We start from the raw sequence: 137,374 nt of genomic DNA, 5'->3' as shown, positions 1-137,374 counted from the left end.
GAAAAAGAACATGTCGAAACATGTAAGGCTGTTAATAACTGCACCCTGATTCGCACAGCTATTTTTAACATATGCTGACTGTGTGGAAGCATGACAACATAATACGCAAGTAGAGTCGAGTAAGTCGACTCCGAATCTGTCATTTTCTGCCTTTGTGTCTCCTGGTTACCTTCACGTCACCGGGGGTTTAATTACTGCCGAGCAAACCACAGAGATGCCCCCAAGGGGGACCCGGCGGATAGAGAGGAGGACGAGTAACATCAAGTTAAGAAGGAGCAAAAAGAAACAGGAGGGGGTTGCCAGCAAGTCGAGCCTCAGCCTCGTATAGCCATACGGGATAATTAAGGTAGACATTTGAGTGGTTAATGTGCACGCAGAAGAGGGAGGAAGACACCCCGCCAGGATGAGATCTGTACCAACATGAGGAGCAGCGAGCACAGTGAGAGGGGTCGGAGGCGAGCATCAAAGTGGGCACTGATCAAAGGGGCGTGTGCGGTAAGTGGCTCTCTTATCATCTTAGGTGTCGAGATGGATCGCTGCCAGTTTCTCTCAATATAATCTTACTGAACCCTGATGGCCTGAATGCTACAGAGCTCATTTGGTTATACGGAGCAGCCGTTCAGGGCTGGTTTCAAACTTACCCTTTCACAACAGGCATGTTACATATATTGTGATTTTTTTGGAGGAAAGCAAAAATGCTTATTGTTGGTGTAAATGATATTTGAAGTTCTATTTTTGCTCTGATTCTAGAGTAGACTTGTGAAAGAAAAAGGTTTCAGGCGATGTGCTGCCGTGGACCAATTCAAAGGAGACTCCATCTGCTTAGCAACAATCCCCCCATGAGTGATCTTGGGTTGTTGTCCCATGTGAGCAGCAACAACAACAACACAAAAGTGTCAGAAAAGTAAAGCAAATCTAATGCCAGCAGCAAGTTAGCTTAGCATAAAACTAGGAAAAACAAGTAGCCTAATGATGTACAAAAACTGAAGATTAAAAACAAGTTTTGAGGTTAGATGGATCTTTTTAACCAGGCTAGATTTCCCCCCCGTTTCCAGTCTTTGTGCTAAGCTAAGCTAACTGGCTGCAGCCCTCTATTGAACGAAGTAGCATCAATCTATTTTTACCTAACTCTTGGTGGCAAACTCTTTGTCTACCAGGCTCTGCAGCTTACAATTATTCAATATCCTCTTTTCAAATGTTCCGTCGTGTTAAAGGGCCACTCCAACAACTTTTATTTTGTTGAAAGTTGAAACTAATTTACAAATGAATGCTCAAAATTGACACACCATGAAGCCGAGATTCTCACTTTTAGTCTCAGGTAAAGGTCAAGCTATACCAAAACGTTGGGGTCATATACATTTCACGTGATGCAACTCAAACGTGTGTTTAGTTAGACCCTCTAAACAGACACATCTTTCAAACACCGTGCTTTCAGTTTGTCCAAAGTCTAAACCGAGATAAATGACATCATCGGGGTTATTTTCTCGAAGATAAAACCGTTTTTTCAGACTGAATAATACTCACTAAAATCAATGGAGTGGCCCTTTTTTAAAATAATAGCTTATGTGAGTGGAGAAAAGTGGACGTGCACACATGCATATAGCATCATTACAGCGACTCATTACGTCCTTTTACAGCTTTTCTTGATATTTTTTATTCCCATACTTCCTGGACAGGATCTGAGTGAGCAGGCCAGCACACATGGACTCAGGGTGATTGTGAGAGGTAATGGTTAGACAGCGGATGGCTGTGTGGTTAAATGGATGAACCCCATGACTCATGGGCTGTGGAATCTGTCCATAAAACAAAGCGGCATCCCAGGGAGAGCAGATCCTGCCCTTTAAAAAAGCCACATAAGCCTCTGGGGCTCTATTCGTCTTAGTAAAGGTTATTTTCTCTTTACAGATTTTACCGTCTTCTGTTAAAGATCCATCCACAAGTTGCATCTTGCCATCCCTGAGCACCCAACTCCATCCCTCCCTCCCACCATGACGGGGGGTGTTGTCCCAGCTTCCCAGCAGGGGGACCCAGCTGCTGCAGCGCTCAGCCTCAGCACCATCCCGGGGGAGCCCATGGATGTGGAGTGTCCCATCTGCTACCAGGAGTACAACCAGTACAACAAATGCCCCCGGATGCTGGAGTGTCTCCATGTTTTCTGCACCGAGTGCCTCAAAAGGATCCAGCTGTGTCCCCTCGAGCCCCTCGACGCCGCCAGCAGCACGCCAGCCCTCCCCTGCCCCCTCTGCCGCCACCTCACCCCTCTGGAGACCGGAGACGCCCTCTCCTTGCCCTGCAACTCGCGCATCCTGGCCGGGCTGCCCCCCGTGGCCTTCCGCCTGCCCGTGGCCGTGGCGACGCGCCTGGCCACCGTCACCCAGAGAGTGGTGCTCTCCCTGGAGGGCGACAGCAGAGACGCCCGCTTCATCATCCTGCCCACCGTCAGCCTGCGGGTGCAGCAGATGCACCCGGAGAGGCCGTACGGCGTGGCGCCGGGCCTGGTGGGCGAAGACGAGGTCATAGAGCAGAGCAAGAACACGCTGTTCCGGGTGCAGGTGCTGGCCGTCACCTTCTGGGTGCTGTTCGTGATCACCTGCGTGGTCGTGGTGGTGTTCGGGCCGCAGTTTTTTAACAGGAAACATTAAAGGAAAACAGGGTTTGTATCCTCTTTTATAGCAGATATAGTTGTTAGAGTCATGATGTAGTCACACTGTAAAAGTAAAGTATAGTTATGGGATCAACTCAAATTATACTTTTATTTATATAATACATACACCACTCACTGTACTGCATATCTGTTGCTCTTTCATTGATGATGGATTGATGAAGAGTTCCCTCTAGTGGTTTACTTGGTGACTGTAAATAAAGGATTAAACACTAAATATGTCGTCTTCTCTCAGGTTTCATGAAGTTTCACTCTCTGTGTTTGTTATTATGCAGCTGAAGACTGTCCTGCCAGTGCACACATGAATAAAGCTACCTTATATGTAACACATGTACAGTGTGTCGGGTGCTTATACCAAAGATTGGCAGTGTGTATTTGTTTCATCATATATGGATTGATTGATTTCTTTTGTGGTATAAATTACAGCAAACATATTCTGTTTATACCAAAGTTTCAATTGTATGTGGTAGCTACAGGTAGTCTGATGTTGCTTTAGGGGCCCCTTTGCAAAATTGTTGTGGGCCCCTTAAGCGCTTCATTGCTTGTTTGTTGTAATTTGGTGGAATTTAATGTTGATACAGGGCCCCTGACAAAGATGGGTAATAAAGAACGATTTGCCTTGAGACCTCTGTCATTTCAGTTTATATTTATTAGCATTATCCGAAATAAATTTGCAGTCATTAAAGTAACTGATTGAAATGTTAGGACCTTTGGGACCTCTTAGAGGTCTGGGACTCGAGGCTGCCCGGTTGATAATCTGTCCTTAGCTAATACTTTCACCTACTCTTGTACTTTTTACTCATATTGTATTTATCTGAGAGCGGTAGTTACAAATGTTTTAACGTATAACTATATTTCTTAATACAAACCATAACAAAAAGGGGTAACAGAGGCTTTTAATGAACAGTATAAAAACAAGGTGGGTTATGTTATGTAATAGTTGCTTATCCTATAAATACATTATTTCTAATACGAATTTCTTGTGGTGAAAAGTAACTAATACATTCGCTCAAATACCGTACTTAAATACAATTTAGAAACTATACTACATTTTGAAGGCAAATATTGTACCTATTGTATTGTATTTTTACTCCATTACATTTATTTTTAAGTATAGTTAATATTATATAATATTTGTAATGCAGAACTTATAACAGAGTATTTGTACACTCTAGTATTGCTGATACAAATGTTGGGGTGGGGGGGTGGAGGTGTTTGGAGGAGTACGTAAAAGAAAAAGGAGGGGGGGGGGGTTACGTGATTACGTCACACGCCGCGTTGGCTCGCAAAAAGTGGTGAAAAGTTTTCGGACCCCCTCCCCTGTATGTTTTTGTTGGGGGAAAAAGTTGTTGGTAGTGAACGATAGGTCGTGTGAATGTAGCGGCTCCGTCGTTTCTTTCGCCCCTCGGTAACAATGCGGGGCAGCGCGAGAGTTTTACTTTGTTAACAGTCGGTAGAGAGAGAGAGAGAGCAGGCTGTACGCGTTCACGTCCTCTGGCTCGGACCGAAAAAAAAATCTCAGTGGCCATCATCGTTTCACCTCTGAGCCGAGTCTCGTTAGCCACCTAGCCGCGAGCTAACTACCCGACCAAGTTGACGCCACCTCGCCTCGTATAGTGCGCTTCTTGTGGGGTGTGTGGGGGGGGAGAGACTTCCAGCTTTGGGAGAAAAGCAGACCGCAGAGATGGCGGAAACCAAAATAATCTACCACATCGACGAAGAGGAGACGCCGTATTTGGTGAAGATACCCATCGCTGCGGAAAATATCACTTTGCTGGATTTTAAACAGGTCTTGAACAAGCCGAACTACAAATTCTTCTTCAAGTCTATGGACCAGGACTTCGGGTGAGCTTGCTGGGACTTTTTTTTTTCTTAAGAAGGGAATATTTGTGGTTTGCATGCAAATAAAAGTTATTAAAGCTCGAGATACTTAATTGTTGTTGTTGGAAAACAATACTTTAAATGTGCCTTTTTTATTGTCTGCGTGGAGGAGCAGTGACCTCGCACTAAAAAGCTTGGCTAATTCAAAATAAACTTTATTAAAACGCCTGTTTTACAAAAGTCGTGCAATCCTATCTCGTGACCGGCTGTCGTGTATTTGTCCCAGAAGGAATAAACTTCTAAACTTAAGTAAAGCTGCTCGTGCAGGTCGCCATTCAACCAACACATCCCTACTCAGAAGTGATCATGACTAGTGATGAATGTATATATAAGTGGGTCTATAAATAATAAGGCTATGGAGGCTGGGACATTTCTCAGGAAACATCATCATTACAATGGGAGGCATTCCCTGTCCCTGCTGCTTTCCTTTCCTTTGCCCTAATCCTTCTCCCTCCCTCCCTCCCTTGCTTCCTTCAGTCCATCATCTTGTGAAATCCTCGCCTTTTCTTTCTCTCGGGACTGAAGCCAGGGTTTTGTCCCCCCCCCCCTCTTTAACACTTTGGCCTGCCAGCCATCCTTTTCATTCCCCCTAGCTTCCTCCCTTCCTTTTCTCCCCAATCCACTCCTCCAGAAAGAGCTGTCTCCTCTCTATCAATTCATCTTCTTCTGCCTATAGCTGCTGTGCATTTTACTGCAGAAGAATGCATGTTTGTGGTTCACCCCCCCCCCCCCCCCCCCAGTGAAACCCTCTGGGCTTCTGTTAACTGCATCATAGTCTTTGGATGAGTATTAAAACTTGTTCCTCTTTGGATGGCACCAATCGGAGTCAAGGAAGCTGCAACATCAGCTCAAAACCCCCCCCCAGATGAAATGGAGGAGATGTCCTCACATTAGGCCTGGACAGAGTTGCACGCACAGCGTTTGAATCAATAATAGCGACGACACCAGTTACTGACTTCAGAGAGCGAGTGTAAAGATGCTCCACGTCTGGCGTTGGCTTGTTGAAATGATTAGTTGAGTAATCAGTCGGTGCAAACCGCAAAAATGTGTTGATCGCTATTTCGGTTATTTATCAAGTGAGAATGCAGTTTCCCAAATGAGGTGAGCTGCTGGTGAGGGGTTCGGACGTGGCTGTTGGGCTCTGGGAGCTTTGTGTTTTGGCGTCTTGACAGTTTTATACTCATAAAGTAGGTGTTACACGGTGGAAATAGTCATTTGTAGCCCTAAAGAGGACAGCCTTTCGTCAGTGTTGTCACGTAAACTCTTCTTGTATGCACAAATTAAATTGTGTCCACTGTGATTGCACAGAAATATTCTCAACCATGTTCTTTGATTTTAATTGTTTGGCCAAACAAATGTAGTAAAATTGTGAAGAATGCACATTTCCAGTCGTTTGGCTAGTAATGTTTCCACGGATAGACGCTCCTCTTGTGTCCCTGTAATGCAATAGAGTTCAGCAACAACCTCCCGAAATGACCATACAGTGTCGCGTTAGACTCGTTGGGTTTAGATACGCGTACCTAATAAACCGGCAACCGTGTGTTTACGCCTAAAACACTCTTCACCGCCTCCATTATTTATTTTATCTTGACTAGCCGTACCACAGTCACCAGTGTAGTTTCTGAGTTAGCGGTCTAATTGGGAGCGTGTCCCTGTGTAACTGGACAGGACATGTTTAGAGCACTGTGTGCACTTTGTTGGTGTTTTTCCAAAAGGAGAAATGTCCTCCGAACTCACTCGGCAGAGCAAGGAAAAGTCTTTCAAAGAGACTATAAGGGCAGAAAAATCCCCACTTCTAAACTGAAGTCCTGCAGCCTGGCATCACGCTCTCTCATTTAAATAAATATATTCAAACATAGCTCTGAGTCAGCTGTCCAATCAAAGCAGGGACGTTTTTCTCTCCCCCTCTCTCTCTCTCTCCGGCCCAGGAGAGGAGTGTGTAATAGTGTGTGTTTTCATTTCCCCTGGTATGAGGCCAGCTGTCGAGCTGTGTGTGTGGCAGTGGGGGGAGATCCGTGGACCGGTGCTGGGAACCTGGGGCTGGACTGAGGCCATTTGCTGGGTGTCAGGGGTTTCCACAGGGGAGAGGAAACGGGTTGAAAGAGCGGGGTCGTGTTCACTCCCAGTTATTAGATATTCGCCTGTGTACGTCCGCCATCGGGGAGCTGCATGAGGGAGATTATTGGTAGACATGCGATGCCGTGTCGGGTGTGAAAGAATTTGATAGTAGCAAGAGACGGGGGGACGGGGGGACGGGGGTCCAACATGTCTCTGCATATCTCAGGGTTGTTTGTGCATTATTTGAAGTGTGTGTGAAATGACTTCCGACTGGTCACTTGTTTGTTTGGAGGGGCCGAGGAATGAAGACAATTATGCTCTCGGGAGAAGAATGTTGCATCTGTTCATCTGCTGTCTGGATGCAGAGAGAGACGAAACGAGTTTGTTAACTAGCATTCGGTAGCCACACACACACACACGCAGCTCTCACATGCTAAATCATCATGTAACAGAACCCCCCCCCCACCCCCACCCGTGCCCACAACAATGTGGCCGTACGCTAACACTCGCCCACAAAACCAGCTCTCAAACAGCTGCTTACGAAAGCCCGGTGGAGCCTGACCGAGAGGAGGCACACGGGCAGATGAAGCTGGAAACTTTTGAAGGAGTTGGAGCAGACAAGTGCCCAGCCCCTCCTGTCCCAGTACTGTAATAACATAGTGTGTGTGGGGGGGGGGGGGAGTTACACAGCTGAGGCCAAGTGTTTGTCTTTCTGACAAACATGGAGGAGGGAAGGATGGACAGACGGATGTGTTGCCTTTAAGGAGCGTTGGCCGTGTGGACGCTGGGCTCTCGCAGTGGCTGCTACTGAGAGCTTATTGTTGTTATGTGTATTTTCATGTATATTTAGTGATATAATTGTACATTTTTTATGCTGCACATTGATTGTGAATGCGTGACCGGTTGCTTTAAATGCTCAGCTAAGCCTGACCTAAAGCTAAAGTTAACCTAAGCTCAAGTATTACTCGACTAGAGCCTCTTCAGTCCGCTGCATTAGCCACAGGCTGATGCATAAAACATCTGGAAACGCATGTACAAAGGAATATGGCAAGCGGACAAGAACAGCTTGTCAAAACACATTTTAGAACCGAGCCCAGCATCAGACTTAGTTCAGCCATGTTGTTGTCAAAGCCTCATATATATATATTTAATGTAAACTATTTAATGTCCCTGAGTTGTGTTCAGCCCTCATTCCTTCATCCCACCGTAGCATTCAGACATCCCATAATGTTATGAAGCTGGAGCAACGTCTACCTGCCGAGCCTCACCGTCTCTCTCTTTCCCTTTTCAGGGTGGTGAAGGAAGAGATTTCCGACGACAGCGCCAAGCTGCCATGTTTCAACGGCCGAGTGGTTTCATGGGTAAGAAGCGATAAACCTGCCGCGTGTATAAATAGATTTCACCGGTGACCACTGCTCTGAATCTGTAAATGACCTCATTTCAATAATGTCCCGCTGAGGCTTCTGGGAAAATTTCAGAAAGCTGGCCTTTTTATCCTAAAAGTCAGGCAGCCTCAGCGGCCAGAGGCTGTTTTCCAGAAACCACGTTCGTTCCCCCCTCAGACTCATCATCTGGCCTAACGAGCAGCAATAAAATGAAGCAATTCATTTCAAATCGGAGCCACTAACGTTGCAGAATCGTGCATCAGATGATCCACAGCCACAGTCTTGAGTCACCGTAGCCAACAGCAGTACTGGTAGCATGGTTGGTGTTTCTGTTTTAAGTCTTTAGAAATGTGACATATTCTAACTTCTCTCGTTGTTAATCGACGCTCCAGCAGCGCACAGCGTGTTGCTGTTTACAGTACGGCGGGGTTGCCAGGTACAGTTTTCCATACTTCTCCATTTCTCCAGTAGAAGGGCCTCAGTGGTTGTACCCTCACCCCGAGAGTTAGCATTTGAATAAAGACAAAAAAAACGTCGGATAAGCAGGTTGGAGTCCGACGCATCTGTTAAGTGCATAAGAAGGAGAGAAGGCTTTAAAGGAGGGAGGGAGGGGGGGGGAACAAAGCTCGGTAGACCAGAGGGACTGATATGTGATCCGTGGGCCGAGATGGATGGAGGGATCCCAGAAGACGGGCGTTTCATAGTCTCACCGCCATTAGTGTGTGTGTGGGGGTGGGGGGTGGGAGACTCGGCCTGAAAGACTCCATTAGCTTAAGTTATTTTGACGGGGAATGCAAAGCTTCTTTAAGGGCACCAAATGTCCCAAAAGTTACAGCATTAGAAGACTACTTCATTGTCATATTTCAGCCCAATACGCCCTTCTTTTTCTTTAGGTCTTCGCTACGTCGTGTCCCCTCCCTGCGTGTGTTTTCATGGTCCGTGTAACTGGATGCTGTTTGGTGTTCGTCCTAATTGTTGATGTGCGTTCCCTCCGTGTGTGTCCGGGCACCGTTGTCGTATAAACGAGGAGAGACGGGTTAAGTGTAGGATAGCGTTTCAGTATGCCCTCGAGACGCCCGTCTGAAAAGAGTACATTGTTTGTGTGTCAAAGTAATTGACATCTTACCCCGCTCCTCCTTTCAGTCCTCTCCCTTTTTCTCACCCTCTCTCCTCCCTCTCACCATCTTTTTTCTTTTTAGTTTTGTGCCAATTTCTCTCCACTCCGCATCTCGTTATCTCTTTCTTTCCGTTTTGTCTCTTCCAGTTGGTATCTTCGGACACTCCGACAGCGGAGCCTCCGGTGGCGGTGGTTCCTCCCGTGGAAACGACGACCCAGCCTTCGCCCCCTCCTCCGCCCCTCCCTCCCCCGCCCGCGGAGAGGACCGGGGGCATCGGGGATTCCAGGCCGCCCTCCTTCCAGTAAGCAAAGAACGCACTCATTATACATTTACCCTAAAGAGGGGCACCGCGAGGCCCAAAAACCAACTCAAAAACTTGAGCGTCTCCCACAGCTGTAATATCGATACTGTTTGTTTTCCTGAATGTATCTCATACACTCCCGGTATCGCGTTGCTACAAGAATAGCTGGAATACTACAGCTCATTTGAACCTGATCTCAGGCGGTGCCTCCCTTGTTATTGACGTGTTCTGGGAGCAGCTTTCAGTACATTAAACATACATAATCTTGATTTTTAATATGTTTTTACACATAGTTTATGGGGCTCTTTTGAGATTGGTTTCGGGGTCAGAAGGAGTTCCCATCCCGGCTGCAGCGCTCTCCTCCACTTCTCGTGTTTGGACGTCGTCCCTTTTCGTCTCCCGTGGCTGCAGGATCGGTCGCCTGATGGATTTTGAATCCAATTTCAAATTAAAACAATTTACTATTTAACTCCACTAAACGTGTGGTTTTGGAGAATGAACCGCGCCGGTTTCTTTTCCATGCTGCGTTTCTTTTGGAGCCGGAACAACACCGACGCTCATACTGGAAAATGAAACGTCATTTAAATTGTAGGGTCTTTTTTTTTTTTTTTTTTCTTCTTCTCTTGCTTTCATCATGAACCACAAGGCGTTCTCTGTCTTCCTATGTAATCAGCATATTTGTGTGCTAATGGTACTGAAGTCTGCGGCCCTCTACGGAGGCTCACTGGAGCATTAGCTTGTTGCTACATGCATGTTGGCCTGTGACCAGCTGTGGATGTGACAAGTGTTCACACGTGACCGCGGCAGAAGTGGCTTTGCCATAAATTAGAGCTAGACACACACATCTGCTGATACTAGCTTATTATGAGTACTAAACTAGGTTTAAGGTAATAAAAGTTGAGCGTGAGTACGATATACAGACATTGTGAGTGCAGTCCAGTGAGCACAGCATGATGGACTCAAACCTTTGATCCTTTTTTTCCTTCTCTAAATCGTCCATCATAAGTCCTAAAAGAAGTTTATTGGTTATTATACGAATACCACATCTGGAAAAAGAGACATAACTTTGGTAAAGTTCTTACATCAGTTCCGTCCTGCTCTGTTTCTTACTGTTGCTGCTGCTTCGTCTGTTTCAGCCCCAACGCGACGGGCAGTGTGGAGACCTTGGACGACCAGACTGAAACGGAGTCTGTAGTTTCCTTCAGGAGGGAGCGACCCCGGCACAGAGAGAGCTTGGAGCCACACGGTGAGAAACCGCAGACCACAAAGAATGAAAAATGCTCTTTTACGAGCGCGATTTGGCCCGCTCCCAACAGCCAAACAATGAATAAGTGATATAATCAGGAATGTCGAGAAGTGGAGGAATGTTTGTCAACGCTGACGTGAGCAAACATGAATATCTCCCCTCTGGTCTCGGCTGTGTTCTCAGGGCCTCGCATGAACGGCCAGACTCGACTGGAGCGCCACCTGGCGGGCTACGAGAGCTCCAGCACGGTGATGAGCAGCGAGCTGGAAACCACCAGCTTCTGCGACTCCGAGGACGACGACACCATGAGCAGGTGAGGGAGCGATGGAGGACGGGGACAGTTAACTGGAAAGTTTTTTTTTTTTGTGGCTCTTAAATGTTTGTGACGCCATGTTTCTCTTCTTTGTTGACACTCGTAGGTTCAGCAGTGCAACAGAGCAGAGCACCGCCTCCAGGCTCCTTAAACGCCACCGCAGACGCAGGAAACAGCGCCCACCACGTCTGGAGAGGGTTTGTACCATCTTCTGACCTTTCTGTATTTAAACATGGTTTGCTCAGAGGTGGTATTTTGGGTGTGTAAGCGGATCTCATGGTCATTTTGTGTTTTTCCCACTCCAGGCCTCCTCCTTCAGCAGCGTGACAGACTCCACGATGTCCTTGAACATCATCACCGTCACTCTCAACATGGGTCTGTAAACTCCTGATGTTAAATACTGCACTACACTTTCTTTTTTTTTTTTTACATGTGTAGTGTTAACACTGTTCTCAACATCACAGAGAAGTACAATTTCTTGGGCATCAGCATCGTGGGCCAGAGCAACGAAAGGGGGGACGGAGGCATCTACATCGGCTCTATCATGAAGGGAGGAGCTGTGGCTGCAGACGGACGCATCGAACCTGGAGACATGCTGCTGCAGGTGAGGAAGATCAAAGGGTTCATCCGACATCAAAGGGAGGGGTTTTATTTTTAAGGACTGTTCCAATGAATGTGTTTTTCTGAATTCCGGTGGAGCTTTCAGTTATTAGACATCGTGACGCCCAATTTGGGATCTTTTCCAGCTTAGAAACAATGTTAATTCAGTTGTAATTTATTCCTTTTGGTGTTCTTGGCGGAGTTAATGAGACGGTAAAAAGTTTAAATAGAAAGCTGGAACAAGGAAATGACTTCAATGGTTATTCAATTATCAAAATATCTGCCCATTATCATATTATCTGTACTTATCTGTCGGACTAACTCAAATCTTTTGTCTCTTTTTAAAAGGTGAATGACATCAACTTTGAGAACATGAGTAACGACGATGCAGTGCGGGTGCTGAGGGAGATCGTACACAAGCCAGGGTGAGTCGCTGTCTTTCCTCATTGTTAATATTATCAGACAGTATCTTTCACGTTGTGTCCGTACACAAGTTGGTACCGGTGGTTCTAATGCCTTGTGGTGTTCTCCAGGCCCATCATCCTGACGGTGGCTAAGTGCTGGGACCCGTCTCCTCAGGGCTACTTCACTCTGCCTCGCAGTGAGTACAGAGCCGCCCCCTTTTCCTGTTTATTCCCCTGTTTGGTAGCACTCTGCCGTCGGTAACGCTTTCCTCTTCTCTTCTGCAGACGAGCCGATCCGACCCATTGACCCGGCAGCGTGGGTGAGCCACTCCGTGGCTATGACCGGGGTCTACCCCCCCTTCCCGGGCAGCTCCTCCCTCAGCACCATCACCTCCTCCTCCTCCGTCACCGAGACCGAACGTGAGAGCTTCTTGTTTTGACCCGGATTTCACCTCTTTAGTAATCATTTCCTCTTTAGCTTCCCTAAAATGCCCTTCTGTCTCTTTTCAGGTTTCGATGACTTCAACTTATCCCTGCACTCTGACATGGCATCTGTTGCCAAGGCCATGGCCTCGCCGGAGTCCGGTCTGGAGGTCAGGGACCGCATGTGGCTTAAGATCACCATCCCCAACGCTTTCCTCGGTAAGACGAGCGTACATTAGTTACATGAGCTTTCCGTGCCTCACAGGACTTCTACAAGGGGAAAACCCCCGACGTGCATCTGCTTAATTGGAATCACCTGCAACTGAATCACAAGGAGAGATTACATAACCCGTTTGTCCATGTTGTGCTTTTTGAAATGAAAGCTTCTAAGTATACTGTGCATCTTTGTCACAATGATTTCCTTACCAGGCTCGGACGTAGTGGAGTGGCTCTTCCACCACATCGAGGGGTTCCAGGACCGCCGGGAAGCCAGGAAGTACGCCAGCAACCTGCTGAAGGCCGGCTTCATCCGGCACACCGTCAACAAGATCACCTTCTCCGAACAGTGTTACTACGTCTTCGGAGATTTGAGCGACTGTGAGAACTGTGAGTAACTGGGGAAACCGTCGACGTCAAAGGATTGATGTTGCATGTAATCACATTTGCACACATGCCTTTTGTGGACACACTGGTGACTGTAATCACGTGAACATTTCGGTTATGGAAGAATTTCTTTATTGCTCTGCCATCCCTGAACTTGGAACCTCCAGAAATCATGTCATAATGAATATAAAAAAACAAAAGTGTCCACAAACTGCAGCAGTTAATACACGTTTAGTCTGTTCTTGGGTCTGATTTCTAACGCACATAACGTATAAACATGTTCCACCCGTTGTTCATCTCCTCTTATCTCCCACCCAGACATGGCCAACCTTTCCCTGAACGACAACGACGGCTCCAGTGGGGCCTCGGACCAGGACACGTTGGCCCCCCTGCCTCTCCCGGGGGCCTCCCCGTGGCCCATGATGCACACCTTCCCCTATCAGCCTTACCCGACGCATGCCTTCTCCAGCCAGCCGCCTCCGTACCACGAGCTCACCAGCTACAGCTACGCCCCCGGCAGCACCGGCAGCCAGCACAGCGAAGGCGAGCGCAGACCACGATCATCCTGCTGACTACGACTCGTGTGTATTTTGTACATCTCATCTAACCGCATTTTCTTTCCGCCCCCCCCCCCCCCCTCAGGGAGCCGGAGCAGCGGCTCGACGAGAAGCGAGGGCGAGCGACGTCGTAGCACTAAAGGCCCGGGCAGCACCGTGGGCGGAGGGGAGAAATCTCCCTCGGGCGCGGGCGTAGAAGGCGGCGGCGGGGCCGACTCGCGCTCCGGCAGCGGCAGCGAATCCGAGTACTCCACCCGCAGCAGCCTGAGGCGCGGCCACGGCTCGGCCGCGCCCAGCGAGCACAGCCACGCCTCCTCCCAGCGCTCTCATCATCACCGCATCCCCCAGCAGCCCCACATGTCTCCCTACCCGCCGGGCATCCTCCCTTACAACCCCATGATGGTGATGATGGTGCCCCAGCACGCGCACCCGGCCATGGCGGCCGCGCACGCTCTTCCTCACACGCAGCAGATGGCCACGGGCCCCATGCACCCGACTCTACTCCCGCTCCCCTCCTCCACCCCAGGGGGGCCACCCGGCGCCCCGCCCACTCGCGACCTGGGCGCCGTGCCCCCCGAGCTGACTGCCTCTCGCCAGTCCTTCCACCTGGCCATGGGGAACCCCAGCGAGTTCTTCGTGGATGTCATGTAGATGTTGTTGTTGTTTCTGTCTCGGTGGTGTTGAGTGACCATTCATGTGAAGGTAGTGTACGGTTCACACTTGTTTTGACGCGGATCTGGTGGTTAGCCTTTTGAGCTCACAAGTGCCTATTGGATTGAGGGCACTTGTTACAAATTTGGTGAGAACAGGGTTAAACACTGACGAAGAATTGGGGTGTTGTCTGACTATCTCAATGCATTTTCTCTTATTAAAATCCACTACATAATGGTTATCTTTCCAAAACCTAAATCCAGAAAGACCAGTTCTACTTTCTTACCTCAGTGGTGAGCTGCTCAGCACCCTGGCTTTTTCAAAATCCCCAAAACCGAAATCCAATATTTTAGGAAGGGAAGCACCTTCAACAAACCAGCTATGAATGTCAGAGCTGTCCACCCAGGAAGCGCACGGACCACAGTTTTAACACTAGAGGGCGCCAGGTACACCGCGTACTTGAAAAGGATGCAATCCTGTACACAACATCTGGTTCATCGTGCCAGATCGGTTGGCAGCACGGGACTATATTGAGTGCCTTACTCATTTTTTTTTTTTAGCGACATTTTCACACTCCAGGTACATAAAATAACTCCTTTTTGTTCCAGCATTGTTTGACAATGATCTTCTCTGTGTATATATATCTCCTATGTAAATGCAAACAATACAGAACAGCGAGCTCTAATGTGAAAAGAAAATAGGTCCAAAAAATGTCAGGTGAACTTGTGTTTAGTAATCACTGTCGAGGCCGAGTCGTCGTCAGGAGTTTACGGTTTGGGACTGTAACGGCTCAACGGTACTAATAACGTGCAGACAAAACGCTGAGTGGTACTTCTTGATTACATTCAGTGTATATCTTAAGTAACTGTGATCCAAATGCCCCCCCCCCATGCTTATTTTTATGTAACTGACTTGCCTTATTCACCCATTTCATTTTTTTTTTGTATGAGTGACTATATAAATCATGTATAACCGAACTATTAAGGTGCTAAATGAAGATTCAACATTTCAAAAAAAGAAAAGAAAAAGAACGACTGACGGTGTCACATTGTTTGATTTCATATCGCCACCTTTTGTTTGTGTACTTGAGAATAAATTTGATACTTACAAGCTGTCCAGGCTTCATTGTTTTAAGAGGGACATGAGACTTGGGGAACAACTTTTGGGTTTCTCAGTTTTTGTAAATAAGCGGTCACTGACAGAAAACCGAAGTTCTGAATTCAACTAAATCCAACTAAATGCGTCAGACTAGTAGACACGGTGCACATACTTTATGCGGATCTTAATACCTTTTTCAGCATAATATTGTTTAATTTTTATGATTCAAAAGGCTGCAGTTAAGTCTTATGATTCTATAAACTTTTTCTGACTTTTCTAGCTGAGTTAATTGAATGCACACATCTACCTGCATCAAATGCATAATAGATATTTAATGAAAGCACCAATAGTCATTCATAAATAATCAATTATATTGTCGTTAAGGAGGCGCCAGTGGTACATTATTTTTACTCGACAACTATATATATATAGTATATATGACTACTACATTGCAGATGTTAATTTTGCACTTTTTACTCGGCTTTTATTAACGGCTATATTCACATTTTATTTTAACATGATCGTTTATGACATGTTACATATTTCAATCACTTGCTTCTTTGAGCTGCTGTAACAATTAAATTTCCCTGGTGTGGGATCGATTACGTTCTTAACTTATTATAGTAAAGTAGACAACAGTATATGAATTAGTTCATTTAGGTCCATTTAAGTACTGCTGACATGTTATTGTATCAATGACTGACTGACCTTGCTCCTTATTTTTGCTGAATATACTATTTTATTACTTTATTTTATTTATTACAGAGTCTGTAAAGTTAATGTTTAGGTTTTCTCTCAGTCAGACCCGTTTCACAAACACCGAGAAAGTCCGACAAACACTCTTTTTCTCTGCATTCAAACTGACTACGTAAACAGACGTTATGTATCATACAACTACATATCCCAAGAAGCACCGCGGCTAGACAAGATCCGGCGAACCGACTATACGTTGGGTCATTTGGAGGAACAGTTGGGTACTGGACGGACTCAAGGAACTTATCTACACCTACAACGTTTATCGGTGTGTAATATCGATTTTATTGTTATTTTGTGGAAAGAATACAATTATTTTATGTTGTTTTTTAATGCTTTTAGTCAAAACTGGACAAGTTACATATCAAACCAACGTCGTGACGTAACGGCTAGCTTAGCGTCGCTGTCACTTGTTTCTGTCTACGTTTGCTAATCTGTTTGTTCATTTAAACTTTGTTAACTTTGTGTGTGTGTGTTAAACAAAAGAACACTATGCTGCTTCGTAAAGTGAGCCAGTCCTCCGCGCTGTGCGGCTCCATTCTCAGGATTCCTCCCGTGCTGTCTGGGTAGGTAAAGCTAACGTTTTGAAGCTATTATTGAACACGTCGTCTCTGGACGAGAGATTGCAAGTTAAATACACTTATTCTTGTTTTATTGTTTGTTCTTCAGAGGACAGCGACATGCCGGAGCCGTCATTGCGGTACAAAACAAACGTCTCTACGCGAGCCAGGCTGCAGAGGTACGGAAACACTACAGGGACATATAGGCCTAACCTAACATTATAAAACGTATTCATACCAACTATTTGTCAGATGTGTGTGTTACATGCTGTGTGTATTGTCCTTCTTGTGGGTGGCTGACATAACGTCAGCGTCCCCGTTTCCCCTCCCGCTGGAAGTGGGGGAAAGTTCACTGGTCACGTGACTTGTAAAGGTGACACCGTGGATGTGGGTGACACTCTGCTGTCCAGACAGGGTTCAGACCATGTTGAGCTTTTCACTGCTGCATACCCACAGTGGGCAAATATGTCACAAAATGCTCTCTTCTTACTTTGTGTAGCAGTTGAAGATTCTTCCTGTTTGATCATCAGGAGTTACATTTACAGTATTAGTTTACATTTTAAATATCCGTATAAGTGGTAGAATAGATACCCGCACACTCAAAATCTATGCAGAGAACACTTTCTTGCTTTCGGTCCAAAGGACCTTCATCATGGTGCATGGTTCAGCTGGAACGGGAGGTGTGTAAACAAATAAATCCCAATCACTCTAGGAGGCACACCTGTGCACACCCTGGCCGTAGAGGCTCCGCCTGCTGTTAACGACAGCTTTAAGGTGCTGAAGGTAGTACTGAGAGGTTTACAAGTGGATGCCACACTTACACAACACAAAAATATGCAATGTTATGTCCGTATAACCAAACTCCCAGCACAGCTGCTTCCCTTAACTCACATTTTTGTTTATTATTTCCGTCAATGTCGGAAAATAATGATTTTCATAAGCTTCTCAGCTATGACTCCTGGTCGACATGAGCCTTAATAGAACTATACAGTTATTCAGTCAGCCTACAAGGAAAGGTATTTAAATGAGAACAGAGTACATCACTATATAATAATTTTAAATAAATACAGGGCTTTACGTACATTTTGTGTCTCATTCAAAACCTCAATGACGTTCAACCGCCATTGTTTTCCATTTAAAGACTAAATGCAGAGTACAGCAGCTGCTCGGTGACTAAGCTGTCTGGTGGTGTCCTTGGGATCACCTCTCACCCACTTAGTGCTTGAGATCAGCTGGTGCTCTGGCTGGAAATGGAAAAAATAACTTTCGTTCATTTACTTTGTCTCACAACACTGGATTCTAGCCACTGAATGTATTAACAAAGCTTATTTTTTTACTGCATTGATTAACTGTTTTGCTCTTTCTCTTCAGGCGGTGCTGGAGAAGGAGGCGGCAGTCGGCAGTGACACTGCCACTAAAGTGAAAAAGACGATGGTTGCTGCTGTATGTTAATTCTCAGTTACTATTATTATAGAATTGTTTTATTCGAGATAGTGTTATTGTTTTTAAACAAAACAACCTGATTAGCCATGGTTGGTTCACATCAACTTGTGTTACTTGCCTTGACCTTTTTTAGGAATTGCACCTTGTTTAGTTTTAATGCACGCCGCCATGGATGTCTCAACACATCCAATGAATTACCAAAATGTTTATTTCAGTAATAATGACGTAACTTTCCGCAGGAATCCAAGTCATACGCCGTCAACATTTTCAAGGGACAGCTCGCGACTGCCCAGGTGTTCCCCTACCCCTCAGGTACATTTGACGAGGTTATATCTTTTCGAACAAATGTCAGCGTTTCATTAAAAAAAAAGCTCTGTAAAAATGAACTACAATAAGTTTTGTGTGTCTGCCGCAGTCATGAATGAAGAGCAGGAGCAGTTTCTCCGAGAGCTCGTGGGACCCGTCGACAAATTCTTTCTGGTAATTTCAAATAATGTCGTTGGATGAATTTGTATGACGACGTTTTCACGACTTCTTTTACATACCTTTTTATGCTCGGCCCCTCACCCTCTGTCTTTCTGCTTCCTGTGAGCAGGAGGTGAACGACGCTGCCAAGAACGATGCCCTGGAGAAGGTGGAGGATCAGACCATGGAGGGCCTGAAGGAGATGGGGGCCTTCGGCCTGCAGGTGCCGGCCGACCTGGGCGGCCTCGGCCTCTCCAACACACAGGTGCGTCTGCTCGACTACGTTTAAGGTTGTTTCACGACATTACTGTGTGTAGCTAAACGGGCAATTGCAGCGCGTCTAATGGGATGATCTCGACGTTGCAGTACGCCCGGCTGGTTGAGATCGTCGGCACCTATGACCTCGGCGTCGGCATCACTCTGGGCGCCCACCAGTCCATCGGCTTCAAGGGAATTCTGCTCTTTGGGAATCCAGCCCAGAAGGAGAAGTACCTGCCGAAGCTCGCCACTGGTACGCCACTCGTTATGTTCTCCTTCTGTATTATTCATATCTACAAACCCCATGAAAAGACCGAAACCGTGTACGACTACGTCGGATTTCAAAACGCGGCCACACCAGGAGGCGTAGTGCACACACTCCTGCATCTTTTGTTTCATATTACATTGAGAAGGAACATATTCTGATGAAGAATGTAGAGCTGCTTAATCATTGTGTGTGTGTGTGTGTGTGTGTCCCTCCAGGTGAGACTATGGCGGCCTTCTGCCTCACCGAACCAGCCAGCGGCTCCGACGCCGCCTCCATCAAGACCACGGCTGTGCAGTCCCCCTGCGGACAGTACTTCACCCTCAGTGGAAGCAAGATCTGGATCAGGTGAGGACACGGCGTACATGATCACAGTTCTTTTCACCACAAGGAGGCGACGTTGTGCAATTTGTCAAGTAATGGCTCAAAGTTGATTGTGTCTTTCCCTAATCTGATGCCACTTGTCAGCAATGGAGGTCTGGCTGAGATCTTCACCGTGTTCGCCAAGACGCCCATGAAGGATCCCAAGACCGGCGAGATGAAGGACAAGATCTCGGCCTTCGTGGTGGAGAGGAGCTTTGGAGGAGTCACGAGGTGAGCACATCTTTTCTTTAGGTTGTTTGTTTGATGTCACTTTGTGGGCTCATGATATATATATTTATTCTTTATCACAGCGGCCCTCCAGAGAAGAAAATGGGCATCAAGGCGTCCAACACAGCCGAGGTCTACTTTGATAATGTCCGCGTGCCAGCTGACTGCCTGCTGGGCGAGTTGGGCGAGGGCTTCAAGGTGGCCATGAACATCCTGAATAACGGGCGCTTCGGCATGGCGGCCGCCCTCTCCGGCACCATGAAGGGAGTCATCAACCAAGCTGTGAGTGAACGTAGACGGCAAAGACGACGAGCGTTTCTCTCCCATCGGCTGCGTTGCTCTGTAACTGCGTTGTCTCCGCTCCGCCCCCTCTTTCGGTCGTGCATTTACTTCGTTGTGGGTTCTGTAGGAAATTTCCCTTCTTTTAGTTCAGCGCGGCCTGTTTCTGCTGAGCAATTTCCTGCTGAGGTTACAGGCGCTGAAGATTCAAAACGTGCTCTGGTCACATCTGTTGTTTTTCTCAAAACATTCACATCAACTCGGTGTCACCAGTTGGGGTTAACTCGCCACAAGATTGCTCGCCAAACTTTCTCTTTATGCACAAAAACCAGACGGCAAAAATAGTTTGTTCGATGCTGTCACACAGCCGGTAGCGATGTATTAAAGGCGTGTCGCCATTGTCCTCTCTCCATCAGGTGGATCACGCAGCCAACAGAACCCAGTTTGGGAGCAAGATCCACAACTATGGAGTCATCCAGGAGAAGGTGGCTCGCATGACCATGCTGCAGTATGTCACTCAGGTCGGTCGAGTGGGATCAACATTTATCACAGCTGGTTTTTCACTAACACCAGCGTAAATACGAAATGTTTTGAGCACAAATGAAACCACTTTTGCACTTTCGCACTATCGTGTATTGGTGCTGAACACTTCAACGTGAACCAGCGTCATAAATTCACTTACTTCTGTGTGTTCTTTGCAGTCGATGGCCTACATGATCAGCGGCAACATGGACAGTGGAGCCAAGGAGTTCCAGATAGAAGCGGCCATCAGCAAGATCTTTGCCTCCGTAAGATTTCATATCATGGGTCGAACATGAATAGTTACCTGTAATTGAATAATTGCATTATTTTGCGTCTACTTTTTGATTATTGTAACACTCGTAAGTGCTCTGGGGGAACACAGCACCTCTTTTTAAAAATACTTCTGATGTTCCTCTTTCTGTGGAAGACTGTGTGGTAGAAAGAGGAATTAGTGTCTTTGCTTGTTTCCTGATTTAAGATGATCTGTGATTGTGCTTTTTTGTTTTACTCGTTGCAGGAGGCAGCGTGGAGCGTGACTGACGAGTGCGTTCAGATCATGGGTGGCATGGGTTACATGAAGGTGAGCGCTCGGTCCACGTCCTGTTCCATTTCAAACGCCGCAGAGAAGCTGCACGGGACAAACGCACATTCTAATGGTTTCATCACTTTGTTTTCCAAGTTATTGAAAAAAAAAACAGATGCGACCATATGCTTACAATTCCTAAAAAGCAGCTTCTTGACCTAAGAAACTTGACTTGGGTCTTTAATAGACTTCCTCTCTGGCACCAAACTGTCCCTCTTCTGGGTTAAGAAGCCCGTTATCACTCCAGGAACTTCTCCAAGAACCCAGGAGCCATTTTAGAAACTTAACAACTGAACCGGGGTCTGAATAGTTACTGAACCGTAGTTGCTGTATATAAGCACAGCCAGCCTCTAGTTGCAGTCATCACTGACTTCATTGTATTTACTACAGTAGCCCTGCATGGATCAGAGCAATCTACGCACCAGCGATAACAAACAAACAAACCACATACACATTCATTGGTGTTGTTTCCTATATACGTTGCCTGTGTGGTTGCTGCACGTGTTGGCTCACACTCTGAAAACACAGACACCACGTTTTTGGTTTCCTCAGGTAAAAAAAACAACAACCAAGAAGTTCACAAGAATCTCAAAAAGTCCTCCAGCGTCGACTAAAGATTTCAATAGAATCGGAAAATTTCAAGCTTCCGAATTACACTTATATGTACAGATGTTTCAGTGAACATTTTGACTCAGGGTTTAAATTGAATGAGAAGTTTCCATTTCTGCTCTTCTGTACAAAACACATCGTCCGCTACAGAAATGAATATAGATGCTCTCTGTTCCTGTTTGTTGTGTTTTCCCTGCCTAATTTTAACTTGTGAGAGAAGCTGAGATCAAACTGTCAACTATACGCGAGTTATGATAAATAACACAGTTTATGCCTCATGTTAGTTGCTCAATATGCGAATATAATCCTCATCTTTGTGATTCTGTTTCCTCAGGACGCTGGAGTGGAGAGAGTGGTGAGGGATTTGAGAATCTTCCGGATCTTCGAGGGCACCAACGACATCCTGAGGCTCTTTGTGGCCCTCAATGGCTTCCAGGTGAAATCAAACATCTTTGTCGTTTCTTTCTCAGACTTAGTGATCCGACGATGTCTTTGTGGGAAAAGCACAGAGGTTCTGTAGAGAGGAAGTGATTTCTGCCTGCTACTGGTCGTGGAGTCTTGTGGGTTTACCAACCGGTGATGATGAAGCCACTTCCTTTTACTTGTTTTACACAAAGGATCTGTGTTTGTTAGCACTCAGGGACTTATCAATCCCTTTTAAGCTGATTAAGAAAAAAGGTTTTCGAGCACTTTAAGCAATAGACACTGATGAATCATGTCTGCCCCTCCAGAACGCTGGCATCCAGTTGAAGAGCTTACAGAAGGCCCTGAAGAACCCCATCGGAAACGCCGGGCTGCTCGCTGGAGAACTCACCAAGAGAGCCAAAAGGTTTGACCTTTCTCTCACTCTCACGTCTCACTGTCTCTTCCTGTCTGGGGGGGGCAGGAAGGGCTAAAGCGCCTCAGCGGTGGGAGACGGGGACTCCCCCTGCGACGCACAATACATGATGCAATTTATTGATTCAAGTCTGCCTTCAAGGACCTGTGCAGTGAAATTTGGATTCCTTGCGTTACAGCGTTACTACACACGCTATAATAAAATATGACATATGACAGAATTCTAACAGTGATGCGGGTGGATTTTTCCACATGGTGCTTCTAGTTTGAAGAGGGAACAGATCTAATGTAAGTGTGACCCGCTGTCCACAGTACACGGGACGTATTTAAGCCTAATTTTCAGGCTGTACAGATGTTGTAGCCAGAACAAACAGATGAGAAGCTGTGCTGTTTGTTCTGGCTTCATAATAACTGAGATGTTGTGACATTCTACTGTGTAACACGGTCTTCTTCTGTTGTTTGTAGAAAGGCCGGTCTGAGCACAGGCCTGACGCTGCAGGGAACGGTACATCCTGAGCTGGCCCACAGCGGAGAACTGGTGCGTTAAACTTGTGTTGTGTGTGTGTGATATAATTTTTATTGTAAGCATTTATTTGCTCATGATATGACGGGGAACTTTTTTTAGCTTTGTTGCCTTTTGATTCTTGATTTACGTTTTATTTCTAGACCACTAAGGCCATCGAACAGTTTGGAGCGGTCACCGAGGAGCTGCTGATCAAACACGGAAAGAAGATCATTGGTGCGTGTGTGCGTGTGTGTGTGTGTGTGTGTGTGTGTGTGTGAAAGTGAGGGGAAACCCTGTGGGGTGCTCAGTAGAAAGAAGAAAAAAAAAATCCCCAACTGGTGCAGGTTTGGCGTCATCTCAGACGTTGGGAATGCTTCTCCTCGAAACAAACCATCTCGATCTCTAACTCAACTCGTTCTGTTGCAGATGAACAATTTGTCCTGAGCAGAGTGGCGGACTGTGCCATCGACCTGTACGCCATGGTGGTGGTCCTGTCCAGGTATGCAAACATTAAAACCAGGACATAATCATCAAACTCCCGTCTTTCTCTGACCCAGTTTCGCTCTCTCGTTTCACACTCCCACTCACTTTCTCTGTGGTCTAAACTAACATTTCTTTGTGTGTTTTTATTTCCCTCTCTCTTGCAGAGCTTCACGCTCTCTGAGTCAGGGCAGTGCCTCAGCTCAGCATGAGAAGATGCTGTGTGAGACCTGGTGTGTGGAGGTAAGATCCTACACTCAACGCCAGAGACACGGACAGAAATGTCTAATATGAGGAGGCTGTACCTTTTTTTTTTTTTTACAATAGCAAATGTAAAACAATTTGTATTTACCGCTCCTCCGTCCCTCAGGCTCACGAGAGGATCATGAGGGACATCAAGAGCCTGAGCTCCGTTGAGTCCAGACAACTCTACAGGAACCTGAGGGCCATCTCTGCTGCCGTGGTGGAGAACGGGGGAGTGGTGGCTCCTCACCCTCTGGGCTTCTAAACCCCCCCCCCCCCCTCGTACCCTTCTGTTTGCTTCTTCTTCACTCTTCTGTATCTCTAGCCACGTTCAGGCTCCTGTATGCCAAGTTCTCTCAGACGTTGTTATCGCCATAACTGCTCCATCACACACCGGCGTCCTCGCATCGCATCAATTTCAGGCGTCTTTGTGAACCAGTTTTTCTGTCACTTATTTATTTAATGTCGACTCGAGACTTCCAGAGTTTGGGCTGGATTTTGAATCTATAAGAGGCCAGTTAACAGAGGAACTAATCTGTTTTTAGCTATTTTTCATTGATGCACACAGATATCTCAAATGACTGATACACGTATCTGAATTGTGTTCACGTGTATATAATAGTGTGGGTTTCTATGTACTTGAATGCCTTTTCTGCATGTGAATTTCGCTCATCACAGAAACGTTAATGTCAGAAGCAAAAACCGTTCGCCTTAGAAACCGGTCTGCAGATGCTGTTCCTGTTGTGACTTAAGATGATGATAAAATGCTCAGCTCATCACACTGACTTCTAAAGTGTTTTTCTCTGCTGAAGGTATCGGGCATCATTAACTGTAATTATAGGAGATTAGCTGTTAGTCTACATATCTGGTACTACTGTTTTAATCTGTTGTCAAATCAACCGTAAAACTTGGAACTAGATCTGCACATTCTTTCCTTTTTATAACTCGTACAGTGACAAACTGCTGCTTTTAAGTTGGTTATCTTCTGACTGAAGACGTGCTTGAATAACCGATGTGATCAAATGCCTCTTGTGTTATCTGACAGTGACTCCACTGTTTTGGAGTCATTGTTTGTGCAGATCTACTTTGAGCTTTTTAGTTCTACCTGTTGGGACTAATAAATAAAGTATCTATTGATCCGTCTGTTTTCCTGTCTCTTGAATATATAGTTCCAATACAACTGTTGTCTCTGTAAAATCCAGATAGTCCTTAAATATTTATTTCTGTATAATATTTGTCTCCTTGTTCAAGCTTTTCTAATTTGAAAAAAAACTGAATTAATGAAACTCAGCAAAAAAAGATAACAACAAAAATCCCCGTTTGATGCATTTCTGCTCCCCTTCCCGCCAAACTGACTTCCTGTTTCTGTTTTAAACAAAACAACTTGCAACATAGCTTTCACTTCTCTCTACCAGGGAATTAACCCTTAAGAGGGCGGCCAGTAAGAGCTTTGCCAGCAGAGAGCTGCTGGTCGCTTTCAGTGCCAGGAACCCTCCATCCTGTTCACACGTAGGCACTTTGACTTGATAAGTGTTGCTGCTGTGTGCGAGACTGAGATATGGTGAGGGCGGTGCTGGCGCCTCTCACGCGCTGCAGTTCAAAGCGTTGAGAATTTCCCCAGAATGTGTTGCTCCGTCTGACTAAAACCAAACTGTCGTGCTCAGCAGCAACCGTTCAACAGCGCACTTCAATCCACTACATTTACCACCGACACTGATTGGACACCCACGAAAAAAAAAGATGGTGACTTTTCCCTTTAGGCTATAAGCTTAGTTTGGTTTTTGATCCAATAAATACCGGAGCCGGGCCATGATATTGATGTTCATATTTTTCATTTATTATTTAGAGCAGCTGATGTATCAGGTGGAGGAGAGAAATGTGTCATTTGTTTACCTCTGAAAATATTGAATTACCACCAAATAATTTGCCAAACATTGGGCATTTTTTGGGCATCTCTCATCTCTCCATTGGGCATCACTGTTCTTTTTATGACTTAATCACATGCATGTTAAAACGTGAAAAATGCCTTTAATGGTAAATAAATGTTTTTGTTTCTGTTGAAATGAACTAACTAGATGACTGCTGTGCGTTCATGTGCTCACAATGTCATCATCCGTGAGATAGATCCATTTCTTTTTGGGTGTCAATCATCTTGATTTCGCTCTTATTGATACTCGAAACCAACTACGTCGTTGTCCGTCCGTCCCCATAAAGATCTTAGAGAGTGCCGTCGACCTTCTCATCTAATTCTCAGCGAAGTAGAGAAAGCGAAGTGTGACCTCCTCTCTCTGGGTTTTAAGGGTGCTGCTGGAAATATTCAAGTGGCCCTTATTAAACTCCCTTCTTTTTTTTTTATATCCACAAGGTTAAGAACACGTGGAAACATTTCCCCAGAGAAGATATGTGGAAGTATATCCTCTATCCCGGTGGAGGGTTCGTTTGTGGCCTTGAGGTCAGAGACCTGAGGACCTGATGCTTAAATCCGTGGACCAGCCAGGAAAATGTACCAAAAGAAAACTGCCCACTTCTTGTGAAAACCCATACTGACTTCTGCTGTTGACCACCGACACACTGATTTTCCACTCCGATGTGAATCAGCATGAGTGCTCCACTGATAACAAGCCACAAATAGAGCAACGTGCTGAGGTCTTGTGGTGGCGTGACAACGATGCAAGATCAGATCTTAGCCTTCTCTGGTGCGGAAGAAACCTCACACAGGATTATCGTGTCCAACGATAACCTTGTAGTTTCCTTTCCCGAGCTGAGCCACTTATCCAAATGTTCCTGATGTGGCAGCCCAAGGATCCTGGAACTACTTTTTTCCCATCAGGCAAAGTCTGTACCTCCTTGACGTGAGTCTCAGTCATGTGAGGAACTCCTGACCCGACATAGGCCTCGTTTCCTCGTCCTCTGGGTCTTGTGACACCTGTAGGGAGATGATCGTCTGTGCTGTCAGTGTTCGCTCCCTGAGGGGAAAAAAAGAGTAAAAAAAGAACCTGAATTAGCCCTATAATGAGCTCATGTGCCCCCTTTCTGTGGTGTTGTGGGGAAATGTACAACACTTACAAGGGAAATATTTTTACTATGAATTCATCCTTGAATCATGCAACAAATGCCATTAATTGGTCATAGTAGCAGTAGTCATAGTGATATTGAACATGTGCAAATCACTTACTTTCATAATTTCTTTCAATCGAGTGACCTTATCTTGTCATTTATCACCTTCTTCAAAGAGATTTTACTTCTTTTTTTGCTGTTGAATTCACACTTTCTTAAGTGTCTGGACTTGGATTTTGATAATGTATTTCAATGTTTAGTGTTTTAGTTAAGATAAACAATAATCGGCCTACAGCAGAGATGAATCACACATCTAAAGCAGCAGGTATTTTAGGAGATAATCTGTGTGTATTGACTTTGTTTGGTAACACTCTTGCGTCTGTACATTAAATAGGAGGCTACAGTTACAGGTGGCCCTGAGCACATTTCCCCCAAAAACGGTCTATAAATGACTGTGTGTGGGTGTGTGTTCTGGATAACCGACATTCAGGTTTATCAAACATTCAAATTGAATAAAGTGGGCACAAGAGGAGAGTGATGCTTTGCTCTGATAGCTACACCACTGCTATCATCTATTTTTTTGTGGGTTATTGCTTATTGTGCATGAGGGAAAAAAAACTATTCGTTTTGGAATTTAGGTATTTCCCCTTCTGTGTTCAGTCATTTCATATCACTTCATGTGACAGTGTCAACTTCAAGAGTGGAAATTTAAGTTGATGGATTTTTCTTCCACTGGTATGTTTTTCCCTATATACAAACTTCCCCATGAATCTGTAAAGGAGCACGTGCTCAGACATTCATCCCACTTTGATACCGTTTTCTGACACGTTGTTATTAATGGTTGATACATTAACTAGTGTTTTATTCATCATTCTAAAACTGAATGCTCAATTTGGATTGCCAAGTTGTTAAAAATGCCACCAATTGATATATTAGTGACTCACCAGCAAGTGCGGTTTTACACAGCCTGGCAACCCAAAAGTTGCTCCCATTAAAGGGTGCCAAAAGAGAAAAAGGTACCCTGGTTTTAAGTAAAGACTCATTCTAATGGAGGCTGGGACGTACCGTGTTATGTGTTGGGTGTGTGGCCAACTGGCGCGCACAGTCCAGCCGAGGAAACTCTTCAAGTAACGGGAACAGCAGGGGAACCTGTGACTCAACTGCTCCAGAAGTTCCTCTTTACGCAAACCGTAAACAACCGGCGCAACGCACTGCGCCAAGCTGAAGAAAGCAAAGTTAACCACGGCCGACAGCTCTTTGGTCTCCCGCTGGATGAGCTTCTGGTTGATCAACACCGTCAGCACGTAGCTCACAAAGTTGGGGAGGATGCAAACCGCCAGCTGGCTCCCGTGCAGCGCGATCGTCCTGCACCCGGCCCGGTTGCGCCGGTTCACCACCCCCAACCGCCGCCCCTCCACCAGTATCCGCACGTAGCTGTACAGGATGAGCAGCGTGCACAGACCGATGAACAGCATCTTCTGCAGCTGGCCTTTCCTCAGCTGATCCCGGCCGCACGCCCCGTTATAGGCCCGGGAGTCCGGCTGCAGGAGCAGACTCAGGGGGATCACCAAAGCCACGAGCCAGGTGAGCGCGCCCAGCAGCCAGGGCCAGGGCCAGCGGCCCGAGGCGCAGGCGGAGGTGTAGCGCATCGGGTGGCACACCGCGCAGTAGCGGTCCAAAGCCATCGCCGTGAGCGTCAGCATGATGTTGGAGGCGCTGCTGATCAAAACGGTGATCATGGCGAGGCACGCGGAGCGGACCGGCCGCGCGTCCAGGTGGATCTGGTAGTAGAAGACGCTGCTCATCCCCAGGTGAACCAGGGCGGACACCAGCAGGTGGAACACCAGCACGAAGCGGGCGTGACTCCGGAGCCGCTCCACGCGCACTATGGTCCAGTTGATGACGAGGTTGAAGAAGAGCAGCACCGAGAAGGACACGGTGGACACGTAAAAGCGCACGCAGGTGTAGTCGGCCACCTGTGTTGACCCAGTGGTGTTGTTTGCTGACATTATTCCTGAACTGGGCTCGGTTGGCTCTATAGGATGATGATGATGATGAAGATGATAGTTGACAATGGAGTTGATGGGATAAAGAGATTGTCCGCCGCATGATCCTCTCTCACTGCTGTCTTACTGAAGACTGACTCAATAGGATCAACGTCTCTCTCTCTCTCTCTCTCTCTCTCTCTCTCTCCCTCTCCCTCTTAATTTGTACACTTCACTTCACCTTCTACCTACAGAGCAGTGACAGGATAACAGACAGCTGTTATGTGTTGTACTATGCTGCCACCTTCTGGTGTGAGCAGGAACAGCTGGCCAATCAGAGGCCTGGATTGCATGCAGAATTGATCACAATCAGAATCAAAATCAGCTTTATTGGCCATGTATGCGTGCGCGTACATGGAATTCGACTCCGGTTACACATTACTCTCATCGTACACACACACACATGAAATGTATACAATAAACAAGAGAAATATAAAAACAAGGCCAGAACCCTTGCATATGTCCCTTGGCAGTCGAGGTGTTGCAGCATGTGATGCAGTCCCATGTTGACTGCGTCATCCACCGACCTGTTTGCACGGTATACTGCAGGGGGTCCAGCAGGGGTCCTGTGATGTCCTTCAGATGGGTCAACACCAGTCTCTCAAAGGATTTCATGACCACAGACGTCAGGGCGATCTCCGTGAAGATGGGGGGCCCAGCTGGTCAGCACAGACTTTCAGGCAGGAGGTGAGGACACACCGTCTGGGCCCGGAGCCTTCCTGATCTTCCATCTGCGAAAGAGCCGACCCCACATCCTCTTCACAGATCCTCAGTGCCGGTGGGGGGTCGGTTGGGAGAGGTGAGGAGGAGGCAGGGGGTGTAGATGGTTGTTTGATGATGATCGGGCAGGTGGGGGGTGTGAGGGTAGGCTTATCAAACCTGCAGTAAAACAAATTCAGGTCGTCAGCCAGTTGCTGATTGTCCTCAGTGGGGGGGGGGGGTGGTCTCCTGTAGTGAGTACTTGCAGGCCTCTCCACACTGACGAGGGGTCATTGACTGAAAACCTTTTTTTCCAGCTTGTCAGTGTAGCTTCTCTTTGCTACCCCGATCTCCCTCGTCAATGTGTTTCTGGCCTGGTTGTACAGAATCCTGTCCCCACTTCTGTAGGCCTCCTCCTTAGCCCGACGAAGCTGCCTGAGTTTTTTTTATTGAGAATCAAGAGAACATGCTCAGGTTATATCAAATTTCTCAGATTAATTATGGTGTCAGGACTCCTTCTCACAATACGAATTGTAATGCTGTCACTTGTCCTGCTCCAACAGCTGCATCAAAGCCGGCAGCAGAGGGAGACATCCGTTAAGTGTGTGTGTGCACACTGACACTTTAATCAGGGATTTTCTCTGGGTGTCCATGGGCCTGTGACAGGAGCCGGGCCCTGGGGCCATCCCTGCCAGACCCCTTTGGACACCTGAGCCTGAACTGGCGCCACTGTCAGGCCAAGCTATATTTTTCACCTGTCCTGTGTAATAATCTCTGCAGCCTCACAGGGTCGCTAGCATGGCGTGGTGAGTCCTCCAGCTTCAGTCCCATATTGGGTTTGTCTCTCTACAATCCACAGACCTGCAAGTGGCGTCAACAGGCTGCGCTCACGTGCCCTCAACTTCATATTTGTTTATGTCATTTATCATTTAAAAAGGGTATGCAAAAATAACGAAAATGGAAATATTATAGCCAGACGAGGGACTTTCAGATGCAGGATGTGTTTCCTCTTGTAATATTTATATAACACACACACACACACACACACACACACACACACACACACACACACACACACACACACACACACACACACACACACACACACACACCACTGCCTCTCCCATATTTTATTCTTTGATCCAGTATGACAATATTAATCCTGCTCATAGTATAGCAGCCAAAGAGGAGGATTTAGGATGAAATCCTCCTCTTTGCTATTTAATGCCCATATAATTTTACACAGGGAGTAGTTTGTAACAACCTAAATTGCATCTACTAAATTAAATTGTTTTATTATCTTTCATCATTTGTAAGCACAGGTACATCTTATATGTCTCAATCTTGCACTAAATGGACTTTTGTGCACTTTAACTTTTAACAATACGCTTTATACAGTTATGAGAGGTCTGCTTCGTTTTTGTTCCTCATGCAAATGGTTAGTTTGCATCTTCATGCCCTTGCATCGTGTCAGATGCAAACTCCTGCGTGTTGGTTCAACAGAGATTTGTTATCACTTGTCTCTTTTTTTTTCTTTTTTTTGTACTTTGCGCCATCATTTACGCTCCACGTGTGGGTGGGATTAGAGGAGGACGGGTTTACCGAGAAATAGAAACAGAAACCCACTCACTCACTTACAGCTCGGTGCTGAATGGACCAAACCTTCTCTTTCTTCTTTACACAGCTCACGGAAACCAGATAAAAAGGTAAGAAAAAGTCTTTTATTTCAGCGTAAATGGAAGAAGAATTAGTCTTTGACTGATGCTGAGGCTGTAGGGAGCTTATAACAATGTAATACGAGGTGTAATACACTTGCTAGTTGCAGGGACAAAAACCGATAAAGCACTTTTAATTAACGTTAGAAGGGAGATGCTGTGAGTCTGTCATAACTCTTGTTCTAGCTCACAGCTTGACCACATTAACCATAACTTTCCATTCCTTCAAAAATAAAAAAATAAAAAATAATAAAAATAAAAATCGTATTTGAATAAAAACATTTATATCAAACACTGTATTTTACTTGACTGCTATATTTGCTACATTGCAGTTTCAATAGAGCAATGGGTAACTATCATTTCCTGCATCTGTACTTTTGAATGATGCACCCTGATTTATTACAACTTCAAGGAATGCAACGGTAAAGCTAGATAGCTAAGTGGCAAGTGAATATATTAGCTTGATCCTAATTAATTTAACCAAATATGCATTAACAGTTATACAGAGCTCCACAGTTTTTGTTTGTAAGATATTAAAAACCGAGCAGCATAATAGGGTAGTAACGTCAGAAATGAAAACTTAAAATTGACCCTAAAGAGTCAGCACATGTCAGCAGCTAGCTTGAATTTCTGAATTTAGCTCCACTGTTAGCTAGCTAGCTTGAATCTTTCTGAAACTCATGATGAATGTGTGATTTATATGTGACAGAATGAAAGAAAGTGGATTGACGTTATGATTCAGAAAATTAATTAGATTAAAAATGTAGCTGAATTTAACTTGAAGCTAGTGCTGCACCTGACAGAGCTAACATTAACCACAAATGACAGCTAAGCTAATTAGGTTAATGCTACACACCTGGTTTTTAGCTAGTTGTGACATACATTCACGTTTACTATAAAGTATTTCAATTGTGCAAACATAAAGCACATGCACAAACAGGTGACCATCTTAACTGCATTGAGTGTGTGGTATTACATATCATTTATAGTTTTTGTTGACTTAATGTACAACATTTTAAGGTACAAGGACACCTGAACTACGTAATATTCAGAAATAATATTGCTAATAATAAAGTAACCATACAAGAAGGCGTGTCCTGCAAGCTAAATATCCCACAACTGTAAACCACAGGATTCTCATTAAAATAAACTCAGTAGCGAACACAGACAGGACACAAGAGAGACTGGATGTGGACCTAGTAGTCGCTCTTCTGCTATAAAACTCAACATGGAGACGTTTTAACGGCCTACATCTTTTCATTGACAATTCTTGGTGCATGTGCGTTGATTGGATTAAGCTTTGCTCAGTCCCAGGCTGTGTACCATTCAACCATCTGTATTCTAATGACTCCGCTAAACCCCTGACCTCAACTACACATTCGTATGTGTTCCATAGTTCCTCCGGCAGCGCGTGCACAAAGGACGTCTTGTTCCTTTGGGACGCAGCGTTGGGCGACACTGCTGCAGGCCTCTGCGTGAACTTGCATGATATGACCATTCATAGCTTTGTGCATGTGCGACTGTGAAGATACATGAACTAATTGTAACCCAAAGGAATATGATTGCAAGATTATAAAAAAACATGGTCATAGGGGAATGAGTGCAGAGGTGCGGTCACCTTTCCCAGCATGCACCTGTCTTAACGAAGCATAAGAATACCAGCGATTCCAGTGTGTACGGACAAGTCCCCTGTGCCCCCTCCCAGTTTCTCCATCTCTGTTTTGTATCCTCCAGGCATGGCCGTCGTCCACCAGCAGCCGACCCAGGTGGTGACAGTGATGACCACTGCTCAAAGCCCCGGCACATGGAGCACTGGCCTGTGCGATTGCTGCAGCGACATGGGCACCTGTAAGTCAGCCCCACAACACTGTTGCTCACCAATCTTGAACATTTAGCTCAACAGGATGCGGTCGTAAGCCTGTGGTTTAAATGTTCCATCAAGAACATTAGTGGCAGGGCGGCATCTGTTAAGAAAACAATCTCACCACGAGCTCCATTTAGTAGCTGTTCGGGAGCTTTTGATTATTTCACACAATGTTCATCAGAAGATGGAGTTGCAGTGAGTTTTCACGGAGTGTTAGATGTTCAATATTAGCCACAATATTCAGCACATAAAGTCAGAATTCATATATTCAGTTTTTCCCTCTCCTCTTCTGCCCTAAAGGTTGCTGCGGTCTGTGGTGCTTCCCCTGCATGCAGTGTCAGACGGCCGGTGATTTCGGCTGGTGCTGCTGCATGCCGCTCCTGGACTGCTGCTGTGTGGTGTCCTGCATACTCCGCTCCTCCATCAGAGAGCGCCACAACATCCCTGTAAGGCCGGCTGACGGAGGGGGGGGGGGGGTTTACATTTCGGGGAGTGGGTGCACGCTTAAAGTGTCGGCTATGGCTGGAGGAAAAAGAGGCGGGGCTTAGCGAAGGGTCAGTTGAACTCTAGCCACCACTGATACCCCTAGATGTGAGCGAGAACATTTAAATAATTCAGGTTTCGTCTTTCCTCTATAAATCACTCCATGTAGTAATTAATGAGTTTTATTCTCAGAAACATAAAGGTAAAGAGTGGGGTAGTTTAATGTCTCGAGTCACAGTGAAACTGAAAGTGAGTAAGTTCCTGACATCCTGTAAGAAAAGCAGTAGTTGAGGTGGTTCTGCCTTTTATGTGCGGTGAGATGCCACACTTCCTCAATTTCTTCTCTCTAAATACTAGTCAATGGGCATATTTGCTTACAACCACACAGCAGTTGTTTCCAACTTTTAGGCCCATTCGTGTCATTTTGAACATGACATTGTAGAGACATGATTCCAGGGACAGTATGGAGGATTTGGTGGCATCTAGATTGCAACCAACCGGATACCCCGCCGTTCATTGTCCCCCTGTCCAAGACGGCGGTAACGTGAGATGCCTCGTGCAAAAAACGGTTTAAAAAAGACCTAAAATCCACCAGTTTGACTGCTGGAACAATTAGTTTCCACCGCCTCCAGTGGTATAAGATATGAATTAATAATACTACTCAACTCAGCTGCAGCCAAGTTCATTTAGGTGTCAGAAAATAGATGCAATATTATCAGTGTGCTTTTTAAATACTTTGTAAATAAGTAACATCATTGTCTTGTGACTCTATGTCGTTCATTTCACTAACATTTTGATTTATCCCTTCTCTCTCCCCCCTCTCTCTCTGACTCTCTCTCTCCCCCCCTCTCGCCCTCTCTCTCCCTCTCTCTCCCCCCTCTCTCCCTCTCTTTACCTCTCTCTCTCCCCCTCTCTCTCCCTCTCTCTCCCCCCTCTCCCCCCCCCTCTCTCTCCCTCTCTCCCCCCTCTCTCTCTCCCCCCCTCTCTCTCCCTCTCTCTCCCCCCCCCCCTCTCTCTCTCTCCTCCACCCCTCTCTCTGTTCCCCCCCCCTCTCTCTCCCTCTCTCTACCCCCCTCTCTCCCTCTCTCTCCCCCCTCTCTCCCTCTCTTTACCTCTCTCTCCCCCCTCTCTCCCTCTCTTTACCTCTCTCTCCCCCCTCTCTCCCCCCTCTCTCTCTCTCCCCCCCTCTCTCTCCCTCTCCCCCCCCCCCCTCTCTCTCCTCCACCCCTCTCTCTGTTCCCCCCCTCTCTCTCCCTCTCTCTACCCCCCCCTCTCTCTCTCGTCTCCCTCGTCTCCCTCCTCAGGGCTCGTGCTGTGACGACTGCTGTAAGTTTTACTGGTGTTACCCGTGTGTGTGGTGCCAGATGAACCGTGAGTTGAAGATCAGGGGCAACCAGGGCACTCACAGCTCAGTGGTCACCACGCAGGTCATCAGTGGATAGGACTCGACCGTGGAGGCCGTCAGACATGTTTGCCTTGTAGCCTACTAGTTAGTATTCTTAATGTTCGTATGCCTACACAAAGCTGTATAGCACAGCAGCATCACATGTACACCAACCTTTAGCAGTTAGCACTGAGCATCATAAACACACGTTTTATAACAATGATGTGCCATTTGTAATAGATTGTTTTTGTAGACTTAACGTCTATGTTCAAAGCCTGAGATTCACTGTGAAGTTTTGAGTGTTAACACATTGCATGTTTTGATACTGAATGATATCAGCTCAGGTTCTTGTCTGACCTTTGAGACCCAATAATGGCCAATAAAATAATAGCTGTTTCAGTTAACAAGCTCCATCTTGCAACATATTAAAATCACATTGTTCTGTCAACCCGCTAAAACGCTGCAGTTGAATTCTTTTTTTTCAGTCTTGATCACAAACGTTTTGCTGTTTCTCACTTCTCTCTTTCTTTTCTCACCTTGTGAAAGTTCATAAAAGCGGTTATTGAGCCTCGTGTCGGTTTGACACCACACGACAGATAACAAAGAGACTAACCTGCACTCCATCACTGCTTCTACTTGTGCAACATGTCCGCACGAAATCGTGACTAATGTTTGAGAGTGAAACTAATGGATGGGGTTGCTGTGAAACGGACACACATTGATTGATGTTTATGGGATCATCCCTGATTTAGTTTGTATGTTTGAAACACTAAGGAAACACAAATGTGTGCCATCAATCAGTTTGAATAGTAAGAGGCTGACTCAGCGCTTTGATATGCAAGTTTTTATGATAGCAGGTCATATTTCAAAGGGTGACATGCAACAAAGAGAGAAATGACAAAGAGGAACCCAAGTTGAAACTAACTGTTGTGGATAAACAGGAGTTTCTCAGATAGTAACCATGTTCCCCAATATCACCAACCATTGTAGTGATTCATCAATCTCAAAATTGTTGTAAAATCACAACCAAGTCCATACCGTTAGCTCTTTAGCTTAGTTCCTTGGTTGTATATTATCATTAAAGGTGCTAAATATGAAATTCAATTTATTTTGTAGAGCCCAAAATCACAAATTTGCCTCAGAGGGCTTTACAATCTGTACACGCACGACATCCTCTGTCCAGGGACTCTACATCGGTACAGGAAAAACTCCCCCAAAAAACCCTTTAAGGGGGAGAAAAAGAGGAGGAGACCTTAATGGGTCCTTAAACCCAGGATGGACAGGAGTGAAACTCAGAGCATTAACGAGGCAGAAACTACTATTTGCATTGTTATATATATAAGTCTACCAGCCTCTGTCTATTGAGCACCTTTAAGTCATTTAAGATCAGGATGCTGATAATATTGATCCAAATGCAAAGAACCAGGTTGAATATTAACAAAAACATATCGAATAAAAGGCTAAATCTGGACACGTGGACAATACAAGCTCAACGTGTGCAATGCAATTATTCCTTTCGTACGCCGCGGCCGAAGTTCAATAGTCTTCAGACAGTTTGTGTGCATTTCCTTCATTGCTGAGTGCAATGTGACAATAACAAATCAGTGGAAATTTACAATTCTAACGAATAATCTTGATTTATGACTATTTTTACATTCCATTTGTAATGGATTTGTTGCACTTACATTTAGTACACATTCATTGTGACGTTTATTTAATATTCATCCCTGATATAGCTTTCCCGTTTGAAACATTAAGGAGTTGCAGCTGGAACTGAGGGGAGGAAATGAGGGGAAAGGGGAACATTCTTCTCTCTCTCTGTGGACTCTCCCACTCAAAGGGGAGTCGAGTTTGTCTTGGGTCAACTATGTAATCAACGGGACTAAAAACACACAAAGGCAAAAGCCTTTCCTGTTGCCTGTTCATCTCAGATTCATGTAATCTTGGTCCAAGACGTCTTGTCGGATTCTTCTCTAAAAAAAAGAAACCGGTTATGATTCTGTTAAATTACAATAACCCGGTAATCAACAATCTGTTTGGTTTCATGACCTAAAAAAGAATGTCCTCTTAGATATTCTGCCTTGGCATAAATGACAAAAGAAATCCAAAATCCCTTAACACACACGGAAAGGAAACATAAAGGCAAACGTTTTGTAATTGAATTGGATTCACATACACAACTTAACTCCATAATGTGGACACAAACCACACTCCTCATGATCGTTATTGTTGCTCCTCAAATGCTGGATGTGAATGAGGAAGACTTATTTGCCACCAACACGTCTACTTTAAAAGGTTTGTTTCTACTGCCCCCAAGTGCTTGATATATATCACTGAAGGTTTATAGCACCATCCGTCATCCACGCAAACTACAGCCAAAGCTCCAAACACAAGCCTGGAGCTTGCTAGTGTAACCTTAATCTGAACGTGTTCAACTATGTTACACTAGCACTCCCAAATTAACTGATACATCTTTAAATAAACACCAGACATAAGCAAAATCGAAGTAACCAATGTGTTATGATGCTCCAGTGCACATATTTTTATTTATAATTGACAAAATGCTCATTATTCATTTGTAACACATCTTCAAAAATGTGAATAGATCTCAACTTTATGGAGTTAAATGTGTCGTATTGGTCATGGCTAAACAACATATGTTGCCCTTAAAGTGAGTGTCAGCAAGAGATGTGACTTCACGGCACCACAAACCACAGCCAGCAGTGGCACCGTCTAAACGCCCCAACAGGAAACTAATGAGTGCCTCAGGGCTGTGGTGGCTATGTCACGTGAGTCCAGTGAGAATTATAAATAAAAAGAGGAAAATGGTCAAACGTGTCAACAACGACTAATTAGACTAAAACAACATGAGCGAAACACAAACGAAGCCGTGTTAACATCTGTTTTACTGCAGAGGGCAGCGCTGCACTGTAAAAACATTGATCAGTCATGTTTAATGGACAGGAATATACAGACACGGTTTAAATGATTGGATGATTTTGGGGTTACAGGTTCAACAAGTACTATTAATTAGATATCCATAGGTTGTGTGCTGTGCTGTGTACTTTTTATATTTACTTTATGTGAATTACATTAGCTGTTAACATGCAGTAAATCCTATTCAATTTGATTACTGAGACTGATTGTTACTCTACTCTTAAACTATATTGTGTTTTGATGTGCTTTACATGTGTATTACTAGATATATTTACATTTTTTAAGACTTAAAAACTATGCCCTGCAGGGTGTGGTCAGAATTTAAATGTGGTACAGTAATATAGCAACTAGTTAAAGTCATAATTTCAGAAACTGATGAAGGAATATGCAGTTGTGAAGATTTGATAGTAAACACTCTGCGGCCAGTATGATGAAATCGCCTCATTTACAGGAAGTCAAGTGCAACTGTGGCACTGGATCATAGCAGCAGGTGCCACTTCTCATCGGCGTCTACCGGACATAACGGAAGCTTGTATTTTCCCCTTTTTGTGCACGCGTTATAGAAAGAGGAAGTTTTCGGAGCGTGTTCTCAGGCTGCGTCTCCAGAGATCAGCGTGCATTGTGTTTGAGGAGGACATCCGAGCCCCCGATGGACGTCTACCAGGAGGCTTTGCGTTATCTGGAGTCACAGCAAGTACCAGGTGAGGGAAGGTGACGTTTTGTTGGTCATGTGTAGAAAAAGGTTCATCAACAAAGCATTATATATTCTCTACTTTAGGAAAAAACTAGGAAAAAAGATATTCTCTAAACCAACTCAGTCAAACATCTGCTATCTTTTTGTACATTTAGGAACATTAATGTTTTAGGGGTGCAAGCAGATACTGGAGCACATACTACTACTACTACATGCTCCGTGTTGTGTGTGTGTTTGTGTGTCAGTTGTAGTGGAAGCGGAGACTGAAGCTCTGGAGGAGGATGTGTTCCAGGAGGAAGCAGTGTCCTGTTTGCTCTCTCCTCTCCACCCCGAGAGCTTAGACTTCCCAGACACCCCCGTGAGTTTGCTTTCCTTCACTTTACAGATGTGTAATGTTTTTATTTTCATGATAGGCATACCAGTAAAACAGAGAGGGATACTATATGTAGAGAAGAAGAAAGCTACTAGCAGGTCCTCGAGTTATCCCTCATATTTTGCATAAGTTCTCTCATCTATTGGCTATCTATCGACTTACATTTGAGTGAATTTTAAAGAATTCCACATAGTACAAAAAAAACAATACATGGAGTCATAGACTCTCCAATGTCCAGCTTATTTCGGACCTTCATTCTATCAGAAAATGATTTTCAAAACAAGACAGGAAACAAAAGCGAATAAAAAAATGTAACCGTTGTGTTCTGTTGGCATTGACTTTACTTCCTTGTTCTTTCTGACCCCATTTATGTTGAAAAGTGGTGAAGAAGTAACCCACATTTGATGAAGGTGGCACAAAGACAGACGTTTTATTATTGCATCAAATAAAGATAGTTAATGTTTTATGTGTTTTATGGTCTATGCATGAGCAAAACCCTTTTGTTTGCCAAAAAGTAATTCACAGAAAAATACATTCTGAGTGTGATGACGTGTCGTCAGTGTTTATCCGACTCAAAGTCATCTTCATCTTTTAAATTTTTATCCTTAACGTCGACCGAATGAATTGTCTGGACCCCGATTTTGAGACTGACTTTGGTGTAAGGGTTGAATGTCTGTGATTTCAGACGTTATGCAGCCCGAAGGAAATGTTGGAGAGGAGGCTCGTGGTCCTGAAAGGCATCCTGGAGACTGAGGAGGTTTATCTCAGAGAGCTGGAGGCTCTGCTGATGGTAACAGGCACACATAGAAATGAAACTAAGTTTCCTTATTTTAGCATTAAAACCTCAACTCGTGTTATTCTCTGGGCTATTCTATGTTGCAAAAAAAGGGAAAAACCCTGATGAAATAATTAATTTTACGGTTAAACTTCCTCTTTGCTGCTCAGTTGTCACCACCTAAAAATGAAACCTTTTCTAAAATCATGTTTCCTGAAGTACAATAAGCACGTGACCCTTATTTCGAGTCCAACTTGCTCTCCGAAGACAAAGAAAAGTTTTCTACTTGACGTGAATGTAAAGGAGGTCGGCCCTTTGTGTTGGATGTGTTTACTGTATCTAAGTATGAGCAGCAGTCACGTGCATATGGTTAGCGTGTCACACAAGATTATAAGCAGAACATCCAATGTCTTTGTCCTTCAGCGTCATTGTTAAACCACAAATGGATGGTTCTCCATCATAGATGAGGTTCCCCTTTTGATTCCCCATTGGTCCCCCATTTTTGAGAAGATTGAAACCACTCTCATGGAAGCTACAGCTAGCAGCCGGTTAGCTTAGCCTAGCTTAAAGACTGGACACAGTGGGAAACAGCTAGCCTGTCTCTGTCCAAAGCTATCCAAATACACGCACCTCTAAAGCTCACAAATGAACATGTTATAACTTGTTTGTTTAATATGTTTTAAGGTGGATAATGTGCCAGACTATTTCTTGGCTGGGACCTGTAACTTCCTGGAGTCACGCATGGCGACTGGTTAGGGCCAATTAATACAGTTAATGCTAGCTTTAGCTATATGTTCATTAGTGAGCTTTAGAGGTGCAGATTGTGTTACGTTTGTTGTTGTTACGTACCAGGCTAGCTGTTTCCCTAAATTTTAAGCACACTTTCAAGTCTTTATGCTAAGCTAAGCTAAGTGACAGCTAGCTGTAGCGTCATATTAACTGTACAGGTATGAGAGACGTATCAATCGTCTCATTTAACTTCGGCAAGAGAGTGAATACGCGTAAACTACTGCTATTAGCTTTTCAGTTGATTGTTAATAAGAGCAAAGCATTGCTGAAATGTATTTAATTTATTAGCGTTGTAAAGAGTAGAAAAAGATTCAAGGCTGGACGTGGTGGTGCAATAACGAGTGTGCTTTCTTTTTTCTCTGCTATGAACAACAACAGCAACCCCCAGTTTCTGCATTCTTAAACTCTGACTCATTTAACACTATGTGTTAAAAAAACGTGTGAGAAATGATGTTTTGTCAGTACCGTTTGTTTGTATGCTTGTTGTTATTCAGCAGAGGTTTGAGAGTTTACAGGCTGCTGAAACACGTGAAATTGAAGCTTTGAGCGTGAACTGTCCCGTTGATTGATTCAGTTTGTTCACACATTCTTCTTTTCCCTCTACCTATTTCTCTTATCTTCTTCACACTCAGCTTGTTCTCACCTACATGAATTGGCCTTTAACCTCTCTGCATGTACAGCTCAATTCATTGAATCTTCTATTTCGCTGTAGCCCATGAAGGCTCTGCGCGCCTCAGCCGGGACCTCCCAGCCCGTTCTGTCCAGTCGACAGGTCCAGACCGCCTTCTACCAGGTGCCTGAGATCAGAGACATGCACCAAAGCTTCTATTCTGGCCTGAAGGCCCGGCTGACTGAGCCCGGTCCTGGAGAGGACGGAGAGATGAACTACACAGGCTTTAATCTGGTGGTGGGAGACCTGTTCCTGAAAATGGTAAGTTCTCTAGCAGGTCTAGACATAGAAAAGGAGTCCATTCACTAAGTCCATTAAGCCATATTTCTAGGTTTCCCTAAAGTACATGAATTCATGTTTGTTGTCCAGCGGTAGTCCGGTAGATGAAGCAGATGACGGGTGTGTGTGTGTGGATGTGTGTGTAAAACTACGCTACAACAACAAAAATAAAGGATACGACGCGGCAACTCAAAGCAAAGAAAGAAGATAACTTCTGCTTCTGCTTTGTCAAATGAACAAGTTACTTAACATATTTAAAACCTCTTGAAAATGTATTTTGGCTCTTGGCGTAGTTTCATTTGACACTTTTCCCCTTGTTTATTTGTGCGTATTTACAGTTTTGTGAACAGGTTCAGGGTTCATTTATTATCATTCTGCAACGCAAGATTGCACAATAAAATGCAAGTTTTATTCCCTTTTTGCTACACAAGAAAACCCCCCAAAATGTATGGTGGGGACTAACCCTAACATTAATATTTCGTTTTTTTAAAAAGATGTTGAAATTGTTGCATGGCAGACATCTTGTTTAGGAAAGAAATACACATTTAAAAATTAAGATAATGAGTCACATTGAAATTCATTTTGGTAATCACCAAATTTGGATCCTGCCTCCCCCTCCCTCCCTCCCTACCTCCCCTCCACTCATATCATCGTGTTATTCTGCCGTCACAGGTGAACCAGTTTGGGCTGTACGGTGGTTTCATTGGAAACTATAAGGAAGCTGTCGAAGTTGTTCGCAAGTGCACCCACTCAGACCCTCGCTTCCGAACCCTGGCTCAGGTACCACAAACTCTTCACATCCAGAGGGAACACCAACTGTAACAAGCTGTGTACAAGGTGATCCCAACCAGTCTCACTTTATCTCTCCAGAGCATGATGTCCAGCAACGGCTCGAACAAAACTCGGACCAAATACACATTTGAAGGTAAATACTCTAAATTGTTTTTTTTTTGGTAACTTGTTGTCTGACAGCGTCTGATTGTTGTCTTTGTTTCTGCAGCTCTGCTATACAAGCCTTTGGACAGAGTAACCAAGACCACACTAGTGCTGCACGTGAGATAATGAATCCCTTCTTGAACCTCTATGGCTTCTACTGTTATTCTCTCATCTTTCTTTTTGCATTTGCATCAACAATTTGATGACTAAATTATTTATCATGGACCGTAATTGGAGCACAGTCCCAGGACTTGGCAAGGAGTTGGATCTCCTGCTACTTTTCCCCCCTCACTTGGCATTTTCTGACTCCGCCACCTCTCTGTGATCTCGTAGGACCTCCTGAAGACGACGCCAGAGGAGCACGGGGATTACACCGTCTTACAGGAAGCTCTGAGATTGTCGCGCAGCTTCCTGTCTGGTGTCAATGAGAGTTCACAATGCAAACGAGAGGTCATGCTCAGTCACGGCATGGTGAGGCTTACAACAATATCTAGCCGAGATGTACATACAAATACTTGCCTGTGCGTTACACCCTAGAACGTGTTGCGTTTGTGCGTCACTCAGAGGCGCAAGCTGATGCGTGACGGCTTTGTGGTGGATGTGAGCGAGGGGGAACGCAGCCTACGTCACCTCTTCCTCTACACCGACCTCCTGCTGTGCACGAGAAACAAACATGCAACCAGAGGGTGAGCGCAGCAAGAGAAAGCAGCGGGGCTTATGGGAAATGGGGTCTACTGGGCCAGCAGTAAAAAAACGCTGCATGTGTTCTTCCAGGAAGCAGGAACAGTACCGGTTCTGCTGGTATCTGCCCCTCGCTGGTCTCAAACTCCGCTGGGTTGCAGACCAGGAACGTTCGCTGGACGCACACCTTCGCTTACACACCATAAGAACCAAGATGCACCTCCTCTGCCAGCAGCTACGGCAACAAGCAGTATGTTTGCAAATACACAGAGAGTTTTTAATGTGGTGTTTTTTTTTTTTTTTTACAGACAAGTGAAATATAAATATGTGTTTGTGTAAAGAACAGGTCCAGGGGCTTGGCTTTTGCGACTCGTGGCAGGAAGAAATTGGAGCAAATGGAGCTGACGCTGCTCACACTCTCCCCTGTTTACACACTGGAGCTGCACAGCCCCAGTGGCAAGGTACACACATACATATACACAGCCTGTCATTGCCAATAAAGTTGCAGTTTTGAACACTGATAAACGACTAAAATTAAAACCATCTGCTTCACCTTACTGCAGAGTCACACTCTGCTCCTCTCCTCCCTCTGTGAGCTTGAAGAATGGAGAGAAGTCATTGACAAGCTCACCAAAGACAGTAAGTTCACAGCGTCTGTGAATGTTTTCACAAAATGTTTTTGTCTGTAAATTGTCAAAAAGAAAGAAGAACTATCATTACTAACATGACAAGATGACAAGACGAGTGTTTTTTCTTCCTCTTTCCATTAGCCACTGTGGCTCTGTAAGCTGATTGTTGCCTCTATTTTCTGTGTTTATCAGACATAGAAACTGTCCCTCCAGACCTGCTGACCCTCACCAGCGCATGTGTGAAACTGAGAATGACCCAGCAGCCACCACTCCACAGCACACAGGCTGGTACAACCACCACCTCTCCATCAACCGCCTCTTTTCCCTCACCACAGCATCACATCCTGTATCTGAAATATACACCGACTCTGTGGGCTTTTGATCTTTTTAATGCCGGCCTGCAAAACTGTCTACGTCCTTCTCATCTTGCTCAGTTTCAACTTTTTGTTCAGGACAATTAAACCCAGTGAGCCTCAGGATGTCTTTGTCTCTCACCAGCAGAGGACGAGAAGTCTTTGTGCGGGACTCTGAGTGTGGCCATCCACTCTGCCTGCGGCCTGCAGCAACCAGCCTGTATGTTTCATATTTGATTCATCCTTTTTAGCTACATTAAATAACTAATTAGTTAAAAAAAAGAAATCACAATCATAGAAATAGAAATTAACCTCAAACTGAAGAAGATAAAGGTTGATATTCTTTTTCTTTCAGCTCTGTATGTGTGTGTGGAAGTGGATGGCTACGAGTTTTACGACAAACAAGCTAAGACACACTCATCAGTCCACAGCCTCAACCCACATTGGGACCAGGTTTGTTATCCATTTACTAAATAATTGAATGCAAGTTGGCCCCAAACGTGAAATAAAAGAGAGCTAAACTGATATGAAAGGCAGATGATTCGCCAGCCGGAGTCCCGGCTGGTTATACGACTTCTTCATGTCTAGACAGCATCCGACGTGATGTGAGGCTTCAGGAGGATTTAAAAGTCGGCAGTGTGACCGGACCATGCCACGCTTTAAACATGATCAGTGGCAGTAAAGTCTACACTAAATCCAACTGGTAGCCAGGATCAAAAGACTTTAAATAAGACATGAATGCTCCTGTTGCAGCTTCAGGACACTGCTGTCGTCGTCGGTGTTAACGCCGCGGTCCTTCTGTCAAACAGGAGCTGTGTTTCCAGGTGGACGGGGCGCAGGACCTGAGGGTGCTCTGTGTGAGCCAGTCAGACGGACAGGACGATGCTGTCCTGGGCAAAGCGTCTGTAAAGGTATGAAGACGGACTGAGCTTCAGATTTCTAACCACCTGCTGTCATGTCTGTTTTCTAATATTTTGTGTTTGTCCATCAGTTGGACTCCAAAGCCCTGAATAAGCGATGGAGGAGACGGACTCTGCACCTTGGCCAGGTGGAGGTGACTCTCTCCCTGAAGTACTGTCCCCACCCGCTTGAACCGCCCAGCGCTACAGCGCAACAAAGACCTGTCTTCTGTGTCCCCATTGAAGCGTTGTCTCAGTAAGTCCCTGCTGACGACCCTGTCTGGCCTCATGGGGCTGTTGAAAAGGCTTGAAACTGAAACTGTAGTCCAGTCCAGTCTAGTCTAGTCTAGAGTTGTATTTCCCTCTTGTTTTGTGCAGCTACTTTTGAGAAGTGAGGCGGTTTGTCGTGTGGGTATACGTGGGCTAACGAGAAGCAGAAGTGTGGCAAGAGTGGAATCTGAAATGACTTTTTGGAATACTTTCAATTCTCTGTCAGACACGAGGGAGTGCTCGTCCCACATGTGGTGCGCTGCTGTGTGGAGGAGGTGGAGAGGAGAGGCATGGACGAGGTGGGCATCTACAGGGTGTCGGGAACCACCAACGACATCGGCACGCTCAAGAATGCGTTCAACAGCAGTAAGAGAAAAAACACTGCAGGCTTTCTGCTGGCGTGCGCTGTCATGTCGCAATTCCTCTAGTTTTGTTTATCCGAGGTTTAGACTTGTTTTTGTAAACTTGACACTGGGTCACCGTGCTCAAACAAAGAAGGCCTCAGCTTCCTGAGAGTCTATAGCCATGCTAGCAGAGCGTAGCATGTCAACAAGATAATATTTAATTGGCTCTAAACACAAAGTTCAACTGAGGCTGATAGGAATGTAAATAGTTTGAAGGTATTTTGTCATAAACCGAAGTATTGAGCAAATAGAAATGTTGATGGCGCCAGATGAAGTATCAGAGTTTCATCTTCGCAATTCATCCTCTGGGGACCATGAATGCTTTAACCTCATTTTAGTGAAATACATGCAATGCTTGTCGAGTTATCTTAATCGACTCAACATCAGAAATGTTAGCCTCAGTGTGGCTCTACAGGAAAAAATAAAGTCATGAGGATTCATCCTCTGGGGACCATGAATGTCTGAACCGAACGTCATGGTCCATCCAACAGTTGTTGAGATATAATTGCCAAAAAGCCGATACAGTAATATTGATCACAGCCGTCGTGGTTCTGCCCCGCTCAGATCTGCGTGAAGCAGTAACCAGGCTGAGGAGTGCGGAAGTGAACGCTGTCTCTGGTGTTCTCAAACTGTTCTTCAGAGAGCTGCCTGAGCCTCTTCTACCCACTAAGATGTTTCAGAGCCTGGCCAAGACACTGGGTAAGACAGAAATATGTCCTCCATTGGAACCTGGAGGGATTAAATGGGTGTTTAAATTAGTATTTAATTATGTTCAGAGGCCAATTGCTGTCATTCATAGACGGATAGTTCATTACAATATACAGGACGCTTTGTTTTTTAACCGATTACACAAATCTCTTTGTCAATGAATTTAAACTGACATCTGCCATAATCCCTCAAAACAGGTCTCCCTATAAAGTTAAACTTCACATTTTCCTGTTTCTTTGACCTGCAATGTACAGTAGAAACTGGGCTCTAAATGTCATTGATAAAATAACTCTTCGCCCCGCTTGCTCTTGAAATGGCCTTTCATTCAACCACGTGAGCTGAACTTCACATGTCCGTGTGTGTTTCTCTCCCCTGTAGAAATCCAGGACATAGACTTTCGGCTGGTGTCCATGTTGTCCCTGCTGCAGTCCTGCGCTGAGCCCAACCGCCACACCTTCCTGTACCTGCTGCACCACCTCCAACGGTCCGTCGTCAATTACACGACAGCACACAACTTCACTGTCAGGAAACTGATAAGAGAGATAGATTTACTTCCATCACATTACATACTTTTCACAGTATGTTATGCTGCTTCTACTGAGTTCTTATTACATTTCTTCATATATCATTTCAGAGTCTCAAAGAAGCAAGACGTCAACAGGATGTCTCTGATGAACCTGGCTACAGTGTTCGGTCCGAGCCTCTTACGTCACCCTGTGGTTGGACTCGGGCACGGCGGTCCCACCATGGATATCTCCCAGGAGGTGGTGGTGCAGGTGGGGATGAAGCAGCAAAAAGTACCGCTCAATAGAGAGGATGATTGATGTTCGGCGTTGCAACGTTTCAACACATTTTCTGCCAAGAAAAGCTCTTTGCTTTCTAAACAGTTGCATTTGTGAGGATGAATTTATTTTCATGTTTTGTCGTAGAATATTTTTTTAATTTATAAAAAAGATTCTGAGTTGTTTTATCTAATTTTTTTTCAGTCATGATGTTTATTTTACACGAGTACATTTAAGCCTTTTGCACAATATTGTAAGGAAATACAGAATCCTCTTTTGTTGATCAAAAATGATTCTAAATTAGATATATACAATGTAAACAATTACTAGTTAGTTTATTCTAACAATATCTAACAATTAGTCTTTAAATATAAACTCCTTCAGGTTGCTAAACCAGCTTGATTAGACAAACGAGATCCGTTATTTACATTTTACAGCCTGTAAATTAAATTAACATAAAAAATGAAATAAATAAAAGACAGAAAAGGTTAAATAAATAGAAAGGTAGAAACTCTTCCAATAATGTACAGTATATTATAATGAAAACATGAAATGATACGTTACAGACTCCTCCGTGTGTGTTTCAGGTCCAAGTGGTTTTCTGCTACCTGCAGTGCAACAACCTCCCTGAAGCCCAGACGTCTCTGCCACATGACACAGACGCTGAAGATGAGACCACCCACGTGTGAGACCACCATCAGTGTCACGGCTGGCAGGGATTTCAAATACTGCGCGTAAAGAAAAAGACCTGCGGTACAACTATAAGACAATAAAACTATTTATTGATACAAAAATACTGTGATTTTTGTCCTCTTTTGTAAGATGACATTTTTCAATATAAGCTATTTTGGTTTAGTGCAGTAGCATTAGTTGTCAGGTATAACAAACTCATTTAATTCCACACACATGCGACATTATTTATCACAGACATGATGCAATAATATTGATTGACTATTTATTGACTTCTTGTCCGTTTCAGCTGAAAAGTTGAGGTTGAAAGTCCCACAATGTACATTTAATGCTTTATTATTCACAATAAAAGCTGATTTGAAGTGAATAAAACTGAAATCTGGACACAAGTACACGTGATCGATAGGCTGTACTGACTAATATGTGTAGCCAGGAGGCAGTATTTATGTACTGAGACAATTATCTTAGAAAAATAATGTTTTACTCCCTCACTAGACAGAATTAGCAAATGGGAAAGATAAGTCCAAATAAAAGCTTATTTAAGTTGAAAAGTGGTGAAAACATCCCTATATATATATCTATTGAAGAACAGTTTCTTTCCTCTGGCTGTATGAACTGGGTGGCACAGGGAGAAATGTGAAGTTAAAATGCGGTTGAGGAAAAAGTCAGGGTTGCAGATGTTGTGAAAAAAGGTCAGCGGGTCACCTCCCCGAGCCTGAAAACCAATCGGTTACGGTTCAAATCCAACTAGACGGAGTTCACCACGAAGTGTACGCCTCATAAAAGTCATATACACACACACACACACACAAACCGTGTTAGAAGCCGACACACACACATACGGCCCATGTTCGACCAATCCACACCACCTGGGCAGGCCGGGCTAATGTTACCCCCAAACTTTTACCCCCCCCCATCACTCTTTTGATCGCTAATCCTGGACCCCGACTTCAACTCTCCAGCACTAATAGACTCTCTGTGTGGACGCCATAACAACATCCAGGAACAAACTGAAAGAAAATGGCCGGCTCACCCTGCTGCCCCTCCGCGCCATAAATCACCTGTCCCCTCGAACTCGGTGGCTGCCACAATAAAGTTCCGCTCGGCGACTACAAAGACAAAACGAGGTTCAGGCTACAGACTACAAAGCCGAGGAAGGCCCGAGACGTCCCAGACATTTGTGACCAAAGAGCGGAGCGGGCGACTGGTGGACACCTGGATGTGGTGGGAACATTTTTTTACAGGAGAAGTCAGTTTCTGGACATGTGACAGCACTTGTTCCATACAGTCACACGCACACCGAGTCCTTCCCAACTGTCTCGTGTACAAAGATTATACAGTCACGTCAATTTATGTGGAAAGTCTGTATAAAAACTTTGACAGGAGTGAAAAGACAGAAATCGTGTGGCAGAGCTTTTGCTCCTGAAATCCGCATTTCACTCCACTTTGGGCAATAAATTGTCGGAAATGTAAAACAGCAAATACTGCTGGTAGGCACATATTTGTAGTACAGTATTTATATACATGTGTGTGTGTGTGCGTGTGCGTGTCATGGTGTTGCTGCCCAGAGCTGTGCCATGCTTGATTAGTCCTAATCTAGCTGGGAGTCAGGTTGCTGTGTCGGCGGCGTGTCTGTATGGAAGGCATGCAGGCTGCGGATCACAGGGATTGACCCTCTGCCTCTCAGGTTAACAGAAGCCCTGTGTGTGTGTGTGTGTGTGTGTGTGTGTGTGTGTGTGTGTCCTGAAAGACAGTGTGACGGTGAAACCTGCTGAACTTGGATTTGAGCTCTCTGGTGAGAAACCTGGAAGTGTGTGAGGAAGAGATGTACAAGCTTTGAGAGTAAAGTGAAATTAGACATCTGTGTGTGTGTGTGTCTGTGTGTGTGTGTGTGTGTGTGTGTGTGTGTGCGTGTGAGACAAAAAGGAAGTGAGAGGATAAAAATAAGAGCGTGTGTTTGCAAGAGGTCTAGTTGAACTTTGGCTCTGGCTGCATTGCGGGAGGAGTCACCTCTCGTAAAACATACCCTCAGCAGGTTGTAAACATAATACCACACACTCACAAACGCACACCGCGGCCTCCCATGCCAGAGAAGAAGAAGAAGTTTCCATATGCCACCAAACCATCGGTCCTGAGCGTCTCAGAGAAGTGTGTGTTGTCGGCTTAAAGGTGATGTGCTCCCCCCCCCCCCCGCAGCAGAACGAGCCGCGGGCTTAAGTTGTCTGTTAGTGTCTGTGTAAGTGTGTGTGTTTGGGGAGTTTCGGGATCAAACCCTCATGTCGACAGAGGCTGCATGAGGAGACGACCGCTGACAGGTGCTTCCTGCAGCAACGCAGCAGGTGCTTCCCTACACACACACACATGCACACACACACACACACACACATACTCACACACAGGGGGGGCCTCCAAGACATGATTTTGCATGCATTGACACACTTTGTCTGTCCCTCCCCCCCTCTCATTCCCTTCAACACACACAAGTTCGTATCACTATACATGTGCGAACGTGAGCCGTAACCCTGCACTCTATACTGTTCATGCTGACTGTTATAGCTGTTGTGTCGCTGCCACGTTTTTCTTTTTCTTATATCTTACATCTTATATTTCTTTGTCTCAGAGGTCAGCTCCAAACGCAAAGCACACCTTGTCTAAACGGTTCGGAGGCCCTCTTAACTGTCCCACAGCACCATCATCTATCATCTATTACTTACTGCAGGAACGCTTGTGTGACCCTTTGATCAAAGTAATGCAACAATGGGCAAAAGGACAATGGATGTATCTCCTCAGGATTGTAAGACATACTTAAAAAATACGTAATTCAATGCAACTAATCGACTGCTGTTAACCATGGAGAAGATGGTTTGTTGGTTTTTGTTTTGTTGTGTTTTATTTTTCCCTTTTATTCTGTACATTCTGTCTATTTCTAATAGATCTGTTAAGTTTGGGGATCCTCGTCGGCTTGCGACACCTTATTTAAACATTCAATAAAATGTTCAATATAAAAATGAATCAAATGAACCATTTAGAGTTTCAGTTTGTTGAACTTTTATTATTATTTTTCACTGCTATTTCAGGTTTCCTAACATTATGTTTTCTTTATCTACTAATGCTAATGCTAACCTCACCGTAAGAATACATTACACTTACATGTTCCCTCAAATGCCACATTCACTCGATAGCGGTTATTTCCAAAGACTGGGTCGGGACCCACAGGCGGGTCGCGGGAGATTTTATTACGGTCGCCAAATACATTTTTCAGAATTTCTTGCATAATCTTTTATTTAAGATTTCTATCTGCAGTGCACCTTTGAGCCACATGAGGGAGCCTGAATGTTGGTATTGTTCTGATAATTGTGGCCTATTTATATCATTATTAAAATAAGAAGGCTTGCATACATTCTGTTTGTTTTACTGATGAGAGGAAAAAACAATGGCCTCCACCTGAATGCATTTATTTGGTCTCATTTATAAAGTGTGTAACGTGTGCATATATTTTAAATAACACGTGCATGAAACAAAGTTGTGATTTATCAAACGTCTCTTTACCAGTGGCGGGCCGTCAGGGCCTGCAAAGCCTTCTCTGCTGGCCTAAACAGAATCACAAAGTTATAGCTATTTTATAATTTAATATTTTTTCTTAAATACATTTAATTTTTTCTTATATGTATTATAATTTATAAAAATATTTTTCCCATTATCTTATTTTCTCATTGCACAGCTACTGTGCACCTCAGTTGCTCTGCTTCCAGTGCAGCTTGTTTTAAGTAGAGCTTTTATCCAATCAGAGTTCACCTCTGTGTCTCTAGTAAGAAGAGAGGCCCCAGCCTGCAGACTCACCCAGTGCTGCCATGTGCAGTTTAAATTGAATGGGGACGATATTGTTGATTCAACCAATCAGATCTTTAGTTTGGGATTCATGGCCCCACCAGAGCAGTTTGCAGGCCAAGTTACGTCAGCTCAGAGTCCAGATGCCTCTCTGCCAGCAAGGTGCAGAGTGTGCTGTGATTGGTCAGTGGGCGGGCACGTGACTATGTGCCCGCGAAACATGATTGCTAGCAGAGCTTTGTAGCAGACAGAGTTCAAGTGGAAATATTTGAAAGACATTTTACCTAGCTTTGTTTTTTTAATATGAAATGGCGGAAGGAGGAGAAACGGATTTAGTGGCGGAGTTACTGGGAACGCTTTTCTCAAGAAGGACATTTCTGAACAAACTGGACAGTAAGAAACGACTCCACAGCTAGCAGCCCCTGACCCAGCCAGGAAAAGGATTTGTATGCAGCGTCAGAAGCATTGCACATGTTATGGCTGTGAATGTGTTTCATTTTAACTGAGCGTCGGTACTTTTGGAGAGACTCGAGTGGATCTACAACTCACAACCGCGGCCCGCCCTTCGCCGGTCCACGGCCGAAGACGACCACCGAACGCGGTCGGAGGCGACCACCGAACTGCGGCGGAAAACGGACAAGCGACCGGCAGCGGAAGGCAGCGGAAGACAACCGAACGTCGGTCGAAGACGACGACCGAACAGCGGCGGACCACGGACAACCGACCGGCGGCGGATCCGGTTGGACTTCTTACTGGAACTGATGTACTGGGATTAAACTCTTTGTCAGCATAGACAGCATTTGGTAAGTGAACTTCGTTTGTTTACCTCTACTGTTCATTTGTCTATCGTGGCGTTTTTATGAATAGTATTTGAATGGCTCGTGCTCGTGTGGTGGAATGCGTGGATCCGCTGCAGGTTTGCTGGATTGATTTGTTGCTTGTTGTCATATGAATATATGCGACTGCTCTTGTGAGTTTGTCATTGTGTTACATTGATTTGGACTGTATTGTCCGTTAATGACACAGCGTCCTGTCATGCTCGTATTCATGTATCTGCACATTTTATTTCATTTGTCAAATGTTGCAGTGTTATGTGAATATGCGGCTTTTACACGAAACAAATAATAACCCGTAGCTGTGACGTCATAATGAGGTTATTAGAAGTGGAGAACAGCACTGAAGGCCCAGGTATAAAATCCACGGCCCGCCACTGCTCTTTACCTATTCAAGACAATATAAGGTGATGCAGAAACGGCAGTAAATATAGACAGGAACATCCATTTTTGCACAAATTCCCTCTTCTCGTGATTTATAGATAAAGCCTGTTTGGGTCTTGATGGTCATTTTAAAAAAAGGTCACCAGAATAAAAGTTTGGGAAACACTGCTTTAGCATTTTGTTGCAAGTAACCTTAACTCTGACATATTATCACCTTTTTAAGTTTTTTTTTTTTTGGAGTCATGTTTCTGGCCAGCTAACGTATCTAACGTCCAATATTCACTCTTTTAGCTCCGTTTCGGTCTCCACCAACCCCCGAGGGAAATAACTGGCTCTGTAGCTGCTAAACTCAACTATGTTCAACCAGCGAGTTGCTGACTGTGTCCGTCTGTTGTTTAGTGTGGGACGGGTAGCGTATAAAACAATGAGTGTGATGTGAGTGAACCATAGAAATGAGCTGAAAGACGCAAAAGAACTCCATAAAATGTCTTCACGTTGGAGGATTTTCCTGATGATTTGAGGGCCCTAAGGAAACAAAAATTCATAATAACAATCCTGATAACACAGAATATTTTCAGTATAGTTTCTATAGGGACCCAGGGATCAGTTTAGCAGGGCCCCAAGAAGCTGCTGGAACAAGATATTTGGACCTCATGAGTATAAAACTCCCCACGGACCCTCGGTGTTGTACTGTATGTTGAGCTCCACTGAGCGTCCATCAGTCAGCGAATCTATTTTTCAATCGCTGGCTTCAACACGACGGCACAGCCAATCGCTGACACAGCCGCTACCAAAACAACATGGCTGCCCAACAAATAGGAGCTCTTCCATCTGTCTTAATATACCCTCCCCACCTCCGGCACCACGTCCCCGGGGCTATGTGACGCCATATCTACTCAAATTGAAACAGGAGTCATGACGACAGGTCGGGCCGAGGCTTTTTAGATCCGTATCTGGGCTCCTAACGGTCTATCGGAGGATTCCTACGTGGTTAGAAAATGAGGCCGAGGTTAGTTTGGTCTCTGTGTCAGCTGTTCTACGAGACAGCAGATAGTAGATAGTGTCAGTTTCCCCAAATAATCTACAAATGATGTGCTAATCTCCTTTCATTTTTTTTATTTATAAAAAGGAAACACAACATTTCTGAACAGGTTTTGATGCACATTCTGTATCTTTTGTTATATATGTATTTATTTATTCAGTTTTCACTTGTTTTTATGTGTGCTACATAAAGTGATCCAAGTATAAATATGATTAAAAATAAAAATTAATTTTCAAAATGTTCTTTTGTAGAAAATATTAAAATTCTTACAACTGATATTTCACATTGTACCAATTGTGTTGGTGGAGTTTTACATGAGGAAACTTTTGTGTTTCTTCACATTTTAAGATTAGCATTTGAACGTCACATAACAGGTGTGTGTGTGTGTGTGTGTGTGTGTGTGTGTGTGTGTGTGTGTGTGGAGTTTCTCAACACTGAGGAAGTCAAGCCTGCTTCTCCTGAAACTTTTGGGCAAAAACTGCAAAATGTCTTTTTTTGTGGTTTCTGTTTTTCAACCAGGACTTTGAGTAGAGCACACCAGAGCGGGTGTATTTGGCGAAAGGGTCGCCTCTGTGGGTTTGACCTCTGCGTCTGTGTGAGAGTGTGTGTGCGGCACCACTGAGGTTTGAGTGTCCTCCACTTTCACAGAGTGTGTGTCCACACTGTCAGGCTCTTTCTCAGGCAGCAGGTGAGGAGGGATGTACCCAGACTGGGGCTTTGTTGACTCCCTGTGATGTTGGTGCTGGTGTTTCGGCGGGCAGCGGCCCCTCTTGTCCTGCCCCCGGAAGCCCCTCAGTTTGGGGCTCCAGTGTTCCCGCCACTGGAGGGCCAGAGTGGAGCGGTCCGCCACCAGGCGACTCTCCTCGGGGCTCCAGCCCCGCTCCCCCTCCTCCGCACCGATCAGGAGGAAGGTCCGGCCCACGTGGAGGGCGGGGCAGCCGCAGCCGAGGTCGCGGTCTGGGACCCAGAGAGACTGGGGGCCCCTGCGAACGCGAGAGGTGGACCCCGAGCGGAAGACGGTTTGGACTGAGATGGAGAACTGCCACCAGGGACCTGAACGCTCCATCCCTTTCACCTGCATCTTCAGCACTGAGAAAGACAGAAAATAAATCACATTTTTGTTTAATTTATTTTGTAAATTTGGTTTCATTCATTTGATTTACAGGTTATATTTTATTTATTTATCCATATATATTAAAGTTTTATTTCAGAGGAAAAAAGAAGTAAAGAAGTACAGACACTTTGGGACATGATTATTTAATTTTTTTGGACAGTGTAATAGATTAAAAAAACTTGGCACCAACCGAAGTCCTTGAGACAATAGGTCTCCAAGTTCATCCTGACTTTAACCTGAGAAGGCTGGCAGTATGAAACACACTCCTCCGCTGCAACAGAGAGAGAGAGAGAGAGAGAGAGAGAGAGAGAGAGAGAGAGAGAGAGAGAGAGAGAGAGAGAGAGAGAGAGAGAGAGAGAGAGAGAGAGAGAGAGAGAGAGAGAGAGAGAGAGAGAGAGAGAGAGAGAGAGAGAGGATGCATGCATCAAATGAGAGGGTATCATTTCAGCGAGCATATCAGCACATGTCTTTTCCCCTAATTACAATATGGCTGCTTCTATTTGTCATCACAGTATCCTGTGACTAACAGATGACCTCGACTGCAGCAGGTGGGACATTACTGGAGCCGCCACTAGGAGGGAGTGGTTAGCCACTGCGTGAATAGTTAGAGCAGGAGATTCTTTGTTTTGATGGTTGATAGATGTCTTTGTTGAACGTGAGGTGACTTCAACGGGGTCAAAGGGAAAGGGAATTTTTCTGTTATTATTGAAAAAGCATAATTTCCTTGCAGTGAAAGTGGCCCCGGAAAGGCTTGCCTTCAAGTCTTTTTATTCTTTCTAACTAGATGATTTACAAACAGATCAAAAGAGATGAACTGCAGGTAAGCGCATAGGAGCCAAAGCTGGACTAAAAGAAAACCAGACGGCCAGAATAAAACACAAAACACAACCAGCGTGTAAATCTGCTCACCTATGCTGTACTGAGGTTGGTACACTGGTGTCGGAGCGACCTCTTGAATTCCTGCAAACGTAAACACAGTTTCAGGCAGGTGACAGAAACAGATACACAGAGAGAAGCTTCAGCGAACCCACACCAGCCCTCAGGTCGTTTGCAAAACCGGAGTGTGTGTGTTATGTGCGCTATGCTTGAACGCCTCTCGGTGCGTGGGGCATGTCTGCACAGAAGATAAGCAAGTGTCAAAAACGTGTGTGTGTGTGTGTGTGTGTGTGTGTGTGTGTGTGTGTGTGGTCCTTTTTATGGGCGAGAAACACACTTTCTGCAATCACTTGAACACACACATAGATGCAAACTTTACTTTTGGTAGTTTAATAAGGTCAAACCATCACTTCTTGTATGGTCTTGTCCCGTGTGTGTGTGTGCGTGAACTGGCCTGTATATACATTAACCAGGCCTCTTGTAAAAAGTGTGTTTGTGTGACAGCGCTGCGATGTTTTACCAAAGTTCACACTCCGTCCTCCTGTCCGTGTCCCGTCGTCTATGACACAGCTGGGCCAGTGACACCCTACACCCCCTACTTTTAAAAGACTGGGAAGGTGCTGTGTGTTTGAATGTACATGCAGTGATGTGAGGGGTCAAAACGAGATAAACGCAGTATCACCCCGGTGAGCGGGGCTGGCTATCGTTTGACATCACCTGAGTTTTCTTACTGATGGTGAGATAAAGCATTTTTTAATATCTAGCTGGGAGGATTGTTTCAACAAAGCTTTTTATTTCATAAAATACTAATCATTTTAAATATGAAACGTTGTCTAAACACAAACAGCTGTTTACTGTTATAGATATATATATATATAAATACTGTATAGAATGGGACTTTGAATAATGTAACAAAATGTGTTAATTCAACTTTCTTGTTCACTGTAACTATTGTTTGACAAAATACACTTTATTTTGATTATTTACCTTCCATAATAGGAATTAAATATAACTATTTTGCGAGGTGTCTACTTGTTCTTCTATTCTACTGTAGATATTTGTATTGGAACTAATGTAATCGATTCATTTGATCTAATTTATTCATAGTGCAGTACCTGTTTGGCTCATTGTCCCACCCCCCGCTACAGTATGTCACCTGAACAACTTCACACTCGACCCTGCGCTTAATGTTCACATGTCAACTCATCAAAATGTATATTTTTATACAGATAACTGTTTGCCTTTATTCGTCTCTGGTTCTTTAGCTATGTAGCTTCTCTCAATCTATACTAAATATAAAGTCACTGCGTTTGTGCCTTCGTTGGGTTAGGACAGCAGAGACGCTCTCAATTCTGCGAGCGTCCCATGCTGTCCAAGGTGTGGGTAAAACGGTTCAGCGTGAGCTAACTTTAAGTTTAGCCTGGCTGCTGCGTGCCTTCTGGTCAGCTTGATGAGAGGCCGAGGTGCTAGAGGTGGTGGTGGGGGGCGAAGAGATGCTATACATAGCCTGAGATGGTCTGGCAGTAAAAACAAACAAGGTTTTCTTTCACACACTCCTTTCTCTGGGAGAGTTATGAGTCTGGGCCCTGTGATGGGGGGGGGGGCGCTTTGAGCTGCACAACAGGTGTGAAGCTCGCCTCTGCTGGCTCCCTATGTCACCTGATTGGGGCTTACGCAGCGGCCAGGGCCCGCGTAGTTGTCGACACTCGTGCGATTAGCCGTGGAAGCGCACGTGGATTAGCGCTCGCGGCTGAGGTTCGTCGCTGGCCAGGCACAGAGATACGAGTGGCAACAATCCACTTGATCTGACGCTGATCCCACATCAGCTGGAGATGAGGTTTCCCTGTGGCGGTCGGCTCATGTTAACGCTGCTATGGAAACCGTCTCTAGGGATGATGAAAAGGGGACACGCTGGGGGGGATTGGGGCCAAATTAGTCTGGACAGCGGCGGCCCCCTTTTACACTGAGCTACTACTTGATAAAGGCTTACAGAGCATGATAGGAGGTTTAATCCATTTAGGCCACGAGCTAATGAAGTTGAAGGAGAAATTAAAGAGGTCACTTTGACTGACAACAAACTATTAAAAGTCTGATTTGTTTGGGCGCGCATCGAATGCAGAGAGGACATTTCTTTTTTAGATACGTTAAGAGTCGTAATCCATATTCAAACAAGTCCTCACCTGAACTGAGACACATATTATGACACATTTTCTGATCCGCCCCTTCATGGTAAAGTTAAGTTCAGGCAACTGAAACTACTTTAACGTTTGGACAAAAAACCTATTGTTTCCATATCAAGGTATTGAACTGACTCTGATTCTGAATAAACAGTAACACTGGTAGTGGACTTACGTATGCAGGGCCGCAGAGGGGACTTGCCCTGTTGATATCCCGGGGCACAGCGGTTACACCTGAGGCCGGTCACCCCTTCTCGACACAGACACTGACCTGATGTCTGGTTGCACCAGTGACCCACCGCTCCCAAAGGATGGCACTGACACGCTTAAAAAGAGAAGAGATACCAAAGTCTTATTTTTTGTAGCCTGGAGGGTTAAAGCAGCAACAACTGTTCTGTTGTTTTAGTTTTAGGTGGTCCTGCGATACCCAGTGAAGGTTTTTCAGTGGCCGATCATAGAGGACTGTGGCTGTACTGGTGAGCTTCCACAAACCAAAAATGTTCCACATTTATGAAGACGACACAGCAGGCATATTTGGTAGAGTTGCTCTGGCTTTGTGGAGTAGAGTGCACTGAGTTGCGACAGCAGGGATCAAGTTAAAGATGTATTCAGCAAAAACTTGTCTCAAAGTCAGACTCCTGCACAGAGGACAGTAAACAGGATTAAGAAGACCATCCATCAGTGACGGGACCCAGGTTTAATCCTGCTTGACAGCATCTGTCCTGAGGGAATGTCCTTTAGGGAAAGACCTCTACTAACACCATAAAAGCTATTTTGCAGCTTTCTTGTTGGGTAAACAAAGACAAATTCTGCTGTAGAGCTATCAACTGAATGTCACATGATAGCGACGAACTGGTTTGGTTATTGGTTATATCAAAATTTGACAGGGATAGAACAATAAGGTCCATCATTATCCCCAGTAGCCCATCAGATGGAGACCAATCCTGTATCTGATTTAATTTACCTGTTGTCCTTTAATGTTGCCTGTTGTGACGCTGTATAATGGTTACTGCCTGGATTTGCCATGACTTACATTGCAAAGCTTTTTGTTTGCCACAACTATCACAGGATAAGAGCCGACGAGAGAAGACAGACAGATAGAGAGAGGAAGCCACACTTCATCAGCTCTGTTCGCACTCGAGTTATATTTACACAAATCCTTACAATGAGTCCAAACAACCTGACTGCAGAGAATGAGTAATTGGGCTCTGAAGAGTGACCAGCATTTATATATAGCATCAACAAATGAACGCTGAGATTGCGGAGGTCATGAATTTGCAGTCTGCTATTGTTTCATGCATAAAAAGTGACAGAATATGAGGATATTCAGTCGTAGCTCATGGTTTTTTTCATCCCTGCACATGTGTCAAGCTCAAAGAGAGCCCATTAACTTTGGATATATTAGGCCCGTGTTCAAGCTTCCACATGAGCATACCAGAGTGTCACAGTCACTTACGACATGTGACCAGTCAAAGGTCAGGGGTCACGGCAGATACCAGCCGGTGGTAACGATGGGGATACAGGTGGCCGGACAGTGGGGTTTGTGGGTGTTTTTGCGTGCATATCGCTAACAGGAATAGCTGTCCACTCTCACAATGTAACCACCCCATAAACACTTCTGTACATTCGGACAGAGACAAAGTGGGCATGTACACACACACACACACACACACACACACACACACACACACACACACACACACACACACACACACACACACACACACACACACACACACACACACACACACACACACACACACACACACAGATATGCATTAAGGCAGTCAGACCTAAACACTGTCTCTAATCTTCCAAGAATGCACAGATTGTTATTTAAGTTATTCGCCCATGCATGTGCACAAATACACAAACAAGAATACACTTCGTTCGTCCCATTAACTCTGTCCAGAACATGCATACAGTACACACACACACACACACACACACACACACACACACACACACACACACACACACACACACACACACACACACACACACACACACACACACACACACACACACACACACACACACGCAGTGACTAACGTTGGCAGGCCTTGCGGTTGTTCATCAGCTTGCTGTGGTCTCGGGTGTATCCGTTCTGGCAGTACTGGCAGTGGCGCCCGGCCGTGTGGTGGCGACACTTCTGGCACACACCTCCGCTACGCCGGCCCGACTGCTGAAACACCTCCATGCTGAAGCGGCACTTGTTTGAGTGGCCGTTACACTCACAGGCTGGACAAGGGAGGGAAATAATGAACACCAGTCAAGTAAAATGCTCATCACAAGATGTCACAGTATATTGAGATCAGGTAGAGTGGTTGGGAAACACAGGAGGAATGCTCATGACAATATTACCCTGATGATGTCATGTCGACCTGGACTTGGAGACACATTTATAACAGAAAGCCTGCTTAACAAAGTGTCAGTGTGAAGTTTAAAACACACTCAGGGAGAATCTAATGAAAGACACTATCCAGATGCATTATGGGAAATGTGGGATCCGTTTTTCTTAATAATAGCAACACTAGGGATATCTTGATTTCTGCTGAGATGATGAAAAAAAAACATGTGCAGAGTATAACATAATTTAATTTAATCCTGCAATAGGACACAGGACTCACCAACACAGGGGTTTGGGTGCGTGGGTGTAGCCCGATGCCAGGGTCTGTCACAGTAGAAATCCTCACACACATCACAGTCTTGCCCGGCCGTGTGATGCTCGCACACGCACACCGCCTGGCCCTTGTCATCACGGCGACACCTGGAGGCGTGTCCGTTACATTTACACCTGCCGCCGACTTGCAGGTCCGAGAGGGCCAGAGGGGCTCGGACAGCAGAGGGTGGGGCCGCCTGCAGATTCCTGGAGCTTTGTTTTGTGTTGAGGTTATTGTTCCTTCTCTTCCTCAGTTCCCGCCCCTTGTTGTTTCTGCTCCGCCCCTCAACTGTCCAAGTACAACCACCATTGGGGCAAGGCAGCCAATGATTGTTTTCCTTCTTGAGGCCTTGCCCTCTGGCTTTCCCGCCTTTCTTTGAAGAAGTGAGCAGGTCTGCGCTTAAACTTTCCCCCCCTTCTTTGCTCGTCACATTGTGTCCATCTTCGTCTTGACCTGTCCCTTTATAATGACCCTTCCTTCCATGTTTGTCCACTTTCTCCCCTCTGTTTCTCCCCCTTATCAATGAGTTTTTTTTCTCCCTTTCCAAAAATGCCAGTGTATTATCTGTATTTATTTCCACCTGATCTCCAGCGTGCCCCTTGGAGCCTGATCTCCACCTCAGAAGCCCAATCCCTCTGTCGTCTTCTGCACCATCGCGCCGCCGTGCTTCCTCTCTCTTATCCGAGTTGCCCACCTTAGCGTCTTTGGACACCTGGTGGAAGACCACACGGATGTCCGTGGCCGTCACCCAGTCCTGGAGGGTGTGGCTGTGGTCAAAATCGGGAGAGGATGGCCGTCCGTCGAGGGTGGAGAAGGCCAACACCATGCCGCCCCTCTGCTTTTGCAGGGGCCGAGGGTCGGAGCAGAGGGGCTCTGTCTCTTGGTGCCTTGTCTGGGCCACCGTCTGAGAGGGAAGCCCAAAATTCCCAAGGCAGTCGCTGGAGTAGTGCTGCATCGGCCTCCAGGAGCGCCCGGAGTCCATAGACTTGAGTATGGAGATGGAGATGGGGTCCGATGGCTCCCCCTGTTGGCAAAACTGTAAACTTATGTAGGTGATCTCAAAGCGTCGACCCAGAGGTAGCGTGATGACCCATTCTTTGATGTCAGGACCTCCACGAGCCATCCAGCAGGTGAGGTTGTGCGGGTTGTGGAGGTCCGTCAAGGTGGTGATGTTGCTGTCATAATCGGGCCCTTGCAGTGAATGGCTAGCATCGGCAGGGACGCCATAAGCGGCGTTGATGAACTCCGACAGGCAGTGTCGCGGGCGGCCGTCTAGGTAGTAGCAGGGGTCATGGGGTGAAGTCCAGCTCAAAGGGGTGTGAGAAAGGGAAGAGGAGACGAGGGATGGAGGAAGGAAAGGGAGGAGCAGAAGGAAAACAGGGAAGAGAGAGGTGGAGGGGGGAGGGGAAAAGGGCCGGAACATCATGTTATCGAGCCTATGGAAGGAAAAAAAGAGAGAACCATGAGAGCTAGATCATAAAATCATAAACTGATTGATTTATATAACTTGCATTTGAAGCCATAGATGGAAACGTAAGATAGACCACCTGTGCCTTTATTGAAAACACACAATACCAGCTCACCGCATCACTTCAGCCACACCTTATTGGCTTTCAGTAGATGCCAGTAAAGATCTCATCCCATAAAAATGTAATCTCCAATCTTCACAGTAGTGTCGGCCACCGGTTTGAACCCGTGACCTCGACAGCATTTAAGAACGTATTTGTATTAAAGCTCCTCTCGAGCCCCAAGATGAGCGGGTGAAGAAGGGCGCGCACCCTGCGGGTCTGTCTGAGATGACAAAAAACATGCCCGACAGCTGGGGCTAAACCCAGAGCTGGACCCCATCCATCACGTTTATGGCTCTCCTTTTCAAATCACTTTACCGTCGGTCAGTGCTGCAGGCGAGCGAGGGGCCTGAGCGTGAGCAATGTGAAGTGTTATTGAGCAGAAAAGAGGGTATGAGAAAAAAAGAAATGAGGGGAGGGAAGGAAAGCTGTTGGAGATTAGTCTTGAGGATGGTAGGAAGTGATTTATAGATTGAAATGTGTGTTCGGCTTGAGCCTCTACATGGATACTTCCGTGGTTAAAGACAAACACGGACTTGTGTACGTCCGCTGCGCGAACAAATCCCTTCCCGTCTCTTACAACTGCTGATGAGTGTAATTTATCCCTCTGTCGAGATTTGATACCCGAGAGCGTTAATTTTGGCATGTGGACAAAACGAACAATGCATGTGCTTTCTCTGGAAGCAGTGATTTATTGTTTTACCGCTTGCATGGAGCCTAGAAGCACATTCCAAACAAGCACTTCCTTAATTTGTTTCATGCTAAGAGAGTTCAGCACCTGCCACTTTCACTTTTATGTCTTCTTTCTTTCCTTCTCAAGAGGACTGTCATTTTCTCATCAAATAACTACCTTCCTTCCACATTTTAACACGACCTTCCCTCTGCTGTTCCGTCTCCCGTCCCATCTATCACCTGCCGCCTTCATTCTGTTCTGGGAATATTCTTAACTGCTGCGAGATTGATGATGTCCTAACAAGCGTTTGACACTGACAGCAAAGTCAGCAGGGCTGCATAAACCAAACCCGTAGGAGAGGACGGGGCTGAGCGCCTCTCCGGCCTCGTCATCCCGCTCAATTAGCCAACGACCGAAATATGAGGCTTCCCTCAGGGACCACACAGCTCTGAGGGGGCCTGCGGGGAGCCTGTGGCACTCCCTCTGCTGCCTCGGACGAGCTGCTCCGCTCCTGACCTTTCAAAAGCCAAAAACCTGCTCGAAAGTGGATCAACCAAACCTGGTTGAGGACAAAAGCCAAGATCAGGCATATCAGGCGACCCTGTCTTGTGGTGTTGCTACAGGAAACGCTACAAGCTAAGGGTGCAGCGATGAGCGGTCTGACTGTGACCCCCGGTGCCACTGAGACACATTCCTGGGGTCCAGAATGCCTCGGCCGGTCATTCCTGACGAGTCGAGACAAGCGCCGCGGGAACCTGAACGCACTGATAAAAAGCAGGACTTGAGGATAAGTTGATCGGATGATTAATTAGGACTCTGGTTTCATTTGGTGTCAAGGCGCTGGCTGTGTAAAAAGGCAAGATGGTGTCATCGGGATTACGAGCGGGGTAAAGGTTAGCAGAGGATTCAGGGAAGAGGTGGAAGAATTCGCTCTGGATGAGTGCTGACGAGTGAGCGTAGGCGGTTTGGGGTTGGGAGTGAAACACACGGAGGATAAAGGAGGCGTTCCCATGACATGCACTTGCTCTTGTCTTTGTCACATTACATGACTAATTAAACTTCGGCCCATTACAACCACTTTGATAAATGGACGTTCATCCGAGAGAGGCCCCCGGAGGTTTTTTAATGCGCCCCTCTAGGCCAAATCCAGACTCTCTCTCTTCTTCCGAAACCAGATCATCTGTCTGGCACCGCCACCGTAACCCACCGGATATGGTTTCAACGTTTTTTTTTCTTCTCTCTCTGCTGCTTTCCATAAATTCACACAGCCGGGGTGCCGGAGGAGCATGTTGAAGACGAGCGGGCGTTCCTTGTAAAGTACCGTTCACGGGTATTTCACACCAGTTCTTTTGTTAATGCATGCCGACTACAAATAGCACGTGTTTTAAAAAGGGGCCATCGCCCCCTTTCCTTGCTCCCCAGTAAACCTCATATTGAGGTCTAACTTATAAAATATAACCCTTAAAGAAAAAAAAAAGTTTTGAAGTAACTTGGCAGCAATCGCTGTCTTTCAAAAAGCTTATACAGCCAAATAGTGGTAAGATGAGATCAACATCTCTGGCGGGTGATCTTTAGGAGTAGCTATGCTTGGCTGGCAAAGGGCTGGAAAAATACTTGCTGACAACCTGGGGGCATGTTTACAGCATAGTCGATCAGAGGAGAGCGACGCTCATGTTCTTGCTCTGCACTCCCTGATTCCTAACGCCATTCGACTTCTATTCTTCATTACGCTGAAATGTGTGTGATGAATGTCAGGAAGAGAAACAAATGCATTCTTTTATGGATTGGGAAAAGCTGAAATAATAGCAAGCCTGTAAAAAATATTTTTCTTTTTTCTTGTTGTCTTAATGTTCTTTAAACACAAGAATGTCAAAGTTAAATCATACCTTTAGTCTTCTAGATTAATTACAAATATAAATGGTATTGTGGAGTTATCTGAGGTGCTGGCGGCTCGAGACCATTTCAAATGAGGGGGGCCCACATGCAATTTTAGGGGGGCCTAAAATTGCACAACTACAACATATCAACATGTAAAACAACATGTAAAACATATTTCTTCTTCTTCCAGTTAAGGGGGGGGGGGGGCCAGACTTAATATCATTGGGGCACGACCCCCCCCCCCCCATTTTCATCAGAAAGAAATGTGATTCTGGACTAATGATCTGTTGGAAAAGACGGAGACAGACTGTTGCCCCGCGGACTCGTACCTCTGTGTATTTGTTATTTGATTATAACAGTTTTTTGGCTTACGTATGTTCCTGCGTATCATCTGCTGTCTTTTTTAATGGCTTAAAGGGAAAAAATCTAAGAGGAAAGGGCAAGGAACATAAGAAAGTACGAGTAAAATAGGATCATCAAGGGGTAGCAACATGGGAATTTATCAGTGTTTTCATAAATGAACATTTCAGAGTTTTGTTCTGCTGTAACAAACTCATTTATTGTGATTTAGAGGACTTAAGGTTCTGTAACGGAAGCGAAGAAACCTCTGGTGCGTGTGGTATTCTCTCTTGCTACCTGTTAACTCTCTTTGGCCTGTTCACACTTTCGAACTGCGGGCCTGTCCGGGTCTGGAGCTGCTCTGGTGAGCAGATGAGCTGGATTTGGCCTGTCTCACACGTTTTAACATTCCTCGTCATGGGCAAGCAGCCCGGGCCAGCAACACGGAGGCAGATATGTTAAATTGCTTTACAACTCGGTGATGAGTTTCAAAAGACTAAACAGTGGTTTGTACAAATAAACACAGACACAGTTTTCTATCGAGCTGATAGAAGCGGATCAAGCTGGGAAGATTTCCCAGGGTTCTACATTGCAGCTCTGCTCCAAGACACAGAGCCTTTAAATAAATATGATAAATTACATAAGCTCTCTCTCTCGCTCTCGTACAGCGTCCATGTTTGAAGCCGAACCAAGGCACCTGTTGGTGCATGTTACCACACTGACACCTTTGTTAATTTGCAATTGTCCTCAGCCGGTCAGAAATACAACACTGGGCTTTCGGGTGAGAAGAGGAAGGCTACGTATGCGGTCTGTATTCTCAAACCGCATTCCTGCCTGCACAGTGGAAGCCCATCTGTGTGTTATTCCACACGGAGCGGATTCCACGAGTGCTGTTTTAGGTGTAATAGTCTAATTTTAGTGGGGACGGCCCAGGAGGGGAAAGCAACAGACAGCACAAAATGGATTATCGCCGCTTGTATCTTTAGCTAAAGGCCTCTGTCCTTCGCGTTTGCACCGCCAACAAAACTGCCAATCCGGTGCATGTGCGGGGCCCCCGGGGGCCCCACTGCACCTCCATGCACACACGGAAGGTGTTTCAGCCTTGGCGTTGACCCATAAGCCCTGCATACTTCAATTTTTGAATAAAAAAAACACATGTTACCCACTTTATATTTAAAAGTGAGTGTCCTGTCAATCCCCCCCCCCCCCCCTCACAGCCTCATGCAAGTTGGCAAGACGCTCTCCAGCAGCTCCAGCTTCACATGTTGATATTGAAAAACAGATGGAAATGAAATCATTGGGATTTCATGTTGCAGTCACGCCAACGCCAACTTCGGGCATGATGGGAGTAAAACTAAGGCCTCATGGCTGGTGTCAATTGAATCCACAAAATGTCACACAGGGGGTTAACAAAGAGGAAAAGAAAACACAAAAGTACTCCAGTGCTGCAACAAATGACTAATAAAAAACACCCATGATTTTTGTTGGCTAACTTATTATTGAAATTATTATAAAAAGGAAATAAACAGTCTGTTTTAAAATAAATCTCAAATAGGCACACTCAAGCCCTCAACTGTAAAATTGCATGACTTAGAAATGTATGCCCCGTCATACAAAGAAAAAAAAGGAGCAATCGGCATCTATTAAAGCAAATACGGTATATTTTCTCTCGGATACAAGTGCTGCAGGGGGATTTTAAAACTAATCAACTACAGACGTTAAAAAGGAAAACAGCCCGCAGTCACACGCACTTTGCGGGCGTTGTATTTAATAGACCCGAGAATAATGATTCACTCGCTCACGGTTCATTAAACATTAATGTTTATCATATTTAGGCTGATTACTTTGGCAAGCGCTAACAGTGAAGCCCGGAGCGTAAATGCCTCCACTCTGTGCAGCTAATTGCACTTGTTAAGCACAAATTGGCTGCAGTCAATTAGTTTGATCTCACAGAGAGGAACAATAATATTTACAGTGTGAGGTTATCCCAGTTGGATCAAACATCTTGATTCAGTTGTTTAAAAAAAAATATGCATGTATGTTTGGCATTTAGGACATTTTTTCAATTTTAAATCCAGTCCAACTAATCAAACGGTGTTCATATTTGATGTTTTATTCCAATCCGCAACAACATGTCAAAAATATAATATATATGCTTAAAGTTGCTTACAATTATATCACAACAATAGTGGGATTTTCCCAGTGGCAACACGTATTAATAATTTGTGTAAACATGTATTAAAATTAAGGTATAATAAGGAAATTATGTCCTAGTTGTTAAAGTAAAAAGGTTATGCTTACATGGAAGGGAAACAATTTAAAAATCTTAAATACAACTTCAGCAAACGTATTCCTTTGGCCTGTATTTAGAGAAACAAACGTAATTAAACCAATTATTTATTTATTAAAAAAACATATAATTACAAATAAATAAATACAATAAAACGCGCATATCGGCTGAATTTCTAAGGACAAGTTGAGCGATGTCAGAATAAATGTCACGCTACTTATCCGCTGAGTAAATGATTAGATAATTTAGAACAGAAAACCCAACGCAGTGCGTAACACGTTTCTTTTAAGCTACATTTAGCAGATAAATAAACTAATGCCTTATAATTGACCTATACACAAATACAGCCGTTCATGTCTTTACGCGCGACTTCAACGTCGGATAAAACTTCACAAACACCTCAAGTATCACAGAGCCCGCAGCTAAAAACGCGTTGGAAAGAGGAAGATATAAATCAGCTCACCATGTGCGTCCCAGTGATTCTCCTTCTCCTCGCTTCTCCGGATCATTAAGAGAAGCGCCGCAGCAAGAGTCCGGACATCCAGCTCCAGCGCGTCCGCAGAGGAGCAGAGCAGAAGTAAACCTACCGAGAGGGGGCAACACACCGGGTACTGGAGGAAGAGGAGGAGGAGGAGGGAAGATAAATGAACGGGATCAGCTGGGAGGTGCGTCTCTCCATATAACTGAAGTGAGCCAAGTACTCCCACCTCATGAGGAGCCACTCACATCCTGCTTTACGCACCGCGCGCTTCTGCCAAACTACTTTACAAGGCAAAATGTCTTTATCCAACTCAAACAAGCACGCTGTTTTCTATTAAACTTGATTTCAAGATGTAAAACGTTACGCATGACGTTTTCTTTGGATTGTCTAACGTTGACACGAGTTTTCTAATATCTCATCCGTATTTTTTTAATTTTTGTTTCTTTAAATCTACAATAAAGTAATAATTAATGTGCATGTTGTCACTGAATCTCAACAACAAACCCATTTCTTCCAAAATCTAATGCAGTGAAATACTGGCCCTTTATTGGGAAAAGCTGTTGAAACTTAATTTATGCAATAGTGGAAATAAGTATATCAATTTTATTATGACTCAAAACATATGATTCACTTGTGAAAAAAATACATTATTTTCTGAATTGAGTACTTTTACTTTAGATACTTTAAGTGCTAGTATACTTTTAAATAACAATGCCGGACTTTTCTTTGCCAGCATTTTTTATTTTGTTGTGTTTTAGCTTCACTTTTACACAGTCACTGTAATTGATGCACAGGTTAATCACAAAATAAAATGAATCTCATAAAACTTAAACACATTAAACTTCTGCTCTCATATTAATACATCAGTAATAATAATAATGCATCACTCTGAAAAGGACTGCTTTGCATAATGAGTACTTTTTCATTTGATACTTATATACATTTTGACAATACCTCTGTACTCGGTAGAGCTTTTTTATGAGGTACTTCTGGTTTTATTTAGGCTGCACTTCTTACCCTGAAAATGTAATTCCAAGTCATTTCACTACAACATAAAACATATTTGACTTATTAAGCAACAATCACTGTTCAAGTTTGGAGGGGAAAAAAATCCATTTGTATCATTTATTGAGCTTTTAACAACTACGTAATCAGGACTGTGGACAGCAACGCGACAACTGTAATTAATTTCTTTTGACATAATTCAAGTCACTACATCCTGATGGTGCATGAACACACGTGACATCAGCTTGTTCCAGCAAATACCCACTTCAAATCAGTCAATATAAAATATAAAAAAGTCTCTCAGTTGAAATAACCAAAAACGTTGTCATAACATTTTGCATTCTTGTATGAAGGAATGTTTCAGGGCCTTTAAGTAAGAATGAATACTTCTTCCATGACTTATACAAAGTTGCACTTGATGGCACGCTTGGTATCATCATTTATCTGAAAATGAACCAATTTCACTGAATTTGTCGTTGCAAGCTCTGGAGAAAATCAGACAAACCAAACAAACCAATGTCAACACACTTGAGGGGAAACTGAAACAGGTTGATCTTATTTAGAGACAAGTGGCTTTTTTCCCCCTACTTTCGAGGCAGTTTTCTTCTTTCCTCTTAAAGAAAATAACTAGAATTTTAAGACTCAATTCCGCAGCTCGAGGGCATTTGTTTCTGTACCTTGCACAGATCTTCCACCTTCAGGTTTATTACCACAGGCGGGCAAATTGAGCACACAGAGGAAAGCCAGTTGTAATAGTCTTATCTTGTATCGTCCAGGCAAAGGTCTCACTCTCCAGTGTGCTCCAATTATCCCTCAGTGGAATAAGAAAAATGGTTGAAGTTAATTGGCTGCATGTGGATCGTTCTCAGATGTGAACCAAAACTGATACAGATGGAAATATAAGAAAGAGAATCAAGGAGGAGGGCGGAGGGAGGGAAGACGCTTGATTGGAGAGGAGGAAACTTTCCCAGAGAAAGCCATAAAACTGATTGATGACTTCCCCCGAGGAATGTTTCCCCAGGTGTGCTTTGTGTGTGTGTGTGTGTGTGTGTGTGTGTGTGTGTGTGTGTGTGTGTGTAATAGTTACAGTGCAGTTAAGAAATGCTATCCTTGGACGCAGGACAAGTGCAATAAAGTCAATTGAATGGTGAAGTAGCACGTTTACGCGTCAATATTGCACTTTGGCAGCATAAACACGAGAGATTTCAGGGAGCCGAGGTGGGACTCAGTTGGTACCATTTAAAGAACACAAATTGATAACAGAAATGATTTCTAAAAATGAAACAAGAAAACGTTTAACTGATTAAGAAAACACTTCAGGTGGTCCTTGACAGGTGCCTCATTCTGCCAAAGTTTGCACCCTGCAGCTAAGAATGTGCTGAGAGACTCACATCATAATAAACAAAATACCACGAGGTGTAATTATAAAAGTCAACTTTAAGCCTCTTTGACAGAATTTCACAACAAGGGCGTCGGTTTGATGGATTAGCTGTGCTTAAATGTTTAAAGTGCAACAATGTGGCATTGTTCTGTGGTTTGATAATCAGATATGAATGTGGTGATGCATATAGAACATTTATTTATTTTGCATCCACATTCTCAATATACTGGAGCAGTGACGCACCATGGGCACACTCAGAAGAAACCTTAAATGCATGTTGTGGTACCACAAATTAAAAGATGTCTGAAATAGTGCTGTTTTACATTTATAACTCTGCAAGTGAAACTTTTATTGTTACAGAAAAAAAAATCCTAGAGCAAGAAAGATCTACCCTGGTCTAATAAAACTCTGTGGTACAGATACAGATATATTTAGTCTTTATATTAAAAATCTACTACAACAAACAAACCACAATTATGGGTAAAAAGGCAACACAATACCAACATTGCTCGATACTGGAGAAACATAATCGTCACAGTTTTTAACATTTTTTAATTATATTGACATTTTTCTTTTATATTTTTCCATTGAGGTAAACATATATACCTACATTGTGTTTAAGTCTTTGATTTCCTCAAGCTAAGAATTGATGTAACTGTATTGTTTCATAGCACATTCCCCAGTGTATTATGTGGAGATCTATTCTTTTTTAGGATTTAACAACGATATATTTTACATTCTTTTATTTGTATTTATTTCCTCAAATCGTTTTATTTTAAACCATGTCATTTTTTGTTCATAATTTCCTATGGATATCTTAAAAATCAATCAAATTGGATCACAAAAAAAGCTGATGTTTCCACCAAGCCTTTAGTCCGGGAGCATCTTCTGAAAAACTTTAACAATGAGAGTCCAGAAAGTACAATTCGCCGTGTTTTCTTCGGGATATCGAGGTCGAGAGGCTGTAAGAAGATCCTCTTTTAACGTGGAGATGTATCTCACATGTCTCGTCCATTTCAGGGGTCGCCCTCCGTCATCGAAGTAGATCTTCAAGGAGCTCATATTCCCTCCCCTCTGACCTTCTCCAATCTATACGGCAGTCTGGAGAGGAAGGAAACGATGGACTGACGTTTGACACAAACTGTCCTGAACCTGCTACAGGGATCTCTTATCGATCTCAAGGATCACCTCTGGACACTAGAAGTTAGCGTAACAAAATACACAAAATTGGGCTCGTTCTTCAAAAAAAATCTACAAAGAGTATTTTCCTGATGGTAACTATGATGATTTTGTTTTACTGCAATAGAAACACCTTGACTGAAGGCTCTAAATCATGGCAGGCAAAAACAGCAGAGTGGCAAATTATCCTGGTTGCCATGAATCCAAATGCAATGTTTTTGTTTTTCCAAGCTTCCCTCACTTTGTGCTGGCAGGTGTTGGATGGAGAAGGGGGAGCAGACTCTTGTTGTTCTGAGGGAAAACTCACCAATAAAATGATTTGAACATGCTGCGTTTAAGGATCAAAGGTCAGAAGGAACCAAGTTTGAAACCCGGAACCTTTTACAGTGAAGAGCAACCTCCTGTTTGTACATAACATGTACGTTTTGGGCCATTATCCACCTTTACAAATTATGTAATAGCTCAAAAATCAAAGCAGAAACATAAATAAGAATGAAAAAAGAACTGAGTGCAAATGATTGTTTTTTTAACTTTTAAATGAGAAACAAATTGGAGGCAACGCAGCTTGTCCAACTAAAAGAGGTCAAACTTTGTTAAATTACTAAATCACTTCAAATGTCAACACGCTAATACAGTACAAAAATATGAAGTATGGCATGCAAGTCAAGCATGTAATGCATGAGTGGTGTTGACAGATGTTGATATTTAAAGTTGTGTCATATGTTGAAAAAGAAAACCACAAATGCATTAAAAAAGACTGAACTAACAATTACACATTTCAAGCCTTCGTTTGTGTGACTTCACCAGCCTGCTAGCATCGGCTACAATGCAAAGATGAAAGCCGCTATGATGAAAGCAATCATCAGACTGCAGACTTTCATCAGCCACATGAGTCCAAACAGTGGCGTGATTATCAGGCAGCACGGTCTGCTAGATTGGTTATGGGTGAGTGTAATGTCACATGATTACCGGTAAAAGCTTCAAACAGGAGGAGCACCACCATCTGAGAAATGGAGGCTAAACAACACACCCTAAAAAAAAAAAAGCATTGAATTCCCTTAAATTTGATTGTTAGAAGTAGATAATAATTGTGCAAATATTCCAACATCCATCTGAGCATATTCATATTTCAGATGCGTCTGCAACATAAAAGGACAAATGCTTCAGCAACACTTGTGGCGTTGAGAATACTTTACAGTCTTGTAAATGGTTAAGTTGTGCCAGGACCCACTACTCTAGTCTGCAGATGAAACAATTCATTTTTTTTCCTCACATTCATCAGGTTCTTAAAAATGTTTATTTAACTCAATCACTTCAATACAGATCTTTGTGTTTTCCGACTGTCCTTATTTTTTAAACGGGAGAAATATCATTGGACCCAAATTGGTTCCGTGCGGCTCTGCAAGGACAGAAAATCAGAGTTAATTTAATCAGATGATCATTTCATGACTCAAACTGTGTTTTACATACAGAGTATTCAGTACTACTACTGAGTAGTACTAATATTAGACGCACCACCAGTTTGTCTGGGCTTGGTTCTGCTCATCAGCGCCCTCTTGTGGTTGTATTTGGCACCACTGATGTCATTTGTCTCCACTCTGCTGCAGCTCCCACAAACACCGTCATCACCATCCACTGACCTCCAGCTGACGATAAAAACATAACTGGTTATATTTTTATGTCGCTGTTTTTTTGGATACGTTCAGGGCAGAAAGAACAAAGATAACACATTGAGGTGAAACAGACCTTCCCCTCATAAACCAACAAGCCTTTTTCATTGGGTGCGTGTTTGAACTGGGCTCTGCTTCCAGATAACATGTGATGTAAATCTACAGGAGACAGTATGACTCACACTTTAGGCATTTTTCTATAAACTGCAGATTATTAAATAAACAAGTGAAACTGGTTCTGACAGTGTGTCGGTGGTCCTGGTGGAAGAGGAAAGGTTCAAGTTGAATGTGGAGCAGTTCGTCCCGGACTCTGGGCAGGAAACGGGAGCTAGAGCCGTCCAGCTGTGAGTCTGTAAAACATCTGCAAAGAGCAGGCATGTCCTTATCAGATTTAACCAGTAATTTGGGTGCATTTTATAAGAATGGTCCACACAAACCGAACAGATTCATGCATGCAATGTGGGCCACCCGACTCCGTTCAAAGGGAAGTAGTTTTCATTTGGAAAATTAATTGCAGGAACCTCTGCAGACATTAAAAGATGCAAAGGACTCACCCGTGGTGGTCTATGAAGGAGTATCTGGGGTAAGACTTCACATCGGAGGTCAGAGTAGCCACACAGCTGTCTGCGTACAGACGCAGAGGAAGGTGACGATGATCCACAGAGGCCTCCATGTTGACCACGTCACCCAGGAAGTAGACGGACGACTTTCTCTCACTGCTCCAGTCATCTGAGGAATGAAAACCCCCCAAAAATATCTGTACGTTTAATGGTTCAGCCACGAAAATATAACTTTTATTTGCCAATAAGTACATAAAGAAATCCACCTCATTTAACAGATTTATTGACAGACTTGCATCTGGTTAATATGGATAAGAAATGTTTATGTAGTTTACAACCGTTACACATAGGAACAGGTTGTAAAAACATACAATAAAGGACCTCAATGTCCTTGTTTGTGGGCCTTTCTTTCACATTTTCCAAATGAAATCGGAGATTGCTTATCGACCAGACCAAAATCCAACTCACTTGTCATGAGCCTGAGGTGGAAGTCCAGGTCCAGATGTGTTGACTGGATGGAGATCGGGGGACTCCAGGTTGGTTTCAGGGCCCGGCTGCTCACTGTGTACCTCCTGCAAGGTAGAGGGACTTCAACAGAAACATTTCCATATCTATCCCAGAAACTAGTCGGAAAACTAATAATTTATAGCAGAAATTACCCTCATAAATTACCTTATACATAGCAAATTAATGAATTCAAGTAAATTATAGCTATTTAAAAAGCAGAAGTGAAAGTGTGGTCACCTTTTATTTGGCAAAGTATGGTGTGCTCATAATTGTCCCACTCACAGTTTAAAATAATAGAAATTTCAGGGATTCAGGGGCAGTATTAACAGAAGGAGAACTGACAGTAACCATAAACTATTTCCATATACATACAGGCATTTGAGATTTACAATAAACAACAAAAAGTGTGAATCTATCCTGTAAGGCTGAAAACTAAAGGTGATTTTAGAACTTTTACTTTGAAGGATTTATATAGAAGAGTGTGTTCAGTCTTTTATTTCCATCTTCCCCTTTAAAGCACGTTGTACTTAAATAAAGTGTGCTTGGTATTCTATAAACAGCATCCAGGACCATCGTGTTTGTGTGAATGCACCTTCCGTATCCACACTGAACTGGAATAGCAGCTCCTTCTGCTCGCAACAGGCCTCCAGGTGATGCTGGAGGAGGAGAGTACAGCAGCAGGTTGTTGTAGAGCACGGCACTCTGGGTAAACTACACCACAACAGATACAAGGACACACAAAGCACCATCAACACTAAACCACTAGATGGCAGCGTTAAGCAATGATCCAGCTGGGTTTCGTTGCATTGGGAGGATTCATGACGAAGAGTAAAGTGTGGTTTTCTGGCTGTTTTACTTCTAAATTTGCTGACTCCACAGTACAATTCTGATTATTAAGAGGCTCACCAACCGTCACTTTACTCCCACACTCAGTCAGAGGTGCTCTGATGATGTACTCCCCTTTTCCAGACACTCTGGCCGCGCAGTGGTCTCGCACGGCACTGAAAGGTCCGAGCCTCAAGTGCGTGGGCTCCACAGGCCGGCCCGGGTCAAACAGAGAAGCTTCCATCACGACCTCCATGCTGTCCTCGTGACATTTCAACACGAATGTCTTGACGTCGTGACCGCCGACGGGATCCCCGAAGTGAGGTTTGTTTGTCTCACGCAAAGAGTCTGCCTCAAGGGCGGCCAACTCCGAGAAAGACAGGAAGAGAGGTTTGGTCTGGTAAGTGTAGCACTGGATTGTCACTAATCTGGACAGAATGTATAGAGGAAGTGTGAAGCACAGAGGAGCAAGAGGCATTGTGAAGGCGGTGCGTTGGAAACGTCTCTTCTGGTGAAGTCTCCTCGTCAACATGAGCAAAGAGGAACACACCTGAAACTCATCATCCTTGATTAGCGACCTGCAGCATCGCAAAAACAATCAGCTTTCATGTTATTTTGGGACGTTTTTCTGGATCAGAATGAAGAAAAACAACTTTATATCCAAAAGTGTTATTAAAAAAAGCATTTTATTCACAATGAAAAACTGTACATATTGCATTTAAAAGGCTGTAGTTTGTGGTAAACGTATTGATATGTACCATGTTTGCATAAGGAGAGATGTAACAGCGTGTACACGTAATATAACACTGTAAAGGACGATAATATTAATGGCAAAGGCTTCAAACTTTAATCCAAAAAAAGCTGAGTGTTTAAAAAGGTGCAATGGAAGAAATGTAGTTTAAAACATGAACTCTAGAAACAAGATTTGGCACCAGAATGGTCATAAAAATGTTGGTAAAAATGCTACAATAGTGTCATAATACATCATTTCTTTGCAGTTTGCAGCCAAAAGCTAAAATTGAGGTTATTCTGTTGCCTTCTGCGTTTTCCCTTTTCCCCTCACAGCTCCCCAGCGTCATGCGTTGTCCCCTGCTCTTGCGTGCTGTCACTTCCTGCCTCCTTGTCCCCTCCTTTGGTCCCCATGTCTCCTTTCCACGCCTCCTTTATACATTCTGAGGGAGAAAAAACAAAACCAATCAAAAGGAGATTTGAGCGACACAGTTTATGTTCAGCAGAGGAAGGAGTGACCGGAGTTCTTGATAACACACTTTGTATTTAAAAGCATTAGAATATGTGAAGCTAGAACGTTGGATGAGACACTTTCTTTGGGCCACGCGTCGTCTACCTTGCTCCGATGTCTTGAGGACGTGGTTCTGACAGAGGAAGTTCTCCAGCCGCTGGTCCTGATGATGGAAGTACCAGTCCTCCACGACGTCCTCATACCGCTCCAGCATCGTCTCGCACTGAACACACACACACACACACGTGTTAAAAGTTAAAATGGCCTTCCTGTGTTTTTGACTGACTCTCTGGAGATATGACTTGAAATAAATGCATTTATGTTACACTGAGGGCTGTAAAATACCTTTTTAAATTAAAACAATGAAAAGTTTGATTGTGTTTCAACAGTTACAACAGTCACACACACACACACACACACACCTGTTTCTTCATGTCCGACACCTCTACAGAGGGTTCGTCCCACAGCTCAAACGGCAGACCCAGATCCACTTTAACTCCTTTGTGGACCAGGTTCTTCAGAGTTGCCATGGTCTGACTGGTACCCTGTAAAACACACAAACCAGCTGGATGGCACGTTGATATTACCAATGAACATCAGCACGGTAATGGTGGTAGATTGGTCTTTTAATGCACGTGACACCTTTTAAAAGGCAGACAGATATAAGTCACCTTGGCATATCGGAGGCTGCCGGGCCTCTCTGCGTGGACACTATACTGGAGGATGCGTTCACATATGTCGTCCACCGCCTCAGTCAGCCGGGTTTCCCTGGGGTCGGAATACAGGTTTAAATGCTGGTTATTTACGTACAATGTCTCCACTCCTGGGTGTCTTCCTCTTCCTATTAACGTGGCTTAACTTACGAGGTGTTGTATTTAATCTTTCTTCTTCTCTTGCCCGTGTCCAGCACCTCTCCGACCTCCAGGACTTCTTTGGAGCGACCGGTTTTCTCCAGCGCGTCCTGCAGCTCCACCGTTAAAAACTTACACACTGACAGACGGTAGAAACAGAGGAATAAAGACATTTTAAAACTATTTACATGTCAGAGTGTTCGTGCATACGCTCGAGGGACACAAAACCATGCAAACGCGTGCCATACCGCTGTTATAAAGTCACGTAAATAGCATCATAACAGCAGGCTAGTGTCACTTCTTCGTCCTACCTTCGCATTTATTCGGCAGTCTCTCGTCTTCTTCTGCTGCAACAGAACAGAAGACACTGAACAAAACCAGAATATAAAGTTTCATCGCAACAGTTTGTTCTTAAACTTTCAGGCGAGACAAAAGTTTAATATCTCGATCAGCCACATCGGCATTTCGGCAAGTTGGAACTGCGCATGCGTAGCACATCTCAACAGACACGGCTAGTAGATGCCCGGTGGATGGATTTCAGGGAAGATTGTCGATAGCAGAAAACGCCATTAGCGCTTCTTGAGAAAAGAAAGCATATTTATTTTACCTCTACCCTTCACTTATTTCATTAATACTAGTTTGTTCAATTTAAACATATTTATTTCAATGTTAGTTTGCTTTTAGGCGTGACGTATCATGACTGCTGTTGTGTTTTGAGTAATTTTACACACATTTACTGGGTTCATAGTTATTGGTTGGGATAGTTGTGTAGAACTCGTACGAAAATATGATATACGGCCATGTATGAACGAATATATTATTAATATACAGCACTAATGTATCTGTATCTGTACCTGTTTACATATCTAGTATTATTGTAGAAATGCATATAATGCTTATATATTATACGATGTATTATACTTGGCAGCCTATACTAATTTATTCAACATTAGAATATTATTTTTTTTAATTGTATATACTTAATAAGTAAACAAGTGTGGCTATGCATTACTTAATATAGATAGTATGCCTATGTAAATACATACATCTATTAAATATGTTGTCATAAAAGAAAATAAGCTTATATTTAAATATTATTTTATTTAAATATTTAAATGTAAAGTAGGTTATGCAAAAGTAATTTCTTAATCAGAAATATAAAACCAATGGCATTAAGTCAAGAATAAGCAAATATCAAATAATTCCATATTTTGGGATAACAACTGGATGGAAAAAACAACAACAAACAAATAATAAATGAATACTTCTTTTATCAACAAAATAAAACATTTTGAAATATATGGACAATAAGACACTTTTATTCTTTAGAGGTTTTGATACTAATTGTGCTATATCCCTTTATTTACATGTTGCTATGTCAACTGCTTTTCAATTATGATGGATTGGATCTTTGCCTTCTTTTGTTCCTAACAAAAGGCCTTCAGCTGGAACAGGATTTAGTTTATCAGCCATCACACAGGAATGGGGGATGATAAGCTTGTTATTTGGCAGCGAGGTGGTTAAAATAGAAGGCACGTGCCTCTTGGTTTCTCAGGTGTCAGGGGAAACACACTCGACAGTCAACAGATACCCGAGGAGTCTGTGCGGGAGAAGATAGAGAGGAGAGGAGGGGAGGGAAGAGGAGAGACCAAAAAGATAAGACGGAAAACGAAGAGCGAAGGGGAAATGTGGACCATGTTAACATGAGGACAGAAAAGAAAAGCTGTGAGATACGAGGGAAGGAAAAGAAGAAGCTCAGTCACCAACCAAAAGTGAGTGACACACACATATGCACAGACACACACACACACACACACTCCTATGTTCTCCAGCTGCAGAACAGTTTGCACACAGACGTCAGAGGATAAAGTGTTCATCTTAAGTGTCTGAAACTCAAGAGTAACTGCAGTGACTCTGGTATTTTACTGGCTTCCATGGCTGTAATTGTGTTACTCAGCGAGGTGACTGTCTGTCTATTGTCTGTGCGGAGGGGGATAAAGTTACAGCAGTGTCACCCTGCGCTGTAAGTCAAGGCTGTATGCACATGGACACACACACACACACACACATACACACACACACACACACACTCATAATAGATGGTGTCAGGGAACTTGCAGTGCTCACACCAAGCTGTAATTTTACCCTGCAGCTCCATCCATAGAGTAGTTTTCTTTTTGTATTATCATTAACTCACATTTTTTTCTGATTTCATATTTTTTTTAGTAAAACAAATCTCAAAGATGTCACTGGGTTAAGTGTCCGGAAGGGGATGAATCGGACGCTCCCGACAGATTTAGAGGACAGAGGGAGAAAGTGTCTCTCGGCTATTAAGAGCTGACTCTGGCAAAAGAAGAACAAGAAGAATGAGATGACAAATGCTGGTGATTTGTTCCAGAGCTCGTATGATTGCATCGGACAAATTAGGATTCCCTCAGTGACCGAAGGAGGACATGGTCCAGGAGCTTAGTTTCATCTCAGGAACGCAAATGGATAAACTTCTAGTCTGACTTTAAGGTAATAGATATTTACCTGCAGTTTATATTATAAAAATGGGAAACACCTCTCTGATGTATAACCAGTGACATATCGCAATCTAATGCAACTAATAATGACATGATAGAATAAGGTCACTAATAATCAAAATATAAACTGAATGGCAGCAATCAAACCACATTACTGGAACAGTCTATCACTCAAAGCCCTTTTAATGCACAATAATACATGTCTATATGTGCATATTAATAGTATATTGTCTAATGTGTCTGATGCTGCCAGAGGATGTGTAGATCAGTAATGTGGGATGTCAAACTTGTATTACAAACTTATATTTTCATATATTTAAAATAATGTACAATTATCAAAGAATCATATGTTTCTTGTATCTTTAGTTATATTTGTAAATTAATAGTACCATCAATTTATAATTATTAACTCGCATTTTTTAGGAAACAAATGAGCTTTAAGTGGATAAAAGCTTCTCATGCTGGAACGATGATAGTCCTCTCTTCTTACACAAACTATGAAGCTGCCTGTAAGCATGTTCTTTGTTTGCACCGTGTATTAACATGTTCATGTCTTTATTGTCTCGTACGGGAACTTGTCCTTGCAGCGCAGGGAAAACAAACAGGCCAAAACATTACACAGCAAATTAAATAAGAAACATACATCTAAAAAATGAATACACAGTACGAGTAAAACTAAAAGCAATGAACAAAAACAAGTGCAAATCTTTATTGCACACACAGAAGAGTCTTGGCAACATCATGAATGTTTGCTGAAATTGAATCAAACTAAACTTTTATTTTTTTACATTTGCTCTCTGCATTTGTGTCATGAATTTGTTCTGCTTTCATTAATCATAGATCGTAAACGAGTGTTCTTCATATGTTCTCCTCGTGTTTATCCGTCTCTCTGCATAAATATGATACAAGAGCGAAACCTCGCTGATAATTGATGACACTGACCTGTGAGGTATCTGCAGACCCAAGCTCCTGCCAGGTTTCGTCTCTGTTTTCCCTCTCTGCACAGCAAGACCCTCAGTTGACCCCGCCATCAACACACACAAACACACACACACACACACACACACACACACACACACACACACACACACACACACACACACACACACACACACACACACACACACACACCAGTTGATGCTCAGATACACACGCTGCTGACTCAGGGACCCCAGCAGTTCATATCACTGATGACTAATACGGCAGCATTACCTTACTGCTGACCTCACCCTATCCCCTCAACACACACACACACACACACACACACACACACACACGCACACACACGCACCCACACACACACTGACCCTGCAGGACCTCCAGCTACCCCGGCTATGAGCGATGTGTTTAACTACTTTAGGCAATTTAAATGTAATTATTTTTATCCAAGATATTTTTAAAAGCTATAACGGATATATTACTTCTGTGTTTACAACATTAGTCAACCCAGCCTATGTATCTTGCTGACTGTTGTTGGTTCAGTCAGCTATGAACATATTACTCACCAGCACATTAGCACACTGAGTGTTTGTCTTCTGATTAACTATGCAAACAAAGATAATCAGTGTTAAAGCTGATGTTTGAATATCCGTGCTGCTCTTTTTTACAGGTGTAATTCCTCTGTCTTTTACTTTGACACATTGCTGTTTCAATTTGAAATTCAGCGTCACCCTATGCTGCTTCATGCTCATTTCCATATAAGCTATTCATCCGTCCCATTTATCATCTTCTTCCCACCCGTCTGAAAGCCTCTCCTCTCCAGCCGCAATGCCCGAACGAGTGAACAATTTCCAGGGTCAAAGCTTTCACAAGCTGAGGCGGTCCTGCCTGCGTCGAGGTGCGCTCTTCAAGGATCCCCTGTTCCCCGCCACCGCACAGTCCCTCTTCTACAAGAGGAAGCCCCCGCCGGGACTGACCTGGAAGAGGCCGGGGGTGAGTGTGACGCGAAGGGAGACGCTCTTCCCCGAGATTGTATCAAATAGAATTAGGATTATTTGTACTAGGCCGCGTTGCCACGTGTTCGTATAGTTCAAACCAGTTCAAACAACAGCTAAGAGTTATTTTACAAATATATCTCCTGTCCTCCCTCATCTAAATCGAGAGGCCGGAGCAGCATGCCACGTCTCCATCAGATTAGGTTTAATTAAAGTACTTTCTATTATAGGAGAGGCGTCAGGCAGTGAGACCTTGAGTGGTGCGGGATGCCGATGGACCGCTCTATTGGTGTGTGTGTGTGTGTGTGTGTACAGCTGAGTTTAGAAAAAAGCAGCAGTCAATTTAAATAGCCCAGGTGCTTTTAGCCCAGTGTTGAGACGGGTGTAGCTGTCTATAAGTATGAGTGTTTATTGTTGCTATAGCAAGAGCGGCCTTTAATGGGGGGCGATGAAATGGGCGTTTAAAGTCAAGGTTAAATTATTTATTGTCCAGCGTCAATGGCCAAAACCCAAAATGCAATGGTGCAAGGACTTGTTAGGAAATGGCTTATGCATGTATAAACAAAAAGTGCCATTATACAGCGAAGAAGAAACATTTGAAACACAAAATTAGTCAAAATAAGCATTTGTCACAAACTCTGTCATTTGTCTTTTCAATTGTTTTGGAAGGGTCACACAAATGTACATCAAATTAAGTATAATCCACAAATAATGTCTTTGGAAGTAGGAACAAATGTGCAAAAATACTTATAAATGTATATAAATGACAATTTTAATTAGTTTTTTTAGAAATGCTATGCTTTTGAAGACTTTTCAAGACCTGCAGATGAATTCATTTATCTCCATATTCAGAAACGCTCGTGTATTTTGTTCAGTTGTTCATGAAGTTAATTCAGTGTGAGGGCCAAACCGTCAGTGCTCTCAATGTGACACCATGCTGCTGATTAATTTGTTGATTCAGGGCAGAAGAGAAACGGTTAATGGTATTGTGTTTCTCATGCTACACTCAGGTATTTTAAGCGTGTATCAACTGGGAGTCGGATGATAGGGTGACATCTGTCGCCTCCCTCTGCTGACACACACACACACACACACACACACACACACACACACACACACACACACACACACAGAAACAGCATGGACTCACTCTATAACTTCCCATTAACTTCCCAATCTAGGTGGCCTCATACTTGTTATGAAGTTGATATCATCCCAAGGAAGGTTCATATCTTGTCTGGAGTTACATTTAATGACGTTAGGACCCCTGAGTGTGTATTTGTGTGTCCAGCATCACCTCCACTGTCACTTGACCCTGTCCAAACTGACTTCAACAGATCCACACGGACAGGATCTGTCTCCTCAGCAGTGCTCTGACACTCACAGGCCTCTTGAAACACTGACACTAACTGCTGCAATCATTAACCAGAGTTTGTTTAAAGCTGCTATATCATCAATGTTTATATGTCAACAATGGATTAAATGTGCCATTTGAAAGGGGTAAAACACACAGAGAATTATCACCTGACTCTGCAGTTTCCTCAGATCTACGAAGCATTTTAGCATCTTTTTCGATTTTGGGGTTTTCTGACCTGCAACAAACACATATTTGGAGCCACAGAAAATCAATTAATGGGAGTTTAATGTGTCTTTCTTTAAAATGATCTTGAAGTCTCTTTCTCCTAAACACCCCACAGGAGATATGTAAGGACCCCCGTCTGTTTGTTGACGGCATCAGCACTCGGGACTTGCACCAAGGCAGTCTGGGTAACTGCTGGATGGTGGCTGCCATTTCCTGCTTAGCCTCTGAGCCATCTCTGTGGAAGAAGGTTGAGTATTTGTGTTCCTCTGTCGTCCTTTTCTCTCTTGCTTCCTTCTTTCCCCATCCTCTATTCCTTCCCTCACGGCTTCATCTCATCTCCCTCCTCGCCTCCTCCCCCCAGGTGATCCCAGACCATGTGGGCCAGGAGTGGAATCCGAAGCACTCCGACCTGTACGCAGGCATCTTCCATTTCCGCTTCTGGAGACTCGGCCGTTGGACGGACGTCGTCGTGGACGACCGTCTGCCGGTCAGCGCGGACGGAGTGCTGCTCTTCTGCCGCTCGGCCACACCGCGAGAGTTTTGGAGCGCTCTGCTGGAAAAGGCCTACGCCAAGTAAGGACTCTGGAATTGTAGATTCCTCCCCTCTTTAGGATGCAGTCCAGTCTCAGTCACCTACTAAAGCCCTACCAGCCCCAAGAGCCATATCAACCGTGGAAGCACATCAGCAACCAACTTAGTAACACACACAAATGCTCTAGTTCCACCACAAACAAACACCCGTGGAGTGAGACATGGGAGAGGGAGAAGAGCGGAAAGTTATGAATCATTCAGTCAATCTATCTGGTTACTCTCCAGGCTAAACGGTTGCTACGAGGCCCTGGAGGGAGGAAACACTACAGAGGCGCTAATCGACTTCACCGGCGGGGTTTCGGAGCCCCTCAGCCTGGATCGCGAGGCCCTCAGCCTGCACAGCGAACAGAGGCGGGCGTTCTTCCAGACATTAGCTAAGGCTCATGAACGTAAAGCCCTCATCACCTGCTCCATACGGGTAGAGCCCAGTATCTCGGAGTATCTTCAAGCAAAAGAGTTGCACTATATGTGTCCCAAATGCAGCGACTCAGATAAGTTGAATGCATTCTGAAATGTCATATTTCTCAGCCAGCAGAGGGGGAGACAGTGGAGTCGGTGTTGGACTGTGGGCTGGTTCGAGGACACGCCTACGGGATCACAGCAGTGAGGAAGGTGAGGCTGGGGGAGACGGTGCCGGGCTGGACGTCCCGACTCTTCATGGTGCGCATGAGGAACCCGTGGGGGACCACACACTGGACGGGTGCCTGGAGTCAGGGGTAAGGGTATAGCTTCACCTGCCACATGTCCGACTGCTGCTGAGTACATCATACGCTTTGCTGGAGCTGTGGGAGAGTTTAACCGCGTCGGCCTGTTTTTACGACATTTTATAATTCCAATTTCCGACATTTTACAATAGTGTTGGAATCGTTTTACAAGAGACATCTGCCGTTTACATTACGAAAGTCTGAGAAACTCTGAAAATGGCCAAAATGGAGCTATAAAGGGTTCCAGAAGTTGAAACGCTACTTGTACTTTTCACATGTCATTTGCAGTGTGTTGAACCCTGCAGCTCTGCATTTTTTATTCCCCTGCTGCCTTTGGCATTATTCTCCTTGCACGCCCCCTGCAGGTCGCAGCAGTGGCAACAGATGAGTCGGGCAGAGAGAGAGAAGACGGGCCTGATTGTCCGAGACGTAGGGGAGTTCTGGTAGATTTTCATGCTTCATTATTTGCTCCCCAATACCTCAGCATGGAAAGAACAAAAGTGGCCATGTAGCATGATTGAAATCTTGCTGATTCTTCATACAAATCTGTTATTGTCCTGCAAATGAATTTCCTCTCCTGTTCCTCAGGATGGATTTGGAGGATTTCTGTCACTACTTCACAGACGTGGTGGTGTGCCGGCTGGTGGAGAGGGCTCTGCTGTGGCCGAGCTCTCACTGGAAGGAAGTGCGTCGCTACGGGGAGTGGGCTCGAGCTCCCGCCACTACAGGAAGCCCTCCATCCGCCGTCCTCCACAGCAACCACGCGCTGAGCTTGGGGAAGAACAACACCAAACCCGGAGTGACCAAGCAGCGAGGTAACCGGAAAGAGGCCAGACTTGGGGAGAGTCAGCCGAAGAAGGGAGGGGAAGGAGGAAAGTGTGAGCGAGAGAAGGTTGTGAAAAAGGTGACAAAGGAAGACGACGGTGGAGAGGTGGGAGGATGGGAGCCACAGACGGATAAGAGGAGTCGATGTGGAGGATGCATCAACCACAGAGACACTTTCCTGCACAATCCACAGGTACAACTGATGTGGAAACTCTTAGTGCGCGATGAGTGCATGGATTCTTTTAACATGGTTTTTCTCTAGTTCATGTTTGAGGTGAGAGGCAAAGAGCAGGAGGTGCTGATCTGCCTGCAGCAGGAGGACAGGAGGATATGGAGGAAAGATGGAGGAGGAGAAAACCTGCCTATCGGCTTCGAGGTGCTGAAGGTGAGCAGTTCATGGACCGAAATGTGAACAAAGGGTTTTTTTTGCCAGTTCTCGCAGAAATAATGATTTCCCCCGCTGCCTTGTCGTGGCCCAGGTGGAGGTGAACCGCTGCAGCCGGGTGCAGTGTGTGGTGGAGCAGGCGGCCAGCTCGGTGTACATGGACTCCCGCAGTGTGACGCTGAGGGGGACTCTGGCTCCAGGGCGCTACGTCGTGCTGCCCACCACCTTCCTGCCGGGCGTCACAGGACGCTTCCTGCTACGCCTCTTCTGCCATTCCCATGTCCGACTCAGGTCCGTCACAGATATGTGTGTGTGTGTGCGTGCAAGTTTGATAACGGCAAAAACACTTGCTACGTCAAAATAACGTGACATCCTTGTTTTTGTTCGTTTGAAATTTGTATTCCGAACACAGCTGTTTTTCTGCTGTGAGAAATGGAAACTGCTTCATGTGCTTCCCAACTGATTTTAGGGCAATGTTTGAAACAACAAATGTAAAACTTTCATATAGTAAAGATGAAATCATTATGGTGTTTGCAAAGATACAGTGCATTCATTTCAATAGTTATATACCTTATTGCAAGAGTGCGTGACGTAGATGTTCCAAGTATTCTCACAATATGTTTATACTCCAAAAATGACAAATGATGCAACAAAAATGTCAGGAATGAGAAAAACAGATAAAGTAACAAATAACAGTACTTTTCTCTGATTTAATTGAGCTTTGTTCCTCTTCAATCCTCATGCTCATCCTCTTTTTCTTCCAACTTTTTTGTGCGTGTAGGGAATTGAGGGAGAATTTGCCGTCTCCCTCTGTCTTCCAGTGTTTTCTACCTCAACCCGCTGTGGTGACCACAGTCCACCTCCGCAGGGCTTCAGGACTCGGCCTTCCCAAACAGACAGGTGAAGAGGGCACCGTGTTTGCGGTTTGCAGGTTCTTCTCTCGTTCCTTCTTCGCACCCTGCTGTATTGTGTGTGTTATGATCCACAGCTCCAGATGTTTATGCCATAGTGCGGTGTGAGAATGACACCATCAGGACGCAGGTTTTCAAGGCGGAGGGAAACCCCGAGTTCAACCTCAGAGCTGTTTTCTACAGGAGATACCCCGGCACACCCATCTCTATTGAGGTTTGACACATCCATGTTCCCCTCTCCTTCACACTCACACACACAGACAGTATGCGCACACAGTCAACCCCGTCTTGTGTGCAGTTGTGGAGCAGAGGTCGGCTGTGGGACTGCGTGCTCGGCGAGGGTCGACTCCAGACGGCAGAGTCCGAGAGGAGTCGGAGCCACGTGATCGATCTGCGAGGCGGCCAATCCCGTTCAGGATGCCGAGGGTGCGTCTACGTTGAGACGTCCTCCAGCGTCTGCCTCACAGACTTGTGATGAACAGTGGCGTCTGGTAACTTCCTCCCAGGAAGAAGTTGATGGACGAACTAATAAAAGCAAAAACGTCGAGGATGAAGTCAAAGGTGTATTGTGTATTTCTCTTTCGCTGTGTATGCTCTGTGGTGATCTGCTGGTCAGACGTGAAGGTGGGCATCCGTCATGACCTCAGCAGTCTAACAAAAGGAAATTGGAAACTGCTGCCAAAATAACTTTGTGTGCTGTTATATTTAATATTATTGCTGTTGTTTTTGTCATGTGTTTTCTTGCTGTTGCTGTCATTAAAAGTGTCACAAGATTTTACAAATTATTTATCTTGTTCATGTGCTTGAATGTAAATGCACAACATCACATTTGCATTTGTGTTATGAAAACATTTTCTAATGATTAAATAATTAACATTGCGCGAGTTTTGTCATTTTTAAAAGGCCAAATATGAAATATTGCAGGATTTAAATGATGGAAGACTTCACATTTGAAATACCTATTTCAGGAACACTTTTGCATTCAGCCCAGAGAGTCTTTTTATTCAATTTTGCTGACCTCAGATGACCTCATATCTTTTCACGATTAGACAAGACTGAAATCAGTAGTCAGACAACGTGCACTATTGAAGTGCACCCTTGTGAGGGTGAATGTCTTCAAATACATGAAGATTCAACTGTTAGGTTTGAACTTTTCATTGCAAAAAGCCAAAGAATTAAAGACAGACATGTTGCATTTTGAGATATTTTTTGTTATTATTTAATAACACATAGCACAACATTTACAAAGTATTTTTTTCCTATTTTCTAACCGGAGATAAACTGCAACATTACTGCGGCTGAAAACAATCAGGCAGATCATTACAACTGTGCAGCCGCTATGTGGCCACACCTCTTAAATGCAAACTATAAAGTTAAGATAAAAGGCTCTTTCAGCCTTTATCTGCTCTCAGTTGGCAGTATTTGATTATCGTGAGTTATATTTAAGGGCTGCTTTTGAAAGTGATCTTAAAGTACCATTACCTGTGCTTTATGCTGCCCTAAATCAAGTTTTTAACAGCTACAGTGTGTGTGAACGAGAAGAGAGAAAAGGGTGAACTGAAAAGACAATCTTAAATATGACTTAGTAAGGGTAGTGAAAAGTTGTCTAACATTTAAGTTTGACACACATGAAACTTAACCTGGTCTTTAATCAAAGATCATTCAGAAAGTGATCTTTTGTGTTAAATAACTCAAACTATTATCTTATTCAAAAGTTTAAAGTAAGTGCCATAAGTCCACGTGTAGATTTTGAATGTGGGGGTCAAGCAGGAGTACAGAAATTGAAAACTATAGGCTTTGTATGTATAGTTCCCAACCTTTTTAGCATAGTTGCTTACATGTGACACCTCATCACAGGAAATAGCTTTGGTGTGGAAATGAACTTGAGCAGTTAAAAATAAATCGCTCTCAGATTGTTTAATTGAAAGAGCTTTTAGATGCTTCTCAAAGAGGAAAATATGCAATATTTCATTAAAAAAAAAGAAATAAACATGCTTTGGTCTAACAGACATGTTTATTAATACGAGAGCACATCAGCTGACCGCGTGAACGCCGCTCTGAACATGCGCGCTCCCGAGAGGTGGAGGTTTGGCATCTCACGAGGCGCGGCTGTCACAGCGGCGCACACACACAGAGGGAAAGTTAAACTCCCGACTCAAGCAAAGGTAAGTGTCGGAGAATAAAACGAACAACAGGGACTTTTCACTGCATTGCATTAGGCTACTACTGACACACTTTTTTTTGTTGCGGTTACATTTGCAGTTTTAACCCGTGATCAGACTCCAGAAGTTGACTTGATGTCGGTGTGTTACCGGGGCGGGGCGGAGAACGGTTAACGTTTGTGTACAATGAGAGGCGAGGCCGCTTACGTTATCTTTTCAGGTTTAACGACCTGAAAAGAAAAGGCTCAGAGGTTTATTTGCCTGTCAAAGATTTGAAAACAATGTAGACATTGTGTAAATAAAACACAACTATTTGTTAATACTCAATGTTTCAGCTTCACATGCGTCTGTTGTCACGTAGTAAGCTCACAGGTTGTTTCCTGTTGTAGATTATTGGTCAAACCTGCTTTGTTGGGAATGCAGTCAAACCTCTTGGCTGTCCTTGAGAGAGTATTCTGCCGTCACACAAGTACCGTGTGAACGTAAAACTGCGGCTTGAATTCAAACTGTGTGCAATTCATGTCCAGTGGCCGGAGATGGACGTTGTAAGAATTCAGAGTTCACCCCAAACTTCATGCCCCAACCTTGGAGAGATGTATTCCCATTCACAGCAGCTATATGCACGATTTTAAAAAACATTTTGAGATTATAGAATGCACATCATTTGGGAAAATCATGATGAGCCTCTTTTTTTCAAACGCAGGGAACCTTCCTCAGGGACTAGGGACCTTTTGAGGAACTCATTGCATCTCGCCCTCAGGGACCAGAGTCCAAATTAAGGCCCAAAAAGGCCGATGCTTCAAGCTGTGTACCACTTAATTAATATTTAGGACCATGTTAAGATGAGGGGAGAACATCTTTCTTTGTTTGATGACATTACAAGTTTGGCGAGTGCAAACAACAATGGGCTGAAGGAAGCTTTTAGTTCCTTTAAAGAGTAGTCCCAGGACTTAAATTACCAGGAACTTGTTGATATAGTTGAAAAAATAAAATCATACTGTACACTCTACACCCTATTTTGTATCTAATTGTTCTCCAGCTGTCTTCATCATTCTGAAACCATAACAAATGTGGAGGATGACTGAGTTTCACTTTCGCCTAAAAAGAGGAAAACAATTTCTAAGTGACACAACATAGGCCGGGCAGGAATTTGGCGTAAACAGCATTGCTAATCCGGAAACCTATTTTAGTTGTACAGTGCTGGAGCAGAGTTCACAGAATGAATGTTTAGCTGACCAGAGAGATGGAGGGGAAATGACACAAAGTTGAAGGTATTTTTAAAACCCCCACCCACTCTCCGCCACTGTTCATGTCACTACATCTTGTGTAATCATATTTTTCAGTGGTGAACACTCATAATTAGGAGTTGCATGAAAACTAAGTTGAATTCAGGCTCATTGTGGCTCAATGAACTGACCTGACCCAAGGTTAGATCACTCTACTGAGCAGCAACATGCAAACCCAGTACTGTGCGGAATCTTTATCACACAATGTCACTGCATGCCATCAAAGGTTTATTGTTGCAACTGACAATTACTTTCATTATTATGCTGATACATTTCTGAATAAATAAATCGTTTTGTATCAAGTCCCACGGCCAAACGTGTATGCTAAACAAAAGCACATTTTTGGCACTTTTTGCTTGAAAAAAAAACATTTAAATTGATTATCGAAAAAGTTGCTGATAATTTTATGGGTATAATTGATTAATCAACTGTTAACTGCAGCTTTTTCCTTGATCTTCCTCCGTAGGTGAGCGTCCCCAATACTCATAATGTCGAACACCGGCCTTGTTCGACGCATCCGCAACCGTCCTGAACCCTCAGCCCCGGTTCTAGGTGAGATCAACTGAACCTTACACATTCCTTTTTATAGTTTCATTTGGTTTTGATTATGTGCAGAAAGGAGGCTGCAGGTGTCCGCGCGTTCATCTAATTGTTTTCTTTCTTCTCGCAGCATGTTCAAAGTTGGTGTGTTGTATCTTGCCCATTGCTCAGATTATCATCGGTGAGTGAGCGATTCACGTTCAGACATTTTATTTGTGTCATTTGTTCCACTGAAATCTTATCTTTTACTGATCTCCTGTCATCGACCACGCGTCCATCAGGTGCAAAATATCTGGATGACTGTCCGCGGAAGCACTACATCCCCATCTATCTGATCGTGATGGGAGTCTTTGGCCTGGTGCTGGCGGTGCTCGCCTGCCTGCCCTGCGCCAGAACCCCCGAAGACGGCACCTCCAACCTGCTCAGTCGAGTCTGCACGACCTGGAACTCGTTGACATCTTTGTTCCTCTTCTGCTGGTTCATACTTGGTGAGTTTAAACAGCGGCGGGCTGACGAAGGAGCTCACGGGAGGGAAGCACGACCAAAGACAAGTGCAAGTTGTAGTAACGCGTGTTGGCCATTAGATGTCCATCTATGTCTTCCAGAGAGCCCCGCTGCTTCTTTAGAATTGACACGGCTGCACACAGACCTCTAAGGTGGACGTGTGAAGGGAGTTTAAAAAACTGGAAATGAGGATGTTGAAAGGAAACACACTCCTTCTCTAAAAATCACAGCTCAAGAAACCAGCCCAATGAGGTTCATTATACGTCTTTTGATACATATTAGGGTCTAAATGACATACTAAAGGACACTGCTGTGGCCCCTGGGTGGTGCCATGAACCATTTATTTCTCACTTCAGGTCGTGTCATCTCTCTACTATCAGCTCTTCAAAAAAAGCCCCATAAATACAGCAAAACTGATATGTATTTGAATAATTGACGCTGCTCAAAACAATTGTCTGGAATAAAATCAAAGTTGGCTCAAACATCTGCAATACAATCAAATCATTGGGGCGTAGCGGGGCCGTCGTCCTCTCATCCAAAACAGGAAATGGCAGCATAGTTATTCTCTTCTCTTTCTTGCCTATAGGTAATGTGTGGATATACTCTATTTACGAGCCCAACTACATCAAGAACGCAACAAGTGCGGAGCCGTACTGCGACAAGACGCTCTACCTGTTCGCCTTCTGGACCACCACCGTATTCTACATCCTGCTGTGTCTGTTCCTGGTTGGCGGCTGCTGCGTCCTCTTCTGCTTTTTCCTGTGTGGCCGAGCCGACGCAGACGACGACGTCTAGAGACAAAAACAAACCAACGAGGGGACGGGATGCGTCTAATGAGGCTGTTGATTGGTTGATATAGTGCAACAAAAGACTAATATGTTTCATCTCAACGCCTACCATGTCTCCTAGTGGCACTTAGTTGCACAGCCTTTGTTTTGACAGCCTCATTTAGATACACACTTAACTCCAAGATGCTGTAGATTCTTTACCACTGATCACTAATAACGTCTGAAAGTGTTTTCTCGATACAGTCTTTTTCTACCTCCTGCAGAAGCTGCTCTGCACTTTGTTCGTAGGAATCCCCTCTCACTTCCAGTCCAAAAGATACACAAGATGTACTGTTTACATGTTCAACCAGGAATTGGGCTTAAACTTAATACAGAGAACAGGATAAAATGATAAAATGTCTGGGTTTTATAGTTGATTTTTGCCTTGTTACATTTTTGATAATTTGTGTCAGGATATAAAACAAACAATCATATACCACATCTTTCCCATCATGCACTTTAATAGACAATGATTTCTTATCCAGCGTAATCCTATATAAGATACTTCATGATGCCCGATGCAGTGGCTTTTTTTTTTATGCTTCCCTTTTTGGTCTCCATTATGTAACATTGAATCACAACACTAAACTTAAAGGTCAAACTGTATCTGATTACTTTCACTGCTGTAGATATAACATGATTAAGAGTGTACAGTATATTTAACATGATTCAGCTAAAGATATGTTGTATTTTGTTACCTGAAAAAAAATCTATTAAAAGAGAAAGTAATGTGTGAAATAGAAACTCTGTAAATATAGAAAATGTATTTCTCCTAATGAGTGACTTCTGACCTCAAGGATGTTTTAGAACCGCGAGTTCAACCACCGAGGTTACTAAGACAGAGAGAGGTAAGAGGAAGTTGTCTCTTCATAAAACGAAAATAGCTTATTTTTCTTTAAACTGTTCTTGACAAATAATCAAGCGGGGAAATCATGATGTCCTAATTTTTTGTTTTATCAGCTTGGAAATATGGGAACCATGATGAAGGAAATGAAACATCCAAGTGAGATTGGTTAAAGCTGCTGATGAGCAGGTTATTCTACTCAATAGATGATGAGCCTATTTTCACTCTGACTTTCCCACGTCATCTATTGAGCACAAACCTTATAGCACTTCTTTGCTTTGCCTATTTCATTTCTTTGTTTTGTTTTGTTTAATTTGCACCTTAAAAATTGCCCATTTAAACTTATTTTGATCTCCCACTGCTCTGTGTTCTTGAGTCATGCAGTTGATCAATCAGGTGTGGATTCACAAAGAGACTATACATTTGGATAATGTTCCTGTAGACATAGAAATAACGTGATATATTTCTTCATACCACATATCTTCCCGGGGGGCTCTGACTCAACTCATTTTAATAGCAAGCAACAAAAAAAGTTAAAATAAAAGTTAAGCTTATTTAAATGAAATTATCCTTATATTTCTATTTCTACTTGTATGGATAAATGAGAGAATTAAGAAAATGGAAAGCAGAATTCTGTTCAGTTACCTTACCCAAAAAGATTTAAGTGGTTGGATCAGACCATGTTTATGAAACTTGATATGATCTAAAGATAAATGCTGATGTATCTCCTGATTAATAGACCAAAAGGGAACTGAGTACAAGCATCAAGAAAAGAAAAAAAAGAGGATGAACCAGGAAGTTGAGACACATGACACGTGAACTCTCCCACATCTCAAGTGAACTGTCTCTAACTTTCAAATGTCACAGCTGTGGAGATACACCGAGGAGATACTCTTACTCACAGAAAGGTATGAAATGACCATCTGATTCATTTACTACTGTTAACATAAATAATAGTTTTGGTACATTTGTTTCATGGATCTTCAGCTGGAAAAACAACAACACTTTCCTATTTTGAGCTTGTTTTGTCATTATATTAGATGTATGCTAACTATTCTTGCAGTTAAAAGAAGTGCAACATCATAAAACCTGCCATTTATTTCTTAGGAAAGTTTAGGCTACAGTGAGTTCGATAGTGGAGCTATTTCACCACTATAGTTTGAATGACGAGCACTTCTTGTGAAATATCCTGGCCGTATATACAGACTGTTATACAGTACAGCTGATGTGTCTGTCTCTCTTCCCTTTGACCCTCTCAGATTTATCACAACACACAATGTCCTTCCCTCAACCTTCCAAACCTCCAGCAGCAATAATACGTGAGAGGAAAAGTCATGCACCTTTGTGTTCATATTAGATTAACCTCATGTATATAAAATATCCCGTCCTGTCTTCCCTCAGTATGTGCCCAGGTTATTATGGGTATCCTGCCTATTGCTCAGCTAGTAGTAGGTAAGTGAATCAAAAACACATTTTGAAGTAATTGTTTTAATTGTGAATTGCAATAATTCGAAGTAGACGAGGCAGGTGAAGTGATGCACCATGTGTTCTACAGGAGCAGTGTACCAGAATGACTGCCCAAGGCAGCCCTACATCCCCATCTATGTGCTGGTGATGGGAGTCGTCTCCCTGCTGACCTTTATACTCTCCTTCCTGCCCTGCTTCGGAAATCTCAGCAAGGCCTTGAGCTTCTTCGTCCCTCTCTTTGTCTTCTGCTGGTTCATCGCTGGTAAGCTTAAAGAATGGAGTCTAACCAATGCACAGTCAGTGCTATTTTTAGCTTCTTTCAGCTCTTTGTTTTAGTTTTATGGTCTCCTCCGCAAAATCAAACTGTATAACTATTTGATATAAATGGTCAGTTCCTTGACACAAGTGTCTCAGCCTAGAATGTAGTGTCTGCTAACATGATAGCCACCACAAGTTTATAAGGCAATAATGTGTCGTGGAGTTTTTCTGGCCTTAAGTGACCGAAGAATTGATGAGCACAGCTTTAGATAGAGTACATTAGGTAACTGTGAGCTGAATGTTTCCTGAGTGCAGAGCAGTTGTTTAAAGCTAGCAACAAGGTTATCGACTAGCTTCTGAACATAGCGGAGCATTTAGCTAAAGTTCTAGATATTTCTCTGTGGAATTGGTGGAGAAACACGCCTTAACACTACAGAAAATGTGTTCACTTCTGTGGAAATGAATGATTTTCTTTGGTTTTCTTTTTCTCAAGGAAATGTGTGGATTTACTCCATCTATGAACCCAGCTTCAACAAGACAGTATCCAACATGGATACCTACTGCAACAAGACCCTCTACCTGTTTGCTTTCTGGACCACCAACCTGTTCTACATCCTGCTCGGTTTCAGCATTTTCATTAACTGCTGCCCATGCCTTCTGTGCGCTGCTGCAGGTTAAAAGACAACAAAACAACACACATGGAGAAGATGTGATGAAAGTAAACATGGTAGAAATTCATCGGCGTTTGTGCATTTAATGTACATTTTGCAAGTAGATTTTTTTTTTAACTCTTGAAAAGGAGATTCTTAAATCACCAGGATCACAGGGTTTATTTTTTATGCATCTTTTATCCCAGAAATATTATATTTTACATAGATAATACAATATAACACTTAATATGTTATGTTTACTTAAAATGTATACTTTTCACAACTGTATTTGACTATATAAAATGTTTGACTTCTGGTAATCAAGTCTTTGCTCTTTGTGTAAAGTTACAAGTTTTTCTGAAAATCTGTCAGACAACAAAATACTATAAGTACCGCAAGAGCTCTATGGGTTTCAGGGCGTTACAGTTTATTTTACAAACTCACTTTTCCCATTTAACAAAACATGCATAACTTCCTGTTGTATCAGTGTGTTATGCTGCCTTAACACAAGCAGCCATATAAGAACTATGGTTTGAATAAACACAATCTGAAGATGGGGCTGATTTCAACTACTTTATGTGCTACTGGACAGCCCAATAATAATATACCATCATTCATTAGTTGATTTATATTTTGTATTACTAATCTAAACCGGCTATAAAATAAATATAGTGGAATACAATATTATCCTCAAAAGTCGACTGGAATATGGCGTATAGCATAACAGCGACACTCAAGTAAAGTACCTCAAACTTGTACTTGAGTAAATGAACTAAATGCCTCAGCCTATTCCTCGGCTTGTGCTGGTTCATCACTGAATATTGTGTGCTGAAACATCAATTTTGCACACGACTGAATAAATAGCCGTTTGTTCATTGCTGCTCAGGGAGAACCCATAAAATCAAAGCTTTCTCTTCACGCACTGCAATAATAACAAACCACTAGATGTCCTCTACGTGAACAATAGGTTTTTGAACGGCTTTTAAACATTGGTAAGGTGGATGACACATCAGCGGTGGATGAGCACATCAGCTGACAGCGTGAACTCCGCTCTGGGCATGCGCGCTCCTGAGAGGTGGAGGTTTGGCATCTCACGAGGCGCGGCTGTCACACAGAGGGAAAGTTAAACTCCCGACTCAAGCAAAGGTAAGTGTCTGAGAATAAAACGTCAAAACAGGGACTTTTCACTGCATGGCTACTACTGGCTACTATTACTACTTACACAATTATTTTAATTTTTTTTGGGGTTACATTTGCAGTTTTAACCGGTGACCATGACTCCAGAAGTTGACTTCATGTCGGGGGGTTGGGGCGGGGTGGAGAACGGTTAAGGTTTGCGTAAAATGAGAGGCGAGGCCGCTTACGTTGTCTTTTTTAGGTTTGACGACCTGAAAAGAAAAGGCTCAGAGTTTTATTGACCCGTCAAAGATTTAAAAACAATGTTGACATTGCATAAATAAAACACAACTATTTGTTAATACTTTGAAATTGGACCAAACCAATCACTGTTTCAGCTTCACATGCGTCTGTTTTCATGTTGTAAGCGCACAGGTTGTTTCTTGTTGTAGATTATTGCTCAAACCTGCTTTGTTGGGAACGCAGTCAAACCTCTTGCCTGTACTTGAGAGTATTCTGTCGTCACACAAGTACCGTGTGAACGTACAACTGAGTCTTGAATTCAAACTGTGTGCAATTCATGTCCAGTGGCCGGAGATGGACGTTGTAAGAATTCAGGGTTCACCCCAAACTTCATGCCCCAACCTTGGAGAGATGTATTCCCATTCACAGCAGCTATATGCACGATTTTAAAAACATTTTGAAATGATAGAATGCCCTAAAATTCTGCACATCATTTGGGAAAATCATGATGAGCCTCTTTTTTCAATTGCAGGAACTCATTGCATCTCGCCTTCAGGTGAGCATCCCCAATACTCATGATGTCAAACACCGACGTTATTCAACCCCACACACTAGGTGAGATCAACTGAACCATACACATTCCTGTTTATAGTTTCATCATTTGGTTTTTGTTTTGTGCAGAAAGGAGGCTGCAGGTGTCCGCGCGTTCATCTAATTGTTTTCTTTCTTCTCGCAGCATGTTCAAAGTTGATATTGTGTATCTTGCCCGTTGCTCAGATTGTCATCGGTGAGTGAGCGATTCACATTCAGACATTTTATTTGTGTTATTTGTTCCACTGAAATCTTATATTTACAAAATGTTTGAAAGTCAAAATGTATCCGCATTAAATTAAATGCAACTAATCTCCTGTCATCGACCACGTGTCCCTCAGGTGCAATGTATCTGCATGACTGTCCGCGGCAGCAAAACATCCCCATCTATCTGATCGTGGTGGGAGTCTTTGAAATGATGCTGTTGGCGCTCTCCTGCCTGCCCCCCGCCAGTCGGCCTACCCCCGAAGACGGCACCCCCGTAGACAGAACCCCCAACCCGCTCAGTCAAGTCTGCACGGCCTGGAACTCTTTGATATCTTTGTTCCTCTTCTGCTGGTTCATAGCTGGTGAGTTTAAACAGCGGCGGGCTGACGAAGGAGCTCACGGGAGGGAAGCACGACCAAAGACAAAGTGCAAGTTGTAGTAACGCGTGTTGGCCATTAGATGTCCATCTATGTCTTCCAGAGAGCCCCACTGCTTCTTTGGAATTGACACGGCTGCACACAGACCTCTAAGGTGGACGTGTGAAGGGAGTTTAAAAAACTGGAAATGAGGATGTTGAAAGGAAACACACTCCTTCTCTAAAAAAAATCACAGCTTAAGAAACCAGCCCAATGAGGTTCATTATACGTCTTTTGATACATATTAGGGGCTAAATGACATACTAAAGGTAAGTCGAAGACACTGCTGTGGCCCCTGGGTGGTGCCATGAACCATTTATTTCTCACCTCAGGTCGTGTCATCTCTCAGCTCTTCAAAAAAAGCCCCATAAATACAGCAAAACTGATATGTATTTGAATAATTGACGCTGCTCAAAACAATTGTCTGGAATAAAATCAAAGTTGGCTCAAACATCTGCAATACAATCAAATCATTGGGGCGTAGCGGGGCCGTCGTCCTCTCATCCAAAACAGGAAATGGCAGCATAGTTATTCTCTTCTCTTTCTTGCCTATAGGTAATGTGTGGATATACTCTATTTACGAGCCCAACTACATCAAGAACGCAACAAGTGCGGATCCGTACTGCGACAAGACGCTCTACCTGTTCGCCTTCTGGACCACCACCGTATTCTACATCCTGCTGGGTCTGTTCCTGGCTCACGGCTTATGTTTCCTCCTCTGCTGTTGCCTGTGTTGCCAAGCCATCGGCGCAGACGACGAAGTCTAGAGACAAAACAAACCAACGAGGGGACGGGATGCGTCTAATGAGGCTGTTGATTGGTTGATATAGTGCAACAAAAGACTAATATGTTTCATCTTAACGCCTCCCATGTCTCCTAGTGGCACTTAGTTGCACAGCCTTTGTTTTGACAGCCTCATTTAGATACACATTTAACTCCAAGATGCTGTAGATTAGTGCCGGGTGGTATGACCAAAAAGTTGTATTGCGGTATTTTTTACGATTCTGGCGGTTTCACGGTATATCACGGTATTTCTTTTTTAGGTTTATAGTGGCTTACTCTACTGTCAGGAGTACATCGAATATAAAAACATTTTAATGTCATGTATAAAGGCTTTGATTACTATCGGGTTTGCTCGTTTGTTCGTATAATGTTGGGATAGCAGTTTGGCTCAAGTATTTTCGCAAAGCACAACAGGTAACCCGGAAAGTTTCCTCTAAAATCTAATCTGAAATTAGACAAATCCCATTGCTTTGGGCTGGGGGCGTGGCCAAGCACAGGATGAGGGTTAGGGCTAGATGAGAGGAAATATGGAAACTTTGTGCCAAAGGTCTGCATATTTACCTTAATTGAATATGTACAAATAGTACAGGATTACCAAGTATTTAACCCTTTGTTTGTGCTTTGAGAATTACACAGCCTGTCTAATTTGTGCAAGTTTAGCGGCTGCAAAAGCTGCGCAGTCCTTTTGTGAATTCATCCCAGAGTAGCTGGCCTAAATGTGTTCCTGCCAGCTGCAGCCACACAATCCCCACACACACCTGCTCAGCTGCTCCTCATTCCTGTCACCCAATATACGTCAGCATCAGAATCACATGTTTAATTGATGTGCATCTTTTATCACAGAAATATTATAATTTACATACAAAATACAAAATATAATACTTAATGATGTATGTTTACTCTTCTTTAAAATAACTTTCACGACAGCATTGCATTATGTAAAAAATAAGGTTTGGATATTACTCATAATATTTTCACTCTTTTTAGTTAAGTTACATGTTTTCAGAGAGATAGTCAGGGCTGTCCGTCCGATTGGTGGGCTGGGCTGAAATGTCAGCACGGTTTGCGCAAGAGGTTGGCCAGTGCTTTGGCGTGGATGGGCTTATAGAGGAGAGAGAAGCTGGAGGGGCTGAGAAGGCCGTTGCCCTGTGCGTCGACTTTTCCCATCAACACGTAGTTACGGCCTGAACAAGAGAAAAAATGTGTTAGAATTTGTCAAATACCGGATCATGCTCACCCATGGATTGAATTAACGGACACATGTTGTTTGACTGAAATAATATACTCTTCCTGTAATAGTCATAATGTGTTACAGTAATTCATTCCAAAAGGAATCAAACAAAGTCACAATTGCATCCCAAATTAAATTTGTAATCAAACACTTAACTATATTCATTTCTGCCTTTTAATGACTAGGATATATTGGTTGGAGAAAGAATCACATCGTCTGCATACAATGAGAGTTCATGCTATGTTGTAGGTCATGAGCCAAAATGAAGCCAGAGGAAGTAAATGTTAGACTTTATATATATTGCTATTGGATAGAGCACCATTTTCCTTCATTCTTACCTTTTTATAATACTAAAGATGATATTTTTTTTACGTTATTTTCAAGAATTGGTAATGTAATTGATTTCTGATCAACATTTAGTGTTATTAGTAAGATAGTAAGATATTCATGTCAACTATTTCACAGTTGATGCCATGGGCACATTTCAGTCAGTACACATGTTTGGTGTTTGTAATATCCAGAGACAGACAAAGGCTGTAAATACAGATAGTTGTACCTTTGATTAGCCCGGGGCATCTCTTGCAGGTGGAGGTCAGTGTGACCGACACGATGGGCCCTGATTTGGTGATGTTCAGTCTTCCCGCCTTGTAGGCCTTGATTAGGAACACCTCAGCTGTTGCTGAGCCCCTCGGACCAGTGGTCAAAGATGTAACCTTACCCGCAATCACTGAAAGAGAGAAAAATATAAGAGAGAAAAAACAAAATGCAAAGAAAGAGAACAGGGTTTGCGTAGTATTTATTTTACAAATCATGCACCAATTATTGTTAAACAAAAAAATGTAGTCAAGATATTGAATTCATGTGTCAGGACCAGAGGTTAGCTGACAAGACTCACCAAAGTCATTAGGGCAGAAGCTAGATTGAAGAGTTCCTGTCCTCTTACAGGCTTGTGCACACAGTGGGTTCAGAGGTAAAGCTAAAGGAAACGCACATGGCAAGAAACACGTGATAAGCACATTAAATTGCTGCTCGATTGCAGGTGTGCACGTATACATATGAAAGCGAAGTGCAGATTGTTAACTTAAAAATCAATTACTTCCACTCACGTTTCTTGCTCACAAAAGGCTTCTTTGTGACCGTCTTGCTGACTCCAGGTTTAAGTGTTAGTTTAGGCTTAATCTTCGGTTTGGCTGTTGGTTTAACTCTGCTCTTAGATGTTGGCTTTACTCGTTTGATACCGGGTTTTAAGGTGGGTTTGGTCTTCAGTGCAGGCTTACGTGTGGGTTTAGCCTTGATGCTTGGTTTTAGCATTGGCTTGATAATCTTAGGTTTGGGTGTAGGTTTAGCTCTAGGTTTAGATCCAGGTTTAGGTGTGGACTTTTTCACAGGTGCTTTGGGTGTGGGTTTAGCTGGTTTTGGTTTAGCCGAGGGCTTGACTGCAGGCTTGACGATAGGTTTGCGTGGTGGAGGTTTCAGCGGTATCTTCACCAGTGGTTTTTTGGCTGGTTTCGGTGTGGGTTTAGGGCCAGGCCTTGGTTTGGGGGTTGGATTGGTGGGTCTGCTTGGCCTCACGACTGTTCTTTGTGGCGTCGAGGTCGTCTGAGGTCCATAGATGAAGTCCCCCCCAGCTGTGGGCGCCCGAGACCCTCGGGGCACGCTGGAGTAGTAGGCCATGAAGCCATCTGAGGTCACGCTGAGGTCGGAGACGAACTGGACAAGAAGCTCGTTCCCATTTGTCACGATTGTTCTACGTAAGGGTCGACAAAATTAGAGAGGAAAAAGGACAGGTGGAGGATTACCAAAAGGGGAAACGTTGGCAGAGCTCAGCTGTAAGCCATGTCTTTAAAAATGCCTCTTTTATCACCAATTTCTGATCAGTAATCTCACCCCGGGGACCTGTCTCCGCAGAATCTCCCAATCCGCCGTGAGTTATCCCTCTCTCCCCCGTTAAACAATGCCACATAATCATAGCGACAGTACGTGTCAGGCTCCAAGTCCAGCTTCATAAACTTCACCTCGATCACCTGGGGAAGAGGTGGAAATAAACATAAAACATGGCAGTACAAACTATGAAATTTACGACTGGGAATTAATTATGTGAGCTGGTATATTCCCCGACGAGCTTTCATGAATCCAGCACAGTGCAGACATACAGTACAGTTGGTAGTGGTGGTCGTGGAGGAGAAGGGCCAGACTTCTGAAATACAGAAGAGCATTTACTCTCTCCCTCGCTCTCGCTTCCTTCCCTCTTTCCTTACTTTCAATCTCTTGGCACATACGAGCACACCTTCAGGCACTCAATGAAGCCTTTCATTTGAACTTCGTCACAGGGACGTTGTCACACACTCGCGCACACACACGTACGCTACATCGGGGACCGGAGGTTTAACGTTTCCTCGTGACGGGCCCCTTAACTGCTATTTTAATTTCTCCTTCTCCTCCTGCAATAACTAGCCTTATGCAACACAACTAGCCCCTCACCTTTTGTGTATGTCAATCTAAAATATAACGATAGTATTGCTGATATTTTTCTACTACTCTAATGAGGATACAACTTTTTTAAAAGGAATTTTTTACCCTTTTCCAACAAAATGTTCACCATTTGCTATTAACCCAATTCAAGTCTTTTTTACAACATACAACATTTAGGAGAACCCACCGTGCTCCCAGATAACCAATCAAAGTAGAAAATTAGTGATTTGCTACTTTGCGTTTGCTCCTTAACAACATTCAGTATTTGTGAGGAACCGTCGTTGTTCTAAGTTTTATATTCCACTCGGAAAGTGGAGGCTAACTAGCCTAGCTACTTAGCCTAGCCTGCCAACATTAGCGCTGATTCTCGCTAAATAAACAAACTTAAATTAAATAGATTTGTGTTAAAATTGTCACTCTTTAAAAGGGGATGTTTTAGGTACACAACTAGTAAGAAATACAAAGTGCAATACGATTGGCTTACATTGCTCGGCTCTACGGAGATGTGCCAGGAGCAGCTGATGCCTGCTGGGTAATTAGAGTTGGGCCAGTTGGGTGTCTTCACAGAGCCCTGCGATTTAATCAGACGTCCTCCACAGAACTGGTTCTCTATGGGAATACAAAATAAACCAGATTTTAACCTTTTTCAAACAAGGAAAGGATTTTTTTTTTTTACTGTGTTCAAGCATAAATCCTGCAGGTGCATCTGTGAACTGTTTTTAGCTTGTAATTATGTAATTATGGATTTTTTGGGGGGTATCCTTAATTGTTTTCATAAACCTGGTAGATTTTTGTGATTTTTTTTATTCCAGAGATGTTTGTGTTTCTCTTTCTGAACATAAACAAAACACCAGAATATAGTTTCATGACAATAAAAAGCTTCCATCCATCACTAGAAAACCACCAGATAAAACCGTGTAGCTTCATCTAGTTCTTCGTGGACTACATCTTTCTATGTTGTTGGGGTTACTTGTCCCCACCTTCCACATGGGGCTTCCCTGCGCTGAAGGAAGCGAGAAAGCCTCTTCCTCCAGTGGATTCGTCTGACACCATCTCTAACATCATGGTGTTGGAAGTGGCGATGAGCGCGCCGGGCCGGAACGTCCCACAGAAACGACCCAGCTTCTGCACCAAGCGGGTGTGACCGTTGTAGATGTCCAGGTAGTCGTAACGACAGGTGGGGTCAGCCTCCATGTCGAAGAGGCGGAAGGACAGCATTACCACGTGACCCTCTGGGACCTGGGGGGGGGGGGACAGGTGATGCTTTAAGAAAAGTTTTTAGCAGTTTTAGCCTCAGGTGACCACAAATTATGGCAAGAATTTTATCATTACGTTATGGTGCAGCCATGATATACATGGAGTTTAATAAAGGCTGCTTCACAATTCCTTAATTCCCAACATAGTGTGTTAAATAATAAAGTCAAATGTTTGAATTAATCTGAAAAGGATTAGGAGGATAGTGTGTTGTTGTTGTTGTCCTGCTTGTCATGTTAGTGCAGACCATCGGGTAATTAGTAATTAGTGAGAGTGAAAACAGGTGTGTATCATGAGGTGAGAGGAGGTCTAATCAGCCAATAATGATCACCTGTGTAGCTTTATGATGCATGATCCGACTCAAATGATAGCAGCCACGTTGGGGCACGTTGAGTTTGGCTTAACGGTGTAGGGATTTTTAAAAGTGACTCACAGTGATGTACCAGGTGCATTTACTGTTGGGTTTGTAGGGACTGGGGAATCCTTCACTGGCCACGATGTCGGAGTCGGTGACCAGGTGGCCTCCACAGTGGAAGGTAGGCCTAAAAAGAGTATCACACAACCACCATCAACTACTTTTAACTTGATGTACTGCACTGGAAGAAAACACGGCTTTACTAAGAGTATTGAGGCAGAGCACACACACTTTTACATACACGCTGAAAACCACAGTGGCACAGTCTGCCTCTGTTCTCTGACTCTGGGGAGGTTCCCAATGGACTCTCCTGATTTGTGTTTTTTCTTCTTAAAAAGTTGGTCAAACCAAGCCAGGAAGACTTTCAATATACTGTTTATGTAATGTGAGCTTTCGCCACACACTGACTGTACCACAAGAAGGTTGTCGGCAGACGAAAACAGGTATTTACTTTGAGCAGACATGGCACTTTCAACACAGCCCGCTCACACATGACGTTTGGTGAAACGCAGATCAAAGCAGGGCAAGCCTCCGCTTTTAATTTTGCATCACACTCGTTAATTTAAATGTTGGCTGCTCTTTTCAGCTTGTCTCCTTTTTAAAATCTGCTGCATTTGATCATCAAACTTGGCTCCGTCACTCCAACTTTTTGTTGTTTTGTGCTTGTTTCTTAGAGGAAAAGAGGCCAAAATGCATTGGGAAGACGACATCTACTGATTTAACGCTCCCTTTTAACTTTTCTGTCATGATCTTCAGGCATAATGTTGGGATTTTTGGTACTGTAATGCCACATTTGGCCAAAAACAAACAAACAGTGGCGTCCCTCCCTTCTGACCCTCTTTGGAGTTGGACAGCCCACAGGCATTTGTTTGTCTCTCATGTTCAATTTACACCCTGTATGTGTGAGGAAGTAGCGACAGCAATGCAAACAACGTGTTCAACAAGCATTTCCAAAAATGAAATTCAACATTTTCTGAACCTAAACTGTGGATTTAGAGGATAAAAGTCAGATTTTTTACTTTTGTGCAGTTAAATCACTGAATTGGTTCTATAGAGCATGCTGTCGTTTTGTGTGTTTACGGGACGCCAACCACATCCTAACACTACAACCTTCTATTTCTACTGCACTTTCTATAATCACAATACTGTAACCATGCAGGAGGGAGAAAAAAATCCCACACAGTAGTTAATCTAGACCGATGTGGGCTTGAAAACGGCATGCCACATGTGCACAAAACAGATGCACAAGAGGGACATTTATAGCCATATAGTTGGCATACATACCTGAAGACATTTAAAATATTTAAAATCTCTCACTGACCTGGTGTAGTTGCTCTCACTCTGAGCTTCGGTCCATCCCAGTGTCAGAATGACAAGAAGGCACACTGTCCACACCCTGTCCTCCATCCTGCTGTCCTTCCGAGGTTAGGAAAAGACGGGAGAGGAGAAGAAGAGGAAAGAGGGAGAATAGGAGTGGAGGGCGTGGTGGAGAGACGCAAGGTTCAAAAGGGGGAGGAGGAAGAGGAGGGAAGTGGACACGATGGGTGAGGAGAAGGTGTGTTATGGAGGGAAGGAGAAGAAAGGAAACGGCGAATGAATGTAATATTGAGAGGACAGAAGGCTGTTTGATACAGGTTAACATTAATTACACTGACTCACGGCCAAAAGCAATGTATGTACAGTTGAAAGTACAGTGTGCTTATGTTCCAGCTCTGTGTTGTTGTTTAACAGGTAGGGTAATGGAATATATGGAAAATGTGTGCGTTTCTGCAGGTGTGTCTGCTTATGGACAGAGTACAACTCTGTGTGTGTGTGTGTGTGTGTGTGTGTGTGTGTGTGTGTGTGTGTGTGTGTGTGTGTGTGTGTGTGTGTGTGTGTGTGTGTGTGTGTGTGTGTGTGTGTGTGTGTGTGTGTGTGTGTGTGTAATGACCTATTGACTGCACCACCAGCCAGCTGCAAGGCATCTGTGTTTGGCAATGTCGTTCTGCAGTTGGTTGGTTGGTCAGCCACTTTGGTCCAGACCGAAATATCCCAACAACCGCTGGATCTGTTGTCGCAAAAATGCGCACAGACATTCATGGTCCCCCGAGGATGAATCCTAAAGATTTTAGGGATCCACCCGATTTTTCCTCTTGAGCCAACAGCAGGTCAAAGTTTTCACTTGTCCTGTGAAATAACATATTCTAGACGGATTGGCACAAGATAATGAATCCTACCGTTACGCAACTGTGATCCCCTGGGCCATATGACTCTGCTTCATAGATGTACGTGGATGAGAGGAAGAAATATAGGAATTCGTGGGAAATTATGCCAAAATGGTCCAGCGGTCAAATTTCTGTCAGTGACGTGAGGTAATAAATTGTCTGAACACACCTGGACTCTGATGATCCACTTTTCTTCCCTTTAGTGCCTCCATGAAGTTGACAACGAGCTGCTCTTGATGACGTGAGTGTAAAGGACTTTCAAATCATTTTTTAAAGGTTTGCAATATCATGCTAGTGTAGCATACCGTGTCTTTTTCTTTCTCTCTGTGAACTATGTTTTGGAGCCTATTCTGTTCTTTGTCCCCATCATTGTATACCTTTTCAGCTGTTGTTAATTCAACAAATCAAACCTTTAAAATACTCTAATTGGCCTCAGTTGTGCTTCGTGTTTTGTGCCAATAAGCTCCTGAACATCAGCGGCTGCTTGTTAGGATTGAGCACTGCAAGCCTGGCTGTAGACTCGTGTTTTTTGGGCACAGACGCACACTTTACACTGCAAGTGAAGGTTACTATGTGGATTAAATTGCTTTCCAAGGATTTCACGGTGGTGGAAAGAAATTAGACGGTTAAAAGTTAAGTTTAAAAGAAACAGAACTCACACGAGTGTAAACTAAATATGGAAGACGAAAATAGTTGGTTTTAGTACTCATAATGTGACTTCAGCTCAGCTCTCTCCCAAAATGACCCACATACGTTACGATCAATGTCGTCATTGTTATAATGATGGTGTGCATTGAGGTCAGCTTTGTGTTTGCCTGAACGAGGGCCATGCCTTTGTCTTTTTTAAGCTGTGGTGACCACTCTGGGTGGAAACCACAGCTGGATAGAAGGAGACTGTGGTTCGGTAAGTAAAGCAGCTGCTCTGATCGGCTCTCTGCTACCAGTTCATTCCGGACACTTCTGGGTATCCAGGCCAACAGCAAAACAACCACTGACGAAAATAGACTGCAAAGAGATGCAATCATAAAACTAACTGCAGAGGCTGGGAAAAAAAAGAAATCTGAGTTCACGTTTAAATGATTTATTTAGTCATTTTATTGTACAAAGAATTTCACAAAAATATTTAGAAACTGACACCACTGACGCCATAAAGCAAAAGGATATCACATGACCAGAACAGTGCCACAGAGAGGAAGAGAGAGAGAGAGAGAGAGAGAGAGAGAGAGCGAATGGGACAGAGGGGAAGAAAGATAGTAAACAAACACTCTTCTTAGAGAGTTACTTCCTCCTCTTTCAAATCCACTCGCCAACGTGAGCAAGCACTGGCAACGCCGGAGCCTCCTTAGGGCGCTGGCAGTTTGGGAAATACTGTCCGTGACGTCTGTGAGAGAATCATTGGTCATTTCACCCTGTGGGGGAGACAAACTAATGCCCCGGCCAAGGAAGAAACCTTTCAAGTCCACATTAGTCTCCTGGCGATTGCCACGTTGCCCCACGATTAACTGCACATCTCTCAAGCAAAGCAACTAGATTGCTGGGTCCCGAGAAACTATATTCTCCGTTTCAAAGACTGAAGTGCTTGTTTTTCTTTTCTTCTTCTTTCCTTGCGGACACTATTTCGATCCTTGATTTTCACATTTTCCAGTAGACACTCTTTTGGGCATGTATCCTCTCTATTTGAGGGGGAGGAAAGTATAAAAATATACACATTGTTTACAAAATAACCTGGTTTCCACTGTACATTTTGTCTATAAGGTGACAGTTGCTTCTTCTTTAATTTGGGCAAACATTTTTTACATAAGAGAGAACAAATACAGGATGTGATTGGGAGCAGGATCCCACACAACCTTGGAAACATTCAACAACAGATAAACTCCCTTATTTTCCTCGTGAGCTCAACCCTAAACCGGAGGGAAAACGTGAGGGAGGACACTGTGGTGAAGCACATCCATCTTTACGTAAAGGCGCCTTCGTCGAAACACATTCACCTTAGTCCTCTCTGATTATCTTACAACTACAAAAACAAGGAAAGTGAAGTGCTTCCAAGGCATTCAGTATGCAGTCGTACAACACGCCTCGTGTGCGGTCGTCAGAGTCAGACTTTGTGAAGAATGAACCGGGCCAAGTGTCCTGGCTGACCTGTCAAACAACAACTGGAAGTTGTCTCGATCAATATGCACCTTTATGCTCACAGCAAATCCCACTTTAACCATGTTACACCTTGTGTAAAAACTGTTTTGGGCACAGGAATTGCTGGAAGGTGAACATTTTCTGCCTATCGGCGTAGAAACGTCCGTGATAGTGTTCTTTATCTTTGGCCATCTGCTTAGTGAGTCATGTCTGACTTTTCTTTCACATCTTCTGAGGTCACTTGCTGCTCCTCTGCGGTCACGTCTTGGTTGCCGTCTTATGTTCCTTTCTCTTCTTCTTCGCCCTCTGGGTGAGCTTCATCCATGGCCGTCTCTGGCAGAGTTGTCTTGCCCTCTCTGGCGCCCTCCTCCTGCGCTTTCAGCACACTGCTCAGCTCCATCTCGTGGATCTCCACATCTAACGGAGCGGCCGGAGGCGGGGACTTGCAGCCCGTACAGCCCTGAACGTAACAAAAAACAAAAACACATGATTTCCTTTCCCCTCTATGTGTCGTTACTTGATAATAAGTCATGCTCTCAACTGTTCAAAGCTCGGGGGGGTGAGTGTACTTACAGAGATGTTGATGGCTCGGGGCAGGCGTCCTGTGCGGATCCAGGGGTGCACCTGGCTCAGCTCCCTCTTCTGGTCCTCGGTGAAGCGTGGCTGCTGTTTCTGCATGCTCCTCAAGGCCTCGCGGTCCTCTCGCAGCACGGTCTCCATGTCTCTGTTGTGCGGCACAGGGGGGGGGGGGAAAGGGTCACTGAAAAGTCTGACATTGAGTCTATAAAGTTCCAGCAAGTCTGAACCTGAACTAAACAGGCTGCAGTGTTGTGTGGTCACATTTTTGTCGTACCTGACGGGCAGCTGATAGGACATCATAACCTTGTCATCGGTGTTGGCCATCAGCAGCCAGATGGGGTCCTGCAGGACACACTTGATGAACTGCTCCTCAGCGCCATCTCCTCCGGCACAACTGCTGCCCCCTGCTGGCTGTTTGCGGGAATGGTCGTTCTCTGAGGAGTCGATGCTTCCAAAGTACTTGCTGGTGTGGCTGCCCTGGCTGCTGCCTGGATGGACAAGGAAGTGAAAGATGAGAATTAATTGGGAGTACGACAACAGGGCAAAGATATCTCTCCCAGAAAATTGTCTTCTGACGTCAATTATCTGGAAAGGACTCTTTCAAAGAGGCAGTGTGACTCTTAGTGTGTCACTATGTCCCTGTCAGACTACTTACTCATGCCGCTGGTGCCCGAGGAGCTGCAGCCGTTAGAGCCGGAGCCTGAACCAGAGGACCTCGTGCCCGACGAGCCTGAACCAGAGGCGGCTGAGCCGGTGCCTGAGCGGGCGTCTTCCTGCAGCAACATATCCAGCAGGTCGCTAGAGGTGGACATGGCATCGTTGTTGGACTCATTAGCTTCACCCTAAAGGGGGAAAAAAGATACATTTTAAGATACATTTTAAATGCCATATTGGTGGTTTTCAAAGCTTAACATCCTTTCCTGAACGTCTGTGTACTTACGTTCTCGTTCTCCTTGGAGGTCTCATCAGAGATCCTCTGATTGGCTGAGCCCTGCACAGAAGGCGTGGCTTGCTGTGTTGCTACCAGGGCCGTGGTGACCTCTAAGCGGTTGCTTGGTGCTTCCTCCAGCTGCAAAAGGTTGAGAGGTGAGGAGCATCTGGACTGGAAGAGAGGGGACCCCGCGCCCTCGTGGTCAGCAGGCGTCTGGCTGTAGGACTGTGGGGTGCTGCTGCGAGACGGGGCGCTGCTACGAGACGGGGCGCAGGCGGCTGGAATCGGTAAGGGGTTTGAAACGATGGCGCCTTGGGTGGCGGCGGGGTACGTGAAGTTGGGATTGAAGAAGGGGATGGGGACGGGGCCTGGCTGAGAGATGGGCGCTGCCATCTGGGGGAACATGTAGTTGGGGAGAACGAGGGCCATCATGGGAGGTACCATCTGGGCGGCGGGGAAACGCGATGGATCTGGGACGGACAGGGGCTGGGCGAGCGGTGGGTAAACGGGGTAGATTGGAAGCATCCCAGGAGCAAAAGGGGCGGCGGGAATGCTGGCCTGAGAGACTACAGACGGCCAGGAGGACGAGTTTGTCGGGGGTCTGATGGGGACGTTGAGGGGCATGGGCGCTGTGCTGGTCCTGGGGTCGAGCCCCAGAGAGCTGTGCTGGTCCGACGACTCCTGGTGCTTGAGTCTTTTACCGCCACGACCACGTCTTTGACTGGTGCTGCTTCCGGCAGCGGGGTAATCCCGAGAACAACGCACTCCTGGGGAAAGAGAAGGAGACACTGAATGTCTGCTATTTGAACAACCGACCGGTAACACGTATGAATATGTAACGTATATACATTGTAATGACAGTGGGTGCGCGTGCGCCTACCTCGTGACAGGTTGGCAGCTGGGGTCTGACAGTGCAGAGTCGAAGATGCCGCCTGATCGAAAACACGCAGCTTGCTGAGGTCCTTAAAGCGGTCAAGGAATGTCTGCTCCTCCTGCTGGGTGTGGGCGGATAGCACCTCCTTTGTGAGATCCATGCAGCCCCCTCCTCCTCCTCCTCCTCCTCCTCCCGCCACACTTCCACTTCTCCGACTGTCCCTCTCCGGCTGAGCGGCTTGGGGGGGAGGGGAAAGCAGAGAAGGGAAGGTGATTGCCGCGTGAGCGGGACGTGTTGCTGTGGGAGGCGTTGGTGTAGTTGTAGGAGCCTCCTCCATGATGATGTCTGTGGTAAAGGAAAAAGCAAGGAGGTCTGTTAAAGCAGTGAAGTGAGACAGTGTGAGTGTTGAAAGAAGAAATGGCACGTTCTTCTTCTGACAAATGAAAAGTTAATTACAGAAAATTCAACACAATCATGGATTTTGTCGCTACAGCCTCTCTTGGTCTATTAGGACCAGCTTATGATGGCTGATGTATTTAACACAAACGTTACATAGTCTCACTTTAAAAAGGACCAAAAAAAAAAAAGACAGCGGACAGTGGAGAACATTTTGGGGTAAAGCGGAAAAAGAAAACTGCAAATGAGGCGACACGCAGAAATCCAGAAGAGAAGATTTCCGGGATGAACCAAGATGAGAAATAAAAAAAAGGCATAAATCAGATTACCTGCAGCTTTATCATGCGGCTACAGGGTTCTGCAAAATAATTCTTAAGACTTTAAAAGTAATAAAAACACTTTTTGGTCAGTTTGCAAAACAAGCAAGAAAGGGAAAAATAAGAAAGCTGTATGAGAGTACAGGTCAACATAAAAAAACGTACGGCTCCAAAGAAAAACAAACCTCAAGGATATTAAAGGCTTTTAAATGAAACGTAAAGACATGCAACGACCTCGTGTCTCGTCATTTCGAGTGACAAAGTTCAGGGTTCAGAGAGTGTGAGTGTTGAGGATTCCCACCTGACGCAGGAGGCTTCTTGTCTCCCACATGCACGATGGTGCTGCTGAAGCTACACTGCGACGTGACTGAGGCTACACTCTCTGCCTTTGTGGCCATGGTCAGGGGAGGCAGAGGAGGTGGTTCACTTACAAGGTTAACTGAACCACCTGCAGAGAAAACAAGCCCAACAAGGTTCTGTCAATGATTGCGCACCGTCCAGACAAAACACAAACAGATACATGAACAAAGCATGCGTATTGGCAATCTAGTAAGTGGTCATGACACAAATCAAGGATGCTGCATAACAAATAAATAAAAGGAAAATCCATATTCATCAACAAGAATAAGATTTTTCTATCAGTATTTTTGTTGGTAAATACACACTGACCAAAAAACAAACAAAAAAGGGAACTTAAATAAGTGAATTAGAGATATTTGTACGGCTAACTTCCGAGAAACACCAAACTAATTACCTAGAAAAAAGAACCAAACCAGCTGACGTTAGTGATCAAAACGTACCTGTGTTGTTACTGGCCTCCTGCTGTTTGTCCTCGTCAGACGTGGAGGAGGCAGTGTAGGAGCCACACTTCCTTTTGACAGTGTTAGGAATGTTACAGCTGTCCAAGTACCTGCGTAGAGTCAGCGAATTGATGGATTAGTGACGGGATAACCCCCAAAATGTTGAGGTTGGAATAGCTTTAGGCTTGCGCGCACACCTTATGATGCTGTCCAGACAGTTGATCTGCTGGTAGGAGTAGCCGGTAGGCGGCTCCTTCGCTATAAGCGGAGCCGGGACCAAAGCTTTGGTCGGTTTTGTCATGTCGGCGATCAAACTTCTGATTGGGTCGCTGTTGATGGCTTTGATGCTTGTTGTGCCTGGATGACGAAAAGAGAGGAACAGGAAGTTAACTAATTATTTCAGATGCCCGGTTCTCATCTTTTTGATATTACTAGTTAAGAAAACAACTCTTTCTTTCCAGAGATGAATTATACTTGTTTTAAACTATATTATTTAACTGTACTTTTATTTTACCTGTGCTTGTGTTTTTCCTGGGCAGTGGGCGGTTACGGGACTCTATGAAAACCTGCTGTCCACTAGTCTTGACCATGTGGACATCTTTACAGATCTGCTGGAAAGTCATCTGGAAAAATGACAGAATCCCACTCGTTAAGCAGATATGACATGGCGATAACAACATTCTGATATATTGTAATTAGGTGGATCTCACGGTAGACTTAAAAAGCACTGGTGGCTCAGACTCACAGGTTTGTGTAGAGCGACCGCGGCAGCAACTTTGTCCATGGCGGGGCCGTTGCTGTCGCTGGACGAGGCGCCTGAGGCCCCGCAGTGCTGCTGGTGTGAACGGCGAGAGCCTCGCGAGCCGCTGGACCCGAGCGAGCTGTAGCCCTGGGAGCTGCCGCTGTGCACCGGCTGCACCAGGAGCCGGTGGATCTTCTCGCTCAGCTGGACGACATCGGGCGTGGTGGCCCGAGTCTCGCAGCACTGCGCCGTCGTGAACACGTCTTCATTCAGAGGGCTCCTGGAGACGGGGGGGGGGGGGGGGGGGGGGGGGGAATAGCGTTAGAGCACCACTCAGCACGGGAGAAAGACTGTGCGCTAAATTTCCTCTTGTTGCTTTTCTGTGAGCAGATAAGTAATCTTACGTTCTGACTTTGTGGCGCCCTACGATGAATGCCACCTTCCGGCTCCAGGGATTGACAAAGGAAGACCAGCTGGTGTCGATGGTCAGATATTCCCCATTGCGGGCGCACATCCTCAAGGGTGTGTGGTCGAACGGCTGCCCGGCGAACTGAAAGACTGAAGAGAGACAACAGCGCAGACACGTATGAGAAAATGAGATGGACTCAACAGTGCAACGAAATATAATACACAACAAATAAGGGAGAATAAATCAACACAGTAAAAGCCCATTTGCCAGTGCTAGATATACTCACTCTTCTTATGTATAGCCACCATTATGGGCCTGTCTTCAGGGTGGATGATGAGGAGGGCAGGGGTTCCCACCAAGTCCTGAGGCAGGTAGCCCAACAACGGCACTGCCCTGCAAACACAATGCACACATTTACATATACATGTGTGACATGGAATAGCATGTTTTCTTTACTGTCCTACAGCAGCAAACGGTTAAAGGCCATAGAGAGTTTAAAAAACTGACCTCTCGTCAACTTCCTGGAAGACGCAGCTGGGAGTGTGACTGGTGGTGAAGATCCTCTTGTCTGCAGGGATACGAGGAGCTGAGGGGCACAGAGGACACACACACACAACAGATGAAAAGCATGCTTTGAGGACAGGGTTCAAACAGGCTGTGCATGTGATAAAGCTTTACTACTCTCTGTTGTGTTTCGGCCCAGGAAGCTTTGTGTCGTGTGTCCCTTCGCTCACATGAATACAGGTTAAGTAGTAGAACGACAAATACCTTCGTATCCAGAGTGGACCCTCTCTGCGATGAGCAAGCAGCAGGGCTGTGGCTCAGCATCGTCCGAGTCTTTGATGGTGAGCTGGTAGGGCGTGAGGCGAAAGGGGTAGTAGCGCATCTCGCCGCCCTGCGCCTGGTCGGCGCTGATGCGACAGAACATGGATTTCTCCTGAGTGCAGTCGCCTGGAGGAGAAGCTGAGAGGAAGGAGGGTTAGACAAAGAGTCAGAAATCGCACGCTCTCGATATTTTACTGTCTTGAACACCATCTCCCCCTCTTTTTCTAACCCTTTCCCAATTTAACTTCGCCTCAACTCACCAGATCCGATGCAGGAGGCCCAGTTTGGCAGGCGGCAGGGCGCCGTGCCGCTGTAGAAAGTGCTGACGTCCTGCGGGGCCAAAAGCTCCGAAAACATGGTCCCTTGGAGACGCTCTGGCTTACAGCGCAGCAGGGACGAGCCTTGGGGCGACACGTACACGACCTTTCCCGACAAGAATGACACGCCCATGGAGAAAGTGTCCTGAAAGTAGAAAGAAAAGAAAACGATGAGGATCACGGTTTGGATTAAGTGTACCATAGAAGAGCTTGATCCACATCACGTTATTATTTACCACATAACTGTATAAACCTACAGTGTTTTTGAGGGTGTATTCTGAAGTGATGTTGTCGAGCTCCTCAATTGTGAAGGCAGACAAGTCCAGACTGCAGTCGTGACACTCCTCTACGCTCCACTGATGATAGTACTCCTTGTTGGCTGGAAAAGGGAAACATAAATCAGTCAGGGAGTGTGTACAGGTAAAGAGACAATTACATATTGCGCCACTTTTAGGAAGATACAAACAAAAACACCCCCCCCCCCTCACCTCGGACTTGTTTGACACACTGAAGTGCGTATTTGAGTGCGTTCAGAGTGCTGGTGTGGCCCTTGGCCTTGCGCTCTGTTGGCAGGCGGAGCTTCAGCTCCTTGATGGCCTTCATCAGGTCTTTCTGGGTCTGGACCCTCGCCGACTGGTTGCTGCTGCAGCCGGAGGTGGAGGGGGGGTCGTGCTCCGAGCTGGTGGACAGCAGGCTGTAGGCCAGGGAGCTGCTGGGAGGCGAGAGACTCTGGGAGTTGGAGCTGGGGAAAGAAGGGACAGTTGGAACGGTGAATGGCCATTTTACACTCGGGATGTACTGTTAGCATAGCATAGGATAGCGTGTGATAGCCTTTTTTCATTGTCTCTTAGCTTCTTCTTCTCTCACCTCTTGTTGCTCTCTGTGGTTTCCAGCATCATGCCAGAGTCCTTGCCGTTTGACGAGCTGTGGGAGCTGCGCACGGACTGGCGCCCGTGTGACCCGCGGTCTCTCTCCATCCCGCCTTCGCTTTCCCTCTCCCCAGAGTCGTTCCCGCTGGAGAGCCCGTCCATGTCGTCAGAGTTGGGCCCCCTTCGGCCTCTGGACCCTGACCCCACGCTGGGAGATGAGCCGCCGACGGAGCTGCCTCCGTTCCCACTTTCCTGCTCGTGAGTGGCACCATTGGCGCCGGGCTGACCGCTGCTGGTTTTCAGAGAGTTTGACTCTGCTTCCTGGTCACTGTCTTTCTCATCGGCCCTTGCCACTCGCCCCCGAGCGCTGCTGGGCATTGATTTAGAGTCGTCATAACTCATACTAGAGTAGGATGAGGCTGGAACAGCTTTATTAACTGGAAAAACTTGAATTTAAGTGGGACTACCATGTATACACAGGTGAATCATGGTTATTGGCCGGTAGTTAAAAGAACTAAGGAGATAAAAAGTTTAGGGCTGTGAGCCCTTCTTTGAGGGTTTTCTAAGGTGCAGATTTTTTGTCGACAAAAAGCAACGGCTGCCTTTCCAAAAAGAACGCAATAAAATTGCGAAAAAGGTCCCTCTCAAAGACGAGAGATGGTTTTCTGCTTATGAAAGAGCCTTGGCACAAGTGCTCCAACAGATGGGATGAGAGATTGTGAGGGAGAGTGAGAAAAACCGCTCTCTCTGTATCTGTAACACCTGGTCTTCTCGCCTCTTCAGAGGTGTGATGCTCGAGGTGCTAAAGGCCACCTGCAACGACAGAAAGAGAAAGAGAAGGAACAATATTAGCATACATGATTACAAAACATTTGTCTTGTAAATACCTCTCAAGGACTACACAGCTATGGAAAGACAAATAAAGGAACGCTTATCATCGGTTTATCGTGTTGGCCTCCTAAGGAAGCTTCAAACATGGCCATGTCGGCCTTGTGGTGCAGACTGAATGTTTGTCAGTCATGTTTGTGGTTGTTTTAGTAGCGCCCAGCTGTTAGCCTTTTATCCAGATTATCTGGATTAAAATATCACCCCATCTTGAGCACGGAATGACAATAATCTCCTACTCCTATTGGCATGCAGCAAGTACGTATGCATGCATCTTAATATAGAGCAAGTGAACATTCACCAATGCCGAAAATGACATAGGACGTTTGTTAGTCGCCTTAGTTTAGTCCACTTTGACATTTGTTAGTCGTCTTAGTTGTGGTCCACTTTTACCCATTGGGCAGTCAAAACAAATGGAATGCCAGGAGGACTTAACACAGTTCTCATTCAGAGGGTTGATACAAATTAGGGATTGCTCGTCAATCCCTAAAAAGTATTAGGCCACCACCTACGCAAGTAAAAGTTTACCGCTAATTATTCCTTGGGTTAGGGACACGCCCGCATAATCCTTTAAGACCTGCAGACGCAAACGGAAGAAGACGGAGGCCATACACGTTAATGTACAAATTCCCACCGCCCGGAAATGTAGTGCTTCCAGGTCAGCCAACATGTGTTTGGGCTGCGGGAGGAAACCCATGCAGACAAGAGGCGACCTTGCAGATTCCCCACTGCCATGCCTGGAAATAGCACGGTCAGGTTTGAACCCACGACGGTGCACTACACTCAGATTATTTACAGGAAATGCACTCAGTAAGACCGCCGTTTATGCAAAAATTGTGTCTATTTTAGTGTGGGAAAGAATAGAAAGCATCACTCTCACTCGCTGTTTTTACCCACAAGATTGCGATCAGATTGACAGTAAAATAGTTCTGCACCAAATGTGATAATAAGTTGCGTTAGTTTCTTGGTCTTCAGCCATTGTACTTGGAATATTTAGGGGTTATAACAAGCTATCTATCTATGTCTGTGGAAAATGATGCCATGTTTCACTATGGATCAAACAATTGATTTATTAATTGTTAATTGACAATGAAAACAAACACAAGTTGCCTAGTTGCAGTCAATGTTACTGAATTTGATCATAAGCCTCTTGTATATTGTACTGTAATTGCATAACTACAGAAAAGTTCTTACAAATATATATTTCCCAGTATTAATATAAGGGCATTAACACCCTGCTGCATTGTACAGATGGAGGCTGCAGGAAGGCGTGGCGTAGCTCCGTGTTTGAACATGTGCGAACTTCTCAGCTTGTCTGAGAGAACCCGCCCCCTTTTCCGCTCCACCACTATCACATCTAGATAATAATCAATCACCTTAAGAGATAAATAGTATAGTTTCATTTCTTTCCGGGCATCCGTGCCATGATTGCTCACTATATTGTCCTATAGCTCTCTGTCCGCTTTGCTTTTCTCTGTGTGCACATTGCACGTGTCCGTAGCGGTGCTTTCCTCGAGCCCTGCCGGCCGCCGATTGGTCGGCTCGCTGGACCAATGAGAGAGCAGCACGCTGCAGAGGCCACGCGGCCTGAGACAGGGTCCGCCTCGCGCTATCTCCTGAATATGCAACGAGCCGAGCCGATTCACGCTCAGCGATTGGACACTGTACACAAGGCACATTTATGAGACGGGGAGGAACGCGCTTCGCATGTGTGGGGCGGACAAAATAAATGGCCACATGACTTCTTAAAGTAGTACGACTACGTCAAAATACACGAAGTCATTACATTATTATAAACAAATGTACTATACATTACAGAATGTTTATATTGGATTTTATTTAGTCTTGTTTAACTTAAAGCATATCATGTCTACCATGCTGTTTAAATAAACAAGACAAAATAATATATGTTAAGCCTCAACTTGTATTATATATTGTGTTAGCTCAATCTGTCATTCATTGAGATATTTTCAGAGCAATAGATTCAACAATTGTTCATTGTTTTGGATTAAAAAAAAACACAAAAGATTCAATTGTAAGTCCCTAAACTACATATCTGGTGTAAACAACATCTAGCTAAACATCAAGTTAAAGAAATAATATAGACTTCCAGCAAAACTCCACATTTATCATAACTTTGGTGAGCAATCCCTGCACAGCTGTAAACATGTGTGTTTGAAACTTAAATGAGGGACAGTTTAACAGTCACCACCACACCTGGGATTAATCATTTATAAGTGTAACACAACAGGAAGAATACCACCCCTGTCATGTTCAAGGGCCACCAGTGGGCTATTTCCTTGCAGCCTGTGCTAAGTTTGGTGGTCTTGATTGTTTCAATGTCGTCTGACAACATCGAGGAAGCATACACACACACACACACAGTGTTGGAAACTATAAACTGTTTACTTGTCCTGTCTCAGGTGATGAGTCAGTCCCCCACACGTGTGTGTGTGTGCGCGTGCGTCTTTGCTTACTTTGAGTTTCCTTTTTTTTAATCTTCTGTTTACAACCCTGTCTGGCACATGCTTTTGTCAACCTTTGGGAAGTTTTATGTGCACTCAGGCACTAAATAGGGTGTGATACCTGCAAGAATATGAAGGATTTAATCTGTGCAGGTGGTCTGTTTTTCCTGGCCGGTTTATAACTGCACGTTTTGAGCAGTTTTTCCTCTAAAACGTTCGTCTCATGTCATCCACGAGCATGCATGACAAATTACTGCACAACACGAGATTAAAACGAGAGCACTAACTACGTTAGATGGGACCGCACAAAAACAAAGCTGTTGGTTTCACTGCGAATTGTAATAAGTCCTAATAGCTCAAAATACGAAGCAGTCAAATGAAGGGATTTCTGCCGTTTGGGCACGAAGTGACAGCTAGCATGCTAGCTCCAAAGCAACAGCGACAGACACGACTAGCTTACCTTATATGTGCTTTAAAAACGACAGCAACAACTTTGGTATTCCACCGTGAGGTTCTTGAAAGTCCAACCGAATGAAGTACAAATCCCGGTAGCGACGACTGCCTTTGCCTGACGATCATCTGCGTGTGCTCTAGAAATTTTTTCGCTCGCCCACCCAACACTAGTTTACACGCAGGGGCACACGTGCCGGTGCTTGGGCCAGCGAGTAGAATCAACCTCCGTGATTGGACAGCGGGAGTAAATGTCCCCGCCTCCAGCCCGCCCCGACGCGTTCTGATTGGCTGAGAGGCACGGCTAGCGGCACGGGGCTTCTGGAAATCACGTTGCCGTGTGTATGGTCCTGAGGTCCCTTCTAAACATACATGAGAGGGCGGAGACGGTGCCCACACTTGATGTGGCCTACTTGGTGAACCGTAATAAGGGTAATGCCTTCGCAATTACATTTTGTGTTGGGAATTAACAAAGTTGGTAAATAAACGTATTTTGCTGTAGTCATTCAGCAGATGTTACAGTTTCAGTGGTGTAGTCTATAACTAGTCATAAATTGAGGTATGATTATTATAAATCAACCCTGATGACTAATTTTAAATAGTTAAAGCATGCTGCTGTTTCTGCTGTTCATCATCATTGTACATAATAATAGTAGTGATATTTGTGAAAAAATAAAATAAATTTAACTGTGAGATGCAGTTGAAAGCTCCAGAAAAAGAGGATCTTGAGTTGAGATGTTTTTTAATGTCAGATCTTTAGTATAGTTTTGTTTTCTTTATTTTTTCTCCTATTCCCATCTGCCTCATATAATTCCCTTAAAGTTATGTCCCCAGCAGAAAGTTTCATTGATTGATTGATACAAATTCAAAATAATAATCAGAAAGCCAACTGTATTTGAAACCAGTCACACTCTACAATTATTCTGAGATAAGTAGAAAATAAATCGGCCTCATCTTGTCTTTCCCTGTGCACAAAACCACACGGGTGCTATTTCTGCTGCGCGTTTGCGTTGTATTTACGGCTGCGGCAAAAGCCTCAGCATGCACAATTCAACGTGCTCTCAGATGGTGACGTCAGTTGCACTGCTTGCCCTCTCCGAATGCACGAGGCTGACGGTGTGGCTGTTGAGAAGCTGTAAACAGTGCAGTAGGGCACATGCCAGTATGTTAATATCCTTCACAACAATTATAGTCGAGTCTTTAATTGGGGCACATTTACTGTGCCACAATGCACGTAGTATTTGTTGTACTACAACAACAAAAAATATGTCTATTGTAAAAATATATGTCTAAGGATACTGTCAATATATTAGCATGAGCTTCTCGTCTCTTACAGCGGTAGATTATTTGTCAATCAATATTTGGTCATAATTACAGTACAATAAACCATGTGTACCTTAGGTGGCAGTAAACTGGTGTTTTTACTGTAGTAAAAGTGGCAATACTACTGTGTTAAAATACTCCGTTTCAAGTATCCCTGCATTCAAAACATAAGTAAAGTAAAGCCCTACAAAAGTATTAGCATGGAAATATAATAAAGTACAAACAGTAAAAGTACTGATCATGCAAAATGGCCAAAAATCATACATTTTACTATTGGATTATAATTATGATGCACAGATATGTATATGCATCTCTAATGTTGCACCCAGTGAAGGTGCAGATCATTTTAGCTATGTCATGTAGTGCTGCGTGGTTTAATCTATGAAGATACAGCATCATTTACTAGTCGACCCATGTCTAAATGTGCCACTTTCTGCAGGAGTCACTAGTTTACTTGGACTCTCTGCCATTTGTTGTTTACTAGCGTGTACTTGGCCGGTCTGAGCTTGTTTTTGCTGGAAACTGCAGTGAGACTCAGTCACTAAAAGGCTTTTGTGCACCTGCATAGCCCTGCAGCATCCTTTACCAGTAGGTCTGGTACGAGCTCAGTGTTAATATTAATGTCTAATCAAACATTAAACCTTTATTAATGACTGCTTGTATATTCACATGGAAGCAAATGAATATGAAAAGGAGGAGTGGCAAAACATAAAAAAAAACGTGTTTATATCATGCTTGGCTGCTTTCCTGACGATGCTTGATTCTCACAGACACATTCACATTGCAGCTGCTTCAAAATGTGTTTCCATCTAAATGGTCTGTTATAAATTTGGATATACGGCATTTCATTGGTTGAGCTGCATAGCGCCATCTGGCCAATAGTCTGTTGTTTGGCACCAGCTACTGGCAGGTGCTTCTCGTCTTGCTGCACACAGTCAGACCAGTTTACTGCACACATGTTTCCCATTGAAACGTACGTATTTTAACAAATTAAGCGGGCTACAGAGGCTATTTTACATGCTACAAGCAGCATGCAATGTTAAATGTACATCATGTTTCTGGTAAAAACCCTTTTATCCATATGTAAATGTAATTGACATCTGAATGATTTGATCAAAAACAGGTCAAAGATTTGCTTCTTTAATAACATGGCACGTCTGGGTTTTTTATATTAATATGCCAGTTATTAACATTCTGCTTACTGATACAGGATGAACATTTTAATGACAAATCAATGAGATGTAAATAAACAATTTGTCTTCAAGTCTATTTGTATTTGGGGCAAATAGAGTCTTGAACATTGCATTTGCATAATGAAATGTGCATATTATAAAATGTGCATATACTATGAGTGATGCTGGTCAGCAGATCCAAATGTAAGCATGGACGTGTCCAATAGAGGGCAGCATTGCTTCAGATGAACGTCACATGAGCGAACACACTGCCACGCAGGACTGAACTAGTGTGGCGCAGTCACACAGAAAACATGCAATTAATGAAGAACTTGACTTTAAATTACATTAGTAGTTGCTCATAATGTCCAGGGTGTTCCCAAGCTTGATTACTGTGTGCAAAAGTCGTTTTAATTGCGTTTCTCGTCTTTTAAAGGGCTCAACCTTACTCTGGTATCACTTCCGATCATCTGCTAATTATAGTGAAGTGATTACAGGTGTGCGTCATTGGCTCCACTAAGCAGTGAGTGACAGGTCGGTGTCAAGTCGTGGAAAGAAGGGGATAACAGTTTTACAATAAATTACTTCCTGTTGGTGCATCGTGTGAGTGTGTGTGTGTGTGTATGTGTGTGTGTGGGTGTGCCCAAATAAGAATTGTAATTGTAATAATTATAATAATAATAATACTTTTATTTATATAGCACCTTTAAAAACAAAGTGCTTTGACAGACACAGCAGCAAAAGCAATGCAATAATAACAAACATCTCAACAGTGAGGCCCAACAAAGCATGACAACTAAGGTAAGAGTTAAACCCGGATAAAACAGTACAGTAGATACAAATAAATAACAAATACGATAAAAAAGAAATAATAAATAAATAAAATAAAATAATTTAGTAAAATAATTTAGTAAAATCAACAAATAAAAATAAAGCATGTAAAGCGACAACGTAACATAAAAGCCAGGCTGTAAAAATAGGTTTTAAGTAGTGATTTAAAAGAGATTACTGATTCTGCGAGCCTTATCTCCTCCGGTCGCTCCAAAGCCGAGGGGTCCTGATGGCAAAGGTACGGCCACCTTTTAATTTTCAGCCTCGACTTTAGAACAGCCAGAGGGCCCCACCTGAGGATCTAAGGATGCTAGCTGGCTTAGGGGGGGTCAACATTTCCTCTATATATTTTGGGGCCAGACCCATACGTGCTTTGAAAGTGATCTTAAATCTAAAAATCTACAAATCTAACTCCTCCAATAAAACAAAACTCCTGCAGTGGTTTCCGGGTCTCCATTGTTTTCTCTTCCCTTGTGGGTTCAATGTTGAAGCCTGCCTGGTTACATTGGTTTTGGGCTTCCATAGTGTAAGGTTTGTCTAATCCAATCCCACTTCCTCTTCCACATCTGGCTGTGCGTTCCAGTAGTCATGCTGCCAAACTATTTGGTATGTCACAATAAGATTTACTATATCCTCACAAGAGGAGCCGGGGTTTGATCCAGAGGCTGGCCGACCCTTCTTTGTGGAGTTGTTCTCCCCATGTCAGCGTGGGTTCTCTCAGAGTTCTCTGGGTTCTCCCAGCTTCCTCCCACAGTCCAAAGACATGCCGCTGAGACCGTCCTTCTGTATTTCTGATGGTGTTTGACCAATGTGTCTTGACAAAGGTCTGGACTTTGGATTTTTTCTTTTTTTTCCATGTTTGTGAACCGTAAGCAGCCCTGATTTCTCAACATCTGGAAGGCGATGTGAGCATTAACAGGGCAGGTGTGCCTGAAGCCCTTGTACACTGCTGCCACCTGCAGGTCGACGGACAGAGACGTCAGCTGATCCAACACACAGAATATTGTACTTACAGACTGAATTACATTTGACATTCATTTAAAGAGGTTGAAAAATAACTAATTCAAAGAGATGGACAGTGAAATAATCTCTGTGGCAAAAGATGTCCTCTTTGTGTCTTCTGTCACATCTTTGTCCTCAGTTGCAGCTGCAGTGTCAAAGGTGGGCGAAGCCTCCTGGACACCAGCTTCTTCCTCAGACTCCTCACTGGTGTTGAGGCTGTTGATAAAGGGAAACACATATTGTTCCAAATTGTTGATTTATATATTTTTTATATATCATATACTTGTAAGTGGAACTGCAGTATTTCCTCTTTCATTGGGTTCATGTATGATTTAAAAAAAACGAATTTAAGTTGCTGAAATATATGTTCGTGCTCCTCGTCTTTTATTTGTTTGTTGCTTGTGTTATTCTTAAATATATTTTTTCTCTCCTTACTTCCAATACAATGTAACCTGTTTACCGTTTGTGTCTGATTGTTTTGCAGCATAATTTCCACTACTGTTGATTGTACTCGATTCTTCATCTTTCTATGAATATTTCTTGTCATATTTTGTTAATTTTCCTTGTGTTAAATACATTTTTTTTTGTGTCTGAAATGATGAATCACGCCTATATTACTGTCATGTTAACAACAACAATTTGTTGAATGGTTGTTTAGATAAATCTCAGTAAAAACACACTTATTTTCTGGGCTCCAGCTTCAGTCTTGGTGTTGTCTAGACATGGGTGTAGACTAATTTCTGGTTGCAATCTTTGTTTGGTTTAAAAACAACGAGGTAAAAGCTATGGTCCAAACTCTAATCTGCTGTACAACTTGTATATTTGTTGTTGTTGTTGTTCTGGCACAGAGGACTCTTTGAGTCTGGAAACACTGTCCTGCTTTTTCATAAATCCTTTACTTAGAACCATGTGGCAGAGGAAGTACGCAAATATTTTACTTATGCAAATTAATTATTTATATTTCTACACCGTGGTATTGCCAAATACAAAGTATTAGCTTCAACATATTCTGAAGTACAAATTATTCAGAACAATGTGAATTATTGAATTATAATGAATGATTATTGCATTCATTAGTACTTTGCTTTAATGTTACTGCTGATAAAAGTGGGGCTATAAAAAAAACGTTATAATAGCTTGTAGATTTCACCCATTGATCAATAAAGTCTCATCTTTATGCATAATAATACATCATAATGTATTTGTTGGTGAGATTGTGTTTTGTTAATATGAATCTGCAAAGTAACTGGTAACTAAAAGTACCAAATAAATATAATGGAGTAAAAAGTACATTATCTCCCTCTGAATTCTAGTGAGTAGAAGTACAACGTAGCATAAAACGCAAATACTCAAAGAAAAGTAGCAGTAACTCAAAACTGAACTAAAACCACCTTTTTCGCAACAGCCAACGAAGACGGAAGTAGTAACAAGTGCACCCTCTCGCCCCCCCCCCCCCCCCCCCCCCGTCGTGTACCTCTCTTTGTTGGCGGGGTATCAGGTAGCATGTGGGGAGTATCGCTTTAAGATTAGGGCGTATCCGCTCTCTGTGAATCAGGAAATACGTTGATGTTAATGAAAACGGCCCCTCCTCTGGCTTAGTTTGACCGCGGTTAGTGGTGACCACGGCGCTCATATCATCACCACCTCTCCGGGCATCTCCTGTCAGTCTATGGCTAATTCAACCGCAGACACGCGTAAGTACGCGCGCCTTTTACCCTGCTGTGTGGAGACGAAACGATGCAACGTTAACAGCGCTGCACGGTCGTGATCCTTTTTTCTCATCTCCTCCTGAGAAAAAAAGTTTCCTCTGATTTTAAAATGCCTTGAGATTATTAAATCATCGGGGCTGTATGGGATTGATGCATTATTTATGGGAACACTAACGTTGACCACTAATTATGGAAGAATCCAAATATTTAACTGAAGTTTCAGACAGGATACTGCACACATAGTTACTGCGTGACAGCCGGAACTTCCAGACATCATGCAGTCAGCAAAAAACAGAAGCATATTGAGCATTTATAATAAGATCATTTCACGTTAATACAAAATAAACTGACAAACTGCCAATAAAAATGCCAATGTCAACTCTGTTTACCAGCAGACACATTATAAAGTTTTGTGATCCTACCCTAACAAAACGTTAGAGCTTTCTTTTTGGAGCTCCTGGTGTTTTCTATGGTGTCTCTATTTATAGAGAATTGTTTTTGTTATTGTCCCAACATAAGTTAAAAGCTCCAGCAAGTGTTGCTGAGGTTATAATGCACCTATGGCTTTATAGTATAAGCTAATTACTCCGTATCCAAGATTTTAGTCAAATCAGACATTAGTTAATCAGGCACCAGAGCTTATATTGTACTTTTCCTTCCCTTAAAACTGTTATTTCTCTGTACTAATCATGCCAAACTTAACTCGAGGATCCCATGACACCATTCAAAGGGCAAATTGAAATGTAAATGACCTCCATTGCCTCTCAAACCAAGTTAACTTGTCACTAGTTTCAGTATCTGTGATGTTTACACATAGAGTGCTGCAGAGATTGCGGATTTTTGTGGTCCAACCTGTAAATTAGCATCACACTAGTTGACACAGTAAAATAAAAAAAAATGGGATTTTTCCATTGGAAACACACATTTATGATACTTACAAGTTATGATACTTACAGGTTTTGTCCAGCCAGATAATCTTCACACATGACCACCACTTTTAGGGTCTCTGAAGCGTGAATGCAACCAGGAAACATGTGAAAAGCTCATACTAGGCCATTCAAGAACTACACCACAAATACACTACCCTTTTTTAAAGACGCATAAAAGAGTACTGTACGTGTCTCTGCATCAAGAAAATACTCAAGCCAGTGTTCCGTGTTACGCTTTGGTTTTCCTCCTAACCTTTTAAAATTCTGGCCCTGTTTCAATTTTCCATGGAGAGTCCACAGGAGTCTGTGGCTTGCAAAAGGCCAAGGCTGAACCCTCACGCTCATTTAATTAGACCTCCAGTGTGTTGGTTTGGTATTAATGGTATGCTGATGCTGTGTGTGTGTGTGTGTGTGTGTGTGTGTGTGTGTGTGAGTGAGTGAGTCATCGATTCAGCTGTCTTCACCGCTTCATCTAACGACTGCAGCGTACAGGTTGTGGACCTTATTGTGGTCTAGTTCAGTGGTTCGCGACCCCCCCCCCCCCCCCCCCCAAGAGGTCCCGAGATAAGGGTCACAAGAATATTAAAGGGGCAAATTAAAAAAAGCATTTCGTTTGCACAAAACTGTTTGTTTTATTGTAAAATTCTTGACACTTTTATGACCTCAGGCCTGTGAAAATCTTTCGAATTAAACAACATCTAAAGAAAAACAATCGTGATGACGTCCACATACAAGCTAACACTCGCTGTAAAGAAAAATGGCTAACTATTATATTACATCTTCAAAGCCTACTGGCAGCATTGCGTTTTACATTGCCTTTTAAAGCTTTACTAGCTATACTATCAATGAAGTTGAGTAGTTCAAAGCCGTCTGGGGTTGCTCCATTCTTCAAGTCGCCCTAATAGAAAGATCCTCCGCTGTTGTTTGTTCTTGGTAATTAAGGTGCTATTTGTATCATCAAAGGGATGCAGCAATTAATCTCATTCTTCAAAATTAGAACTGTGCACCATGTAGCTGTTTGGTTACAGTGTCCCGTCACCGGAGAGCACAGGGGGAATATGTGGCGCAATGAGCTGACTGAGACCGTGGCATCTGTCACGGGGTCAGTGCTATGTCTGCAAGTGAGACAGTGATTGAGGGAGGTTTTATCTCCACTTAGTGACTAAATAGATAAGGGACCAAGAGTTGGAATGTCCGAGGGTCTTAGATGAGATAGCTGCACATAAGCTACAGATGGGATTCATATTCTTGTTATGGTGAAATGAAAACTTTCCTAACAGTGAAACATACACACGTACATTTAACGCCTACAAATATGGATTGAAGCCGAATGTTTCCGGAGTAGATTCTCAGAAAATGAAGGTGCACTAAGACTCGGGTGTAGTTGGAAGGAGAGGTTATTAACGAGCCAAAACAGTGGTCAATGAGGAGACACTGTTTCCATTTCCGTTCTCTCTGTCCTTCCCTAAATTGAGTAAATGGAGGAGAGTAATGCAGTTACACGTGGCCCAGCTGAGGATCAGATTACTGACTGGATAAGAGTAAAAGTCTCTCAGCCCAGACTGATTTCCGGATTCCTTTCAGAGTATTATTTGATGCAACATTTGCCAGGAAGTGACTCACGACATTGTAAATGAACTGAAACTTAAAAATCCAACCGGAAATATAATTTAAGTTGGGGAGACAAATGTGCATCTTGATGTCATGAAGTGCTGATCTCAGCAGTGAGGACCACTGACTTCCTCTTTTCTCAGAAGTCCTTTGGCGGTGTTGTGTGGTCATCATCGATGGGTGATTCCCGTGCACAAATCTGGGCGCCAGCAAGAGATTCGAATATCACAAATACACGCTCGCGGTGTTGAAATGGCCTTTATTGATGGCTGAAATAGTTCCATTAGTTCATCTGGTGTTCAAAAGGGAAGAGAGGATAAAGGCAAAGAATTCAATCACAAGTCGTTCTCCTTTTTTTGTGTGTGATTGATTTTCCGTCATGTTGTGAAAGAAGCCGTTGCAGCGGAGACGTCGATAAACCTTTTAAGGCAGGTAGACCTTCTCTCAGAGTGAATCCTCATAAACCTGCAGGAAATGAAACCAGCAGAGCAGCGACGCATGAGCTATTCAGCCTGCGCTCAGCTCCAAAGGATGCTTCAGTTGAGGGATTGGACGTCGTAGACGGAGATACGTTTGCTCCTCCAGAGTCGGAAAGGGGGAATTCCTCTTATCAGTGATGGTGTCATTGATGGTGTCGTTGAATTCGGGAGGTAGCCGCCACTCGGGTTCACTTCTCTCGTGATGTAAGTGTTGAATTTGATGTTTTCCTCGTCGCTTGTCCCATATTGGATCTTGCGACCTCGTTTGTGTCACTTACACATCATGTCGTCCTATACTCCGAGTCACTTCTCATATTTTCATTAAAAGTCAAAGTCAACAGAGTTGCTTTTCTTCTCTAGTTGATTTTTAACGGACATCAAAGCCTGATTATCACATCTCTTTTCAATACTGTGGTCGATGTGATACCCGAGTAGCTTGTTTGTGCCAAAACTGTTCAACGAATCGATCATGTGACGGACAGAACGGGCAGTTCTGATCAGCGATTGATCATTTAAAGGTGCTCAATTTGAAATTCAGAGCGTTATTATAGCAGCAAATGACTGTTTTAGATATGGTTTGATTTCCGTATTGAGCACCGTTAAAGCAAATGATCAAGACAAAAACACCAAACGTTCTTGGTTCCTGCTTCTCAAATGTGACCGTTTGCCGCTTTTCTTTGGTTTGTATCATAATGTATATTGAATATTTTGTATGTTTTGGGCTGTTGGTTGGATTTTTTTAAAAAGACGCATCCTCTGGTGAAGTCAATGATTAATTGAATACAAAAAACAATGGGCAGCTGAATCAATAAAGAAAACACGCCTTTGTTAAAGCCTTAGATTTGCACTCAACTTTCGGTTCTCGTTTTGGTCTCGACCCAAAGCATTGAGGTTTTGCACCCAGCCCTATTTATAGCCTCACAAAGCGGTGGCAGAAAACCACCCAATCAAAGCTTGACACGGCCCAAAAGCATCTTTTGAAACATCATAATTTGATATATATGAATCCCCACCTGTGATGTGCATGTGTTCCAGATCTCTCTATTTTTGGCTGTTCCCTCTGAGGACCTTCATCACGGCACCAGCTGTGGTTGCTAAGAGATTTCTCTGACTCAAGTCTAAATCCTCCTCGAGGACTCTATTCAACCCATCTTTTCTTTTTCAATGCTTTTTGATACAATCCTCCAATTGGCCTGTGCCTCCTCGTGAGTCATTTGGAGAGGCATGGGAGCGTGCCAGGACGGCCTACTAGTCTATAAGCACATGGACGCCGCACGCCAGTCTGTCAGCAGACAATGGGCTTTATCAGCGTGTTCAGTCTGATGCATTCAGGGGAACTGGGACAATGGGGAAAGCACACATGCCTCTGTATGCATCAGGAGGCACATGGTTAGGTATGTAGATGCGGCCTGTACCCACAATGCCGTGGCGCGTTTTCCAAACGGCATGAACATGTGATTTGATGCTGATTCTGTTCCTGTGACCTCCCATATCAGTCTGTGTGTCTGACTCTCTATGTGTGTGTGTGTGTGTGCACACACACTCTGATGGGAACAGGAAAACAGACAAAAGCCCTCTTGTCTGTTGTGCTTTCCAACTCACGTGGTCCGCTAACAGCAGGAGCCAGGGGAGCTTTGGCCCATAGCTGACCCATCACTCTCTACCTTTTTTGACCTGATTCCTTTCAAGACATTAGGGCCACCATTTAAAATGTAATATATAGTCACTAATGACTCTGCGAATATCAAGTACTAATCGGTGGGATTAATTGACAATGGTTAGCCTCTGCCGTCTATGTCTTAAGTTAACTGTAAAGTTTGTCGAGTTCAGAGTCGTGGATACCTGAGGGGTCTAAAGTCCGGTGTGTAGGTGGGTCGGCAGATGGGAGTGGGAGAGGGAAGCTCGAGCTTTAGTGCTATAGTTTATGGTCCCTGTACCGCAGTCAGTTGCTATGATAACACTAGGATATGACCAACCCCGCTAAATGTCGACTGAGCGTTTTATAGTTTTTGGTTTCGCCTTTTCTTTTTCTTTTTTTACTCTCTGCCTCTTTCATGAAATGAGTCCTCAGAGCTGCTGAGAGAGCCGGCAGCAGACTGGAGGGATCCTGGAAGGGAACATGAAATCTGTCTGATGTCTCAGCTGATAGCATTTAAAATCCCCTCAGCTGCTCAGCCCCTAAATGTAACCTTGCACTCACTGTGGATATCAGGTTGCCACGAAGGGCGTTGTAATGATAATCCATTGTTTTGTGTTCCGTCTTCATCCTCTAGAGGGTCAGAATACAGCTGATGGAAAAGGTGAAGCGGGGACAAACTACGTCGCCTTCGTCCTGGTGCCTGTTTTCTTTCTTCTGGGTCTTTTGGGGGTGGTCATCTGCCACGTGTTGAAGAGGAAGGGCTATCGGTGCACCACTGAGGCCAACGATGAGGAGGAGGAGCAGTGTGAGGAGGAGGAAAAGGATCCCGAGCTGGGAGGTAAGGAAATCTGAATAAAAGAGAGAGGGAGTTGGTAAAAACCTCTTAATACAATGTGACACTGCAGACTCTTGTAAATGTGTCATCGTCTGAGAGGCCGTTATGATTAGCTTTATGCGTTTATTACATCTATGGGGCCATTGTTTGAGGGCATCCATCATCATCTATATTCAGTACACACCCAAGAATATTGCTCAAGCAGGCTCGCATTAATCCAAGTAGACAGAGAAGAGATTAGAGAAGCGTTTAGGGAAGGAAGTGAAAATAGGTCGACGGGAAAGAAGCTGTAAATTGGAAGTGTGCCGCTCATTGCGGCTGCTCTGACTTGTTTCGTTACTCCAGCGATATTTGAAATCGATCCGCTGTTTACTCTAATGATGGCAACACATACGTAGAGTGCGTTTTCCTGTGGCTTCCTCACAATACAAGCCACCTGTGTGTCACCAGATGGATGCCTTATATGTCAAGCAGCAGCAGTAGGACGCTCAGTGTGCGTTAGCAGTAACGTAATATTGCGACTATAGATTAGTCAAAAATGGTATTTGAAGCTGATGTTCAATATTTGGCCAAATTCCCTCTGCAGTCAGTCAGACTGGGACGCTGTTGCGTTTCAGTCGATGGACAAGTACACGCAAGTTGTTTTTTTTAAAATTAGTCATCGGCCTGAATGAGGTTTTTCACTTTCCTGTCTTGTGATGGTGAAATTCAAGGTCAGCGATCATGCAGAAAAAAATCACTAGATTCTCCCACCGGCCCTCCAGTACTCGCAGGCTTCTACTACATTCCTGAGGCTAATGACTTCGGTGTGTGCCAGCTACTGACGGTGCAGACAGACGGTGATAAGAATAGACTCTATGTTGTTTTTACAGTAAGTCATCACGTGGCGATCTTGCTAGCTCTTTACCACCCGAGGTGCGAGAGCCCAGAGTGGGAGCGTTTCGATTGCCTCTCAACGGCTCTCAACATGTTGACAGCGAGCCGGGCGGCTCATATCATAACGGTGCCAACAGTGTTACAGCGTTATCGGCTGTAAACGCCATATTGGAGCGGTGCGTAGCATGCACATGAGAGCAGTGCGTAGCGTGCACATGAGAGCAGTGCATAGCATAGCACATGCGCTAACATGGACTGAAAGCATGCGCGGCCGGCCCCGGCTATTTCCAACAAAGCAAAGAAGCTCAAATAACGAAACACACACGGAGGTAGAGTGACACTATATCTTTACAAACAGTTGTTTGCTGCTTTATTAATGTTTAACAATGTGAAATACAGCTCCCTATTTCAGCCCTGAGCCTCGATTGCTTCTGGCTTTCTAAGGAGTGGAGGCCAATAGAAACCAGGAAGATGTTTTGACAGTCACAGTGTTGTGACTCAACTCCGGGTGTGTTCAGTGACGTGGAACTAAGAAATTCTCCACACGGGGCCAGTTTGATTTCCCTTGGCTCCTAATGATAACTCCAGATTATGCTTAATTGCCACAAGCATTGTGTACGTGTGGATGACTTTGACGGCCTCTCGGAGAAAGTAGTTGTGAACTTCCGCACACTGAGAAGAAAGAAAGTTTACTTGCGTCACTTGATTTTCTTTCTCGTCATGTTTTGCTGGTACAGTATGTTGCATGTCCACACACAGAGAGGGTGGGGAGGTTTCCCTTTCCTTCTCGTAAACTGTTGTGTGCAGACGTGGAACCTCTGGTATTACTGGACTGCTCTGTTACATCTCATGCAGGAGAAATGTTATGGAAAGAGTGACGGCTTTACACCACGCTGCCAAGAGCAGCGAGAGTCTGCTTTTCTCACTTCACTATTAACGTACAACTCCTGGCACGTCACTTCTCCACTGTTTCCTCATGTTGGCCAAAGCCCCGAACCCCTCCATTGAACCCGATGACCGAATCTGCTCAGTGGAGTCGGTATTAGTAGGAAAAGGACGGCGTAAAGCTGGTGGAGTAAATGTGAGTGCATCAGGGTTTTTCCCCCTGCTGTCTGTTCTTTCTCTGTGTCTGTCTTTCTGCGACGTGCCCAACCCTTTCTCTCTCTCTCATACATGGGAGACAAAAGAACACGCTTGCTTGCGTGCTCTCTCACTCATTCAGTTGATCCGATCATCAGTCTTCTCTTGTTGCACAATGATCAGGTTTCCTCTTTCTGCTTTTGTCTCCGACGCTGACTTACAGCTGGCGAGCAGCTCCCTTTACGTCAGGCAGCTTTTTAAAAAAAATAAAATAATTCGTGGCGCACCAGAAGACGCCCACGAATTGCTGCCAAAGTATTATATGTATATCAGAACATGAGGGAAAAACTCTGGAAGCGGTCAACAGGAAGCTCTAGGAAATGCCTCACAGGGGTGTGTGTGTGTGTGTGTGTGTGTGTGTGTGTGTGTGTGTGTGTAAGCTGAGTGGGAGGGTTTGCAATGAGGCCAGTCGGAAGGAAATCGGTCAGTGATTGCATTTCTAGGGGAATGTGCATATGATGATCACATGAGGGCCGAGCTGAGCTTGCATACGTTACAATATTACAATGTGTTTATTGCTTGTTGTTCCCCCCCCCAAAAAAAGACAATATCTACTTGTCATATTGATATTATATCAATATATTGCCAAGCTTGTCTCTCAAGTAATAATCAAACAAAATGCTCTATTAGTCTACGTGTGGCTTTTCATTTGAAATGTATAATTGCATCGTGCTCCGGTTAAACTGTTAGACCTATGGGAGTGCCATCAAGTCGTAATAGTAACAAGTGCTCTTGAATTATGATTTATGGGAATCGTGTTTCGGCCATGCCGGAGGAGTGTTTTCCTCTCAAAATATTTGCACAAATCATTTTACTACCCTGCACTCGTGCTTTTAACATGTTGCCTGAGGACATAATAACTTTGAATACTGGTCGCACATGTAATACTTCAGGTATTTCTAACTGCGTGTGTGTTTTTCTGCTTCTCTTCCAGAAATGAACGACACCCTCAGTGAAAACAACGACACCGTCGGGCAGATAATCCACTACATCATGAAAAACGAAGGTATGAGTCCAAAGTACTAAACAACAAACGCATGAAATCAATTCATTTTGCCCCTTTTTATAAACCTGACTGTTGATTAAACATTGTGCCCCGAGGTTCTCCTTTTTGTTTCGTCTGTTTTCCTGCGTCTTCTATGATGTCACCACCGCAGCACGGCTTATTCCTGTAAATTGAAATCGCTTCCCTGAGCCGGAGCGTGAAGTCAAGTTCATTATTAAGTCACAGCGCTCTGCTTTAACCAAGTCATTTGCGCTCCTTTTGTTCGGCCGAGTTTGTAAGCGGCAACAGGAGAGATAATGATCGATGTATTGTGTCGGCTTGAATGGGATGGTCACGCGTGCCTGTCCTGACACAGTCGATTACAGTATTTCCCCTCAGGGCTAATGAACCGCCCGCAGCAGTGATGTGCATGTTGAAGCAACTTTGCTTCGAACGTAGAAAAAGGGCGCTTTGCAATGTTAGTGAAAGAATAGAACTGCTGTTTTACTTGGAACAGCGTAGTTGTTGAAACAGTTCCTGACAAAAACAGACGGACTTGCAGGTTCGGTGTTTAGTTTGATATCAGGTTATATCTCATTACAGCTTTACTGAGGAAACGTTGAGTTTGAGTCTGGATGGAAGGAGATCTCGGACTGACTGAGTGGATTTTTATGGTTGTGCACATTGGAGAGCAAAAAATAGTTTTCGACGTGTTCCAAAAGTTCAGCTCCTCTTGGTGTAATGAACGACAATATGATAGAACAAAGTTGTAATAATATAAAATAGGAAATAGGAGAGATTATAGTTAACAAACGCTGCAATATATCTGCTTATAACTACAATGTAATAACATAAATATGATAATAAAGGATGTATCTTATTATGTATTCTTTGTTCCATTTGTATATACTGATTATACATTATCAATAAGGGGTTAAAGTAAACTGTTGCCACTATTTATTTAGTCATTTCTAGAAGATTCCAACAGTGCCGTCTAAACCGCCCTTCGCATCTCCTCCAGATGACTAACATACTGTTTGACACACGAAGGCAGCATTGTCCTGTTTTTGGTGTCTGGCCACCATTGTCCTCTGTTTGATTTTTCTGTCCACCCCTCAAGAGGCAAAGCGTCGCGCTGACTCATCACGGCTTTTCGGCGTTAACAATGTTTGCAGAGTCGGGGAAGCGTTCACTGTGACTCATCCTCCACAATGTCACTCCGGAGACGTGACGCGGCTCAGGACTCCTGCTACGTATCGCAAGACTGCAAATGTCTGTTGAAAAAAAATGTTTGAAAGCTTCATTTCTGGATACTCTGGAAAAACCTACTTCCAGGTATTTTTCATGGAAATTAAGTAATTTCCAGCGGCAGTTAGTGTGCAAATAAACATAAGAACTGAGAAGTCACTGTGGGGAACAGTGGTAGTCTTTATGGCTGAGCAAACACTGCCATCTACAGATAACCTCAGAATGAGGAGCTCACAGTGCTGGCACAGTCCTACTCGTTCTCATTGGTGTCAATACATTTCAAAATAAAATCCACCTGGAGGATACATTTCCCTTCACTTCTCCATTCCCTTGTAACACACTCCATCATTCAATATTTCTGATTGATAAAAAGGAAGATGTATTCCGTGTCTTTTACATACAATGCTGCACTGGGTCTTTTTAACCACGTTGCTTCGTGTTTTAATAACCGACACAAAAGACATTAGATTTAACCTTTTTTTAAACTTTCCTGAAGTCGAGTTTTGTTGTAGCTGCATTGGCAACATCTATGTGAGAAAAGCAATATTCTACCTTTGCAGAAAATACAACGGTTATGTCCACGTAAGTCTCCTTTGGTTCATAGGAAATATGTTTTCAGGGCTTTTACCGACTCAAAACTAAAAAGCTGCTCTTCCATTTTGTGACTCAGTGGCGCAGCCTCTAAGGGGAGCCTTGTACAAATAGAATGACCAAAGCTGTGGCAAGTTTAAAAATACTTTTGGGACTAAAAAAAACCCGTCCATGTACGTTACTAGATGAAATCATAACATGAGACCCCCCCCCCCTTTTCATTAGGTATGCACAAATTCCTTTTATCGGTGCACTTGCTGCAGTGTGCTCATGGGGAAAGTCAGTGAATGCACCGGGGCCTTAGGGAAATCTGTCTCTGGGAGCAAATTATGTAAATCTATATCGGAGCTGTTTGTCTCTGTGTGTGTCGACGCTACTTTGTCCGGGGAGCAGGAATAGGTTGAGTTGTTGTTCATGTGCAGCAAAAAAAAAAAGAAAAATCAAAACCCCCGGGCCAAATCCCTGACCATCACACACAAGTTACACTTTCCAGAGTCGTATTTTGGAGTTTGTTTTGCTTCGATTCATTTTTTTTCTCCTTCTTATCTGGCAACATCCTCCTGAGGTTGTCGTGTGCACTGATTGTGCTCAGTGGGTGCACGTGATGTGCCATTTAATTGGGTTACGGAGTTAATCTGGTGTTACCATCTTTCAATAAGCGCTCTGCTTTTGAAGTCACTGGAGCGTTCTCCTCGCTAATTCCCAGAACTACTTTTATCTCCCCCTCCCTCCCTCCCTCTCCTCTCTCCGTTCCTTTCTTCCATCTGTATAAGTGTGTAATTTTCTCTCTCTCTCTCTCTTCAGCAAACTCGGACGCCCTGAAAGCCATGGTTCAGGAAAACAGCATTGACTCTGATGGGTAAGCGTCCTCTCCTGTTTGATTGTTTTTTTTTTTCTCCTCCTGGCCGTGAAGAGCGATCTCAACCACCAGATGGCACCGTAAGCCTCCTCGGAGAAGCCTGTTTGTGTCACGGCTGAAGTGGCTGAAATGAGAGCAGCCAGAGCAGGAAATGAACCCACAAGGCAATCAGGCCATATTTCTCTTCTGATACTTTTCCAGATTGGCAAAGTTTGATTGAGGGCGAGCAGCTGGGGACTCTTCCCCCAAAAATGCCGCTGTGTCCCTTCTCACTATGTTATCAAAGAATATCGAGCACAGTTGTTGGCTTGTTTCCTTCTTGGATTCTTTGCCAGGACACAGCGAGTGTGACTCCGCTTAAAAAAGAAAGAGAGAGTATCGGGCAAAGAAGCTTTTGGTGTCTTAGTATTAGAGGCTTTACACATACGGCTTACATTAGTGCTGAAACAATTGATGGATTTATCATGCAAAAATCTCAAACGTGTGCCGGTTCCAGCTTCTCAAATGTACCAATTTGAGGCTTTTTTTCTGTTTTTTTATATCACTGTAAAAACAGGCCTGTCAGGCTGTTCAATTCTTCACATGTTGAAGTGACGTGCACGGGGCTTTAACCAAAAACACAAGAGCAAAAGTGTGAGAACAACACGAAACTGTGTGTTGGTCGTCTCTAATGTCAGTTTCAATCCTTAGCATGTCCGGCTAACTAGCTCACTACCTTCATTAGTAACCGAGAGCTACTTCCAAGGACAAGGAGCGTTTTATACTACATTGTTTGGGAGGTACAAGTTATGTTAAAAGAAGAAGGCTTTTTGAAAACACAAAGAATAAATCCTGAATGTAAACTAAGCAGGCAAGCAGCACATTTTTCCCTATTATTTTGATACACAATGACTGACTGCGAAAGAACAATGCTGTTTCTTTATTCCCGTGGCTTAAAGACGGATCATCGACTGGTGAAGACGCTGCTGACTTTAAACCTGAGGCCTGTTAGCTTTAGCCTCAAAGCACAGTTTCCTGTGTGACAACTCGAACCCTTTTGTGGAGTTTCTGATTTAA

The 137,374-nt window shown here is 44.0% G+C and overlaps 16 protein-coding genes across 18 annotated transcripts in view; 10 read left to right on the top strand and 6 right to left on the bottom strand.

Moving 5' to 3' along the window:
• Window positions 1-473: 473 nt before the first annotated feature.
• On the top strand, window positions 474-2,642 carry LOC306714556 (uncharacterized protein; the record flags this gene model as incomplete). Its single annotated transcript, XM_079184600.1, has 2 exons — window positions 474-495; window positions 1,906-2,642. The coding sequence occupies exon 2, from the start codon at window positions 1,989-1,991 to the stop codon at window positions 2,640-2,642; it is 654 nt and encodes a 217-aa protein (XP_079040726.1). The 5' UTR covers window positions 474-495; window positions 1,906-1,988.
• A 1,328-nt stretch (window positions 2,643-3,970) lies between these two features.
• dvl2 (dishevelled segment polarity protein 2) lies at window positions 3,971-15,306 on the top strand. Its single transcript, XM_079185187.1, has 15 exons — window positions 3,971-4,507; window positions 7,893-7,962; window positions 9,251-9,405; window positions 10,542-10,651; window positions 10,835-10,964; window positions 11,071-11,161; window positions 11,270-11,339; window positions 11,429-11,568; window positions 11,913-11,989; window positions 12,098-12,165; window positions 12,254-12,388; window positions 12,479-12,610; window positions 12,821-12,997; window positions 13,313-13,537; window positions 13,637-15,306. The coding sequence occupies exons 1-15, from the start codon at window positions 4,347-4,349 to the stop codon at window positions 14,200-14,202; spliced, it is 2,307 nt and encodes a 768-aa protein (XP_079041313.1). The 5' UTR covers window positions 3,971-4,346; the 3' UTR covers window positions 14,203-15,306.
• A 929-nt stretch (window positions 15,307-16,235) lies between these two features.
• Window positions 16,236-24,836, top strand: acadvl (acyl-CoA dehydrogenase very long chain). The gene is made up of 21 exons (XM_079185242.1): window positions 16,236-16,321; window positions 16,540-16,619; window positions 16,723-16,792; window positions 17,985-18,056; window positions 18,296-18,368; window positions 18,472-18,536; window positions 18,652-18,786; window positions 18,888-19,032; window positions 19,263-19,392; window positions 19,513-19,638; window positions 19,719-19,917; window positions 20,331-20,435; window positions 20,616-20,702; window positions 20,954-21,016; window positions 21,963-22,064; window positions 22,360-22,457; window positions 22,931-23,003; window positions 23,132-23,204; window positions 23,397-23,469; window positions 23,618-23,693; window positions 23,821-24,836. Exons 2-21 carry the CDS (start codon window positions 16,546-16,548, stop codon window positions 23,956-23,958), a joined length of 1,977 nt encoding a protein of 658 aa, XP_079041368.1. The 5' UTR covers window positions 16,236-16,321; window positions 16,540-16,545; the 3' UTR covers window positions 23,959-24,836.
• A 687-nt stretch (window positions 24,837-25,523) lies between these two features.
• Window positions 25,524-28,759, bottom strand: LOC306714310 (odorant receptor 131-2; the record flags this gene model as incomplete). Of its 2 annotated transcripts, XR_013767619.1 has the most annotated exons (3): window positions 25,524-25,675; window positions 25,774-26,659; window positions 27,816-28,759. XR_013767619.1 is itself a non-coding variant. In XM_079184300.1 (2 exons), 2 exons carry the CDS (start codon window positions 28,757-28,759, stop codon window positions 26,557-26,559), a joined length of 1,047 nt encoding a protein of 348 aa, XP_079040426.1. In that variant the 3' UTR covers window positions 25,524-26,556. The 2 variants fall into 2 exon arrangements, 1 of the variants encoding a protein (XP_079040426.1); XM_079184300.1 differs by having other exon boundaries at window positions 25,524-26,659.
• A 2,307-nt stretch (window positions 28,760-31,066) lies between these two features.
• On the top strand, window positions 31,067-35,388 carry ponzr1 (plac8 onzin related protein 1). Its single transcript, XM_079184438.1, has 4 exons — window positions 31,067-31,200; window positions 32,944-33,057; window positions 33,374-33,519; window positions 34,861-35,388. Exons 2-4 carry the CDS (start codon window positions 32,946-32,948, stop codon window positions 34,996-34,998), a joined length of 396 nt encoding a protein of 131 aa, XP_079040564.1. The 5' UTR covers window positions 31,067-31,200; window positions 32,944-32,945; the 3' UTR covers window positions 34,999-35,388.
• A 3,138-nt stretch (window positions 35,389-38,526) lies between these two features.
• On the top strand, window positions 38,527-47,859 carry LOC306714555 (active breakpoint cluster region-related protein; the record flags this gene model as incomplete). The annotated part of the gene is made up of 22 exons (XM_079184599.1): window positions 38,527-38,578; window positions 38,817-38,929; window positions 39,630-39,734; window positions 41,221-41,439; window positions 42,130-42,237; window positions 42,328-42,382; window positions 42,458-42,510; window positions 42,727-42,864; window positions 42,958-43,079; window positions 43,168-43,324; window positions 43,416-43,535; window positions 43,638-43,713; window positions 43,896-43,991; window positions 44,202-44,276; window positions 44,412-44,509; window positions 44,866-44,967; window positions 45,048-45,211; window positions 45,452-45,591; window positions 46,194-46,328; window positions 46,716-46,821; window positions 46,972-47,113; window positions 47,707-47,859. 22 exons carry the CDS (start codon window positions 38,527-38,529, stop codon window positions 47,806-47,808), a joined length of 2,478 nt encoding a protein of 825 aa, XP_079040725.1. The 3' UTR covers window positions 47,809-47,859.
• Window positions 47,860-54,023: 6,164 nt separating this feature from the next.
• ntn5 (netrin 5) lies at window positions 54,024-68,066 on the bottom strand. Its single transcript, XM_079184505.1, has 7 exons — window positions 67,938-68,066; window positions 60,694-62,162; window positions 60,116-60,304; window positions 58,239-58,388; window positions 55,920-55,970; window positions 55,201-55,281; window positions 54,024-54,985 (listed from the first exon to the last, which is right to left on the bottom strand). Exons 2-7 carry the CDS (start codon window positions 62,150-62,152, stop codon window positions 54,408-54,410), a joined length of 2,508 nt encoding a protein of 835 aa, XP_079040631.1. The 5' UTR covers window positions 62,153-62,162; window positions 67,938-68,066; the 3' UTR covers window positions 54,024-54,407.
• LOC306714553 (zona pellucida sperm-binding protein 3-like) lies at window positions 63,399-75,560 on the bottom strand (the record flags this gene model as incomplete). The annotated part of the gene is made up of 9 exons (XM_079184597.1): window positions 63,399-63,526; window positions 67,938-68,057; window positions 73,036-73,166; window positions 73,267-73,349; window positions 73,434-73,551; window positions 73,745-73,919; window positions 74,219-74,322; window positions 74,850-74,968; window positions 75,168-75,560. The coding sequence occupies 9 exons, from the start codon at window positions 75,558-75,560 to the stop codon at window positions 63,399-63,401; spliced, it is 1,371 nt and encodes a 456-aa protein (XP_079040723.1).
• Window positions 75,561-75,749: 189 nt separating this feature from the next.
• Window positions 75,750-77,635, bottom strand: cnpy4 (canopy FGF signaling regulator 4). The gene is made up of 6 exons (XM_079185050.1): window positions 77,485-77,635; window positions 77,186-77,312; window positions 76,994-77,090; window positions 76,745-76,867; window positions 76,428-76,545; window positions 75,750-76,254 (listed from the first exon to the last, which is right to left on the bottom strand). The coding sequence occupies exons 1-6, from the start codon at window positions 77,567-77,569 to the stop codon at window positions 76,142-76,144; spliced, it is 663 nt and encodes a 220-aa protein (XP_079041176.1). The 5' UTR covers window positions 77,570-77,635; the 3' UTR covers window positions 75,750-76,141.
• Window positions 77,636-78,787: 1,152 nt separating this feature from the next.
• Window positions 78,788-87,484, top strand: LOC306714930 (calpain-5). Of its 2 annotated transcripts, none has more exons than XM_079185122.1 (14): window positions 78,788-78,945; window positions 79,400-79,690; window positions 81,447-81,630; window positions 83,330-83,461; window positions 83,576-83,787; window positions 84,031-84,223; window positions 84,334-84,521; window positions 84,875-84,952; window positions 85,098-85,527; window positions 85,597-85,719; window positions 85,814-86,010; window positions 86,501-86,619; window positions 86,714-86,844; window positions 86,929-87,484. In XM_079185122.1, exons 3-14 carry the CDS (start codon window positions 81,466-81,468, stop codon window positions 87,103-87,105), a joined length of 2,145 nt encoding a protein of 714 aa, XP_079041248.1. In that variant the 5' UTR covers window positions 78,788-78,945; window positions 79,400-79,690; window positions 81,447-81,465; the 3' UTR covers window positions 87,106-87,484. The 2 variants fall into 2 exon arrangements, with proteins under 2 accessions (XP_079041248.1, XP_079041247.1); XM_079185121.1 differs by having other exon boundaries at window positions 86,708-86,844.
• A 1,220-nt stretch (window positions 87,485-88,704) lies between these two features.
• On the top strand, window positions 88,705-93,138 carry LOC306714656 (transmembrane protein 272). Its single transcript, XM_079184734.1, has 5 exons — window positions 88,705-88,795; window positions 90,545-90,630; window positions 90,749-90,799; window positions 90,900-91,106; window positions 91,709-93,138. Exons 2-5 carry the CDS (start codon window positions 90,567-90,569, stop codon window positions 91,915-91,917), a joined length of 531 nt encoding a protein of 176 aa, XP_079040860.1. The 5' UTR covers window positions 88,705-88,795; window positions 90,545-90,566; the 3' UTR covers window positions 91,918-93,138.
• A 497-nt stretch (window positions 93,139-93,635) lies between these two features.
• LOC306715082 (transmembrane protein 272-like) lies at window positions 93,636-95,482 on the top strand. Its single transcript, XM_079185312.1, has 5 exons — window positions 93,636-93,701; window positions 94,053-94,112; window positions 94,195-94,245; window positions 94,349-94,522; window positions 95,012-95,482. Exons 2-5 carry the CDS (start codon window positions 94,070-94,072, stop codon window positions 95,194-95,196), a joined length of 453 nt encoding a protein of 150 aa, XP_079041438.1. The 5' UTR covers window positions 93,636-93,701; window positions 94,053-94,069; the 3' UTR covers window positions 95,197-95,482.
• Window positions 95,483-96,296: 814 nt separating this feature from the next.
• Window positions 96,297-99,562, top strand: LOC306715030 (transmembrane protein 272-like). The gene is made up of 5 exons (XM_079185249.1): window positions 96,297-96,314; window positions 97,060-97,083; window positions 97,305-97,314; window positions 97,460-97,687; window positions 98,297-99,562. Exons 4-5 carry the CDS (start codon window positions 97,465-97,467, stop codon window positions 98,506-98,508), a joined length of 435 nt encoding a protein of 144 aa, XP_079041375.1. The 5' UTR covers window positions 96,297-96,314; window positions 97,060-97,083; window positions 97,305-97,314; window positions 97,460-97,464; the 3' UTR covers window positions 98,509-99,562.
• Window positions 99,563-99,574: 12 nt separating this feature from the next.
• Window positions 99,575-105,303, bottom strand: pcolceb (procollagen C-endopeptidase enhancer b; the record flags this gene model as incomplete). The annotated part of the gene is made up of 9 exons (XM_079185248.1): window positions 99,575-99,708; window positions 100,312-100,482; window positions 100,651-100,731; window positions 100,862-101,502; window positions 101,643-101,779; window positions 102,712-102,836; window positions 103,208-103,466; window positions 103,915-104,023; window positions 105,218-105,303. The coding sequence occupies 9 exons, from the start codon at window positions 105,301-105,303 to the stop codon at window positions 99,578-99,580; spliced, it is 1,740 nt and encodes a 579-aa protein (XP_079041374.1). The 3' UTR covers window positions 99,575-99,577.
• A 1,879-nt stretch (window positions 105,304-107,182) lies between these two features.
• Window positions 107,183-119,214, bottom strand: per1b (period circadian clock 1b). Its single transcript, XM_079184693.1, has 20 exons — window positions 119,100-119,214; window positions 115,288-116,102; window positions 114,909-115,162; window positions 114,678-114,799; window positions 114,364-114,565; window positions 114,047-114,241; window positions 113,786-113,864; window positions 113,565-113,671; window positions 113,274-113,427; window positions 112,873-113,149; window positions 112,642-112,750; window positions 112,325-112,484; window positions 112,128-112,237; window positions 111,629-111,775; window positions 110,621-110,959; window positions 109,750-110,507; window positions 109,465-109,651; window positions 109,084-109,297; window positions 108,804-108,954; window positions 107,183-108,690 (listed from the first exon to the last, which is right to left on the bottom strand). The coding sequence occupies exons 2-20, from the start codon at window positions 115,689-115,691 to the stop codon at window positions 108,508-108,510; spliced, it is 4,152 nt and encodes a 1,383-aa protein (XP_079040819.1). The 5' UTR covers window positions 115,692-116,102; window positions 119,100-119,214; the 3' UTR covers window positions 107,183-108,507.
• Window positions 119,215-124,969: 5,755 nt separating this feature from the next.
• rell1 (RELT like 1) overlaps window positions 124,970-137,374 on the top strand; it is a 19,652-nt gene continuing 7,247 nt past the window's right edge. The window contains exons 1-4 of the mRNA XM_079184413.1: window positions 124,970-125,111; window positions 130,419-130,622; window positions 133,570-133,641; window positions 136,264-136,318. Coding sequence (XP_079040539.1) covers window positions 125,087-125,111; window positions 130,419-130,622; window positions 133,570-133,641; window positions 136,264-136,318 — 356 coding nt within the window. The 5' untranslated portion in view covers window positions 124,970-125,086. The remainder of the gene's footprint in view (window positions 125,112-130,418; window positions 130,623-133,569; window positions 133,642-136,263; window positions 136,319-137,374) is intronic.

The sequence above is a fragment of the Pholis gunnellus genome, assembly GCF_910591455.1.
Source record: "Pholis gunnellus genome assembly, chromosome: 23".
NCBI lineage: Eukaryota > Metazoa > Chordata > Actinopteri > Perciformes > Pholidae > Pholis > Pholis gunnellus.
The sequence above is the reverse complement of the archived record's forward strand: the minus strand, read 5'-3'. Positions and strand labels throughout refer to the sequence as shown.

Excerpts from the sequence above, each read along its gene's own strand:
- cnpy4 (XM_079185050.1), bottom strand. The coding sequence starts at position 77,569 with ATGAAACTTTATATTCTGGTTTTGTTCAGTGTCTTCTGTTCTGTTGCA. Across the intron at positions 77,091-77,185 it reads AAGATTAAATACAACACCTC|GGAAACCCGGCTGACTGAGG; the intron begins GTAAGTTAAGCC and ends TTCCGACCCCAG. Across the intron at positions 76,868-76,993 it reads GCAGCCTCCGATATGCCAAG|GGTACCAGTCAGACCATGGC; the intron begins GTGACTTATATC and ends TGTGTTTTACAG.
- acadvl (XM_079185242.1), top strand. The coding sequence starts at position 16,546 with ATGCTGCTTCGTAAAGTGAGCCAGTCCTCCGCGCTGTGCGGCTCCATT. Across the intron at positions 20,703-20,953 it reads TCAGCAAGATCTTTGCCTCC|GAGGCAGCGTGGAGCGTGAC; the intron begins GTAAGATTTCAT and ends TACTCGTTGCAG. Across the intron at positions 23,694-23,820 it reads GTGAGACCTGGTGTGTGGAG|GCTCACGAGAGGATCATGAG; the intron begins GTAAGATCCTAC and ends TCCGTCCCTCAG.
- per1b (XM_079184693.1), bottom strand. The coding sequence starts at position 115,691 with ATGAGTTATGACGACTCTAAATCAATGCCCAGCAGCGCTCGGGGGCGA. Across the intron at positions 111,776-112,127 it reads GGAGGCCAGTAACAACACAG|GTGGTTCAGTTAACCTTGTA; the intron begins GTACGTTTTGAT and ends TTTTCTCTGCAG. Across the intron at positions 108,691-108,803 it reads CCCGAGCCATCAACATCTCT|GGCTGTACGGGCTGCAAGTC; the intron begins GTAAGTACACTC and ends TGTTACGTTCAG.
- LOC306715082 (XM_079185312.1), top strand. The coding sequence starts at position 94,070 with ATGTCCTTCCCTCAACCTTCCAAACCTCCAGCAGCAATAATAC. Across the intron at positions 94,113-94,194 it reads ACCTCCAGCAGCAATAATAC|TATGTGCCCAGGTTATTATG; the intron begins GTGAGAGGAAAA and ends GTCTTCCCTCAG. Across the intron at positions 94,523-95,011 it reads CTTCTGCTGGTTCATCGCTG|GAAATGTGTGGATTTACTCC; the intron begins GTAAGCTTAAAG and ends CTTTTTCTCAAG.
- ntn5 (XM_079184505.1), bottom strand. The coding sequence starts at position 62,152 with ATGATGTTCCGGCCCTTTTCCCCTCCCCCCTCCACCTCTCTCTTCCCT. Across the intron at positions 55,971-58,238 it reads CCCTCTGCGGCCCTGCATAC|GAATTCAAGAGGTCGCTCCG; the intron begins GTAAGTCCACTA and ends TTACGTTTGCAG. Across the intron at positions 55,282-55,919 it reads CCAACCTCAGTACAGCATAG|CGGAGGAGTGTGTTTCATAC; the intron begins GTGAGCAGATTT and ends TCTCTGTTGCAG.
- dvl2 (XM_079185187.1), top strand. The coding sequence starts at position 4,347 with ATGGCGGAAACCAAAATAATCTACCACATCGACGAAGAGGAGACGCCG. Across the intron at positions 11,162-11,269 it reads GCCCACCACGTCTGGAGAGG|GCCTCCTCCTTCAGCAGCGT; the intron begins GTTTGTACCATC and ends TTCCCACTCCAG. Across the intron at positions 12,166-12,253 it reads CTACTTCACTCTGCCTCGCA|ACGAGCCGATCCGACCCATT; the intron begins GTGAGTACAGAG and ends TCTCTTCTGCAG.
- LOC306715030 (XM_079185249.1), top strand. The coding sequence starts at position 97,465 with ATGTATCTGCATGACTGTCCGCGGCAGCAAAACATCCCCATCTATCTG. Across the intron at positions 97,688-98,296 it reads CTTCTGCTGGTTCATAGCTG|GTAATGTGTGGATATACTCT; the intron begins GTGAGTTTAAAC and ends TCTTGCCTATAG.
- LOC306714930 (XM_079185121.1), top strand. The coding sequence starts at position 81,466 with ATGCCCGAACGAGTGAACAATTTCCAGGGTCAAAGCTTTCACAAGCTG. Across the intron at positions 83,788-84,030 it reads CTGGAAAAGGCCTACGCCAA|GCTAAACGGTTGCTACGAGG; the intron begins GTAAGGACTCTG and ends GTTACTCTCCAG. Across the intron at positions 86,011-86,500 it reads CATTCCCATGTCCGACTCAG|GGAATTGAGGGAGAATTTGC; the intron begins GTCCGTCACAGA and ends TTGTGCGTGTAG.
- LOC306714656 (XM_079184734.1), top strand. The coding sequence starts at position 90,567 with ATGTCGAACACCGGCCTTGTTCGACGCATCCGCAACCGTCCTGAACCC. Across the intron at positions 90,631-90,748 it reads ACCCTCAGCCCCGGTTCTAG|CATGTTCAAAGTTGGTGTGT; the intron begins GTGAGATCAACT and ends TTCTTCTCGCAG. Across the intron at positions 91,107-91,708 it reads CTTCTGCTGGTTCATACTTG|GTAATGTGTGGATATACTCT; the intron begins GTGAGTTTAAAC and ends TCTTGCCTATAG.
- ponzr1 (XM_079184438.1), top strand. The coding sequence starts at position 32,946 with ATGGCCGTCGTCCACCAGCAGCCGACCCAGGTGGTGACAGTGATGACC. Across the intron at positions 33,058-33,373 it reads CTGCAGCGACATGGGCACCT|GTTGCTGCGGTCTGTGGTGC; the intron begins GTAAGTCAGCCC and ends TCTGCCCTAAAG. Across the intron at positions 33,520-34,860 it reads GAGAGCGCCACAACATCCCT|GGCTCGTGCTGTGACGACTG; the intron begins GTAAGGCCGGCT and ends CTCCCTCCTCAG.